General features: G+C 47.1%; 5 protein-coding genes across 14 annotated transcripts in view; 3 read left to right on the top strand and 2 right to left on the bottom strand.

Moving 5' to 3' along the window:
• The first annotated feature begins 42,988 nt into the window (after positions 1-42,988).
• On the top strand, positions 42,989-58,471 carry CDKN3 (cyclin dependent kinase inhibitor 3). Of its 8 annotated transcripts, none has more exons than XM_081866326.1 (8): positions 42,989-43,133; positions 47,134-47,201; positions 51,026-51,078; positions 51,312-51,356; positions 52,699-52,921; positions 54,318-54,349; positions 57,080-57,183; positions 58,074-58,471. In XM_081866326.1, the coding sequence occupies exons 1-8, from the start codon at positions 43,110-43,112 to the stop codon at positions 58,158-58,160; spliced, it is 636 nt and encodes a 211-aa protein (XP_081722452.1). In that variant the 5' UTR covers positions 42,989-43,109; the 3' UTR covers positions 58,161-58,471. The 8 variants fall into 8 exon arrangements, with proteins under 8 accessions (XP_081722452.1, XP_081722448.1, XP_081722450.1 ...); XM_081866322.1 differs by lacking the exon at positions 42,989-43,133 and adding an exon at positions 43,167-43,346 and having other exon boundaries at positions 57,083-57,183; XM_081866321.1 differs by lacking the exon at positions 42,989-43,133 and adding an exon at positions 43,172-43,346.
• Positions 58,472-62,855: 4,384 nt separating this feature from the next.
• On the bottom strand, positions 62,856-74,280 carry CNIH1 (cornichon family member 1). Of its 2 annotated transcripts, XM_081866928.1 has the most exons (6): positions 74,095-74,280; positions 70,680-70,748; positions 70,390-70,437; positions 66,269-66,381; positions 64,739-64,882; positions 62,856-63,803 (listed from the first exon to the last, which is right to left on the bottom strand). In XM_081866928.1, exons 1-6 carry the CDS (start codon positions 74,173-74,175, stop codon positions 63,776-63,778), a joined length of 483 nt encoding a protein of 160 aa, XP_081723054.1. In that variant the 5' UTR covers positions 74,176-74,280; the 3' UTR covers positions 62,856-63,775. The 2 variants fall into 2 exon arrangements, with proteins under 2 accessions (XP_081723054.1, XP_081723055.1); XM_081866929.1 differs by lacking the exon at positions 70,390-70,437 and having other exon boundaries at positions 74,095-74,275.
• A 6,575-nt stretch (positions 74,281-80,855) lies between these two features.
• GMFB (glia maturation factor beta) lies at positions 80,856-106,050 on the bottom strand. The gene is made up of 7 exons (XM_081867497.1): positions 105,843-106,050; positions 100,268-100,364; positions 96,691-96,740; positions 94,985-95,034; positions 92,249-92,331; positions 90,138-90,211; positions 80,856-84,362 (listed from the first exon to the last, which is right to left on the bottom strand). The coding sequence occupies exons 1-7, from the start codon at positions 105,843-105,845 to the stop codon at positions 84,291-84,293; spliced, it is 429 nt and encodes a 142-aa protein (XP_081723623.1). The 5' UTR covers positions 105,846-106,050; the 3' UTR covers positions 80,856-84,290.
• Positions 106,051-109,881: 3,831 nt separating this feature from the next.
• CGRRF1 (cell growth regulator with ring finger domain 1) lies at positions 109,882-120,725 on the top strand. Its single transcript, XM_081865298.1, has 6 exons — positions 109,882-110,103; positions 111,479-111,618; positions 113,299-113,476; positions 116,116-116,263; positions 117,318-117,425; positions 119,521-120,725. Exons 1-6 carry the CDS (start codon positions 110,000-110,002, stop codon positions 119,812-119,814), a joined length of 972 nt encoding a protein of 323 aa, XP_081721424.1. The 5' UTR covers positions 109,882-109,999; the 3' UTR covers positions 119,815-120,725.
• Positions 120,726-131,938: 11,213 nt separating this feature from the next.
• The window catches only part of SAMD4A (sterile alpha motif domain containing 4A), a 162,946-nt gene continuing 152,804 nt past the window's right edge, over positions 131,939-142,080 (top strand). The window contains exons 1-2 of one of the 2 annotated variants that reach the window (XM_081861035.1): positions 131,939-132,061; positions 133,889-134,683. In XM_081861035.1, the coding sequence (XP_081717161.1) occupies positions 134,488-134,683 (196 nt within the window). In that variant the 5' untranslated portion in view covers positions 131,939-132,061; positions 133,889-134,487. The remainder of the gene's footprint in view (positions 132,062-133,888; positions 134,684-142,080) is intronic. The other variant, XM_081861034.1, reaches the window with a different exon arrangement.

Consider the following 142,080-nt stretch of genomic DNA (forward strand, 5'->3'; position numbering starts at 1 on the left):
CACTTTTTTTATTTAAAAAGTGATATTTTATCTACCTATCTTGGAGTGCTAGTCATACAACCAGACACCACAAATAAGAAGGAAATGTGCAAAAAATGTGTGTTTTTCCCTCTGATACCAGAAGGCATTTCATGACATGTATGCCTTGGGGAGGGGGCCGTGGAAAGAAGAACCACATCTGCCGTTCCTCTAAGCTGTCCTCTCTCTCTCTCAGCCTGGCTCGGGAGCAAGAGCGATCGGCAGGGAAACATCTCTGGCTGGAGTACACACACTGTGTTCCTCCTCGTCTCACACCAGGCAGTCTTCCTGAGGAGAGTTTTGAGGGTCTCGGTCTGCTCTTTGGCCTCTTCGCCACACATTCCCTCCTCCAATTCCTGTTTCCAATGACATTCTTGCCACAGGAGCTGCAACCGGCCCAGCTCAGAGACTCGTCCGATATTGCATTTACGGGAACAAACTGCGGCCACAAGGCCTCTCAGGCCCCCGCCCTCTCTTTCTCCCAGAAGTCTGGGGAGGAACAGCTGGGTTCTGGCACCTTCCGCCGTGACAAGGACCATTCCAAACAAAGAGAGCCAGACCCGGAGGAAGGACGGGGTGGGTGCACCAAGCAGGAGGGGGGAGCTCGAAAATGCAAAACAGCCCTCCGTTCAATGGACTTAGCAGCCACAGCTGGGCTTATTTTAGAACCTGCCTTGGCAGCAAGAGGTTAAGAGGAGAGTGATCTCAGCATGAGGAGTCTATTATTAAGGCGCTCTGTTGCTCAAAGCTCAGCAAAGGGGTGCAGCAGGAACGCTTCTCGTACGCTGCACGGACGTTGTTTTGTCCCAGGGTAGGCTCCACCCGTGCTGATGTCATGCACAGCGGACATCTGGCGATGTGGAGTGTGTGTGTGTGTGTATGTGTGTGCCCTCATCCACACCAGGCAAAACGAAAAAGAAAGAGCAGCTTGCTAAATGGAAGGGAGCAGACACAACGTCGGCAAGTGGAAAGTGAAGTAAGCCCAAGGCTTTCCATGCAACCCGTGAAGAGGTTGACCTTCTTCTTACTGCCATTGGCTGACCTGCTGTGACGTCATGGAATGTTCGCAAACACCCTCGTTGCTCGGGGGAGGCAGGGGTGGGCAATTATGCCTGTTTGAGTTTCTCTCAATCTCTCATTTTTCCTGTCTTAAGCTCTTCTCATCGCTACATCATTTTATGCGTTTATTTAAGAAGGAAAAGTCCTCATGAGAAAGCTTTTTTGTGTGAATTTTCAGAATACAGTGGTACCTCAGGTTACATACGCTTCAGGTTACAGACTCCGCTAACCCAGAAATAGTACCTCGGGTTAAGAACTTTGCTTCAGGATGAGAACAGAAATTGTGCAGCGGTGGAGTAGCGGCAGCAGGAGGCCCCATTAGCTAAAGTGGTGCTTCAGGTTCAGAACAGTTTCAGGTTAAGAACAGACCTCCAGAACGAATTAAGTTCTTAACCCGAGGTACCACTGTATACACATGTTTTCACATTTAACACACTTTTACATTTTACTTTCACTAATGTGCACATCTGTATGCAGACTTGACCATTGTACATGTGTCTTCCTTGGCCGGACAACTGCATTACAAATTTCAAAGGAGAGTGGTTTCAGTTTGCAGAATCTTTCGAAAAAGGTGGATCTGGGAAGTCGGACTTTAAACAAAAACTGAATCCATCTTCTCCCCCATTCCTAGGGGAAGATGACAGCAACAGAACATTACAAAACATTGAAGCTTCACCAAAGCAGAAAGAGCTTTCTTCCAGAGCAGGCACAGGCAAACTCGGCCCTCCAGATGTTCTGGGACTACAACTCCCATCATCCCTAGCTAACAGGACCGGTGGTCAGGGATGATGGGAGTTGTAGTCCCAAAACATCTGGAGGGTCAAGTTTGCCTATTCCAGAGCCTCGAGACCGGGGCAGATGTGTGCTGTCTGCAGAAGTGGGGCAGGATAAAGGTTGGCTATTTGAATAAATATTGTAAAAATATTTAAATAAATAAATAAAGCTGTTACTTTCAATTACAAGGAAACTCAGAAGGGAGGGAATTGAGGAAGTCCACCAAGATGTTTAAAAGGTTGGATTTGTGAAGAATTAAGTTTGTTGTTATTGTTTATCTGTTTATTGTTCCCTTTTTTCTATTTCTGTTTTCGTGTATCATTTTGCTTTGTGGTTTGTGTTATCATTCTGGAAAATCTAATAAAAAAAATGTTTTTTAAAAAAGGAAAAAGGTTGGCGGACAGGCACTGCCAACCTGGAAAGCAAGTGAGAAAAGAAAGAGAGGAGTTTCTGCCCTTCATGGATCACTGCCTTGCCGTGGCGAAGGGGCTTGAATAACTCAGAGAAGCTATGAACCATGCCGAGCAGGGCACCCAAGATGAAGAGGTCATAGTGGAGAGTTTGACCAAACGTGATCCACCTGGAGGAGGAACCGGCAAGCCACTCCAGTATCCCTGCCAAGAAAACTCCATGGACAAAGACAACCGCCAAAGAATGGATGCTTTTGAATTCTGGTGCTGGAGGAGACTCCTGAGAGTCCCATGGACTGCAAGAAGATCCAACCTCTCCATTCTTAAGGAAATCAGCCCTGAGTGCTCACTGGAAGGACGGATCCTGAAGCTGAGGCTCCAATACTTTGGTCACCTCATGAGAAGAGAAGACTCCCTGGTAAAGACCCTGATGTTGGGAAAGATGGAGGGTACAAGGAGAAGGGGACGACAGAGGACGAGATGGTGGGACAGTGTTCTCGAAGCTACCAGCCTGAGTTTGACCAAACTGCGGGAGGCAGTGGAAGACAGGAGTGCCTGGCATGCTCTGGTCCAGGGGGTCACGAAGAGGCGGACACGACTAAACGACTAAACAACAACAACAAGTTTGTTGTTATTGTTTATCTGTTTATTGTTCCCTTTTTTTGTTTCTGTTTTCATGTATCATTTTGCTTTATGGTTTGTGTTATCATTGTGGAAAATCTAATAAAAAAATTATTTTTTAAAAAAAGGATAAAGGTTGTGGACAGGCACTGCCAACCTGGAAAGCAAGTGAGAACAGCAAGAGAGGAGTTCTGCTAGCCACCCTTTCCTTTGAGAGGCTCGTGGTGGCATTCTATCCTCAAAGCTACCCTGCAAGGGTGGTTGGGCTGTAAAAGAGTTACTTGCCAAAGGCCACCCAGAGAGTGCTTTCCTCCATCCAAGCCACCATTCCTCCAGCTCTGTTTCGGATGACAAGGTTCATGATCCCGTGCCGGCCAGGGAGGAGGGGAGTTGTGCTCCCAAACGGCTGTAGGACGGCAGCTTGGCAAAGGATGCAACTTGTTTCTGCAGATATGCGGACAGGGTCTGCACAGCCTGTTGTCTACCAGTTCCATCTGGTATGCAGGATGAGACCCTCCCTGCCCACAGACTGTCTCGCCAGAGTGGTGCATGCTGTGGTTATCTCTGCTTGGACTACTGCCATGCGCTCTACGTGGGGCTACCTTTGAAGGTGACTCGGAAACTGCAAATTAATTCAGAATGCAGCAGCTAGACTGGTGACTGGGAGCAGCTGCCGAGATCACATAACACCGGTCCTGAAAGACCTACATTGGTTCCCAGTACGTTTCTGAGCACAATTCAAGGTGTTGGTGCTGATCTTGAAAGCCCTAAACGGCCTCAGCCCAGTAGACCTGAAGGAGCATCTCCACCCCCATCATCTAACCTGGACACTGAGGTGCAGCACCGAGGGCCTTCTGGCGGTTCCCTCCCTGCAAGAAGCCAAGTTACAGGGAACCAGGCAGAGGGCCTTCTCGGTGGTGGCGCCCACCCTGTGGAACACCCTCCCATCAGATGTCAAGGAAATAAACAACTATCTGACTTTTAGAAGACATCTGAAGGCAACCCAGTTTAGGGAAATTTTTAATCTTTTGCTGGAAGCTGCTCAGAGTGGGGAAACCCAGCCAGATGGGTGGGGTATAAATAATAATAATAATAATAATAATAATAATAATAATAATAATAATAAGTGTTATGTACTGAGTTGAATAGGATCCAAAATGCAGCAGTCTGATTGGTCCTAGAACAATAGGATTCACAATGCAGCAGTCTGATTGGTCCACAGGAGCCACCCTATCCAGCTCCAGGTAGAAGTGAATCCACAACCTGATTGGCCTACAGGTGAATCCCGGAATTAGCCAATCACGTGGGGCCGGGGCCCATTGTGTAAATAATGTATATAAAGCAGACATTCTGGGGGAACTTCCATTCCTCCTCACCACTATGAGCTGAATAAAGAGCATGAAATCCACTCTCGACTCCGAGTATATTTCAATTAGGCAAGGTGAAACATCCTCCTCAGGCGGCATCCCTGGCCTCCTCTGCTGCAGCTTGCCGCCACTTGCCACAGAAGTGATTTTCAGGTAGCGCAGCCTGTTTGGCCGCACCAGAGACTGCCCTGCAGGGGGCGCCACAACAATGCTGCGGAATGAAGTGCGAGAGGAAGGGCACCAAATTTTAGCGCTGCCCATGGCTGCTGCTCATAACATTAACAGTCACCAATTAATTTCTTGGCTGAGCGTTCCTTTTTCTCAGCTGAAGTCTATTGAAAAACCCAACAGAAAAACTATGCAACAAGGCCGGCTGGGTGCCTTATCTTGACTAAGTATAGAAGCAGATGTGTTTTGTTTTTATAATAAATTTTATTCGGTTTTGGAAAACATAAACACATTAACTTCTAATTCAATAAGAAAAATGATATAACTCTGGCCGCGGCAAAATTTCTTTTGGAGGTAGTAAGAATTAGAAATCAACAGTGGCTGCCTAGTAATGTCTTCTCTGTATTTCTGCGGGTCTTTGGACCATAATAAAGAATGTGTGCATATATGTTTCGTCTATATGTGTCTTCCCACCCTGACCTCTGTGGTGTTTTTATTCCCAACCCTGCTAATCTAATACATTTTTCCTCCATTACATTTATTGTCATTCTCGATCCACTGCTGATAATTTGAATCCTGTCCACAATTTCATTTGACTATAGTTCTTTCTCAAATATTCCAGAAAGGTTTCCATTCTTCAATAAAAAGTCGGTTGCTTTGGCCTCTCACTCTTGCTGTCAACTTCACCAATTCTGCATAGTCCTTGAGTTTTGTGATCCATTCACGTCAGATTGGTTTTGGAGGATCTGATCAGAGACTTTGCAACTGGAAAATGTAGGTGAAATATTTTCAGATATACGTAAATTGGATTTATACCGAAATGAACATTATTTTCCATCTTAATTCATTTGGAAAAATAAAATTTTATTTTATTGTTTACTCTTTTCACATTTTGAATTAGATATATATGGGGGGCACCAAAAGGTCTTAATCTGATGCTGCTGCTCATAACTGTCACAAACTCCATGTTTTCCAATCATGAGCTCTGCGAGTGCAGCTTTCTCCCGATTGAAGTGCAGAGTGTTTGAGGACCGGGACATTCGCAAGGAAACCAAAATGCATGTTTACAAAGCTATTGTACTACCAACCTTACTATATGCTTGTGAAACATGGGCCACTTATAAATGCCATCTCCAACTCCTCGGAAGATTCCATCAACAGTAAAATTTTACACATCACTTGGGAAGACAGGCGAACTAATGTCAGTATACTGGAAGAAGCAAAGATCACCAGTGTTGAAGCAATGATTCTTCAACATCAACTTTGTTGGACTGGTCATGTTGTGCGGATGCCTGATGACTGTCTTCAAAGCAACTACTCTATTCCGAACTTAAAAATGTAAAGTGTAAGGCTGGTGGTCAACAAAAGAGGTTTAAAGACTCTCTTGAGGCAAATCTAAAAAAATGTAGTATAAACACCAACAATTGGGAAACACTTGCCTGTGAGCGCTCCAGTTGGAGAATAGCCTTTACCAAAGGTGTCATGAGCTTTGAAGATGTTTGAACTCAGGATGCGAGGGATAAATGGGCTAAGAGGAAGGCACGCTTGGCAAATCCACACCGTGATCACCTCCCGCTCAGGAACCAATGTCACCACTGTGGAAGGACGTGTGGATCCAGAATTAGCCTCCACAGTCATCTACGGACTCATTGTTAAAAGTGTGTTTATGGAATATTATAATAATAATAATTTATTATTTATACCCCACCCATCTGGCTGGGTTTCCCCAGACACTCTGGGCAGCTTCCAACAAAACACTAAAATACAATAACCTATTAAACATTAAACGCTTCCCTAAACAGGGCTGCCTTCAGATGTCTTCTAAAAGTTTGGTAGTTATTTTTCTCTTTGACATTTGGTGGAAGGGTGTTCCACAGGGCGGGTGCCACTACCGAAAAGGCCCTCTGCCTGGTTCCCTGTAACTTGGCTTCTCACAAGGAGGGAACCGCCAAAAGGCCCTCGGTGCTGGACCTCAGTGTCCAGGCAGGATGATGGAGGTGGAGATGCTCCTTCAGCTATACTGGGCCAAGGCCATTTAGGGCTTTCAAAGTCAGCACCAACACTTTGAATTGTGCTCGGAAACGTACTGGGAGCCAATGTAGGTCTTTCAAGACAATCTTACTCAGCTACGAGTGATCGCCAAAGAAGAAGAGTCTTGCCATCGCCACCTGCTGCCACCTTCTCTGCCCCCAACCACCCCCTATGCTTCCTCAGCCTCCTCCTGCTCCTCCAAGGTTGTCCAAAATATCTGCAGGGGGCATCATGCTGAGAACAACCATGGGAAATAGTTAGGGTAGACCCCCCGCCCTCCATCCTCCAATGGCAAGAGTTTTCCTACTTCAGAAGCATGGGTGGTTCCCCCCACACACCTTCCCTATAAAAAGAACACACCACTTATTTCAAATGTTGAAATCCTCCTGCCTTTGCTATTGTTCAGACAACTTTTGGCAGATCCCTCCATCCCGTTGTAAATAATAGATGTTTAATTTGCAAGGAGCAGAGCTCTCCTCCCCGACTCCTGGCAAGCTTTCTGCATCAGCTGCATCTCATCTGGCTGTAATTCATCCTGCTGGCTCGGCGTCCGGACTGGCAGCCTGCTTTCTCTCCCCTTCCCAGGGTCGGCGCGCCAAACTCCATCTCTGCACACCTCGCCGCACTGCGGAAGGAGGAGGAAAAGCAAGTGGGGGCAGGGGGGAATTTGCAGGGTTTGAATGATGGATAGAGCCGGCGCTGTTTTTCTTAAAACATGTTTAGGGTTACTCAAGAAAAATCACCATTTTAAGAGTTCACATCAAGGAAAATAAATATGGTAAATGGACCAAGGTACAAAGATTCACAAAATGTTTAGGGGTATGTGTGCCCCCATGTGCCCCCAGAAAAAAGCACTGGATAGACCAGTGGTATTGAACGTGGTAACGGTCATAGGAACACAACTGGCAAACTGGGTTGTCAGGTTATGTTTTTGAGTGAATTGAAATTACCGTATTTTTCACTCTATAGGATGCACTTTTTACCCTCCAAAAATTAAGGGGGGATGTGTGTGCGTCCTATGGAGCGAATGCAGGATCCTTGGCTTCAGCGATAGCAACGCGAAGCCTCCGAAGTGCAGAGGGAGCGCTCCCTCCACGCTCCGGAGGCTTCGCGTTGCTTTCGCTGAAGCCTGGAGAGTGAGAGGGGTCACTGCGCTCCGAAGGCTTCGGGTTCCTTTTGCTGAAGCCAGGAGAGCAAGACTCTCCTGGCTTCAGCAGAGGGGGGGAGCTGCGCAGCTCCCCTTCAGCGAAGCAGGAGGAGAAATGGAAGGGGCTCCATTTCTCCTGCGCTTCGATGAAGGCGCGCTGAGCAGAGAGGGGGAGAATTTTTTTTCTTGTTCTCCCCCTCTAAAACAAGGTGCGTCCTATGGTCTGGTGCATCCTGTAGAGCGAAAATTACGGTAGAATGCAATCCCTATGGTGTTTTGTTGTTATTGTTGTTGTTGTTGTTGTTGTTGTTGTTGTTTAAATAAGATTTCATTAAAACTTTTTCATAATACAAGAAGATTAAAGAAACTAATGCAAATAAAAACAGAGAGCTAGAAAGACACCAAAGGGAAACCAAAAAAGAGAGAAGAAATGGAAATTTAAAAAGAAAGATGATGTTTTCAGATACATTTGGCCCATTGAGTGTTGAGCAGCTGCAGGAAAAGTGTGGAAAAGTGGCCCTGCCTATAATTTTGCAGGAAAATGTCACCAATCCACCTTAAATTCTTTAATTGATGAGCTTCAGCAGCCAGGCATTTTTAGGGAATGTGTGGAGTGTTTATTCCTTTACAGTGGTACCTTGGTTCTCGAACTTAATCCATTCTGGGAGTCCATTCAGCTCCCGAAACTGTTCAAAAACCAAGATGCGGCTTCCGATTGGCTGCTGGACCTTTTTGCACTCAATCGGAAGCTGTGTCAGATGTTCAGCTCCCACAAAACATTCGCAAACCAGAACACTTACTTCCGGGTTTGTGGCATTCTGGAGCCGATTTGTTTGGCAGCCAAGCTTGTTCAAGAACCAAGGTACCACTGTATTGTAAATTGAGCCTTACACTGCAAGCCTTTACATGTCTACTCAGAAGTAAGTCACAATGTATTCAAGAGAGCTTACTTCCAGGTAACTGGGTAAAGACTGGGCAGCCTTATAGCGTAATCCTAAGCATTTTCTCTTAGAAAGTCCTACTGAGCTCAATAGGATTTACTCTTTGGTATGTTCCTGATCATTCTCACAGTTATTATTATTATTATTATTATTATTATTATTATTATTATTATCATCACAGCTTTTTCCCTGACAGGGACTCAAGTTAGCTTACCAAAAAGTTTTTATTTAATTCCATTTATCTGCGGAAGGTGTTGTACACAATCCCTTTCCTTGTACATTTTTTTTATTCACAACAACCCTGAGAGGTAGGCTGAGAGGTTGTCATTGGCTCAAGGTGACCAATGTTGATGTGTATGTGATGTCTATGATTCCATCAACGGTGTCTCTGAAAAATGTTACACATCACTTGGGATGACAGGCAAACTCATGCCAGTGTACTAGGAGAAGCAAAGATCACCAGTGTCGAAGCGATGATCCTTCAACATCAACTTAATTGGACTGGTCATGTTGTGCGGGTGCCTGATGATCGTCTTCCAAAGCAACTAGTCTATTCCAAACTTAAAAACGGAAAGCATAATGCTGATGGTCAACAAAAGAGGTTTAAAGATTCAAGGCAAATCTTTAAAAATGTAGTATAAACATTGACAACTGGGAAACACTGGCCTGCAAGCACTCCAATTGAAGAACAGCCTTTACCAAAGGTGTCATGGGCTATGAAGACACTTGAACTCAGGACGCAAGAGAGAAACATGCTAGGAGGAAGGCACGTTTGACAAACCCTCACCATGATCAACTCCCGCCCGGAAACCCATGTCCCCACTGTGGAAGGACGTGTGGATCCAGAATTGGCCTCCACAGTCACTTACAGACTCATTGTTAAAACTGTGTTCATGGAAGACAATCTTAGCTACGAGTGATCGCCAAAGAAGAAGAAGATGTCTATGTGTTCGGCGAGATCCATTGTGGGAGAAGCTTCCTGATGTGGAATAGGATGTTCCCATTTTCACTGGAGAAATGTTGGAGGGTATGAACAAGCTGGCCTGCTCGAGAGGGGTTCCTGGCACTCAGTCAACAGAGCTTTCTCTGCCTCCCTGTCGGAATCAGGCCCGGCGAAGTTCCCCCCGAAAGAGAGGCTGCCCTGGGATGCATTAGCCATCACAGGCCTTGAGGCGCAGCATATGGGGATTGCGTAAGGGCCGGCAGCTGGAGGGTTTTGTTTTTCGACATGAGAAACGCTTTTAAAAAATCCAGAAAGATGTTGTCGATCCCTTTGAAACAGCCGGCCAAAGCTTTCAGCAGCCTTGGCAATTTGATCCGAGAAATTCGTCGGAGCTGCTAATATCTCTTGGAGTTTGCCCAAATCATCTCTGGGGGCCTGGCTGCTTCAGTGATGGTGGTAGCCTGGGGGGAGGCAGTGGTCAGGATTTCATCCCATTGCATAGAAGGGAAGCTATAGTGGTGTATGCTTTCTAACGTGTGAATAAAAGGAAATAGCTTCTTCTTTCTTGACATTGCTATGGACCTGTGGCTGGTTGCCTTGGTTGTCCAAGGGGCCTGGTAGGAATTTTTATCCAACTGTGGCAAATTGGCACCGGCCACTTGGTTTTTCGCTTTTTTTTTTTTTAATAAATATTTATTAAAGTTTTTGAATACAAATACACAAATAATAAACAATCTTACTTCCAACACAACGTAGTTTCATCAATTCTTTGGACTCCCTCACGTCTCCCGCTCCCATTTACATCGTAAAAGGTTTTCCCAAGCAAATTATCAACTTGTTTACGGTCTTATATCCACTCATTTAAATATAATCTAGCAATTCTCCAAAAAAATTATGTTTTCTTTAATCTCACTTATCATCGAATTCAAATCTAGTTTAGTGGTGGCCAATTTTTTATAATCTAGCATCCTTCTTAACATTCAACCAAGTTACAATGTTTTTGTAAATACATCTTAAATTTCTTCCAATCTTCGCTTTTGTTGTTTAGTTGTTTAGTCGTGTCCGCCTCTTCGTGACCCCGTGGACCAGAGCACGCCAGGCACTCCTGTCTTCCACTGCCTCCCGCAGTTTGGTCAAACTCAGGCTGGCAGCTTCGAAAACACTGTCCAACCATCTCGTCCTCTGTCGTCCCCTTCTCCTTGTGCCCTCCATCTTTCCCAACATCAGGGTCTTTTCCAGGGAGTCTTCTCTTCTCATGAGGTGGCCAAAGTCTTGGAGCCTCAGCTTCTGGATCTGTCCTTCCAGGGAGCACTCAGGGCTGATTTCCTTCAGAATGGAGAGGTTGGATCTTCTTGCAGTCCATGGGACTCTCAAGAGTCTCCTCCAGCACCAGAATTCAAAAGCATCCATTCTTCGGCGCTCAGCCTTCTTTATGGTCCAGCTCTTACTTCCATACATCACTATTGGGAAAACCATAGCTTGAACTATACGGACCTTTGTCGGCAAAGTGATGTCTCTGCTTTTTAAGATGCTGTCTAGGTTTGTCATTGCTTTTCTCCCAAGAAGCAGGCATCTTTTAATTTTGTGACAAATCGTCACAACTTTTAGGTATTGGCAGTTAGGCATTAGAATATGTTTGCATATTGGAGGGCAGGGTTTGGCCAACGCCTACCCCTCCACTTTATGGGTATTCTGGTAAAGGAATCCGGAGGTCGTGGATCCGGCCCGACGCCCTTGCTGGTGGCTAGGCCCATGGCACGACCCCCGGTGACCTCAGGGGGAGCTTCCAGTGGTATTTGCATCAACAGGCTCCTCCCACTGGTGGTTAACCCTTGTTAGACTCACCCCTCCCTGAGGGGGTGGAGTCATGCTCTGTTTTTTTTATCCAGTGCCTAAGCCAATACCTCTCACATGCTGTAATCAATAAAGTTGTGGCCTTTTTTAGCCCATTTGCCTAATATACTGTGTCCATGTGTCTTTCTTATCCCCAAGCGGGTGGAGGGTCCTTGAATCACCTTGATCCCAGACCGAAGGAGCCCCTCGCTCCCACCCCCAGCAATAAAACAAACCCACGTAATTCTGCAGAAAAAGGGTTATCGCTTCATGTCAGGTGGATGGTTGGAGTGGGTGTACGGGGAGGCGGGGAGATAATTATCCATTGTGAATCCTCCCGGCTTTTGTCTCCCTCTGAAGGGCTATTAAGTGACCCAGGGTGGCTGCAGACAGATACCTGCAGACAAAAGGATCAAGGGGAGAGAGCACAAAGCCCCCTGTGTCACCGTCCCCCTCCCCACCCTCGGTGCAGCTGCAGGAGACACAGACCAGGTGGTTCAAAAGGCCTCTTTTGTCTGAAGCTGTCATGTTGGAGAACCTGATTCATCTCCTGTTCCATCCCCAAACTCTCTGTCAGCTGTGTCAAGAAGACTTCTCTTCTCCCCCTCCATCTCTCTCTCTCCTCTCTCTCTCTCTCTCTCTTGTCTGCCCCTCCTTGCCCCCCGCCCACCCGATCAGGAAGTCTGCAATGACATGCCTACACCTTAAGCTCCCTTAATGTGGTCTGGGGTTTAAACACTTCATGCCGAAAGTGGATAATTGCTGTCGGTGGGCTTTTAATAGCTGACACAGGTGCCTTTGAACAAAGGTCAGGAATCAAGTGCATCTCTCCCAGAGAGCCTTTTTCTGGCTTGCGTGGGCCCCCACCCCCATGCGCCTCCACCGGCAAATGTATCTGCCACCCCCCTAAAGAGGGCAGCCCTTCTTATTATCGAGAGCCCCTCAGGAGCCTGGAGGGAACTGTTACTGATTTAGGCCTGCATGTTCCAAATAAGAGGGGGAAACAGAGCCACATGTGTGAGGGGTTCCTCCGACTCTCCCCCATTGCCCCCCAGCGGAGCTGCACCACAGAAAAATAGGTGGTCACAACAGGCAATCTCTCTCTCTCTCTCTCTCTCTCTCTCTCTCTCTCTCTCTCTCTCTCTCTGCCCTGTTAACTGAATCATCTGCTCCTCTCAACCAGAGTCGGGAATGGAGGAGAGTTCGCCGCAGGACGAAAGGGCAGAGAGAAGAACTTTGGGAATACGCTGGGGCTTTCTGGGATAAGGAAACCAAAAGAAATGGTTATGCATTATTTGTTTTGTGGCATTTATGATCTGCTTCCTAGAAAAGCAGAGGGAAAGCGTGACCTGCTAGTTCCAGGGTTCCCAGTGTGGGGCACACACCCCACAGGGGGGCAATTTGATTTTTAAGGGGGCAAATTGAAGAATATGTTATTAACAGTGAATAGCCTTTTAGGCTTCCTCGACTTCAAGAAGGACACTGACAAACTGGAACGTGAGGCAACCAAAATGGTCAAAGGCCTGGAAACGATGCCTTATGAGGAACGGCTAAGGGAGCTGGGCATGTTTAGCCTGGAGAAGAGGAGGTTAAGGGGTGATATGATAGCCATGTTCAAATATATAAAAGGATGTCACACAGAGGAGGGAGAAAGGTTGTTTTCTGCTGCTCCAGAGAAGCGGACACGGAGCAATGGTTCCAAACTACAAGAAAGAAGATTCCACCTAAACATTAGGAAGAACCTCCTGACAGTAAGAGCTGTTTGACAGTGGAATTTGCTGCCAAGGAGTGTGGTGGAGTCTCATTTTTTGGAGGTCTTTAAGCAGAGGCTTGACAACCATATGTCAGGAGTGCTCTGATGGTGTTTCCTGCTTGGCAGGGGGTTGGACTCAATGGCCCTTGTGGTCTCTTCCAACTCTATGATTCTATGATTCTATGACTTGAATAGGAGTTCACTTTTTGAATAATAAGAATGATATGTCGTGGGGGCGGCATGAGGATTTTAGAGATGCTTTGGTGGGGCATGGCCAAAAAATGGTTTGGAACCACTGTGCTAGATCACGCTAAAGATCCATCTCAGAGGAGGGCACGGTCCTCCCATTGAAAATGCCAAGCAATTATTATTATTATTAAAGGTAAAGGTAAAGGTAAAGGTAAAGGTAAAGGTAAAGGTAAAGGTAAAGGTAAAGGTAAAGGTAAAGGGACCCCTGACCGTTAGGTCCAGTCGCGGACGACTCTGGGGTTGCGGCACTCTCGCTTTATTGGCCGAGGGAGCCAGCCTACAGCTTCTGGCTCATGTGGCCAGCATGACGAAGCCACTTCTGGCGAACCAGAGCAGCGCACAGAAACACCGTTTACCTTCCCGCTGGAGCGGTACCTATTTATCTACTTGCAATTTGACGTGCTTTCGAATTGCTAGGTTGGCAGGAGCAGGGACCAAGCAATGGGAGCTCACCCTGTGGCAGGGATTTGAACCGCCGACCTTCTGATCGGCAAGTCCAAGGCTCTGTGGTTTAACCCACAGTGCCACCAGCATCCCTATGTGTAAAGTTGGGGCAGAGCAATTCTATACTCGCATTGTACCGAGATTGAATATTGCCACTTCCTGGAGTGAAGCAGGTGAAAGCCGTTGAATTGCTCAGGTTTCGCAGCTAGGGGACCAACAACCCTGACTTGAGATATTTGCTCCTGACCGCGCTCATTCTGGGCTGCAACTCCACCTTGGGCGAGTAAGGGTCAAAGATGCTCTTAGATCCCCACCTCCCATGTGTGACCGGTGGTGATATGTGTGAGAGAGTCAAAAGAGGTGATGTTCACATGGCCTCCAAAGACTTCTCTGTGATCTAAGCTAGTTTGACCTCTCATCACGGCGTACCTCACACCTGTGTTTTCCTTAAAAGTCTTGCCTCAGTGCTCCCAGCTGGTGACTTCAGTGGCGCAATGTCAGAAGGAACCAGCTGGGTTCTCAGGCATGCTTCCAGCCTGGTGGTGAGCGAGGGATTTTCAGAAAGTTTTCCTAGTCCGGCCCCGCAATGACCCTGCCTGGACAGCTCTCCGTCACAGATGTGGACTGCTAAATAGCTCTGTGACTGAGTTTCCCCCAACATGGTGCCACCAGGAACCCTTTAGTGCCCACCAAGACTCCCTGTTCCTCCCAGATTTATTAAATTAGTTAATGGTCTTCTCCCCAAGGGTGGCATAATAACTGAGGTGATACAATCGAAAAATATCGAAAAATTGTTAGCAGATAAAATGGAATCAAAATACTTCAAGAAGCTTTCGGAGATCCCATATATATGTTTGAATTTGGTAGCCACCTAAGAAAATAAAAGAAATTTGCAAAAATGACTCTTGATTTCTGAGAATCCTCCGGAAAAATAATCTCTCAAAGGACCTGCTGATGGCATTTTACCATTGTACTGTTGAGAGTGTATTCACTTATGGACTGTGTGTGTGGTTTGGGAGCTGCACGGCCAGGGAAAAAGCAATGCTGTCCAGGGTTGTAAAGACTGCGGAGAGAATAATTGGGCGCACTCTTCCCACCTTGGATCAAATCTATGCTTCCAGGTATCACAAGAAAGCTGCAGAGATAGCACAGGATAGTGCGCACCCCGGAAATGATCTCTTTCAGCTTCTGCCTTCTGGGAGAAGGTCCAGGGTTATAAAGACCAGGACTAGTGCCTGAGAAACAGTTTCTATCCAAATGCAATTTTGGTTTTAAACGCAGTGTAAGGTAGTCTCTATTGGAGTATACTATATTTAATTATGGGATATTAGAGTTTTTAGGGGGCTAACCAGGCTGGGATAGCTGGGATAGCAGGCTTGTTGGTTTTTGAATGTCTGATGTAGATTTTTTCAATTTTGTTGTTCTGTATGGGACAATGACAATAAAGATTATCGTACCTTGAGTAGTCAGACATTTATACCCAACAGTTCGAAAGCACGCAAGAGCAAATAGATAAATAGGTACCACTGCGGCGGGAAGGTAAACGGCTTTCTGTGCACTCTGTCTTCCATCATGGTGTCCCAAAAGTGCCCCGTTGGTGTCCCGTTGTGCCAAAAGCAGTTAAGTCCTGCTGGCCACATGGCCCGGAAAGCTGTCTGTGGACAAACACGGGTTCCCTCGGCCTGAAAGCGAGATGAGCGCCGCAAGCCCATAGTCGCCTTTGACTGGACTTAGCTGCCCAGGGGTCCTTTGCCTTTATCTAACTTACCTTTTACACAGTCAACATCACCTGCATACAAGCCAACTCCTAGGGTCCGAGAGGTCTTCAGCCCCCCAATAAACTATTTGAAGGGGTCAGGCTCCCCAGAATTGATGGGCATTACTATTCAAATGGTGTGTGTGCACCGTATCATGTGATCGATTTTGCAGGGTGGGGCTTACCTGGGGTGGGGCTTACACAATATTTTATTTAAGTTGACACCACAATCACCTGCACCAGTGTCAGGCCCCCCCCCCAAAAAAAATTTGCTCTCATCTGCTGAATATGTTGTGCATTACATTATTCACAAAAGCTTGTGCAATCTTCAGTATTCCCAGGCATCCCGGGAGACCCATAAGCAGGTGTTTTTATTATTATTACATTCAAGCCGTGTATAAATTTTATTAAATAAATAGTTTAGGAATAAGAAAACATCCACAATAAAACAATTTCACATGTCAATGCAATTAAAACAACTTCGAATCCAATAGTGAGGCTGGCTGGGGCAAAATTCTCCCTTCTTGTTGAAAGAGAGAGGTGCTTTGGGTGGCCACAAACGTTCATCCGCAAACGTTCATCCTGCTCAGAGTAGGTCCATTGAAATCAATGGGCATGATACTTAAGTACGATAATTTCACTGGGTCGACTCTGAGTGAACCTTAGCTGGATCCTTGGTCTCTGTGCTGTGATTTAAGTTTGTTTAAAAAATATTTTATTTTATAGAGAGGTCTTTTGAGGGCACAGTTTTGAGTCCAAACTTGGAAGACCGGCCACATATTTTAAAATGAAAATAGTACAAAATGAAAATACAGAGCGATTGGAGTAAATGTTTGGTCCGCTGGGCTTCTCATTTGAGAAAGGTAGAACACCGTTTCTTTCAAATCTCCAGCTCTTTGTTGCGGTTAGGATGGTAAATATATTAGCAGAGCTGAGGCACTTAACAAGTTGAGCGGCTGAAGGGAGAGCCCTTCTGGATTTGGGGCCTGTCTGCGAACGTCTCTGAGTGACGAGTTTTTCTGAGAAAGGCCCGCCACCCACCATGACCATCAGGGATTTTTATTTTTCTTATTTCCTCAAAACTGTAATGATGGATGGCACCAGTGGGCTTAAAATGCAAGGCTTGGCTCAGTCCAGGAACCTTGTTTTCAAAGGCAATGATGCAGCGAAGAGTAATTTCTATCAGTGCATCACGCGGAAAGGGAATCGTTCCTAACAAGGCCTACGAGAAAAGATGTTAATTTGAGTACAGGACCTGTTTTCTCCGGGTTAGGAACTGTTTTCTGTGTCAGGGCTGAGTCACAGAATGTGTGAGGAAAGGGTATGGCTGCCATTAGAGCATGTGCAAAGCGCATTTCTGTACCCAACAAGTAATGGCTGCTTATTCGGGGATAAAGGGTAATATTCAACGAAGCTCTAAGTTCTACTCAAAGTATACCAATTGAAGCTAATGGGCATAAGTAAGTTAGCATTTCAACATTCTTCTTCTTCTTCTTCTTCTTCTTCTTCTTCTTCTTCTTCTTCCTCTTCTTCTTCTTCTTCTTCTTCTTCTTCTTCTTCTTCCTCTTCTTCTTCTTCTTCTTCTTCTTCTTCTTCTTCTTCTTCTTCTTTATCCTCCCCTCATCCTAAGGTCCCAGAGTGGGCTACAACAATTTAAAACTTCAAGAATTCTATCAGTTGCAGGATTTTGAAAGCAGCTCAGCTTAGGAATCTGCTGTGGACTTTATCACAGCGAGGATTTTGACGCAAAGAACCCTCTCTGGGATCAGAGAAAGCAAAAACTATTTTTAACAACTGTAAATAGTGGTATATTAGTGGCACGTGCTGGTGTTGGCCTAGTAGAGACAACTCTGCTAAACGGCTGTTTTTTGTGGTGAGCTTAACCGCTTGGCTGAGCTTCTGCAGCGCATACAACCCTCAACCCCAACAAATGGGAGTGAAAAAAGGTGCCCACCTGAGGATCTTAGCACTCAGGTGGGTTTGTATAGGGAGACATGGTGTCTCCGGTAGCCTGGACCCAAGCTATACAGTGGTACCTCGGGTTAAGTACTTAATTCGTTCCAGAGGTCCGTTCTTAACCTGAAACTGTTCTTAACCTGAAGCACCACTTTAGCTAATGGGGCCTCCTGCTGCTGCCCCGCGATTTCTGTTCTCATCCTGAAGCAAAGTTCTTAACCCGAGGTACTATTTCCAGGTTAGCGGAGTCTGTAACCTGAAGCATATGTAACCTGAAGCGTATGTAACCCGAGGTACCACTGTATATAACAAGCCCAGCTGCTAACAATAGAACCACAGAATCATAGAATTGTACATTTGGAAGGGACCCCAAGGATCATCTAATCCGACCTTTTTAAGGTTTTTAAGCAGAGGTTGGGTGGCCATCTGTCACAGATGCTTTAGTTGAGATTCCTGCACTGCAGGAGATTTGACTAGATGACTCTTGGTCATCCAACTCTACAACTCTTCCAACTCTACAACTCTATTGAGAGCCAGTGTGGTGTAGTGGTTAAGAGCGGTGGTCTCGTGATCTGGTGAACCAGGTTCACTTCCCCACTCCTGCACATGCAGCTGCTGGGTGACCTTGGGCCAGTCACACTTCTCTGAAGTCTCTCAGCCTCATTCACTTCACAGGGTGTTTGTTGTGGGAGAGGAAGGGAAAGGAGATTGTGAGCCGCTTTGAGACTCCTTCAGGTAGTGATAAAGCAGGAGATCAAATCCAAACTCTTCTTCTTCTTCTATTTTTCTATGATTCCATGTGACAGCCCTTAAGATATTTGAAGATGGCTAACATATCGGTCGCTTGAGAAGACTCTTGAGAATCCCATGGACTGCAAGAAGATCAAACCTCTCCATTCTGAAGGAAATCAGCCCTGAGTGCTCACTGGAAGGACAGATCCTGAAGCTGAGGCTCCAAGACTTTGGCCACCTCATGAGAAGAGAAGACTCCCTAGAAAAGACCCTGATGTTGGGAAAGATGGAGGGCACAAGAAGAAGGGGACGACAGAGGACGAGATGGTTGGACAGTGTTCTCAAAGCTACCAGCATGAGTTTTGACCAAACTGCAGGAGGCAGTGGAAGACAGGAGTGCCTGGCGTGCTCTGGTCCATGGGGTCACGAAGAGTCGGACACGACTAAACGACTCAACAACAACAACAACAACATATCTCCTCTCAGTCTCCTCTTTTCCAGTAACAAACCAACATGAGATGAACCAATAAGAGATTTAAATGCAGAATCAGCATTCTAAAGTAATTGCATGAGGAAAGAAGGGGTTGGAGGAAATGTTTGTTAGAAGGCCTTGTAGACAGAGCCGGCCCTCCCAGGAGGCAAAGTGAGGTAACTGCCTCAGGCGGCAGATACTGGAGGGTGGTGAATGGACAGAGCTGTGCATGCATACACCTTGTGGCATATTCTGCACCTCCTAAGCTGATCTTAGCTCAGGTGCAACCAAGGATTTGAAGATTCAATTGCCATTCCCTGGGCATCCTTTTCTCCTTTGCCTCAGGCGGCAAAACATCTTGGACCAGCCTCGCTTGTATGCACTCTGCCCACCCTGGCCACCCCTAATGAAAATGTGGGTCTTGTTTACTTCCCAACAATGAACATCACACTTGTGTGGGTTCCCCCACCCCCACCCTTGAAAGCCAAATTGATACTGCCTTCTAATTCTCTACCTCATTTTCTAGGAAAAGGTTCAGGGAGCTTTTTTAAAAATACCTGAAACAACTGGTAACAAATGATTCATTTCCTCTGGCGTTTTTAAAACATTTATTTTTAGTCTTTATTGACCAAGAAGCTGCTCTGGCCCACACTCCCTCCTTCACCTGCTCATGCGTATTGGGCCAGCAAAACTCGATCTCGCCTCACCTCTCAGGCCAGAGGCCATCAAACCACAGGTCACTGCAGCGTTCTAAACACCCTCAGGGAGCCAAAGCTCTCTCTCCGAGAGCGCCAGACGAAGTGAAATCAACCGTTTATATGATGCTTAGCTCCACTTAGTCCTGTATTTTATTCCACATGAAGGATTTGCCTTTTCTTATTCACAAAACAATCTCACAGGGCACTTTGAGCAAGAATTAGCCAGTGAGGAATGTGGACGGAGACGTCGTTCCTAAATGTTTTTGCCGTTCCTTCGTGCACAGGGGAAGGAACAAAGATCAGCTAAGAAGAACAATATTAAGGCAATCACAGAATCGTAGAGTTGGAAGGGACACCATGAGTCATTTTGGGGGACAGGAGGCGGGCAGGTGTGGGGGACACCCTGGTCCTGAATGGGGCAACTGTGCTCCTGAAGGACCAGGTGCGCAGCCTGGGGGTCATTCTGGACTCACAGCTGTCCATGGAGGCGCAGGTCTATTCTGTGTCCAGGGCGGCTGTTTACCAGCTCCATCTGGTGCACAGGATGAGACCCTACCTGCCCGCAGACTGTCTCACCAGAGTGAAGCATGCTCTGGTTATCTCCCATTTGGACTACTGCAATGTGCTCTATGTGGGGCTACCTCTGAAGGTGACCCGGAAACTACAACTAATCCAGAACGCAGCAGCCAGACTGGTGACTGGGAGTGGCCGCCGGGACCATATAACACAGGTCTTGAAAGACCTACACTGGCTCCCAGTATGTTTCCGAGCACAATTCAAAGTGTTGGTGCTGACCTTTAAAGCCCTAAACGGCCTCGGTCCTGTATACCTGAAGGAGCATCTCCACCCCCATCATTCTGCCCGGACACTGAGGTCCAGCATCAAGGGCCTTCTGGCGGTTCCCTCACTGCGAGAAGCCAAATTACAGGGAACCAGGCAGAGGGCCTTCTCAGTAGTGGCGCCCGCCCTGTGGAACACCCTTCCACCAGATGTCAAAGAAATAAACAATATCGGACTTTTAGAAGACATCTGAAAGCAGCCCTGTTTAGGGAAGCTTTTAATGTTTGATACATTACTGTATTTTAATATTTTCTTGGAAGCCGCCAGATGGGCGGGGTAAAAATAATAAATTATTATTATTATTATTATTATTATTATTATTATTATTATTATTATTATTATCTAGTCCAACCCCCTGCTATGCAGGAATCTCAGCTACAGCATCCCTGACAGATGGCCACCCAATCTCTGCTTAAAAACCTCCATGGAAGGAGAGTCCACAACCTACCGAGGGATACTTTTCCACTGTTGAACAGCTCTTACTGTCAGAATGTCCTTATTGATGTTTAGTCGGAATCTCCTTTCTCGCACCTTGAAGCCATGGGTTCGAGTCCTACCCTCCAGAGCAGGAGAAAATAAGCTTTCTTTAAAATAATAAGTAAATAAATAAAAGTCACACGCCCCTCTCTAGTTTTGACTCTTTCATCAGATGACCCTTTGGGTTCCTTCCAATTCTGTGATTCTAACAGTGGCATTCCTCCCCCGGATCAAAAGCCTTCTGTGGATGCAAGCAGCCTTTTTCATTTGCGCAAGGCAAAATCCGGGATCCAGCTCATAGTAAAGAGGAAGAATGTGAACCAACTTCTCTGCCCCCAGGAGCTTACATTGCAAAAAAGGGAAGTAATATTCAACAGATAACTGGCACAAAAAATCGTAAGATGTGAAATATCTGATGGCTGCTTGGGGGGAAATATTCAAACATCCAGGGACGCGGGTGGCTCTGTGGGTTAAACCGCAGAGCCTAGGACTTGCCGATCAGAAGGTTGGCGGTTCTAATCCCTGTGACGGGGTGAGCTCCCGTTGCTCGGTCCCTGCTCCTGCCAACCCAGCAATTCGAAAGCACGTCAAAGTGCAAGTAGATAAATAGGTACCACTCGGGCAGGAAGGTAAATGGTGTTTCAGTGCGCTGCTCTGCTTTGCCAGAAGTGGCTTCGTCATGCTGGCCACATGACCCAGAAGCTGTACACCGGCTCCCTTGGCCAATAAAGCGAGATGAGCGCCGCAACCCCAGAGTCAGTCACGACTGGACCTAATGGTCAGGGGTCCCTTTACCTTTACCTATTCAAACATCCAGTGTCTGTCTGGAGAATATCCAACATGAAAATTCAGAGGGGCGTTAGCAGGATCAAGCACATTTCACTTTAGACCTCGCGAGTTGCAACTGAGCAGGGCTTCAGGCTAGCTTCACGAGAGAGCCTGCTAATAACACGATATTTTGCCATATAGTCAATGCACTCAGAAGGATAATTTGCCTTGTGGCTTCCTGTATTTTGCTTCGAGGCAGCCCTGACCGAGAAGTGCTCAACTTGTCACCTTTGTCCTGAGGTTGATTGGAGGATCTGAAAACTCACTTAAAGGAGCCCGTGAATATTTTTTTTCCACGCTCCCTCCCGCGAGCCAAACTTTGCAGCCCAGCTGGGTTTGCTGCTCTACGTACGCTTATCTGTTTTGGTTGTCAGAGTGACATATTTTCCCTTGATCTGCCATGGGAAAGTCATTTACACAAAGCAGGAAGGAAGCTGCATTGCAGGCGAGTGATGAAGGACTTGGCATAAGCCGCCTTCCCACTTTTCCAGAGCGCTTTCCGGAATCACACCACCACTGGGAATGGTGAAATCCTTTTGACACTGAGCTCAGAGCTCATTCCCGGCATCCATTTGCATTGCAATGCCATGTCTTAATCAGAGGAGGCTGGTCAGAAGGAAATAGGAAGAGGCTTCTGAATCAGGCCAATGGCTCATCTGGTCCCAAATGTCCTGTGGTCAGTCAGAGGTGTGATGGGAATTTTATGGTCTTAGATATATGGTAATGTTCATAAGCGTACCAACCAAGCACGTACATAGATCAGCACAGGAAGACCAACCTGGAACCATTTTGATTCCCAAACTGAGCAAATCATTTCTCTGCAAGGTCAAAATGGGAAACCTCCCCATTGTCTCTTTCCTCTCAAATCCTGTCTTAAAGGTAAAGGTAAAGGGACTGGACCATTAAGTCCAGTCGCAGCGCTCATCTCGCTTTATTGGCCGAGGGAGCCGGCGTACAGGTTCCGGGTCATGTGGCCAGCATGACTAAGCCGCTTCTGACGAACCAGAGCAGCACATGGAAACACCGTTTATCTTCCCGCCAGAGAAGTATTTATCTACTTGCACTTTGACGTGCTTTCAAACTGCTAGGTTGGCAGGAGCAGGGACCGAGCAATGGGAGCTCACCCCATTGCGGGGATTCAAACCGCCAACCTTCTGATTGGCAAGTCCTAGGCTCTGTGGTTTAACCCACAGCGCCACCCGCATCCCTGTCTTAAGGGCACATTTAAGATATGAATAGGGTGTGAGCCTGTGACCTGGCCCAGGAACTAAGTATTTATCATTACAAAAGACTGGCCAGGCTACCCAGGCAATCCAATTAAGTAACCTGCCAGACAGGAGATAAACAACGACAGGAGAAACACAACATTCAAATTTCTGTTTTAAGACAGCCTTTTCTGTGATGTAGGTATGAGGTATCTGAGGGGTGGTCTTAGGTTACACCCCTTCTGTGATGTATGTATGATGTTTCTGGGGGTGGTCTTGATCTACAGGGTGGCAATTTCAAAAGTCTTGATAAGGCCTTGTGCGCCATTTTTCTGGGTTCCTCCTCCTCCTCTCCTGCAGGTGAGGGGAGCACCCTGTTGCAACAGATCAATAAAGATCAGGCTTACTAGCCGCTTTGCTTCTCAATATTCTCTGGTTGGCCTCTGTTATTCTCTCCTACCAATAGGGAACCTATGTAAGGACTCTATATGGGCTCTTGGATACCCCATAAGGGAAAAGGGCAATTTTTATTTACAACAGAGGCTTGTAGGAAACCATCAAGCAGGGTCCAGGCACAAGGCTACTCTCCATAGCTGTCAACTGTCCCTTATTTGGTGGGAAACTCCCTTATCCCAGCACCATTTCCCGCTGTTGTCCCTTATTGATGATGTCCCTTAAATTTCCCGGGTTTCATGCTCGCCCGGCTCGGGAGGGAAACAATGGCTCAGGGTCCTCTGCCTCAAGAGAGAGAGAGAGAGAGAGCGCACAAGCTGCTGCGTCTCCATCTCTCCCTTTTCCCCCTCAGGGGCGCGTCGTGAGGAGACGGGTGGTGGCGGGCAGGCAGGCAGACCCTCTCTTGCGAGACTTCCGCTGAGCTGCCAGGAGAAGCCAGAGGCGGCAGCAGCGGCTGAGGAGGCAGCCTGAGGGAGGAGGAAGAGGAGGGGATGGGGAGGGATGCAGAAGATCGGCGCTTCAGCGGCTGCAGCAGCGCCGCAACCGCCTCATGCTATGCTCGCGGGCGGCGTGGGTGAGAGTGTCTCTCCCTCTCTCCCTCTCTCTTGGGCGGGGAAGGACCGATGGAACTCCTCGCGCCAGGACGAGGGCAGCCCCGACGTGCTGCTTAGCATCCCCTCCAACCAGTGCAGCATCTTAATGTAGTGATTTCCCCTTCTGCATCCCTTTCATAACTCTATTTTTATAAATCATTTGTCCATCCATAGTTCAAATTTTTACTACAAGTTTTCTGTCAATCCTACCAATGTATGTAACTCTTTACAATAGCTTTTCAAATAAATTATAAACTTTCCCTATTCTTTATTAAAGAGGTTTCTAATTCTGCCTGTAAGCTTTGCCATCTCGACATCATTCATCAGTTTTGTCTGCCACTCTTCTTTGGTTGGAGTTGTAGGCCCTTAGGATCATCTAGTCCAACCCCCTGCAAAACACAGTCAGTTGCAACCAAAGCAGCATGGCTCCATCAGTGGCGGATTTCTGTTTTGGCTGCTGATCCCTTATTTTCAAATCTGTAAGTTGACAGCTATGCCACTCTCCCTTCCGGCAGTTCTCAGCAAATTCAGAAGCATCGAACTGTGGAGTCAGGGCATAGCCATTGAGAATATTATTTCCTCCATGAATGTGCCCAATCCTCCATGTTTGTGGACACTGTTGCCTCTTGTGGCAGGGAGTTCCACAGTCAAACTACGTGCTGTATGTTGTTTTATCTGTCCTGAGTATTCCAACATTCAGCTTCATTGGCTGACCACGAGTTCTAGCATATTAAGAGAGCCAATGTGGTGTAGTGGTTAAGAGTGGTGGACTCGTAATCTGGTGAACCGGGTTCACTTCCCTGCTCCTCCACATGCAGCTGCTGGGTGACCTTGGGCCAGTCACACTTCTCTGAAGTCTCTCAGCCCCACTCACCTCACAGAGTGTTTGTTGTGGGAGAGGAAGGGAAAGGAGATTGTCAGCCGCTTTGAGTTGTCTTTGTCCATGGAGTTTTCTTAGCAGGGATACTGGAGTGGCTTGCCGGTTCCTGCTCCAGGTGAATCACGTTTGGTCAAAACTCTCCACTATGACCTGTATATCTTGGGTGCCCTGCCCGGCATAGTTCATAGCTTCTCTGAGTTATTCAAGCCCCTTCACCAAGGCAAGGCAGTGATCCATGAAGGGAAGCCATTGCTGGAGGAGACTCTTGAGAGTCCCATGGACTGCAAGAAGATCAAACCCCACAATTTTGAAGGAAATCAGCCCTGAGTGCTCACTGGAAAGACAGATCCTGAAGCTGAGGCTCCAAGACTTTGGCCACCTCATGGGAAAAGAAGACTCCCTGGAAAAGACCCTGATGTTGGGAAAGATGGAGGGCACAAGGAGAAGGGGACGGCAGAGGACGGGATGGTTGGACAGTGTTCTCGAAGCTACCAGCATGAGTTTGACCAAACTGCGGGAGGCAGTGGAAGACAGGAGTGCCTGGTGTGCTCTGGTCCATGGGGTCACAAAGAGTCGGATATGACTAAACGACTATACAACAACAGCCGCTTTGAGACTCCTTAGGGTAGTGATAAAGCAGGATATCAAATCCAAAACTCTTCTAGAAAAACTTTTCTCAATTAACTTCTATCTTGATGCCTCTTACTCATCTTGTCCCTAAACGAAGAAGTCCCCATCACTGCAACCTTTCATGGTCATAGCCAAGGAAGGACGGGGGGGACGGACAGCTGCCCCTTCCCATCAAAATACTAAACTGAAACTAGAAATGGACTAGGCTTACTGTGTGTAGAAAAACTGCATTGGAAAAAAGGAGGAACTGCTGGAAAGGTTTTCAGCAAATCCAAGAAAACTTGTTTTAGTTTAGATTTTTTAAAAAATACGATGGAAAAAGGTGTGTTCTTTGTAGATTAGCGAAACAGACTTATTAACCATGTGATGCTTCATGCTATGCCTACTAAGTCCAAACCATTTTGCAGCATTTGGGTTCCGTTAATATTAGAGACAATCTCCTTTCGTTTCACTGTGGTGGCTTGGTCAAATGGGGGGGGGGGGTTTCCAGCTGAACCCTGAAAGCAAAATGAGAGGTGAAGGATGGAGTAATTGGGGGAGGGCAGTGAGTCTATATTTCCCAGAAAACTTTATCAAACCACCATCCATCCCCTCCTCCTCCCTGCATAACCCTCCCAGTCATTTTTTAAAAATCAGGTTTCAACTGGTGTTGACTTGAATTGCAGCCCGCTTATTTGAAAAGCTTGGACAGCCGATAACCTAACTGCCCACTTGGTCTTATCTCCATGAGGACCAGGAATCTGGCAAGTTGCTCTCTTCTGAAAAGGATCTGGCAGAAGCAGGGAGTTCACTTCCCCCTTCACTGCCTTCATCTGCTGAGAGTGGCATGTGAGTCATGGGCGGGGGGGGGGGGGCTTCCTCCTCTGGAGCTAAGAGAGCAATCTCTTGGGTATTCCTGGGGAGATAAGTCCCTAAAGAGCTGTGGAAACAGAGGCGACTTCTTCTGGAATGTTTTAGACTCAAATTGTTGTTGTTGTTTAGTCATTTAGTCATGTCCGACTCTTCGTCACCCCCTGGACCAGAGCACGCCAGGCACTCCTGTCTTCCACTGCCTCCCGCAGTTTGGTCAAACTCATGCTGGTAGCTTCGAGAACACTGTCCCACCATCTCGTCCTCTGTCGTCCCCTTCTCCTTGTGCCCTCCATCTTTCCCAGCAACAGGGTCTTTTCCAGGGAGTCTTCTCTTCTCATGAGGTGGCCAAAGTCTTGGAGCCTCAGCTTCAGGATCTGTCCTTCCAGTGAGCAGTCAGGGCTGATTTCCTTCAAAATTGTGGGGTTTGATCTTCTTGCAGTCCATGGGACTCTCCAGAGTCTCCTCCAGCACCATAATTCAAAAGCATCAATTCTTCGGCGATCAGCCTTCTTGATGGTCCAGCTCTCACTTCCATATATCACTATGGGGAAAACCATAGCTTTAACTATACGGACCTTCGTTGGCAAGGTGATGTCTCTGCTTTTTAAGAAGCTGTCTAGGTTTGTCATCGCCTTTCTCCCAAGGAGCAGATGTCTTTTAATTTCGTGACTGCTGTCACCATCTGCAGTGATCATGGAGCCCAAGAAAGTAAAATCTCTCACTGCCTCCATTTCTTCCCCTTCTATTTGCCAGGAGGTGATGGGACCAGTGGCCACTTTTCACGATCCACTTTCTCCCTGCCAGACATCGTTTTATAAACCTCTAGAGAGAGTTTGCCAAAGTGGAAGTAATGAACCTGAAGATTTTACCCCACTGCTTACTGGTGTGCTGAATCAAAAAGGATTTGAAATTTTCTTTTAATTTAAATTTCCAAGCTGAGACACCAATTGGGTATCTGATTGACTTTTTACCAGGGGACAAGTCTCTTTGCACTTCTGAAAAAGTGGCCTGTTTTGCCTTTAGAATGGCAATTTTAAGGAGAAAAGTTTGTGGAGATGCTAAGTCAAATTCTTCATGGAAGCAAACTCTTGCCTGGTTCCAGTAAATTACTTTAACTGTGTGGTGTGTTTTGTTTTCATAGAATCATAGAATCATAGAATCATAGAGTTGGAAGAGACCACAAGGGCCATCGAGTCCAACCCCCTGCCAGGCAGGAAATACCATCAGAGCACTCCTGACATATGGTTGTCAAGCCTCTGCTTAAAGACCTCCAAAGAAGGAGACCCCACCACACTCCTTGGCAGCAAATTCCACTGTCGAACTGCTCTTACTGTCAGGAAGTTCTTCCTAATGTTTAGGTGGAATCTTTTTTCTTGTAGTTTGGATCCATTGCTCTGTGTCCGCTTCTCTGGAGCAGCAGAAAACAACCTTTCTCCCTCCTCTATGTGACATCCTTTTATATATTTGAACATGGCTATCATATCACCCCTTAACCTCCTCTTCTCCAGGCTAAACATGCCCAGCTCCCTTAGTCGTTCCTCATAAGGCATTGTTTCCAGGCCTTTGACCATTTTGGTTGCCCTCCTCTGGACACGTTCCAGTTTGTCAGTGTCCTTCTTGAACTGTGGTGCCCAGAACTGGACACAGTACTCCAGGTGAGGTCTGACCAGAGCAGAATACAGTGGCACTATTATTTCCCTTGATCTAGATGCTATACTCCTATTGATGCAGCCCAGAATTGCATTGGCTTTTTTAGCTGCCACGTCACACTGTTGGCTCATGTCAGGTTTGTGGTCAACCAAGACTCCTAGATCCTTTTCACATGTACTGCTCTCAAGCCAGGTGTCACCCATCTTGTATTTGTGCCTCTCATTTTTTTTGCCCAAGTGCAATACTTTACATTTCTCCCTGTTAAAATTCATCTTGTTTGTTTTGGCCCAGTTCTCTAATCTGTCAAGGTCGTTTTGAAGTGTGATCCTGTCCTCTGGGGTTTTAGCCACCCCTCCCAGTTTGGTGTCATCTGCAAATTTGATCAGGATGCCCTTGAGTCCATCATCCAAGTCGTTGATAAAGATGTTGAATAAGACCGGGCCCAAGACAGAACCCTGTGGCACCCCACTAGTCACTCTTCTCCAGGATGAAGAGGAACCATTGATGAGCACCCTTTGGGTTCGGTCAGACAGCCAGTTACAAATCCACTGAGTGGTAGCATAGTCAAGACCGCATTTTACCAGCCTCTTTACAAGAATATCATGGGGCATCTTGTCAAATGCCTTTGTTCTATGTATCTTCCTTTTTTTAGCAATGTCTTCAGCTGCTCAAATGAATAATATTCTGTAATATTCTACATCAGACTTCTCTCATGTTGCCTCCTTCACCTGTTTCATGGCTGCATAACAAAGGAGTGCTTGCGAAGTGTTTCCAAGACAGTGCTGTATAAATATTAACCCTACCCAGAACAACCCTTGTGTAAGGTGCAAAGAGGCCCTGGCAGATATAAGCCCAATCTGTGCAGGGGAAATTGTGATAATTATAGTGCTTGATAGGTGCGGCCTTTTAAGCCATAACAGAACAGCCAACACCTGTGGCTCACCCATCCCATTAAAATGTAATTTTTATTTTCATTTTTTAAAGCACCCATTGGTTTGACAGCACGAAATGGCTGGGTAAAGAGAGATTTGAACCGCCACCCCCTTAGGAGTCTGCAGATGTCTTTTTTCCAAAGGGGTGGGTTTCAAGGCTTGGCCGACGCTGGAAGCCATGTTCTTTGTTGAAAGATGCGGCATGCGGTCCATGTATCTCTCTCGACTGCAGTTTCCAGGCGGGAAATCTTTCATCCTAATCATCACACCCGAGGAGAGGAAGAACATGTGGCTGCCAGACCCGGTTTCTGCCCAAGGCCACACAATTTCCACTCATTCTCGTTCGATATCCAAAGCAATAGAGGTAGACAACTTCTTCTCCTTTGGCGATCACTCGTAGCTGAGTAAGATTGTCTTCCATGGGATCAAAACCGGGAAAGGGAGGGTGGGATCTGGGAATCCAAAGGGTGTTAAAATATAATCTGTTTAGATCTTGTTTATATGTTTATTTTTTGTAATTTTTATGGAATATGGGAAAATCGTGGAAGGGAAATTTGGGTCGACTTTAGGAAAAAGGTTCAAGATTAAGTTAAAATTGTTTTTTCTAAATTAAATAGATATAAGGTTCTAAAAATAAATTGAGGAATGAAAGAAAGAAGAAAAGGAAAATAACAGCATGATTTAATTAAACTACTAAGTTAAGGTTGAGAAATAAAATAAGAACTTGTTGAGCGGAGAATAATGAAATTATAATACAGAAGGGGGAGGTGTGAGGAGGTCGGGGAAATAAGGTTTAAGAAAAAAAGGGACTGTAATTATACTTGGTTTTTTTTGTTTGTGCATGTTTGTATGTTGTTATGTGTTTATGTGTATAAATGGAAACTTTAATAAATATCATTAAAAAAAAAAAAAAAGATTGTCTTCCATGAACACAGTCTTAACACTGAGTCTGTAAGTGACTGTGGAGGCCAATTCTGGATCCATATGTCGTTCCACAGTGGGGACATAGGTTTCCGGGCAGGAGTTGATCACGGTGTGGATTTGCCAAGCGTGCCTTCCTCTCAGCACCTTTCTCCCCTGTGACCTGAGTTCGAGCCTGCAACCTTGTCGGGATCGAACCTGCAACCTTGGAATTACCAGCACCAGCCTCTAACATAATCAATATTATCAACTGACTTGGGGGGGGGTGTATGCATATGTGTGTGTCAGGGGAAGAGGAGTGATGTAAATATAATAGTAATTATTGTATTAGCTTCTTCTTCTTTGGCGATCACTTGTAGCCGAGTAAGATTGTCTTCCATAAACATGGTTTTAAATGTGAGTCTGTAAGTGACTGTGGAGGCCAATTCTGGATCCACACGTCCTTCCACAGTGGGGACATAGGTTTCTGGGTAGCGTTTGCCAGGTGTGCCTTCCTCTTAGCACGTTTCTCCCTTGTGTCCTGAGTTCGAGTGTCTTCAAGCCCATGACACCTTTGGTAAAGGCTGTTCTCCAACTGGAGCGCTCGCAGGCCAGTGTTTCCCAGTTGTCGGTGTTTATACTACATTTTTTTAGTTTTGCCTTGAGAGTCTTTAAACCTCTTTTGTTGCCCACCAGCATTACGTGTTCCATTTTAAAGTTCGGAATAGAGTACAGTGGTACCTCGGGTTACATACACTTCAGGTTACAGACTCCACTAACCCAGAAATAGTACCTCAGGTTAAGAACTTTGCTTCAGGATGAGAACAGAAATCGTGCGGCGGCAGCACAGTGGCAGCGGGAGGCTCCATTAGCTAAAGTGGTGCTTCAGGTTAAGAACAGTTTCAGGTTAAGAACGGACCTCTGGAACGAATTAAGTTTGTAACCAGATGTATCACTGTAGTTGCTTTGGAAGACGATCATCAGGCATCCGCACAACATGACCAGTCCAACGAAGTTGATGTTGATGAAGCATTGCTGCAACACTGTTGAATGTATACCAACACTGGTATACGTTTAAAGCGCTATGATGCCACTTCAAATGAGGCTTGCCCCCCCCCCCCCGAATCCTGGGAGCTGTAATTTGTTAAGGGTGCTCAGCATTGGTGGTGGAAGACCCCCGTTTCCCTCACAGAGCCACAATTACCGTATTTTTTGCTCTATAAGACTCACTTTTTTCCTCCTAAAAAGTAAGGGGAAATGTGTATGCGTCTTATGGAGCGAATGTGAGCTGCGCAGCTATCACAGAACCAGAACAGCAAGAGGGATCACTGCTTTCACCGTGCAGCGATCCCTCTTGCTGTTCTGGCTTCTGAGATTCAGAATATTTTTTTTCTTGTTTTCCTCCTCCAAAAACTAGGTGCGTCTTGTGGTCTGGTGCGTCTTATAGAGCGAAAAATACGGTACCAAACTTCCCTGAAAAGAGGGATTGGTTGTTAAACAGCTCTGGAAACTGTGGCTCCATGAAGACAGGGGTCCCCTAAGAACTCTCGCCGCTCTTTTAACAAACTACAACTCCCAGGATTCCTTGGTGGCAGTTAAAGTGGCAACATAGGTCTTTAAATGCATCATGTGGATGTTTCCTGTTTTATCCAGAGCCCTTTGACTCAGTGCTGCCTTTATCATATACGCCGCGGGGTGCAAAGATCTGCCCAGCACCCCTAAATTGGCCCCCAAAACATAACATAACATTTTGATGTAAGAGTTAATTTCGCGTGCGTTGTGCCGTTGTGAATGACAAGCGCTGCCGCTGGTGCGACGCATCTTTGGTAAATGAGCGCATAAAGTCAAAAGTCCTTTAGTGAAACTGTAGGTATACATTTCGGTAATACTTAGGGATATATGTATTTTGTTTTTCTAGCTTGATCAAAATTATTTAACAGGTAGATAGTTAAGAGCTTAGGCGGCTTCAGCGGTGGGCGCCTGGTGCCCCCCAGAATTTGACACCCGGGTGCCCCGCACCCCTTGCACCCTCGGGTAAAGACGGTCCTGGTTTGAAGGTTGGGGCACTTATATCAGCAGAGAGAGATTTCCTGTGAGCATTTCCACAGCCACAAAGGACGGAAGGCAGGCATTCAGAAGCTTTGCTGCCTCCGATTGTGGAGGGCAGTGTTAAGTTGTGGGTGAACATATCAGACGACACAGCGATTCTTCAAACAGCTCTTGTTTATTCACAGGCCAGAACAGAACTGAACTGAAGGGTTCATTCAGCCTGCTTATATAGAGCTCCAGTACAACGTAACTGTAACAATTTTCTAAAACTATCCAATCTGAACGTCACTTTCGATCTCTTATTTGCATAACTATCTACAGTATCCCCCTGCTGGCCCAGGGTGAGAACTTCAGTACATAACAGGCAGAGTATTGCCAGCCTGGCTAGTAGCCATTGATAGCCTTTCCTCCATGAATTTGATCCTCCAAAAGAGAATTTAAAACCAGGTCAGTGGCCTTCAGTGTCTCTTGCCATGCAATCGCAACTTTTGCACCCCCTTGCGAGAGTTGTGTGTTCTCCTTCCTCCGGCATGTCCCTTTCCTTTCCAGGTCATCCTGCATTTGCCGAGGGTTGGACTAGATGACCCCTTGGACCCTTTCCAACCCGACAATTCTGTGATCCGGTGTTCCTGCTACATTTCCCTCATTTAGCACCCGCACGGAAATCTCCATGGCTGTCTCTTTTGGCAAAGTGCTAGGGGTTTCTCTTTCCTCAGCAATCGCACTGTAGGGGGATTAATTAGGAAGTGGCCCCTTAGCTATACAGTGGTACCTCGGGTTACATACGCTTCAGGTTACAGACTCCACTAACCCAGAAATAGTGCTTCAGGTTAAGAACTTTGCTTCAGGATAAGAACAGAAATCGTGCTTCGGCGGCGCGGCGGCAGCAGGAGGCCCCATTAGCTAATGTGGTGCTTCAGGTTAAGAACAGTTTCAGGTCAAGAACGGACCTGCGGAACGAATTAAGTACTTAACCCAAGGTACCACTGTATGTATGGAATGTGGGTGGTGCTGTGGGTTAAACCACAGAGCCTAGGACTTGCTGATCAGAAGGTCAGCGGTTCGAATCCCCACAACAGGGTGAGCTCCCGTTGCTCGGTCCCTGCTCCTGCCAACCTAGCAGTTCGAAAGCACGGCAAAGTGCAAGTAGATAAATAGGTACCACTCCGGCGGGAAGGTAAACGGCGTTTCCGTGCACTGCTCTGGTTCGCCAGAAGCGGCTTAGTCCTGCTGGCCACATGACCCGGAAGCTGTATGCCGGCTCCCTCGGCCAATAAAGCGAGATGAGCACCGCAACCCCAGAGTTGGCCACGACTGAACCAAATGGTCAGGGGTCCCTTTACGTTTACTTTTAACCTGAAAAAGGGATGCGGGTGGTGCTGTGGGTTAAACCACAGAGCCTAGGACTTGCTGATCAGAAGGTTGGCGGTTCGAATCCCCGCGATGGGGTGAGCTCCCATTGCTCGGTCCCTGCTCCTGCCAACCTAGCAGTTCAAAAGCACGTCAAAGTGCAAGTAGATAAATAGGTACCACTCTGGCGGGAAGGTAAACGGCGTTTCTGTGCGCTGCTCTGGTTCGCCAGAAGCGGCTTAGTCATGCTGGCCACATGACCCGGAAGCTGTACGCCGGCTCCCTCAGCCCATAAAGCGAGATGAGCGCCGCAACCCCAGAGTCAGTCACGACTGGACCTAATGGTCAGGGGTCCCTTTACCTTTACCTTTACCACTGTATATATTTTTTTGGGGGGGGACGGAACACTCCCCATAATACACCAGCAATAAGAAGAAGAATTAATATGGTGGAATTTCCCTGCGGAGTTTCCCCTGGCCTGTCTTCTGTCATTGCAAAACCAGAGCCAAGCTTCAAGGGACAAGCGGCGTTTCGCTCATTAACGAAGAGGCTTCCTGGGTCTTTTGCCAGGAAAGTGACATAAAGCCGTTTCCCACTTCTTAGAAAGCTGTAAATGGAAGGAGGCCTTTTATCATGGCTGGTTTATTGTTTGCCGCTCTCTCCCTGTCCCTGTCTTCTTCTGTTTGGTGTCTGCCGAGTGAAAAGGGGCTGCGCAGTCTATGTGAGCGTGGTTTGAATGACACGGAACCCGGGGGGAAATGGTGGCAATAGCTTAATTGCAATAACGTTCAAAGAACATGCGTCCCGCTTCCAGCATGAGGCTGCGGAGAATAGAGTCGGGCACCATGTAGCGGGGTGTGCGCACACTCTTTTGGTCAAGGCTTTTCAGTAAAGCTCTCCAGGCATAGGAGAACTGTTTCGTTCTGGGTCAAGCCATTACTGGTGACTGGGGGCAGCCGCCGAGACCACATAACACCGATCTTGAAAGACCTACATTGGCTCCCAGTACGTTTCCAAGCACAATTCAAAGTGTTGGTGTTGACCTTTAAAGCCCTAAACGGCCTCGGCCCAGTATACCTGAAGGAGTGTCTCCACCCCCATCGTTCAGCCCGGACGCTGAGGTCCAGCGCTGAGGGCCTTCTGGCGGTTCCCTCATTGCAAGAAGCAAAGCTACAGGGAACCAGGCAGAGGGCCTTCTCGGTGTTGGCACCCGCCCTGTGGAACGCCCTCCCATCAGATGTCAAGGCAATAAACAACTACCTGACATTCAGAAGACATCTGAAGGCAGCCCTGTTCAGGGAAGTTTTTAATGTGTGATATTTCAGTGTATTTTTGGTCTCTGTGGAAGCTGCCCAGAGTGGCTGGGGAAACCCAGCCAGATGGGTGGGGTACAAATAATAAATTATTATTATTATTATTATTATTATTATTATTATTATTATTACTATTCCAACTAGCTCAGTCAAGGGCTATCAGCCACGATGGCTTTGCTTTGTCTCCACAGTTGGAGACAGCGACACTTCTGAAAATCAGTTGCTGGAAACCACAGAAGGGGTGAGTTACTCTAGTGTAGGGGTCTGCACACTTACCGCGCCTCGGGCCGGTGTCTCCAGCGCCAATTTCGCAGCGGGCCGGAGGACGGGGGAGTGCATGCCCATACGCATGCACACACCCTATTTATGGCACACTTCCAGGTCAGAGGAGCACTGGAAATAGCTTGTGCGCATGTGCATGGGCCTCCTCTGACGCAGATATGACTGGAAATAACGCGCAAGCTATTTCCGGTGCTGCTCTGGCCCAGAAGTGGGCAGCCGCGCAGTGCAGTGCTGGTAAGAGAAAAAAGAGAAAATATATGAACAAGATGTGAAGTGGAAACAGCAAGATAAGATGGGATAGAAATATGAACTTTGTCTGGACTGATTCGTTTTTGTTTTTTTTTTAATGATATTTTATTAAATTTTATCAAAGGAAAAAAATTGCATAAGAAAACACAAAACATAAAAACATACAGGGAACATCGAGATACAAAAATGCAAACAATTAACATATAAAGAAAAAGAAAAAGAAAAAAAAGAATAAGACAAGAAAAAGATTCAAAAAGTTAAAAATAAAAATCCCTCTTTTTAATTTCTTACCATTCATAAACTTATTTTCCTGACTTCCTTCATTACCATTCATTTTCCTGACTTCCTTCCTTAGCATTCATAAACTTATTTTCCTGACTTCCTCACACACACCCTTTCTTGTATTCCAATTTAAAATTGATTAGCAAATTCCTTCTTATAAATTTTATCCTTAATTATCTTTCTTCACATATTTTATTTTCCTAATTTTCATCTAATATCTATCCCTTCTTTCATATTCTTCTGATTTGGACTGATTTGGATATTAATGCAGCAGCAAGAAGATGACCAGAATCCCCCTTTGGATCTTGAAGTATGGGTCCCCCCAACAAAATTTAAAATTTGGCTTTGTAATTCGGAACTTATATGATGTGATTTAATTTGATGTGATTGGCCAGTTAATAAAAATTATTTAAAAAAGAAGAAGAGCGGCGGGCGGCAGCAGGCGGCAGGGGTCGCCGCAGGCCGGATAAACGAGTCCCTCGGGTCTTATCCGGCCCGCGGGCCTTAGTTTGGGGAACCCTGTGCTCAGATCCCGCTTGCTGGTTTCCCAGAGGCAACTGCTCAGCCACTGTGAGGAGGGGGTATTGAACTAGATAGGCTATTGGCAGAGGTGGAGCTAGCTGCTCTGGCCCCTGGACTGGCACACATGCTGTGCACCCAGGGGCAGCTAGCCACCCCCGGGGCTGGGCTAGCTGCCTGCAGGGGCACCGCCTGTGGCAAGTGGTGATCATCCCAGGGGGTGCTGCCCGTGACGAGCGTCCCAGGGAGTGCCACCTGTGATAAGAGTCCCAGGAGTGTGCTGCCCGTAACGAGCGACGAGCTTCCCAGGGGGGTGCCGCCCGTGGCGAGTGGCAAGCTGCCCAGGGGGTGCCGCCCGCAGCAAGAAGCAAGCATCCCAGGGGGGCGTCGCCTTCAGTGAGAGTCACACACCCCCACACCCCAGGGATGACACCCGGGGCGGACCGCACCCACCGCACCCCCTTCCTCTGCCAGTGGCTATTGGCCTGATTCAGAAGGCTCATCTTATGTTTTTAATCTGATGTTTTGCTAAGTGCCCGTCGGGTTTTATTTGTGGCAGGGGGTGGGGGTTGTATCCTAGTGCTGATTTTGACCTGTAAAGTCTTAAATGACTCAGCACCAAAAAAAAAAAGAAGGTATGAGTATTGGGGGGAAATCCACAATGAATTGAAAAAAAAGTTTTATTTTTATTTTTTATTTTTTTAAACACAGTTATTTTATTATTAAAATAATTCAACATTAATACATATTACAAATATACAAACATACATTTCATACAATCCTTAAAAATACTCATACATACCCACACTCAATCCCACAAATACTTCCTTTTCCCACCACCATGCCTCACTTTTAAAATACTTCTCCCCCCAAAAGAAAACCACAAAAAAAACCAGAGTCCTTTTTGTTGAGGATAATGCAGACTGAAATTCCCAGGTGTCACAAAAAGTTATTTATGTATGCTACTACTGCGGCCTGTGTTTTGTTAGCCCCAAAATGGAAAACGATCGAGGTCCCAACTAAAGAAGAATGGCAACTTAAGTTGACAGAATATGCTCAGCCCGCAGACTTAACATATGGAATAAGAGAGCGGGAAGAACATACATTAAGAGAAGATTGGAAAATGTTTATTGAATATATGGGGGGAAATTGCGTACACCTGATAACACTGGCAGCATTAAGACAAATTCAACAGTGTAAATAAGTTTAGATTGATGTAATAATTGAATACTGAACGGTTTCGTTTTTGTAAAATACGCAGGGATTTATGATATGTAAAATGAACCATGGAAAGAGAAGAATGGAAGTCACTGATATTATAAGGATGTTAAAATGAGTATTTTAAATTGCTAAACAGAAAATTTAATTTAAAAATTATTTTAAAAAGAAAAAATGACTCAGGACCACAATACCACAAGGACTCCCTCTCCCTCTACGAACCTACCTGGAATCTGTGTTCACTATCGGAGCCCCTTCTCTGTGTGCCTCGTCCATGAGATGTACGGAGGGTGACAACACAAGAACGGGGCCTTTTCTGTAGTGGCTCCCTGTTCATGGAATTCTCTCCCCAGGAAGGCTCACCTGGCGCCTTCATTATATATCATTAGGCGCCAGGCAAAAACATTCCTCTTCAACCAGACCTTGGGCTGATTAATATTGTTGTAGACTTAGGATAAGCATAGAAATGAATAAATGCTGGGGTTGTGATTATTTGGGGTGGGAATCGAGAAATATAAGAATATTCTGGAACCTTCTAAATGCATTTGTGAGAAGGGGGGTTATTGTTTTGTTGTTTCTGTTTTTAACTATTAACTTGTGTTTTTACCTTGTGTTTTATCCTGCAAACTGCCCTGAGATCTTGTGAAGAAGGGTGGTGTAGAAGTCTAATGAATAATAATTATATTAAACAAATTATAATAATAGCCCAGCCTTTGGGATGAAGCATGCTTAGGAAAGAAAGAGAGTATTCTTCAATAGTGCAAATGGAAGCTGTATGATTCCACCAACCCCCCCCCCCAAAAAAAAAGACAAACAGATTTTGGAACAAAATCTCTCTATATTGGACAAACAGGCCAGACCTTACGCCAAAGAATAAACGGACATAAATCCGACATCAGGAACCACAAGACAGAAAAACCAGTAGGAGAACACTTCAATCTCCCAGGACATTCTATACAAGATCTCAAAGTAGCTGTTCTATTACAAAGGAATTTCAGAAATAGACTGGAAAGAGAAGCTGCTGAATTGCAACTTATCACCAAACTTAAAACTATGGAGAGACCTGGATTGAACAAAGACATTGGATTCTTATCTCATTATACATGACAAAGCCATTTTTCACCTTCTCACCCCTTGCTTTTTCCTGTTAGACCTATTGCAGTCGTTAAGAGTCGTCAACAGGCTCATCGCAGCTATCTGCCAATCACCCATTCCCACCACCCTTCTGAGTAATACCCCTCCCCACCTTCTCACTATATAGAAAGGTCCGGTGACTTCTGTTTCAGTGTATCTGAAGAAGTGTGCATGCACACGAAAGCTCATACCTAGAACTAACTCAGTTGGTCTTTAAGGTGCTACTGGAAGGATTTTTTTTATTTTGTTTTGACCATGGCAGACCAACACGGCTACCTATCTGTAACCAGATTTTGGAACATACGATTTGTATTTGAAAGGGGGTCTAATGTCTCACCTGCTGATGAATGTACAAAGCCAGTGGGGTCCCTGTGAAGGTGGAAGAGCCATTACTGCAGATGACCTTGCTTGATAAGCATCTCTGGGAATTAATCTGCTTGCAATTGTCTTCTCTGGGGCACCCCCTGCCTTCCCCCCCCCCCATCTCAGCCCTGGCTCTATATTTCCCTATGGCTCCAGGAAGAAGCAACCTAAGGCAGTAAAAGAGATTAAGATAAGAATGGGTCATGGTGACAGCAGGACTGGCAGAGTCAGCCTGGGGGAATGAAGATGCAGACTTGCCAACAGAAGGATTGGCCATCCTTTGGGATTTGGGGCTTGGGAATCAAAGCTGACATCAGAGGCAAGAAGGATGGAGAATAGGATTGTGATTTATGAGTCACAAAGCAGAACCTGCCAGTGCCTTCTCTGAGCTTTCTTTACAACATGTCTTTTGTGCATTATTTGTGATCTCTGATATTTGCGGAGGGTATCATTTTAAAGCCTTTCTGTTTCCAAATACTTCACTCGTCTCTTCTCTGAAAATAACTTTGCACACAATTTTCAGCCCTAGGTTTAAGCACATTAAAGCTCAACTATTTCAAACAGATTCTTAAAGCACGTGTCCTTAAAAACACTTCAGATCATCCTATCGTTTTTTTGTTTCTCTTTCGCCTTCCCTCCCTCCCTTGGGTGGCCAGAATGGATGTTTTTTTCACTCCTTTTGGAAAAGTCTTGCAAACTGGGGAATCACATCCACAGCTCAAGTCGATTTTATGCTTGCTGACTTGAGATTACGGTATTGTTAACCATTTCGGTAGCCCAAACTATTTCCACTGGCAACGCAAGCGCCAAAGACACTTGAAGAGAGAGACCGCATGCAAGTGTTGTTGGGTTTTTTTGTTACTTTTAATTTACTGACATGCTCTGCATTTTGTATATTTGCATTTTCAATGTTCTCTCTTTTAATGGTTTGAATGTTTGCAGTAAGCTGCTTTGGACACAACTAGTTCTGGTTATAGCTATGGTTTTCCCAGTAGTGATGTACAGAAGTGAGAGCTTGACCATACAGAAGGCTGATCGCCGAAGAATTGATGCTTTTGAATTATGGTGCTGGAGGAGACTCTTGAGAGTCCCATGGACTGCAAGAAGATCAAACCTGTCCATTCTGAAGGAAATCAGCCCTGAGTGCTCACTGGAAGGACAGATCCTGAAGCTGAGGCTCCAAGACTTTGGCCACCTCATGAGAAGAGAAGACTCCCTGGAAAAGACCCTGATGTTGGGAAAGATGGAGGGCCCAAGGAGAAGGGGACCACAGAGGACGAGATGGTGGGACAGTGTTCTCGAAGCCAGCAGCATGAGTTTGACCAAACTGCGGGAGGCAGTGGAAGACAGGAGTGCCTGGCGTGCTCTGGTCCAGGGAGTCACGAAGAGTCGGACACGACTAAACGAATAAACAGCAACAACAACAAGTTCTGGAAAAACAGCATATAAGAAAAGCCAGTCAATCAATCAATCAATCAATCAATCAATCAAGTGTTTATACACTAATGCTAGAAGCCTCTGAACCACCTTTACTGGAGTGCTTGGTTTTAGAAGGTGGCATTGATCTAGTAGGCACAACAGAAACTACAACACCCAGAACTGGACACAGTATTCCAGGTGTGGTCTGACCAAGGCAGAATAGAGTGGTACTATTATTTCCCTTGATCTGGACACTAGACTTCAGTTGATGCAGCCTAGAATAACATTAGCCTTTTTTGCTGCTGCAGCACACTGTGCGGCCCTGTTCCATCCACCATGACAGAAAAACTCTCCCTCCATCGGCAGCAATTTTTAGTGAGATTTTGCCGATTCTGTGTGAGCAGAGGAAGACAGTCAAGATCATGGATAAGCAAACTAAGGCCCGGGGTCCAGATCCGGCCCAATCACCTTCTAAATCTGGCCTGTGGACGGTCCGGGAATCAGCATGTTTTTACATGAGTAGAATGAGTGTGCTTTTATTTAAAATGCATCTCTGGGTTATTTGTGGGGCATAGGAATTTGTTCATTTTCCCCCCTTCAAAATATAGTCTGGCCCTCCACAAGATCTGAGGGACAGTGGACCAGCCCTCTGCTGAAAAAGTTTGCTGACCCCTGGTCAAGGGTCTGGAAACCTAGCCCTATGAGGAACAGTTGAGGGAGCTGGGTATGTTTAACCTGGGGAAAAAGTGACTGAGAGGAGATATGATATCCATCTTCCAATATCTCAAGGGCTGTCCCATGGAGGAGGGAACAAGCTTGTTTTCTCCTGATCTGGAAGGTAGGACTCGAACCAATGGCTTCAACTGATTCTACAAGTTTTTTTAAAATAATTGCAACCATTCTGACTTTGGATATGGGCTAAGGTGGTGTAGGGGTGGGCGATATCTGGTTTTCAACATTGTGCTATATCACCAGCTAAATGTCGTGATATAAACCCTAGGACCCACGTACCTACAGAACCGCCTCTCCTGGTATGCCCCGTGGAGGACCTTAAGGTCCACAAATGACAACATTCTGGAGGTTCCAAGTCGCAAGGTGGTTCGATTGGTCTCAACTAGAGCCAGGGCCTTTTCAGTACTGGCCCCGACTTGTTTGGATGCAAGTGACTAGGGCCCTGCGGGACTTGACATCTTTCTGCAGGGCCTGCAAGACGGAGCTGTTCCACCTGGCCTTTGGTTTGGACTCAGTCTGACCCTTATGTTTCCCTCCCCTTTTGGTTTTGATTTATGGGCTACTACTAAAATAAGGCTGCTTTTTAGATTGCATTTTAACCTGTATTTTAAATTGGTTTTTTTCCCTATTATGTTTTTACTGTAATTTTACTGGTGTTCCCCTGCTCTGGACGGGGAGGGCGGGGTATAAATAAGATTTATTACTATTATATTTATTATTCAAGTTGCAAGAAAGGGGACTAAACATACAGAAAAGCTTTCTGACAGGAAAGGCTGTTCGCCAGTCTCCCTCAGGAGGTAGTGGACTCTCCTTCCTTGGAGGTTTTTAAGCAGAGGTTTTTTGATGGCCATCTGTCCTGGATGTTTTAGCTGAGTTTCCTACATTGCAGGGGGTTGGACTGGATGACCGCTGGGGGTCCCTTCAAACTCTAAGATGCTGATTCTAGTAACATTTTTTTAACAAAGGAGGAAACAAACAGGCTCATGTAGGTAGGTATAAAGCATTTCAGTTTTTACACCCTGCTGTTCAAGTACATGATGTGCAAAAGGCTAACCATCAGTGGTGCTTTATCAATCACATTATTATTTTGCAAGTGCATAATGTGATGCTAACAAACTTAATTTTTACAAAGCAGATTTTTTTTAAAGAGCATTTTGCATTTATAAAGCAAGGGTGCCCTCTACTGCTGCAGTCGTGTTTTACTAAAACTCCCTTTTTTTCCCTCACAGTCCTGTACCAACTTACAAGGGAAAAACTAAGATCATGGCCACTGGTCCCATCACCTCCTGGTAAATAGAAAGGGGAGAAATGGAGGCAATGAGAGATTTTACTTTCTTGGGCTCCGTGATCACTGCAGATGGTGACAGCAGTCACGAAATGAAAAGACGCCTGCTTCTTGGGAGAAAAGCGATGACAAACCTAGACAGCATCTTAAAAAGCAGAGACATCACCTTGCCGACAAAGGTCCGTATAGTTAAAGCTATGGTTTTCCCAGTAGTGATGTGCGGAAGTGAGAGTTGGACCATCAAGAAGGCTGATCGCTGAAGAATGGATGCTTTTGAATTATGGTGCTGGAGGAGACTCTTGAGAGTCCCATGGATTGCAAGAAGATCCAACCTCTCCATTCTGAAGGAAATCAGTCCTGAGTGCTCACTGGAAGGACAGATCCTGAAGCTGAGGCTCCAAGACTTTGGCCACCTCATGAGAAGAGAAGACTCCCTGGAAAAGACCCTGATGTTGGGAAAGATGGAGGGCACAAGGAGAAGGGGAGGACAGAGGACGAGATGGTTGGACAGTGTTCTCAAAGCTACCAGCATGAGTTTGACCAAACTGTGGGAGGCAATGAAAGACAGGAGTGCCTGGCGTGCTCTGGTCCAGGGGGTCACAAAGAGGCGGACACGACTAAACGACTAAACAACAAGAAGCAGCTCTGTTGAACTCAGCAAGACTTACATCTGAGTAGGCACGTATAGGGCTGTGTTGTCCATTGACAAAAGGACTCCAAGGAATAAATCCCTTATTCATAAAAACGTGGAATTAACACAATGCTTTATTTATATGTTAGGTTCTCTGTGCTAGCAAGGGACCTGAAACTGTCTCGTAAAATCATGTGTATTTCACAACAGCAACTGATTCTGCAACTGAATTATGAGAGATCATAGATATATATGAAATAATATGGAAATGTATATTTTTAATTTTAATGGAATTTTAATGTGATGCTGCGACTACCTTTTAAAGAAAAGAAAAATTTCACTGATACTTAATGTGAAAAACCGAAATAGTTTCATTGTGAATTTTAATTATGTGCCGTTATCTTTTCGTTTTTGGTTGTTTTATACTTGTAAACCGCTTTGAGTCAAGAGCAGGCGGGGGCGGGTTCTTCAAGGCCACTGTCCAATAAGAAGCGTCCTTCCAAGAAGCCTTAGCAAGGCGGGAGCTTTGTTTATTCCCCGCCGGCTGATAGGGCGCCGGCAAAGGGGCGGTAGAAAAAAGGGCAAATCCGCGTTCTCGGCTCCGGCGCGAGCTCTCTCTTTCGAAACCGTTGGCGGCCGGCGGCGGTTTATTTGTTTTTTCAGCAGAGAGGATGGCGCGAGTCCGCGCAGCTGAGGTGAGGGGAGGCTGTATCCTAGCAACGCAGGAGAGCGGGAGGGGAACTGCCAATCCTGCGCCGTTTTCTGCATTTTGGGCGGGAAAAGGGGGTTTTGCCCCCACCTCGTTCTTCTGTGACGGACTGAGCGCGGGGCGAATGGGATCCCTTTCTTCTCAGCCTCTCCCCGCCTCCCCGTACCAATCTCGTTTTTCCACGCCGTTCGCTTTAAGGGTGCCTCTGAGCATGTGCAGAGCGAATTTACCTCAGCGTTACCCGGCACATTGGAAATTAAGGGGGACAGGGAGGGAAAGGAAACAGAAGGCAAAAATTATTCAGTGTTAATGCGCCCCTCACAGGCTTGTGGGACCTATATTTATATGGAATAAATAAATAGTGTGTATAATATTAATATAAATTTGTATGTATATATGTATATGTATATATGTATATATGTATATATATAATGCATATATATAATTTATTTATTTATTACATTTGTCGGTCGCTTTATATTGTCCAAGGCGACCCAGAGTGATTTGCAAGTAAACAGGTAAACAAAAACCCACGTAAGGAGCCTAAAAAAAACCCAAGTTGGGGATGCATTAAAACCACTCTACCCAATTTATAAGATTGTAGCTCCCAAGACCCACAAATTATTGGAAACTAAGGCGGGTGCCCAAGGCATGACCTCCAGGAGGATGGTGGCAAAAAAAACCCCCAAAAACCTTTGGTAAAGGGATTTATTTCTGCTATAACCATTTCTGCGGGAACTGCTATTACTGTATTATTAATTCTTATTATTGCAGCATTTTCTATTGTGCTCTTGGGTAGAATTCTCCAGGGAGGTTTACATGTGAAAGAGCAAACCCACAAAAAACAATTAAAGCATTTAATATTAAAGTCAGGGTTGGGGTAGTTATATGAAATGCATGATACAGTATACAGGTGTTCAGTTTTATATATCATTAACACAATCCACTCCATGCCTTCAACACAGATTTATGGCTCGTGCAGGAGGAATAATCAGGGGAAATACTCAATCCCTAATAATAATAATAAAGCATACAAAGGTGGAAAGTGGGAGACCCAAGAGCTTTATTTCTTTCAAGGTGAGGGGAAGTGATCTAGCGAAAGCTGGCAGGATAGCTTATTCCATGGTCTTAACCCCATCATCCATTAATTAGCCTTAAGCGTGAAGCTCAACATCAAAAAAAACGAAGATCATGGCCACTGGTCCCATCACCACCTGGCAAATAGAAGGGGAAGAAATGGAGGCAGTGAGAGATTTTACTTTCTTGGGCTCCATGATCACTGCAGATGGTGACAGCAGCCACGAAATTAAAAGACGCCTGCTCCTTGGGAGAAAAGCAATGACAAACCTAGACAGCATCTTAAAAAGTAAAGACATCACCTTGCCAACAAAGGTCCGTATAGTAAAAGCTATGGTTTTCCCAGTAGTGATGTATGGAAGTGAGAGCTAGACCATAAAGAAGGCCGATCGCCAAAGAATTGATGCTTTTGAATTCTGGTGCTGGAGGAGACTCTTGAGAGTCCCATGGACTGCAAGAAGATCAAACGTATCCATTCTTAAGGAAATCAGCCCTGAGTGCTCCCTGGAAGGACAGATCCTGAAGCCGAGACTCCTTCATGAGAGTCCACCTCATGAGAAGAGAAGACTCCCTGGAAAAGACCCTGATGTTGGGAAAGATGGAGGGCACAAGGAGAAGGGGACGACAGAGGACAAGATGGTCGGACAGTGTTCTCGAAGCTACCAGCATGAGTCTGACCAAACTGCGGGAGGCAGTGGAAGACAGGAGTGCCGGGCGTGCTCTGGTCCATGGGGTCACGAAGAGTCGGACACGACTAAACAACAACAACAAATGTTGGTTATATGAGGCTGGATATATCCCAGCCCTTCGTGGCCTCGTCTCTCCGCTCTTATATCCCCTTGCAGTGCCACCAATTACATTTGGAGGGTGGCCACTTACGCAATGCCAAATAAAAATAGGACGAGGGCACGCGTAACATTTGCACATGGCCATTTAAATGTATAGTTGCAACATCTGAAAGTCGACAGTATAATTAAATGGAGAAACTGTAACCTTTTATCCTAGTGGGGGCAAACTGGGTGAGTGACCCAAGGAACCTGTTTGTTCTGCTGTCCAGGTGTCTGCAACTTCAAGGCACATGGTGATCTTCCTTCTTAGGGTTCTTTATCTTTACCAGGCATGGCCAAACTTGGCCCTCCAGCTGTTTTGGGACTACAATTCCCATCATCCCTGACCACTGGTCCTATTAGCTAGGGATGATGGGAGCTGTAGTCCCAAAACAGCTGGAGGACCAAGTCTGGACATGCCTGCTTTATCATAGAATCATAGAATCATAGAGTTGGAAGAGACCACAAGGGCCATCGAGACCAACCCCCTGCCAAGCAGGAAACACCATCAGAGCACTCCTGACATATGGTTGTCAAGCCTCTGCTTAAAGACCTCCAAAGAAGGAGACTCCACCACACTCCTTGGCAGCAAATTCCACTGTCAAACAGCTCTTACTGTCAGGAAGTTCTTCCTAATGTTTAGGTGGAATCTTCTTTCTTGTAGTTTGGAACCATTGCTCCGTGTCCGCTTCTCTGGAGCAGCAGAAAACAACCTTTCTCCCTCCTCTATGTGACATCCTTTTATATATTTGAACATGGCTATCATATCACCCCTTAACCTCCTCTTCTCCAGGCTAAACATGCCCAGCTCCCTTAGCCGTTCCTCATAAGGCATCGTTTCCAGGCCTTTGACCATTTTGGTTGCCCTCCTCTGGACCCGTTCCAGTTTGTCAGTGTCCTTCTTGAACTGTGGTGCCCAGAACTGGACACAGTGCTCCAGGTGAGGTCTGACCAGAGCAGAATACAGTGGCACTATTACTTCCCTTGATCTAGATGCTATACTCCTATTGATGCAGCCCAGAATTGCATTGGCTTTTTTAGCTGCCGCGTCACACTGTTGGCTCATGTCAGGTTTGTGGTCAACCAAGACTCCTAGATCCTTTTCACATGTACTGCTCTCAAGCCAGGTGTCACCCATCTTGTATTTGTGCCTCTCATTTTTTTTTGCCCAAGTGCAATACTTTACATTTCTCCCTGTTAAAATTCATCTTGTTTGTTTTGGCCCAGTTCTCTAATCTGTCAAGGTCGTTTTGAAGTGTGATCCTGTCCTCTGGGGTGTTAGCCACCCCTCCCAGTTTTGTGTCATCTGCAAATTTGATCAGGATGCCCTTGAGTCCATCATCCAAGTCGTTGATAAAGATGTTGAATAAGACCGGGCCCAAGACAGAACCCTGTGGCACCCCACTAGTCACTCTTCTCCAGGATGAAGAGGAACCATTGATGAGCACCCTTTGGGTTCGGTCAGTCAGCCAGTTACAAATCCACTGAGTGGTAGCATAGTCAAGACCGCATTTTACCAGCTTTAAACCAAACAGTGTTTCATATATTATTATTATTATTAATTAAATTTCTTAATTGCTTTAGCCCAGGGCAACCCAAAGTAACTTACAACCAAGCAGGCAATAAACCCCACATAGATACATTAAAACCGATATAGAGGACAGTTCTCTGTAAAGTAGACCCCATGGCCACCCTAAATCTTTGCTCCATCACCCTCTGACGCCTGGAACTGCCTCACCCACCACCCTGTGATGACACTGTGTCCTTATTTTCAGCTTAAATGCTGGAGGACATGTCACTAGACTAAATGTCACAATAAAGGTAGATATGTAAAAAACAACAACCCACAATTCTGCTCGAGGCATTAGGTGGACAGGTTGCAATCCTAATTTTAGTGGATGGCAGCCAGTTATCTGTAGTCTTTCATGATACATTTCCTGGCAGCCAGAATGAACAATAGTCATGAAGCAGCTATACAGGTATCGACAATTTATTAGACGTGTGGGATGGAGAAGTTGATTTGTACCCCGAGGTGTCGTGTGTGCAGTAAGTGGGCTGATGCTGTAAAATCTTGCAATGCAGGCAAACGAGTTCGACTCATCAGACGAAGAATCCTCGGAGGAAGAACAGGTACCCTTTCAAGTATCCTGGTAGGTCCAAATTTCCTCAGGGGACCCCTTCCAGAATTCCTTTGGAGCAGCTTAGTATTCTGGCCACTAGCCACATTTCACAGCTTGCTTAATTTTCTTCATATGGGGTGTTAGGGAAGGGGTAGTTGTGCTCATTCTGGGGCAGTTTGTCCACCTTGGATCCCCTGCACTCGGCTCTTGCCTGTGGCTCCTGGCAGTATGCAACAGCGGCCACACACCAGGAACAGCTTTGACTGGCCAGCTAAACCAGGTGATGGTAGCCTATGCGTCTCAAACCCACACTGAGTTAGGGACTTCCCCTGCATGCGAAGACAGGCTCTGGCGGATTGAGCGGACGCGACCAGGAGTGGGTTTCTGCACATGCTGCAGAGGGAAGTGAGGGGCAGATGGGGTTCATTAATCTGTGAAAGTAGGCCATATAAGATAAGGAAAATGCTCGTCCTAAACCTCTTCTGCCTTACGGGATATCTTCGGGAGAAGAAAAGGCTAAGGAGTAAACCCTACACAAACCCAGAGTGGAGTCCCCAGGAAACCTTGTACGTCTCCTTCCAGCAACTCCTGCAGCCAAGCTGGTACCAAACATTTTGCTCTGTTCTCCTTTGGACCACATCAATGAGTCTGGGATGTGTGTCTTGTCGTCTGGGCAGCTCAGGACCTCCATCCACACCGGTGCTGCTAATGAATTCACCCCGAGCCACACACCATTGTCTCTTGAGACAGACAGATGCCAACAACAAGTTTGTACTATTTGAAACTTCTGAGCTGTCTTCAAGGGCAGTTCCACAACAACACATTGCAGTAATACAATCAGAACATTGTATGAGTGTAGATGGACTGCGACTTGGCTATTTTTGTCCAAAAGTAGCCACAGGTGGTGAACTGGCTATAGCTGATAAAAGGCATTCTGTGCTACAGAGGTCACTTCTGCTGTGTGCTGAATCTAGAAGAAACACCTACCCTCTGAATCTGCCTTGTCAAGGGGCAGGGATAACCTACCTTGTGATGGGTATAATATGGCCACTTTTCAGCACATTCTGCCAAACAAGTTGCTAAGTCATAGCACAGGTGTCAGCAAACTTTTTCAGCAGGGGGCCAGTCCACTGTCCCTCAGACCTTGTTGGGGGCCGGACTATATTGGGGGGGGGGGTGAACGATTTTCGCCCACCCGCAAAGAGGCCTGAAGATGCTTCGCTTTACTTGTCCCAGTTGTCGCCCCAATAGCTGCAGTTGGGCTTCTCCAGCTAGGCAGGCGCTGTGGCAGGGTAGGAGGCTGCGTTGGCGGAGGAGCCACAGACAGAGGGAGGGGAACTGGGGCATCGCTGGGGCTTTTAACCACCACCTGCTGCTGCTGCTGCTGCTTCCCAAGAGGCACCGCGGAGAAGATAGAGCCGCCCGTCAATCCACGGTCACCGCAACAATCTGCCTGAACGCCATGGGAGGAATAATAATAATAATAATAATAATAATAATAATAATAAATTTTATTTATACCCCTGCCAAAGCCGGGCTCAGGGCGGCTAACACCAGTAAAATTACAGAAATAACAGGGGGGAAAACCAATTTAAAATACAGGTTAAAATGCAATTTAAAATGCAGCCTCATTTTAAAAGTAGCCCATAGATCAAAACCAAAAGGGGAGGGAAACGTAAGGGTCAGACTGAGTCCAAACCAAAGGCCAGGCGGAACAGCTCTGTCTTGCAGGCCCTGCGGAAAGATGTCAAGTCCCGCAGAGCCCTAGTCTCTTGTGACAGAGCATTCCACCACGTCGGGGCCAGTGCTGAAAAGGCCCTGGCCCTAGTTGAGACCAATCTAACCTTGAGGCTCGAGACCTCCAAAGTGTTGTTATTTGTGGACCTTAAGGTCCTCTGCGGGGCATACCAGGAGAGGTGGTCCCGTAGGTGCGTGAAGGAGGGAGGCAGGTGGCGACAAAGAAAGCACATGAGGAAGCGGCGTGGAAAAGGGGCTTGGAGAAGGAAAAAAGGAAGGGCGGACTGGGGGAGCAGGAGGAAAATGCAGCCGGCAGCCGGTGTCATCCGCCCCCTTCACAGCGCCACCCTGCTGAGGCGGGCGAGCCAACTCCCACCATCGACAGCGCCTGGCATGGGACAAGATTGTTCCATCCCTGAGGAGAAAAGCGCCACTGTGTGAGGGAGAGGGAAGGAGAAAGAATGCACGCACTGGCAATCCACGTGCCAATTCCCGGACCGTCCACAGGCTGGATAAAGAAGGCAATTGGGCCTGATCCGGTCTGCGAGCCTTAGTTTGCCGACCCATGTCATAGCAGCTTTACCATTTTGCATTGAATGCAGGTACCCTGTGTTTATAGGGACACGGGTGGCACTGTGGGTAAAACCTCAGCACCTAGGACTTGCCGATCGCATGGTCGGCGGTTCGAATCCCCACAGCGCGGTGAGCTTCCGTCGTTCGGCCCCAGCTCCTGCCCACCTAGCAGTTCGAAAGCACCATTAAGTGCAAGTAGATAAATAGGTACCGCTTTATAGCGGGAAGGTAAACGGCATTTCCGTGTGCTGCGCTGGTGCTGGTTCGCCAGATGCAGCTTGTCACGCTGGCCATGTGACCCGGAAGTGTCTGCGGACAGTGCTGGCTCCCGGCCTCTAGAGTGAGATGAGCGCACAACCCTAGAGTCTGTCAAGACTGGCCCGTACGGGCAGGGGCACCTTTACCTTTACCTTTTTACCCTGTGTTTATAACCATCCAAAGCATACTTTACATTTCTCCTTTTGGCTGCAGAGATTATTTGTAACAGAAAATAAAATCAAGAAAACTGCGGTAGTACACCATCAATGGGTTTAGTGGAAATCCGTTATACCCTTGGATCGTAAGGGGAGCTTCCCCTCTTTTAAGCTATTCAGTAGCATAGGCAGTACCCCAGATGTTACCCACAGTTCACCTGGGTGGCTGCACAAGGTTCTCTCACTTCCAAAATTATTTCATACTAATTGATCAGCCACAACCTTGTAATTTCCAGATTGTGTTAAACATACCTTCTTGTATACCCCTATGTTTTGCAACTTGAATGTCCCTCCACAGGTCAGGATCATAAATCCTTTCATCTGAAGAATCTCTGAAGGCCTTTCCAGACTAGTCTTTTTATATTGTGGGTGTGTTCTGCAACATGTTCTTTGCACAATAATAATGCATGGAGTGGTTGTATTACTCTGCTTTAGCTTGTTCTGTGGTGCTTCCTCAATTTGTTGTTGGCATTCATCTGTCTCAGGAGACAATGGAGGAGTGCGCCTTTGAGGGTGAAGTCAAATGGTTGGAGAGTTACAGCACCTGCTGTGGCTGTAGAGACTGATGCGGGAGAGACATGTTTTGTTGCAGCTGGGGCAGAGGAAGGCAGCCGGTTCACTGCTGCAGATGCAGCATGGCGTTTCTTCTCGCAGCATTCCTCCCCGCGGTCATTCCTCCTCTTGTCAACCTGCCTTCCCCAATCCTTCCACATTATTGCACAACAATACTGGGACAAAGATCAGCTAAAACTTCTGGGATATAAACCGTTACAGGTTTTCAGCAGGATGTTGTGTGATAGGCTGGAAATGAAGTAGTGTGACTGTCCCCAGAACTGTTGCAGGCTCAAACAGTGTTGAAAATGGGGTCACATGTAACCACCCCGATAGCATCATGAGCACAAACTATGCATGTGCAATGAAAAGGACATCTAGAGAAGTTGTGAGCTAGATTTTAAACTCTTTTCCTGCTGACGATGTAGCAGACCTGTAGCTGTAAAGAGAGCTTGCTGATTGCAAATTTGCAAATTTAAATGCCATTGTAAAGGTTTTTAACTTTCTTTCTTTCTGTAGGTTAGCCCTATCACCAACCTATTCCCAATTTCTGGGAATTTGCTCACTACCAGGTATGCAGCAACAGTTTAAAAACTGATTTAAAAGCTCATTCATTTGATGGGGGGGGGGGAATCTTAACTTACCCCACACCACATTAATCTGCCTGTGTCACTACATGTGAGGTAAAATGAAACACAACTGTTGGTGGTAAATAGACATAGATGCCTTGTATTTAACAAATACTTGTTATATTTCTAGCAGTACTTGATATGTTCTTTCATGCATCCACACTGCATCATTTTAGGTTGCCGATTCAAAAGTATTAGAAGAAGCCTTCAGAAAGATATAGGTAATTATATATCAGTGCCCTGGGGAACTTTCAGCCTTCCTTCAACGCCTGGTTGCTCCATGTTTACCTTTTCTTATGCCTTGCAACTGGCATAGGATTCTGGGATAAGCACTTTTGGTGTTCTTAATTTTCCTTTTCCCTTTCTTTGTGTAACATCTTTCCCGATAAAAGGTTCCAGAAGAGACATTTCCTCTTCCCTTTCACTTGAGAGAATAGCTCTTAAGATGGCATTTGCCACCTGCAGTTTGTATAATGTCATTGCTTTAAGAATGATTTAAGATTTTTATTTTAAATGAATTGTTTTTACATTTTAATTTTAAAAAATTACAATTAAAAAAATGATTTAAGCATTTTAAGAATTTAGTGTCTAATTGGGGGACACCTTTTTACTGATCATTTAAAAAAAATTGTTAATCAAAAAATTATTAAATGTTGCTGCTCTCCTTGGAACATTTATTTTCCTTGTATCCTGAGCCGAGCACTAATTCCACCCTGCCATAGTATCAAATTCCAGGGCAGTGCTGCAATTTCAGTTGCTAAAATTAGGCGAGCAACCGTGGTTTGCCTAATAATCAGGTCATGGAACGCACAAATTCCTTGTTGTAAAGTCAGTTTGAATTGTTTTCTGAATTAGGATTCACAAGGCTTTTATGGTTTCGTGTAGCATTCCCCCCCCCCCTTTTTTCCAATAGATTTTTATTGAGATTTTAAAGGTTACAAAAAGAAAAAAAAAGTACAATACAAGAACAAAGAAAAAAAACCACGAAAAAAAGATGCAGATAATTAATAATAAAAAACAACAAATCAATCCTTTAGATAACTTTCTTTCCTTTGCTTATTTCCTTGACCTCCTCACACCTCCCTTTTTTGTATTCTAATTCAATTAGATATTTCAGCAAATCCTTTCCATCTTTATTTTTATCCTAATGATTTATCTTAATATACTATAATTTTACATTCTGTTCTTTCACCAATTAACAATCCATTTTTACTTAATCCTTTATATCATTTCTGCTAAAACCACATTACTTCATTCCAACATCCTTCTAACATTCCTTAATTTTACAATGTTTCCGTAGATAAACTTTAAATTTCTTCCAATCTTCTTCCACCGACTCTTCTCCCTGGTCTCGGATTCTGCCAGTCATTTCCGCCAGTTCCATATAGTCCATCACCTTCATCTGCCATTCTTCCCGGGTGGGTAAATCTTGTGTCTTCCAATACTTTGCAATAAGTATTCTTGCTGCTGTTGTGGCGTACATAAAGAAAGTTCTGTCCTTCTTTGACACCAATTGGCCTCGTGTAGCATTTTAACAAGGCGAACAGCTTCGTTCCTTTGCAGATGAACTGAAGAGCTACGGGGTTCAGGATGTCTTTGTCCTCTGTACAAGAGGAGAGCTTTCAAAGTACCGTGTCCCACACCTCCTAGAGGCATATCAGAGCCAAGGGATTGCTGTGCACCATCACCCTATTCCTGATGGAGACACTCCAGACATAGCCAAATGCTGCCTGATTCTAAAGGAACTGAGGAGCTGCCTCGAAGGCGACCGGAAAACCTTAATACAGTGAGTTCCAGTGTGCCAGGTCTTTTGTCCTCTCTCCACAAGTAAAGATGATCACAACCTGCATATACCCACCTTAGTTTCCTGCTAACACCACAGTTCAGAAATTTGCCTCCCAGCTTCTGCCACCCCCTTGAATGCTGCCACCATTCCTGTGTAGGTAGGACAAAATAAAATGCAGATGTGCCGCATCCTAGAGAATCTTCCTAAATCAAGAAAATCCTACAATTGAATGCTTTAGGGCATGGGTAGGCAAACTAAGGCCCGGGGTCTGGATCCGGCCCAATCACCTTCTAAATCCAGCCCGTGGATGGTCCAGGAATCAGCGTGTTTTGACATGAGTAGAATGTGTCCTTTTATTTAAAATGCATCTCTGGGTTATTTGTGGGGCCTGCCTGGTGTTTTTACATGAGTAGAATGTGTGCTTTCATTTCAAATACATCCCTGGGTTAGTTGTAGGGCATAGGAATTCGTTCATTCCCCCCCCCCCAAAAAAAATATAGTCTGGCCCCCCACAAGGTCTAAGGTACAGTTTGCTGACCCCTGCTTTAGGGAAAAGTGCAGGAAGAATTCTCAGGGACGATTCACATCCCGGCCAGCACCTCTTTAATCTTCTACCCTCGGGCAGGAGATATAGAAGTATAATCAGTCGTACCAACAGGCTAAAAAAAAGTTATCTATCCATGGACTGTTAGGCTGCTGAACAGAAACTGACTTTTGGGGTTGGTGTGTTGTGCGACAAGCACACAGAGTCCAATGAGATTGAGTGCGGGGGGAGGCTCAGTTAATTTCATATCCTATGCAACAATAAGGGTTCATTATAAGAAAACTGGAGAGTCCTTATACACAGTCATCATAGGCTAGGACTGGGTTTTTGAAGGGGAGCTCAAGAAACACAGAGCTACCCGGAGCCCTGAACAAGCCTATGTCAGGGCAGCTTTCCCCAACCTGACACTGATGAAAGTCAAATGCCCAAACATCTGAACTGTACCAGGTTTGGGGTGGCTGTGTTAAGGATACTACCTCTCAATGTCAGATTGGAAACCTTTTTCTGGAACAAGACAGAGCTGGTTCGTTGTGACTCTTGATACTATCACAATGTACAGTGGTACCTCGGGTTAAGTACTTAATTCGTTCCGGAGGTCCGTTCTTAACCTGAAACTGTTCTTAACCTGAAGCACCACTTTAGCTAATGGGGCCTCCCGCTGCTGCCATGCCGCCGGAGCACAATTTCTGTTCTCATCCTGAAGCAAAGTTATTAACCTGAAGCACTATTTCTGGGTTAGCGGAGTCTGTAACCTGAAGTGTATGTAACCTGAAGCGTACGTAACCTGAGGTACCACTGTACTTGTTCTGTTTTTGAAAAAAAAATGCCCAATCCTTTTTCCCCCCCTTTCAGCTGTTATGGAGGGCTTGGAAGATCCTGTCTCAGTAAGTAAATACTTTTTCTAAAAGCATTAATTAGTTTAATATTGGCATTTTCCTACATAAACCCATCTGATCGTGAACCTACCGTATTTTTCGCCCTATAGGACGCACTTTTTCCCCTCCAAAAATGAAGGAGAAATGTGTGTTCATCCTATGGGGCGAATGCAGGCTCTTGCTGAAGCCTGGAACGCGAGAGAGGTCAGTGCGTACCAACCCCTCTCCCTCTCCAGGCTTCAGTGAAGCTCTCCGCAAGCCGTGGGAGCCCGGCGTGAAGTCGTGTTGAGAAATTATTCCTCTTAATTTCGGGAATATTAGCTCTGGTGTGAGGGTCAGTACCGGGAACGGGAGGAGAGCAGGAGGCAAGGGAAGGGGGTGTCCCCGCCTCACTAACAGCCCGCGGCCGCCTCGGCGGAACCGGGAGCGCCTCTTATTCCTACTCCTCCTCCCCCCCACCCGCCTCCGCCTCCTCTTCCTCCCCCTTCTCCACGCTCTGTCGCGCATGTCTCTGTGTTGGGGGATGTGCGCGCACGTGCGTCTTCTTGGCCCCAGGACCGAGTGGACGGTGCCAGAGAGAGGAGACTGTAAATGTGCGTATCCGCGCTGCGGCCACTGCCGCTTGCTGCCTTTCACTCAGGCCCAGGCTGTGCGTGTGTTTGTGCGTGCGCGTCCCCTGTGCCTCCGTCTGGCGCGCTCGCCTGCCCAGGTCCCCTTTCACAGCGCAGCCGCCTCAGTTGTCACCTCAGGCGCGAGTGCGCAACTAGCTCTGCCCGCTTCAACCAACATGGGGGGCGGGGGAAGAGGGGAATGGCTGAGGCGAAGAGCCGCGTAAGGTGCATGCGCAGCGTGGTATATTGTTCCGTCCTCTTCGCCTCGAAGGTGTACGCGTGTGTAGATCAGCTTCCTTTCCTTGCCCACTTTTCCACGGTCCGGCAAAAGACCCTGATTAGCGAGTGCTGCATTCGCTGCCGTCTGGGGCGGGGGGGGGCAGTGCGCTCCCCCCGCGCGCTTGTTACCATCTCACTCAAACACAAACCCACGCACAGAGAGGCTGCCGCCGACCTCACCCTGCCAACTAAAGGCATTTAAGCACAGTGGGGGCGCTGGCACCGGCCATTCTTTCTCTCCATCCCTCACAAATGTCCCCACTCAGCAAGAGAAGAGTCCTCGCCAGGACTTCAGCCCTTTCTGAAGTTTTCAGGGAGCTTCGGTCTGTGGAGCTCCAAGAGTGCCTTTGAACATGTGCGGAGTGTGTTCTCTTTTCACACCAGCCACAAGTACTAACCCACCAGCCATGAGCCTACCTGTGATGGGGGCTGGGGCGCGCTGAGTCGTGCCAGGCTCCCACGGCTTGCGGAGAGCTGCCTGCATCCTGCATGGCTTCAGGCAGATATCCGCAAGCCTGGGGAGACCAGCGCAACTTCCCGTCGGGCTCCCTAGGCTTGCGGATAGCAGCCTGTTCTGGGAGCTGGGGTCGGGGGAAGCTCGGGCTTCCCCCACCCCAGCCCCGCACCTGGGGGGGGGGAATAATTTTTTTTTTCTTTATTCCCCCCCCCCCAAAAAAAAAACCTAGGTGCGCCCTATGGGGCGAAAAAAACGGTATGCCCTTTAGTATGTTACACAATTTTCTCCACCAATAATCTCAGACTCATCTTTGCAGATGTAAAAGGCGGAAGCTCTTTCACAGCTGAGTTGGAGGAATTCTCCATGCCTTCTACTCCCTAGGTATAACAACAACTCTGGAAGAAGAGCACCACTGGCAGAGTGCAATTTTTTTCCTGCAAGTTGCGAGAACTATTAATCTTTTATTTTTATTACCAAGGTGCCCATGAAAAGCCAAGATGGGCAATATAAAAAGGAAAGTGGAACTTCCTTGCAAGACCTGTGTCATGGTGAACAGTATGAGATTGGAGCTAGAAATCCTTGTTTTAAAGCTCAAAGATTGTTGTGGCACCTGAAATACTCACAGATGTATTATAGCAGAAGCTTTCATAACCAGTTATTCTCAACTCACAGGTTATATACCCATTGGTGACAAAGGTCATGAAATGCAGAAGGCATAATATATTTCTGTAGCTGTGACTTCCCTGGGGTTCCTTAAGCAAGCCACTCTCTTAGCTTCAGCCTCAACAAGTGTAATGAATGCTTCACGAGAAAATGTGCTCTGAGCATGTACAGCAGGAATGGAGAACTTACAGCTCTCCAGATGTTGGGACTACAACTCCCTTCATTCCTAACAATTGGCCACATCTGGACAGCCAGATGTTGCTCATCCTTCACATGCAGCATAATCCCTGGCATATATAATCAGAAGTAATCTCCCCTGAGTTCAGTTGGACTTGCTCCCAGGTAAACGCATATAGGATTTGCAATCTTAAAACATATTAATGTGGAGTTACAGGGAACCAGGCAGAGGGAGCCTGCCCTGTGGAATGCCCTCCCATCAGATGAAAAGGAGATAAACAACTACATGACTATTAGAAGACATCTGAAGGCAGCCCTGTATACGGAAGTTTAAAATGCTTGATGTCTCACTGTCTTTTTATATTTTGGATGCTGCCCAGAGTGGCTGGGGCAACCCAGGTAGATGGGCAAGGTAGAAATTATAACATCATCATCGTTACTATTACTATTATTATTATTCACTCAGGCTTTCAAGCAGGTTCTGCCTCCTCACTAAAATACAACTGGTTTCCTTAAGCAGAAAATCTCTTGGGCTTTTTTCTTTTTTTACAGTAGCAGCTTGTCTCCTGCTTCAGATATCTAACACAATAGGCCCACAGCAGGCCATAGACAGCCTGCGAGACTTGAGAGGTTCAGGAGCTATACAAACCATAAAGGTATGAGGGAAGGCCATGATGGGCCGGCTTGGTAGTGGGAGGACAAGTTAAAGGACAACAGCCGACTTAAGGCAGTGTTTTGTTTGGCACTGAAAATCTTTCCCGGCTTTCTGAGAGTTAAAGCAGGATATGGTGACAGTATCCATAATTCACCATTTCTGCTCTTGACCACAAGGCCATACCAGAATCCTGCATTGCCCTTACAGAAAACAGGCTTTCTAGACACGAGACAAGCGAAAGTGTGGATAAGCCCTGAATATTTACAGAACATTATTATTATTATTGGGTGGAATTCAACATTGTGCTCTTCCAGTCATTCCATCTGTGCAAGCCTTGCAGCTTCCTAGATGGAACAACCCCCCCCCCTTTCCTATCCTCCCCCATGTGCTGTTCTGTGGGTTGTTCACTGGACCCCCTTGAAGCCAATTTCAAGGTGAGGAGAGGGCAGGAAATCCCTGTTGCACAAGTGGAAGTCCTTGCACCAGGCTTCTGCTGATGGTGCTGGTTTAGTGAATCCTACCCAGCATCTCCCATTGTCCTCTTATTCAGGGAGCTTGCCATTTAATGGACTGCAAAAAATCAAGGACATGTGAGCAGATTAGGAGGATCCTGGGCCTGGCCTCTCTAAGCAAATTCAGCTGGGAGGGAGGAGAAATTGAAAGAGACTATAGGAACCTGCACTCCCAACAGACAACACTTTGAAGAACCTGAGAAAGGAAGGGGTTCTGCTTGACAGCTAAAAAGTGGATTGGTCGGGAGTCAGGAGTACTTCCTTTGGGCTTTCAGAAATCTATACTCACAACCACCTCTCACAACTGTCCTCTACTCATTTTAGCATCTGTGATTAGAGAACAGGTGCTGCAGCTTATCCACCCTGCTTTCCCTTGCAGCAATACAACTACCTGCATGATTTTCAAGAGACTCTGGCTGTCCATCTAGCAACAGAAGGTGCTACAGCAAGATCAGTATCACGATAAAACAGCGGCAGTGGAACTGAGCTGCTTCTTACGTGACAATGCTGCAATTGCCTTTGCTTGGCGCATGCAGGTGAAAACGCACCTGTCTCCAACATCTCATTGGAACTTAATTAGTCAAGTTACCCTGGCACTATCTCCCTGGCAAACTGTCTGATGCAAAATACAACAAATGTAAGCTGTGAGCAAGAGCAATACTATAATGTTTCCACAGCATAAATTCACGTTTTAAAGGGTACATTTGTCGATGGATTCCTGAAACGTAACATTCTCAATACGTGGTTGAATTCACAATAAATATGATTAGTTTCAAACCTTCTGTTCATATTTTTAACTCTCCATCCCACGTCTTGTTTTCTGTGCTTTGGTGCGACATGTGTTTATTCTCTGTTCTTGCATCTCCCTGATTTGTGGGAAGCCCTACAGAAGAAAACAGAATCTGGCATTTTTAAGCTTTAGGGTGCGTTGCAAGGTATCCTGCTAAGTTATGTCCTAGGACACACCCGCAACAGCTGGCATTCTGGATGATGTCTTTAACATGGGCTGCCTTTCCAAATGTCTCTCTCCCATGAAGTTTGAACAAATATTGCACAAAATACTGCCCCTGCAAGCTTGCACCTTGCTTTCCTGTTCACTTCTCTAGAAACCTATGGGCTGTTCCCGTAACTGCTAGGAAACAGTGTGTATTAAAGTGATTGCCCTCCAAGCTTGCATGATTGCCTAATCTGACTTGACCCCCAGTGATCTCCTATCCTGAAACAATTTACTGCTATGGAGGTGTAATGGTTCTAGGGGGTTGCTCATGCGTAAGTCGTCGCCACACCTGGCTGAGTTACCTGGGTGAACCCTTTCTGTCCGGACAGCCACCCATCCGTGGCTGTCTCAATCGCTGGCAGAATCCGTCAGTGGGCGTTTCTTGAACTTCTTCCAGCAAAGAAGTTCTTTGACGCCAAGTCTCCGCCTACTCTCCCTGCGCGGAAGTCTTCTGCACAAGGAGGGTGTGGGCAGCGGAGGACCCGTGCTCTCCCCGCTGGTCTCTGGCGAGGAGTCCTGGAGCCCCCTCACCGATTCCCCCCCTCTGCCCCCCTTCTCCACTGCTGTTGCGCTGATTTCCTTCCCCAGCAGATGGGCTGTCCCTCTTCATGCAGGGACCCTCTCCACCATCCCTCTGGAGCCCTCTCTCCTCCTCTGTCTCCGATGGCAGTTCCCTGACAGGAGGCTTTCTAAAAACCAGCTGGTACCTGTCAAACCAGAAGTACCTCCTGTTCCATTTGAATTTCCCCCAGTCTAAAATCATCAAGGGCAATATTGATCTATTTGATGTAGCCAGCCATATCAAAGGTAAGCTTAGGCAGCAACCCTGGTTGATGTTAGCTTGGGTGGGCTGCTTGTTTAGCGCCTTTGGAAGGCTCAGTAGAAGTGGAAGTGCTTTTTGTTTTATTTCAGCCTCAGAGATACCTACATATGCAGGTCATACTGTATATCCATCTGGTCCACTGCTGTCTACTCTGATTGGCAGTCGATCTCGAGGGTCTCAAGAGTTCTTTCCCATAAACTGCTACCTGACCTTCAAAAAAACAACAAAAAACAAAAGCCAACCCAATAAAAAACCCCCAGGACATATCAAGAGTTGAGGAGCCATTATCTCTATCCCATGTTTATGGGATGTTGTTGTTGTTTAGTCGTTCAGTCGTGTCCGACTCTTCATGACCCCATGGACCAGAGCACGCCAGGCACTCCTCTCTTCCACTGCCTCCCGCAGTTGGGTCAAACTCATGTTTGTAGCTTCGAGAACACTGTCCAACCATCTCGTCCTCTGTCGTCCCTTCTCCTTGTGCCCTCCATCTTTCCCAACATCAGGGTCTTTTCCAGGGAGTCTTCTCTTCTCATCAGGTGGCCAAAGTATTGGAGCCTCAGCTTCACGATCTGTCCTTCCAGTGAGCACTCAGGGCTGATTTCCTTCAGAATGGATAGGTTGGATCTTCTTGCAGTCCATGGGACTCTCAAGAGTCTCCTCCAGCACCATAATTCAAAAGCATCAATTCTTCAGCGATCAGCCTTCTTTATGGTCCAGCTCTCGCTTCCATACATCACTACTGGGAAAACCATGGCTTTAACTATATGGACCTTTGTTGGCAAGGTGATGCTTTTTAAGATGCTGTCTAGGTTTGCCATTGCCTTTCTCCCAAGGAGCAGGCGTCTTTTAATTTTGTGACTGCTGTCACCATCTGCAGTGATCATGGAGCCCAAGAAAGTAAAATCTCTCACTGCCTCCATTTCTTCCCCTTCTATTTGCCAGGAGGTGATGGGCCCAGTGGCCATGATCTTCATTTTTTTGATGTTGAGCTTCAGACCATATTTTGCGCTCTCCTCTTTCACCCTCATTAAAAGGTTCTTTAATTCCTCCTCACTTTCTGCCATCAAAGAGGGAGAAAGGTTGTTTTCTGCTGCTCCAGAGAAGCGGACACGGAGCAATGATTCCAAACTACAAGAAAAAAGATTCCACCTAAACATTAGGAAGAACTTCCTGACAGTAAGAGCTGTTCGACAGTGGAATTTGCTGCCAAGGAGTGTGGTGGAGTCTCCTTCTTTGGAGGTCTTTAAGCAGAGGCTTGACAACCATATGTCAGGAGTGCTCTGATGGTGTTTCCTGCTTGGCAGGGGGTTGGACTCGACGGCCCTTGTGATCTCTTCCAACTCTGTGATTCTATGATTCTATGATTCTATGATTCTAAGGATATCATCAAGGATGTCATCTGCATATCTGAGGTTGTTGATATTTCTTCCGGCGATCTTAATTCCGGCTTGGGATTCATCCAGCCCAGCCTTTCGCATGATGAATTCTGCATATGTTAAATAAGCAGGGAGACAATATACAGCCTTGTCGTACTCCTTTCCCAATTTTGAACCAATCAGTTGTTCCATATCCAGTTCGAACTGTAGCTTCTTGTCCCACATAGAGATTTCTCAGGAGATACCTGTATATTATAAGGAGATTCACACCTCTCTGCAGTTTCTTCAGTTTCTCCTACACTCACACCCCAGTACCTTATATGTAAAAAAAAGAGAGGACCACAAAGCAAGCTTTGAATTAAAGCTGACATATTTTAAGAGAGGCAGAGGCAGTTTGGTGACAGCACCAGTATCTTACATACAAATTTAATGTTTCTCTCCTAGAGGAAGTTGAAGAAAACAAATGCTATGCACACATCATGGGCAAAAACCTTGTTTGCTGTTTTAAAAGCACACATACTAGAAGGAGCTAATATGGCTGCCAGCTGTATAAAGATCGTGTAAAATATCAGTCACAACACAGAAAGTAATAGGTAATCTTTTTTACGTGAACATACTGCTTTGGACACTGCCATGCCATTAAAGCGATGACAGGCACAATTTCAGATCCTTCAGCAAATACTAAAGCTAGAGATGCAGGATCAAGTGAACATAATCTACCCTAGCATGTGACACTCGTCGCCAATAGATGATGGTTTTGAATATGCCAAATGAGATGAATACCTATTTTTAAAACTGCACAGCTGTCAGAATAAGGACTTGCAGCTTCTTGGTATCCTGATGCACTGAATTCATTTTAAAATCAAGTTTCATAGCTGTACAACACAATCAGAAAATGTTTTACAGGATCTTGAAAACTTGGAATATGAGGTAAGGACTGGCTGAAATTTCTTCATTTCCATTCTTATTTCATCCACCCCTATGGACTTAGGTCGGCAATGCTCATGGCTGTCTTCCTTGCACCTATAATAGGTATCGAACCGGCCTGTTTGTGAATAAAAAGCAGCTCCGTTGTGCTCTTGAAGTCCTTTGTTCCAAGGACCATGAACGTCTCAGCAGCTCTTGAGGCAGAAGTTGACTTCCACCAGCAATGGGCATAAGATGCTCGACAGAAGGCTAACCTGATCCAAAACACCCACCCACCTCACACACGAAAACAAAGATCACCACAGCCAATCACAAACAAACAATCACACCCTAGGCCAACCCCAACCTCTCTCACCACCAAAGGAACACAAGTGAACAACACAAGCAACGCTGACACTAAACTCTACATACATTAAGCATAATAGAAACATCGCCACCCGACCCCACCTCCATCCATCTTCCCTCCCTCCACCCCCTTTCTTTTTTCTTTCTTTCTTTTTCTTCTCCCCCTAATGCCTCAACAAATGAAACGGATTTGTAAAAATGTTACATGGGGGGGGGGGAAATACGAGGCATTACACTTACTTCTGTAAAACAAGAAAATCCTTAATAAATTTTTTTTTTTAAAAAAAAAAAAGGCAGAAGAAGTCACCAATTTCAGTCTGATGTGATTGACTTCCCCTCTAAAGCTCCAAAGTGTTTTGATTTACAAACCAAGACTCCATACTTGGAATCTCTTATAGCGTGAAAGCCTAGCTTGTCCTTGCTCCTGCCTAAGAACAGACGCAGTATTTTCCAGGATCAGGCCAGAAGTCTGGCTTTGCAAGAATCCATTCAAAACTGACCTGCTGCCCCTTGAAGGACATTGGTCTAGCTTCTAATTACCTTTGCTCTAAAGGCAGCCCTGCTGTTTAGCAGAAGGTGTCCTTTTTCAAGCTATCGCTTTACCTTTAAAACTGGAACAATATTATCTAGTAGCGGCTGGCTAAAGTCAGCAGTTCCAAAGCTCTTCGAAAAAGCCAAAGCAGTAGAAGAAAATAAAGTTTCATCCGTCTTTGAAGTTTTTATTGTATTGCACTAAGGAACAGCAGGGATATTCACCAAAACTCGTTGAACAAGTGTCTCAAATTGTATGCAATTCTACCTGCAGACTCACAAACTATTTTTATTACCACGCTTGACCCAGGTTGTATGGTAATTTGAGACCGCTACACAAGGTATTTTTTTTTATAGGGTGGTTTTAATATGTACTCTTCACCAGTAATTCCCTCGTCCCCTACCATATCCACTTAGTGTAGAAAATTAAAGCAAGGGGCATTCAATGTTTGCCCTAAATATGGGAAGTTTGAGCCATGCACATTATAGGGAGGTAATATCCAAACGGTAAAAAATAGAACTACAATTCTTCCTGCAGTTGTTGTCATGTATTCATCTATAAGACACACAGAGGTTACCTAAGAGATAACATACAGAAAAGCATTCAGTCTTTCAGGAGCACTTGGTACCTACAGGTGACAGCTAGATGGCAGTCCACAACCCAAATGATCCACTACGAAGTCAATTGAACAAAAACAAAATTCTATTATACTAAGGACAGCAATTAATACTATTATAATTGAGGGAATGGGCTGTTCCTTATATGGAGTGCAGGGTCAAAACTGTCCAAAGCCAGAGGTAACCGCTTTACATTAATTTATATGTGATTTTCATCACTTTTAAACATCCCAGTAAAATTTAGAAAATGAAACCATCTTTCCATGAGTATTAAAGTATGGGCACAATTTAAAGGGGCAGGAAAAGAAGATGTGGGAGTCGTCTTTCCCCCCACCAGTTGCAACTGTGATCGTCAGATTCCACTGCTAAATCTTGATACTAGATTCTTCTTTGAAAACAATCCTTCCGTCTTGTGGCTTTTCTGCATGCACTTCGCTGGAACCAAGTCTGCCGGATGCCATCTTTTAAGAGCTCACCAAGACATAAATCATGCTGTTGGAAGAAGGATAAACAGAGTAACATATACATATCTATTAAATTTAGCAGAAATATTTCTGCTTTGTTGCATACTAGGAGTACTTTCTGTGTCCAGCCTTTACCAATGAGCTCATTATGTACCACCATAAGCCAGATACTCACTGGTGCAACCACAAGGGAAGTAGGTATCTGCACACAGTTGTTACTGCTGCTGGCACTCACTCTTATTATAAACGGAGTGCTTGCAGGTTATTTATTGCCTGGTGCCCTCAACACAAAAACATGCATATCCCCCAGCAAAAGCATCACAGAAGTTCACAACTTGGTGCCTCTGGTTGGCAAACTTGTCTCTTTTGTTGGGGTCTAGCACAGTTCTAAGAGACAAACTCAAGTGGCAGTAGCAAAAACATGCTTTCCTGGCAATTCAAGCAACAGTTGTGCACAACTTTACTTTGCTTACATTTTAAAGCAACAAACTATCTGAAGAGCATGGCACATTTTTTTAAAGAATGAAGTTTCGTACAACTCAAATTCCACATCAGATAGCAACTTCAGAAAATGCATCTAAATGGTAGGGATTTGCTTTCTAGTTAAGAGCTGCTTTGCCTTTTAGGATCCAGTGGCAAGGCCCTGTTGCAGGCCACAGCTTATTAAGAGACATCTCTCATGCAGTCTCTGGGCAAGGCTTTCTCAGTCACACTAATCCAATTATGGAACTCCACCCGCCCCCTGCTGAAAAGGAGGCAGATCATGAGATGAATTCTGGATAACCTTGAGACACGTATGAGATGCCTGGGCTTTTAGTAATTTTTAAAAACCCAACTACTGAAACTTAATAACAAATTCTGTATAATGCTTATCTTACTTTCCTAAATCATCAGCCCCCTTGAGTTGCTGGAAAGACAGTATGAAAAGTTCTGCAACAAATAAAAATGCAATTTGTGACTTACCCATATAGGTAGTAAAAAAAAGATAGAAGGTAAAATGCTAGTTTGCACCATCCTTCCTTCTGGCAATATGCTAAAATATCTGCGTTCATGATGGTTGTAGGATCATAGAGTCCTGGGCCGCTCATTACAGGCCTGCTCATATACCTGGAAAAACGAATTTGCATTTTTAAAAGGTACAAGGAAAGAAATTTTGGTATTCAGACATTCAGCAATGAGAAGAAATAAAAATGCAGCTGCACTCATGGAATTGGAAGATCTCTCGTCACCTCCTTCCACCTTTCAAGGTTTCCGACTTATCAAAATGTATTGATTTATTAGACTTGCATTCCACTTTTACTCCAGTATGGAGCCCAAGGCAGCCTATAAGAAGCCTAAGCCTAAAGGAATTGCACCAGTTTAGTGAAGTGCATGACAAAATCCAACCTAAACAAAACATTCCCTGTGATCCACTGCAACGCTGACATACCTAGATCGCACTGAAGGAGGTGGTGCCAGATATTTCAGCTTCAACAACTAGCTACTGACCTGATTCCTCTGATCTTGACTTGTTTTTGTTATTGGTTTCACAGTGAAAACTAAAATGTCCCTTGCAATGATTTCATGAAGCAAGGTGTTTGGGGCAAAAAAACCCGGGATACTAACAGTATATACAGTGGTACCTCGGGATGCGAACGGGATCCGTTCCGGAGCCCCGTTCGCATCCAGAAGGAAACGTAACTAGCGATGGCACGTCTGCGCATGCATGCACTGCTTTTCGCCGCTTCTGCGCATGACGTCATTTTGAGCATCTGCGCATGCGCGAGCAGCGAAACCCGGAAGTAACACGCTCCGTTACTTCCGGGTTGCCACGGAGCGCAACTCGAATGTGCTCAACGGGAAGCATATTCAACCCGAGGTATGACTGTACACTGCATTCATCTGCAACAGCTAAGTACAACATACCTATGATTACTAGATAGTAGGGACAAGCAGCAGATGGGTTATCTCCATCCTACTCTGTATCCAACTGCCTACCATTGCAGACAGAGCACTGGACTAGATGAATTCTTGGACAGCTCTTTACACATTTATGAAGGCGAAAGCAGACTCAAGGCAGAACTACGGAGTTTATCTTTTTAAGTTAAGGCCTTACCCATGTGCTTTAAGTATCAGAAAAAGGAATCTCCCTCTACTTTGCAAACGGAAGTCATGGAAATGGCAGACAACCATGTAGGACACTGAAGATTTAATTTAGATCCAAGCGTGCCTCCTTTTTTGATTTCCTCTCTCCCAAAAATAAGAAGTGGAAACTTCTTTTGCTTTAGATTAAGGCCAAGACTTCCAGAGCCCAATCGATGTGCAACATACACACTGAACAGCTTTGGCTGTTGTATTATTCATTCTTCGACAATCATACGTGAAAAAGGCTTCAGCTGCATCGTTAACCCAATTCCTCCGCAGGCTTAATTTCCACAGGAAGTCTACATCAAACTGTACAGTAAGAAGTGCTTTTCCATGAATAAATTGAGACTGAACCATGCCCAGCATTACCTCCAAATATGGTAAGCCAACAACGGCATATTGAGACCCAGCGTGAGCCATTCTGTTGCACACAGAAACATAACACAGAAGAAAGCGTGGATGAGGTACTCCGGAAGCACAAGCTGCAAAGGAAGACACACAAGTCAAGGCAGTTCTGCTTCCACATTTAGTGTATTTTACTTGCATTACAGTGACAGGGGGTGTACTGCATCAAAAGAAAAAGTAAGGGGCAATAAGCAAAGCCAGCATTAGACAAGAGAAGCCAACATAATAGTTTCAACGTACTGTGTCATGAGTGTGTAAAACGTGCAAACAATACTTAGTACAATTTGCATAAAACTGGTCATTGCTCACATTGAATACCATTTATACAATCTGCGGTATGAGAATAAAAAAGGCAAGTTTGCATATTTTGGAGAGGGACATCACTTAAACTGAGGACTCGTATATATCTTCCATTTTACAACTTACATCCCAGGGAAAGTTAGATTTTCCACAGGCAATGCCCATCTGTCTTCATATTAGACTGGAAGATGGCCTTACAGCAACCCTCCAAACGATTTCTGCTTACCTCTAGTGAGCTACATCCAAACCACAATTTACAGCTGGGATTTCAGCTACCTAACCAGGTGCCCTCCAACTGTTTGAGATAACTCCCATCAACCCAATTGTCGGGAATGGTGGAAACTGTGCAAGTCTACACATACAGCAAAAGAGGAGGATGTTTGGTATTTCTTTTATATTTTATTTGGAGTGGACACAGAGATCTCAAGTCTTGCCCACTGCATTGTTTAATCAAGTAAGGTAGACACTCACTCAACTAAGTTTTATTTCCTTGAAATCCATCAATGAACTTACTTCTCCCTTCAAAATCAATTTAGCAGATTTAAAAGCAATTCTGCTTTCTGCACTCTGTGGTTTTAGAAAATTTCACTTTCAGGCTCCCTCAGTTACATCTCCAAATTATGAGGACTAGAAACTTACATAAAATCCTGAGAATTTCTGTATTTAAACCAAGACTCAACAACTGCACAGTTCCTTGCTAACCTTCTATTGCTCCATTTCTACAATTTTGGATGTCCCAAACTATTCAGCTGAAGCTGTGTACTACTGGTTGTCTAAATCCTGGAACTCTAAAATGCTGTGGTTGTTATAGACCAAATGTTTTCTTTAAAAAGCATTTTTTTCCTTTACAAATAATTGTGCAGAGATAGGACCAATACTCTAACATAAACAATGTACACAAATATAAACAGCACAAATCCTGCTGTGCAGAAGGGAACAAACAGTGCCTAGAATCAACTTAATAGGAGGCCCATTTCTTACGTTCTACGAAAAGCAATTTACATTTCTAATATATTCACTTCTTAACCATCATGCTTTCCAGTGAAAACCTACGAAGACAGTGTACCCTGTTTATATGGGAGCCTGTTATCAAAGACAGCAGTTTGTAGCCAACAAAAACTGGAAACCATCAACCACAGATGGTAACATAAACTGCTGTTGATCTGATATTCCTCACTCTGTCTGAACTTGCAGTCATTGTTGTATCCAGTATGAAAGGAGGAAGCACTGCAGTTAACACAGACTATTCAAATCTGCATGTCCCCAAATACAGGTTGAGATTCCAGCTGTGTGTCTGCTAAGCAATAGGAGACCTAAACACGAAAGTTATTACAAGCATTCAGCCACAAAGCATTAAAAACTAGACCAGCTTGTGGCTAAAATTATTGTCAACTTGCTGGCCATTTCCTAATCTTGCACGTTAATCCTGCTTTTAAGAGTCCTGCACTTCTTTTAAACCCATTGCATCCCTACTGGGAGGAAAGCATTTTTAAGTGCGCTCTTTAGTCACAAGAAAGTCTGCAGACTCTCACCTGTATATTTAAAACATAGTCGTCCAACATGCATATGGTAGAATCTTTTTGATTAAAAGTCTGTGATAAGGGAATGCATATATGTAGTGAACATTTTCTCACCCTCCCAAATCACATGAGAGATGACGAGCAGGGTAAAACTGTTCCATGCGCAACCACTATCCAAGCTTGCGACATTCTCTCAATTCCACGTATCTGCTTTGTGGAAGCAGCTTCTAGCAGTTGTACCCATACAGCCCGTGACCTGCTTCTAGCTGATCAGTTCACATTCAGCACTGACACCCACTGGCTCAATGTTAGCAGGGCAATACTGGAAAATCATCTAGCTGGAGGTGTAAAACCCATTGCCCTCCAGGTGCTGCTTGACTTCAGCTCACATCAGGATCCCTTGCCCAATGGCCATTCTGACTGGGGCTGATAGGAGATGGAGCCCAAACACATCAGGAGGGCCAGAGGTTCTCCATTCCTGCTCTCGCTGAATTTTGTTTCCCCCCCAACTTTCTCAAGTACAGTGGTGCCTCGCAAGACGAAGTTAATCCGTTCCGTGAGGCTCTTCGTATAGCGGTTTTTTCGTCTTGCGAAGCAAGCCCATTGACAGCTTAGCGGATTAGCACTATTAGCGGTTTAGTGGCTTTTAGCGATCAGCTGTTAAGCGGCTTATCAGCGGATCAGCTGATAAGCGGCTTAGCGACTTAGGAAAAGGGGGGGAAAGGGGGGGAACCCGCAGGAACTCGCAAGACATTTCGTCTTGCGAAGCAAGCCCATAGGGGAATTCGTTTTGCGAAGCGCCTCCAAAACAGAAAACTTTCGTCTAGCGGGTTTTCCGTCTTGCGAGGCGTTCGTCTTGTGGGGCACCACTGTACCCCTGATTAATGGAGTAAAGGTAAAGGAACCCCTGACCATTAGGTCCAGTTGTAACTGACTCTGGGGTTGTGGCGCTCATCTTGCTTTATTGGCCGAGGGAGCCGGCGTACAGCTTCCAAGTCATGTGGCCAGCATGACTAAGCCACTTCTGGCGAACCAGAGCAATGCAAAGAAACACTGTTTACCTTCCCGCTAAAGCGGGACCTATTTATCTACTAGCACTTTGACATGCTTTTGAACTGCTAGGTTGGCAGGAGCAGGGACCGAGCAACGGGAGCTCACCCCGTCATGGGGATTCGAACCGCCGACCTTCTGATCGGCAAGTCCTAGGCTCTGTGGTTTAACCCACAGCGCCACCCATGTCCCGATTAATGGAGTAGCTGAAGGCAAAAGGGAAACACTTCGAGTGAAGGCAGAGGTTAACACCTGAGAAGTTGTTTCATTTATTTTAGCTCTCCAATCTGCTAAGCAAGTACATGTACAATTGAAATGCTACATATATAAAATGAGAGTCTGCCATCTTTTGCTCTCTATTTAAACAGTGCAACCTGTTCCAACAGCTAACAGCAGTGTCAGTAACATCTCCTGAGGCTGTGGCAACAATTTCTCCTAAATCACAAAATGTAGGGATTAAATCCCCCACCAGGAAGGGCCACCTGAAATTAGGAGTCCGCAGACTGCAGGTTACCCAGTTCTGGTTTAAACTGAAAATCTTTTAAAGAACATGGACTACGCCTCTCACTAAGGTCTGGTGCAAATGTAACAGCAGCTACCTACAAACCCTGGGCTGTATCCGATGCAAGCCCCACTGAGAGGACACCCACTGAGCTTAATGGACATAAATTAGTCTTGTCTTAATTTCAGTGGGTTTACTCTGAGGAGGACTGGCACTGGACACAACCCCATGTATATAAAAAAATATATCAAGGGGCCAGACTTGGAATAACACGTTCCTGTATCCAAGTCCCCCAACTCCCCAACATGAATTCCCATAATTATGGTTTTGTGATCTGCACCAACACTAAGCAGGGTTCACATCAGAACCAGAGTTTGAAGCCTTGTTTTGAACTAGATTTGCAAACTCTGGTTGAGAGGAAACCTGGCATTTTCCTCGTTAAACAACAAGTGTCAAATCTGTTGGATTCTTGCCAGCCTGGCTTAGTTATAGAAGAATTTAAGCATGTAACAGTTTTCCCCATCTCTTATTAAGCAAGCCAACTCACAACGCACAAAGTCCATGAAGTTATTACAACCCCTGAATAGACAAAAGACAGGCAAATGAGCAAGCACACCGAACAAAAAGAAGTCAACAGAAATAATACAGATGTTCCTAACAAAATGAAAAGTAGAGAGTGGCATTAAAACATTAAACTAAAAAGCAGTACACACCTTTAATGCAATTTTGACTCTCTTAATCTTTTTAACCTTTTCAACTGTCTTTGTACCGAAAATGTAAAAAGCAGATTGAAAGAATGTTAGTATGACAGCTGACAAGATCACCAGCAGACAAGCAAGTCAGAACTTCAAGCTTAGAGGAAAAGAGAAAGAAATCTGCCAAGAAATCTTAGATCTATTACATATTATCAAGTAACATTTTACTAATGCATCGTAAGTCAATATTAATTACGAAAAACCTGGCTAAGAATGAATGCAAGGAGATCTCTCTCACGTAAACTTACAGGATTGAGTGTATTACACTGGTCTATGGGATTCTTGTAGTCAGTCTTCAGCTCATCAAAAGCTATAATCTAAAATAAAATTAGAACAGTTGGACAGTAGGGTGAGAACAGCTCAAATGGAATGTGTAGCCCTGTTCAAAAGCACCACGCCCTGAAGAGACAAAATCCTAGTTTCAAGTTCAGAGGAAACGCTCCCAAGGGTTAGATCCCAGCCAACTAGTCTCTTAAAATGTATGGAACAGCTAGACAGAGTCTGGACACAATGTTAAAGAACTCAAAAGACATTTCCTGTCGCCACAAAAACACTCCCTGACCTGCGCAAGACAGCTCAGTTTACAGGTTTCTTCATCCGGTTTCTGGGGCTAAAGAGTAGAGGGAAAGCACAAGCTCTCCTTTAACTTGGAAGCAGGCAACGCTCCTTGACACAATTAGCTAGTCCAGTGAAATATGATAATGACCTCTATTCTATAGGCAAAAGATTGCTAAAAACAGTACGGCTATTTCGTAGCACTCTCATGACCCAGCCACATGGACACATTTTATCCTGATGCTACTTAGTGAACGCTTCCCAGTTCTGCACAGTGTAACCCCAGCCAAACATTTGCTGAAGGGAAGCAGATTTTGCAGTCGTGTCAAGAAGTTGGCAGTAACTGGAAGAAGGGGGGGGGGGGGGAGGTCTGGGAGGAAAGTGCCCTTTGTTCTACCAGGCTGCAAGCTCACTTCTGATGGGCAACAAAAAAAGCCATCTCCCTTTTGCTAATACCTGGGCAAAGTTACGTTAATTCGCCCCAGGGCTGGAGTATTAGGAGAGAAATAGAACAGCAAATTGCCACAAGATTCTGGTTTGGCAACTCCTGGTTGACCCAAATACCTCGAACCCACCAGTTCAGTGCCCCACAACAACTCCTTCCTTTGACCACCTGCGAACAGGTCCTATCTCCCCCCTCCCACCAAATATGCATCCATCTCTGGCACTCTCTCCCCACCCAGAACCCCCCTGAAATCACTTCATAAGTTCATGCAATCACCCATGCACCCCACTTTTCCCTCTCTTATCTCCTCACCCCCAAATACATACCACTTATAAGTCCACTTGCCTTCTCCCTCCCTGGGAGGAGCACCTATTCCCCCCCCACACACACGCAGCTCTCACCTGCAAGCCCCACGGATTGCCTATGCAATGCCATGGGTCAACCACTAATGCAAACACCCGGAATGCCCTTCCTCCTTCCCACTTCACCCCCAAACCCAAGCTGCGTCCCCCCCGTCTCCCTCACCCCATGGATCATAGACCCGTTTACTTCCCCCAACACACACCAAGCTCTATCCTGTGAGGACCCCACTTTGCTCCTCCTCAACCCCACAGCACCCTCCCTCCCTTTATGAGGAGCCCCCCTAACCCCATACACCCCCATGCAACCACCCCCAGCCCCCCATTCCCCATGGCTGCCCCCTAACACAGCCCCATCCCTCCCCTCATGAGGAGCCCCCCTCTCTCTCCCCATGGACCCCCTAACCTTCACAGCCCCATTTCCCTGCCCGCATGAGGAGTCCCCCTCACCCCATGGACCCCCTCATGCAAAAAAACTCCAGCCCCCTTTTCCCCCATGGCTGCCTCCTAACACAGCCCCTCTCTCTCCTCACAGACCCCTCCCCAACTGCCCTAACCTCCACAGCCCCATTTCCCTGCCCCCCTTGACCCATAGACCCCCTCCCATGCAAACACCCCCATGGCTGCCCCCTAACACAACCCCTCCCTCTCTCCCCACGGACCCCCCTAACCTTCACAGCCCCATTTCCCTACCCGCATGAGGAGTCCCCCTCACCCTATGGACCCCTCATGCAAAAAAACCCCCAGCCCCCTCATGAGAAGCCCCCCTCTCCCCCCTCTCCCCCCATGGACCCCTAACACAGACCCCCCATGCAACCACCCCAGCCCCCCATTCCCCATGGCTACCCCCTAACACAGCCCCTCCCTCCCTCCCCTCATGAGCCCCCTCGACCCATGGACCCCCTCCCATGCAAACACCCCCAGCTCCCTTTTCCCCCATGGCTGCCCCCTAACACAACCCTTCCCTCTCTCCCCACGGACCCCCCTAACCTTCACAGCCCCATTTCCCTGCCCGCATGAGGAGTCCCCCTCACCCCATGGACCCCTCATGCAAAAAAACTCCAGCCCCCTTTCCCCCCATGACTGCCCCCTCATGAGGAGCCCCCCTCTCCCCCCACGGACCCCAGCCCAACTTCCCTAACTTCCACAGCCCCATTTCCCTGCCCCCTCGACCCAGAGACCCCCCATGCAAACACCCCCACGGCTGCCCCTAACACAGCCCACTTCTCTCCCCACGGACCCCCTAACCTTCACAGCCCCATTTCCCTGCCCCCCTCGACCCATAGAGCCCCCATGCAACCACCCCAGCCCCCCATTCCCCATGGCTGCCCCCTAACACAACCCCTCCCTCTCTTCCCTCAGGAGGAGACCCCCCCTCTCTCCCCACAGACCCCCCTAACCTTCACAGCCCCGTTTCCCAACCTGCATGAGGAGTCCCCCTCACCCCATGGACCCCTCATGCAAAAAAACTCCAGCCCCCTTTTCCCCCATGGCTGTCCCCTCACACAGCCCCCCCTCTCTGCCCACGGACACCCCCCACCTCCACAGCCCCCTCCCCCCCATGCAACCACCCCAGCCCCCCATTCCCCATGGCTACCCCCTAACACAGCCCCTCCCTCCCTCCCCTCATGAGCCCCCTCGACCCATGGACCCCCTCCCATGCAAACACCCCCAGCCCCCTTTTCCCCATGGCTGCCCCCTCACACAGCCCCCCCTCTCTCCCCGCGGACCCCCCCACCTCCACAGCCCCCTCCCCCCCATGCAACCACCCCAGCACCCCATTCCCCATGGCTACCCCCTAACACAGCCCCCTCCCTCCCCTCATGAGCCCCCTCGACCCATGGACCCCCTCCCATGCAAACACCCCCAGCTCCCCTTTCCCCCATGGCTGCCCCCTCACACAGCCCCCCCTCTCTCCCCCGGCCCCCCCCACCTCCACAGCCCCCTCCCCCCATGCAACCACCCCAGCCCCCCATTCCCCATGGCTACCCCCTAACACAGCCCCTCCCTCCCTCCCCTCATGAGCCCCCTCGACCCATGGACCCCCCCATGCAAACACCCCCATGGCTGCCCCCTAACACAACCCCTCCCTCTCTTCCCTCAGGAGGAGACCCCCCCTCTCTCCCCACAGACCCCCCTAACCTTCACAGCCCCGTTTCCCAACCTGCATGAGGAGTCCCCCTCACCCCATGGACCCCCTCCCATGCAAACACCCCCAGCCCCCTTTTCCCCCATGGCTGCCCCCCCACAGCCCCCCCCTCTCCCCCCACGGACCCCCCTCCCCCTCCCCCCCCGCCCACTCACATGCCAGATGGCGAAGAAGATGAGGGCGGCGGTGAGGAGCAGCGCCAGCATGTAGCAGAAGGCGGCGAACGTGAAGGCCATGGCGGCGGCGGAAGACGAGGCCCCGGCCGAGCGGCGCGCGGGGGATGCCGGGCCGGATCATTCAGGGCGGCCGCCAAGAGCCCGGGCGGCAGCGACGGCGAGGCCGAGAGGGGAGCGCCACTGCGCACGCGCGGGCCACGGGGACAGCGCCCGGCGCCTCCCCGCCCCTCCCTCCAAGGCGCCCCGCAGCGGCCCCTCGCGGCCGGCGCCGGAACTGCAGCGCCGCCCGGACACGCTTTTGTTCTGCTTGTCCCCGTTTCTCACGACCAGGGCCGGATGGAGGTTGAATGCCACCCTAAGCTACTGGAAGTAACGGGGCCCTTTCTATGTCCAGCTGTCCTTTGTCAACAACAAATTGTCGTTGTCTTTTGTGTTGAATATATGCTGTGTATGGTAACTGATGGACCTAATAGGGATCTCTCAAGCCATTTGCACAAGTTGCCATGCGACCAGTCCATGCAGAATGCAGGCACCCTGTTGATACGGAAGGGGGGGGGCATGTCTTCTTCACCTTCTTCTTCGCTACAATATGTCCATTGATTTCCAATTGTCAATGTCAAAAGGGACTAAAATCTATAAAATCCATAGAAAATCAACATGCCAATTTGCTCAATTTCTCTAGGACTCCATCACACCTCCCCTGTCCTCCATAATCCCTCGAGCAAGGTGTCAAGACCCTAATCCTGTCAAATCACTCTGCCAAGCCTTTCCTCTGGGCAATGCCAGTACATGGACCATTGTCTTCTCATCACTGGTACTCAGGATGTGCTTATCTGCGCATATCTCCAGCTCTGCATATTCCCCCCTCCCTCCTCCATATGTGAATCCTGGGTAACCCAACCTCTTCTTCATGTATTCATGATGTAACTGGGATGTATTTTGCACTGTATCCTGGGACATGGAGGGAAGCTTCAAAAGTTCATGTCACCCCTTTCTCGCTGTTCAATCTCGCCTTGAACCTAGATCAAGGGAAGTAATAGTGCCACTGTATTCTGCTCTGGTCAGACCTCACCTGGAGTACTGTGTCCAGTTCTGGGCACCACAGTTCAAGAAGGACACTGACAAACTGGAACGTGTCCAGAGGAGGGCAACCAAAATGGTCAAAGGCCTGGAAACGATGCCTTATGAAGAACGGCTAAGGGAGCTGGGCATGTTTAGCCTGGAGAAGAGGAGGTTAAGGGGTGATATGATAGCCATGTTCAAATATATAAAAGGATGTCACATAGAGGAGGAAGAAAGGTTGTTTTCTGCTGCTCCAGAGAAGCGGACACGGAGCAATGGCTCCAAACTACAAGAAAAAAGATTCCACCTAAACATTAGGAGGAACTTCCTGACAGTGAGAGCTGTTCGACAGTGGAATTTGCTGCCAAGGAGTGTGGTGGAGTCTCCTTCTTTGGAAGTCTTTTAGCAGAGGCTTGACAACCATATGGCAGGAGTGCTCTGATGGTGTTTCCTGCTTGGCAGGGGGTTGGACTCGATGGCCCTTGTGGTTTCTTCCAACTCTATGATTCTATGATTCTATGAACCTGTTGCGCAATAAACTTGGATCTTCTGCAGCTTGCTCCTGTCTCCGGCTGAGCTCATTTTCCTCCGCAGGGACCCGCGGACTTAGTCCAACGAGCTGGGTGGCAGAGCAGCCTTGCACCCAGATTTTACCATAACACTGTATATAGAAAGGATCAAACCAGTGTTTTTTGAGGGACCAGGCTAGCGGGCGGGGCCCATGACTTACATCACAGGAGCCTACACAACACAAAACACAGTTACTGTATGTAGGTTTCATTTTATTTGTTTTTTATCTTATATTTTGGAAATGTACATCCAGGGATTCCCCCCCCCCAAATTGCATGGCAACATGGACAAATGGCTTGAGATACCTATTAGGTTTTACCATATTGCATATATTCAATACAAAAAACAGCAACAATTTGATGTTGTTGTTGACATAGGTGGACATATCAAGGGCCTCATTACCTTCAGTAGCTTAAAAGGAAAAGGGACCCCTGACTGTTAGTTCCAGTCGCGGACGACTCTGGCGTTGCAGCGCTCATCTCGCTTTACTGACTGAGGGAGCCGGCGTACAGCTTCTGGGTCATGTGGCCAGCATGACTAAGCCGCTTCTGGCGAACCAGAGCAGCGCACGGAAATGCCGTTTACCTTCCCGCCAGAGCGGTACCTATTTATCTACTTGAACTTTGACGTGCTTTCAAACTGCTAGGTTGATAGGAGCAGGGACTGAGCAACGGGAGCTCATCCTGTTGCAGGGATTCGAACCGCCAACCTTCTGATCGGCAAGTCCTAGGCTCTGTGGTTTAACCCACAGCGTCAACCGCATTGAGATTTAGCTCAAACCTAAATCTGGCCCTGGGTCCAGCATCCTGTTCTTACAGGAGCCAACCAGATGCTTGCAGGAAAGCAAGGCAGGAGCACTGCCTTTTTCACTCCCCCAGCACACAGGGACGACTTCCCCCTTCCCAGTGTGACTCCCAAGCTTTCTTTCCTGGGAAAGTGACAGCCAATTTGGACTTCACCTAGAATTTTTCTAAAGAAAGTTGACTGCCGGCACAGGCAGCTGTGTCAAACTGAGCCCTGGATCAAAGGACTTGCAAATGCCAAGGGAGAAATCAGATGCCAGCATGAGTCACAGCAGAGATGGCCTCATCCTGGAATCTCAAAAGTCTAGGTCTTGTAAGTAAGTAAGTAAGTAAGTAAGTAAGTAAGTAAGTAAGTAAGTAAATAAATAAATAAATAAAAATTATTTATACCCCACCCATCTGGCTGGGTTTCCCCAGCCACTCTGGGTGGCTTCCAACAAAACACTAAAATACAATAACCTATAACAGAATATTAAAATACAATAGTCTATTAAACATTAAAAGCTTCCCTAAAGAGGGCTGCCTTCAGATGTCTTCTAAAAGTCAGGTAGTTATTTTTCTCTTTGACATCTGGTGAGAGGGCAGGTGCCACTACCGAAAAGGCCCTCTGCCTGGTTCCCTGTAACTTGGCTTCTCACAGCGAGGGAACTGCCAGAAGGCCCTCGGCGCTGGACCTCAGTGTCCGGGCAGAACATTGGAGGTGGAGACGCTCCTTCAGGTATACTGGACCGAGGGCCGTTTAGGGCTTTCAAGGTCAACACCAACACTTTGAATTGTGCCCAGAAACGTACTGGGAGCCAGTGTAGGTCTTTCAAGACCGATGTTATATGGTCTCGGCAGCCACTCCCAGTCACCAGTCTAGCTTCCACATTCTGGATTAGTTGTAGTTTCTGGGTCAGCTTCACGTATCTAGTTGAGATTCCTGCATCTCAGGGGGTTGGACTATGCAGTCTCTTCCCCATACCATACCATACCATACCATCACTCGAGGCCCCAAACCACCTGCTTCTTCCGCAGGTCCAGAAGGTGGTGATTAGAGAATGAGCCACAGGATGCTGTCGTATACAGAGTCAGACCCTCTGCCACAGAGCTATGGCCTCCTCTGCAATAGCCCATTTAAGGAATGTTCTCCCCAAGGAGACCTGACTGGCACCAGCCCTTGCCCTCATTTCAGCACCAATGATATGATATGGTTAAATTTTATTTTTGATAACATTCATGTGTATTTTTATTGACTTTGTTTCATGTTGGTTGTAAATCACTTTGGGACTTCTTTTTTCAAAGAGGGGAGCAATGTATAAATTGAATAACCCCTGTGGGAGAGGAACCCCGCCCCTTTTATGTACAAACCCTTAAAATATATGCTATGCAATATCCCTAGTACATGAACTCAAAAGCCTGCCCTAAACAGGCTTTCGAAAACTAGCACAACCGCACTGCAAGTAGCCAGTTTGCACACCACACTTCATTTGCAACGTGCCAGTCATTCGATGCTGTCTATTGATCTGCATCACATGCGAGAGCCAACTTTAATGTTTCTAGGTCGAAACGTTTTCTGAGCAGGGTGGGAAACAAGGCTAACTGGGGATCAGTGAACGGGAGGCGGAGGAAGCAATGGAAAACAGCAATTTTAAGTAGGATTCCACACATTCAAACCCAGGTTAAGAATTCCACTTAGCCTTTGGCAGAAATGACCGGCAGAATCCGAGACCAGGGGAAAGAGTCGGCGGAAGAAGATTGGAAGAAGTTTAAAGACTATTCGCAGAAATATTGTAAAATTAATGAATGTTAGAATGATGTTGGACAGAAATTAAGTGGTTTCCAGCTGTAATGCCTTAAGAGATATGGAAAATAAGGTTCTGAAAAAAGCAAAAACTAATGGTGAGGATTTGCTGAATTTATAATTTGAATTGGAATATAAGAAAGGGAGGTATGAGGAGGTCCGGAAAATAAGTTAAAAGAAAATAGGTAAAGGGAAATTTTATGTGTTTTTAGTTGTTTTTATATTTTTTTGTGTATTTTTGTTGTTTCTTTTTTGTTGTTTTACAATGTATTATTCTGGAAAATTTCAATAAATATCTTATAAAAAAAAGAGAGAGGCTCTGGAGGGTAGGACTCGAACCCATGGCTTCAAGTTACAAGGAGATTCCAACTAAACATCAGGAAGAACTTTCTGGTGGTAAGAGCTGTTTGGCAGTCTGGGGTGGCAGACTGCGTCCTTGGAGGTTTTGTAGGCAGAAGTTGGATGGCCATCTGTCATGGATGATCTAGTTGAGATTCTTGCATCTCAGGGGGTTGGACTAGATGACCCTCAGGGTCCCTTCCAACTCTACAAGTCTATGATTCTATGGTTTCTCATCATAGCAAAACAAACAAACAAACAAAAACCCTCACACCTTTCAAAGAATGGTTAAGGTTGCACTGGGAATGGATGGAAATTAATTAATTTAAGGGAAAGAAAAGTAGGGCAGGAGGAGACTGCAATCCTCCACATTACTCCTGATCTTAGAAACGGGCTTAATAATAATAATAATAATAATAATAATAATAATAATAATTTATACCCCGTCCTCCCCAGCCAAGACTGGGCTCAGGGCGGCTAACAACCAATATAAAAACAATTGATTGGAATACAGCTTAAAAAACAAAATTAAAATACAACATTAAAACATTAAAATGCAGCCTCATTTCAGTGGAACTCAATCAAAAACTTTTTGGGGAATGAAAATGTCAAGTCTTCATCAAGGCCAACTATCCAGACTGGTCCTACGTGGGCCAGAAAAAAGCCAGGGAAGTCCCCAAATAGGAGTTCCAACACAGAAGGAGAAAGGAAAAAGGAAAGAGGGGAGGGGATCAAGTTGATTCCAAGCCAAAGGTTAAGATGAAAGTCTACAGCATCCCTCAGTTACTTCCCAAAACAACCCCATTCCACAAAAAATGCAGATCCAAAGAGCTCTCAGCAGCACAACAGACACCTCTTGCCAAACTTTCTCAGGCCATTGGAAGGTTATATTTTCATTTCTTTTTACAGACGCTCTTCAGCTTTGAATTACAGAAAACAGCCCAAGGTTTAAGGAAGAACTGGGGTTGTTGCCCCATGAAAAAGTCACTGCAAACTAAACCCAAGATTTGGTACCAGTAACAAAATGTACCATATTTTCTATGTATAACACTCCCCCATGTATAACATGACCCCTATTTTGGGGGGCTCCAAATAAAGAAATCCCCCATATGCACTATCCGTGTGTAAGATGACCCCCAATTTTAAACTAAAAAATATATAGTCTTATACACGGAAAAATATGGTACTTCTTGCTACCTAGCAAAAAACCAAAGGGGTGTGTGTGGAAGGAATTTGACAAAGGTTATCAGAGAACGGATTCTCCAGTTAAGCAAAGGACAAATGCCCAGCCTTTCTTGCACAGAGGACTCCTGAGAGATGTCCAGTCCAAAGCAGGAAATCTAAATGGTAGATTAAAATGAGCAGTTTGTTGTTGTTTAGTCATTTAATCATGTCCAACTCTTCGTGACCTCATGGACCAGAGCACGCCCGGCACTCCTGTCTTCCACCGCCTTCCACAGTTTGGTCAAACTCATGCTGGTAACTTCGAGAACACTGTCGAACCATCTCGTCCTCTGCCGTCCCCCTCTCCTTGTGCCCTCCATCTTTCCCAACATCAGGCTCTTTTCCAGAGAGTCTTCTCTTCTCATGAGGTGGCCAAAGTCTTGGAGCCTCAGCTTCAGGATCTGTCCTTCCAGTGAGCACTCAGGGCTGATTTCCTTCGGAATGGAGAGATTTGATCTTCTTGCAGTCCATGGGGCTCTCAAGAGTCTCCTCCAGCACCATAATTCAAAAGCATCCATTCTTCGGTGATCAGCCTTCTTTATGGTCCAGCTCTCACTTCCATACATCACTACTGGCAAAACCATAGATTTAACTATATGGACCTTTGTTGGCAAGGTGATGTCTCTGCTTTTTAAGATAAATGAGCAGTTAGGACATGGATTGTGGAGACCCAAGACGATCAGAGGCCAGCTGCCTCACAAGGCCGAAAAGCAGAATCCACTTGGAAATGGCCAGTTTAGCTCCAAGTTTCTGGTACTAAATGTGCTTGTGTGAAGCCCCCAACCTCGGTCTGCTGGGGACGCCTCTTTTGCAAATTCCCTCAAGCGGAAAACCCACACCAGGGCCCCACTGACCCACCAATAATTTTGCAGAGGACTTTTGCATTCTGCAAATACAAGCTTAACCATCCTTTGTGTTCGCTTCACATCATCAAATAAAGAAAACCAGCGTATCACTCCTTCAGAGCATACAAGATTTATTTCAGGTATTTACAGCCTGCTTTTCAATTTGAGAATGAGAACTTCCATGGCACATTTTGTTTTTTCCCCATGGAAACTTCTCTTTATTATTTATTTGCATTTATACCATGCTCTTCCACCAGGGGAACTCAGGGCAACTTTAGGCAATGCTTCCTCAATAAATCTTTTCCAAGTTATAAATCGAAATACTATTAAAAAGTGTAATTTTTGCAGACTCGGTTAATCTCTAGCAAAGAGGAATCCTAAACTACTACCGTATTAAAAAGGGCACGCTGTCAATAGAAAGGTTAATTTATTTACTCCGTTAGAAAAATTATAGTTTTCTTATGGGAATGTCGACTGTTTTCACCGCACCGCCCCAATTGTGTGTTTGTGTGTTGGTCTTTCTTAACACGGTTGATAATAGGTATGCAAAAACCAAAAATCCAAGGCTGGAATGAATATTCCAAATTGAACAAAGTTAGACGATTGTCATTTAGTCTAAAAGTAAAAAAAGAAGAAGGAAAGAATGATGCTCAGCACAACATTTTAGAATAATGCCATTTACGAAAAGGACAATAAGGTCTCCTAAACATTAAGAGAAAGGAAAATACCAAGCTTTGTTTTTATCACCAGTGTCACCAGTGTCTCTTAAGTGCTTTAACAGCCCAGATATAGCATCAGCTGCTGCACAAACTCAAAAACTTGTAGGATTAGGCAGCCCAGAAGGGCCTAAAGCCCAACAATTTAACTGCCTGATTATCTTGCCAAGCTGGGCAAGGTTCCAGGAAGGTGCAAGAGAAGGACAGCTCCTCCATTCTCCAAGGCAGGGGGGCATGCAGTTTTATGGCCAGTGGGCTAAATCCAAGACTATTGAGTTTCCTGCTGCCCCAGGAAACAGAGGAGATTGCTGCCTGGCAACCCCCAACCCAGATCCATCTACTCGTGACCCTGCCTAGATTTAAGCAACACTAGGCAAAAGAGTTTCCTGCCGTCTCAATCCAAAGGTGAAAAGCCAGTTTGCTCCCAGAAGTCAACAAGAGATTTTCACATTTTTGTGTCACCAAGAGAGATCTATAGATGCCCTTTGCCATGCAGGAGAACGTTGCTCCAGAAATGATGCGAAGCGCTTGCAGGGGAGTGGCACCGAGGGGAACAGAGATGGCAAGCCTGTGGCCCTGAAGGTGTTGCCGGGACTCGGCCCCAGCCAATGTGGCCAACGGGGAGGGGATGATGGGAATTGTAGTCAAGGGGTGAAGAACCTCCAGCCGGCAAGGTGACACTGGCTGATGAGCTCATTTTCCCCAAACAGTCCCCAATTTACCCATCCGATGACATAGCTGGTGATGTCAGCTGATGGGCAGGGCCTTCTCCTTCAAGTGAGCAAGAGTAAAAAAGCTTAAAGGAACCTGTACAATGTAGATTCTTTCCCTCCTACCCACCCATTGCTTGCTGCAAAGGGAAGCACTTGAAGCTAGTCCCCAAGCGCAGACAGGGTAGCGGGGACAGCCTTAAAGCAAGCGCTGATTTGCGTTCAGCAACACCTGCTCCCAGGTATAGAGCTGGATCAGCTGGGAGGGAGCTGATATACCTCCAGTCAGTGGCCTGAGAATGGTTGCTCATCCCAGAGCTTAAGAAGAGCAGGTCAAGGCTGTACAGCACAGACAGGGAAAACGCCCCAGCAGGCCTGTGTTCTCTGTTGCCAACCCCTCCCGCAGGCAGGGCGATTAAAAGTTCAAGCGCCGAGTCCTGCACCCAGGCAATTCAAGTTGTGCGCCGAGAAAGGTGGGCTGCTGTGACCTGCACACAATTGACTCAACCCTAGGAGGAAAGGAAGGAAATATGCAGGGGACCAATACCCTGCCTCTCCCTCGCTCGCTGTTCTCAAAGAGGCAAGCCAGCACTGCCCCACATGCTTCTGACATGCTCGCCTTTGCAGCTGCAAGGAGCTAGGGGCATTCCTTCCCCAACGTGGTGCCCACCAAGTGCTGTTGGGACTGCCACTCCAATCATCCCTGACTGCCGAGTTAGCCGGTTTTAGGCTTAAGGGGAGCAAATAGGCCGAAACATTTGGAGAGCACCAAGGTGGGATAGAGACTAGCTTGAAAGAGGAACAAGTCAGGAATTCTGAATGTGTGCTACCTGCAGAAACACAGCATGTATTACACAGTCCTGTCCGTGGGTCACGGAGCCCAGAGCAGAGCTGTGCTGGACATTCAAATACTAAGGAGCAGGGTTTGTTTTCGTGGATCTTTTGGGGTTTTCAGCAGCCCCGCTTTAAATCGTGGCAATAGCAGCCGCAGAATCTGCCCCTGCAGATGAAATTGATCAGACACTGTGTGGCCTCTTCTTTTAGGCAGAGTCGGCCTGTGTGTATCAAGTCTAGTGTTTAAAAACTGGCAGCATAAGATTCTCTTACAATCAATGGAGAGATAAAGAAATGTAAAAAAGAAAAGAAAGGCACACAGAGAAGTGCTTGTATAAAAAAGACAAGAGAACAGTTAATAAAAACTGCGTATAAAGACTTAAGGAATGGATGTTCACCAGAGTGTTACTGAGCCCTTACCGATTTTTTGATTATTATTTTTAAGAAATCTACTTCCCTTTGGATTAGTAAAAGAAAAAAGAGGGACTATTTACTACACACAGAGAGAAGAAAAATAGACGGGTCAAACTTTTGACCCGAAATGGAAATATGTTTACGCAAGATCAACTGAGAATATCGTTGGAATTTTAAAGAGGAAAGGAAGCGGTCCATTCTGAAAAACTGAAGAAGCGAGGGTGTGATTAATACTTCAGAAAAATTGCATTTGAGATTGGTTCTAAACCTTTTTATGTCTAGAAGATTCAAGTCACTTAAGAAAATGCTGTTTTCACATACAAGCCATTAAGTGTCCAGTTTCTGTCCAACAAGGATGCCTCTGCCGCTCAGCTGAGGGGGAAAGAAAAGGCTACACATTTGACTGGGAGCATCCTGCAAACAGAGCCCACGGACACAAGCAAGAGCGATACAGAGGGTCCCATTCATCTTAAGCGGGGCTTGCGCAGGAAGCATTCCTGGGAGGGAGACTGTGCCACATTACCTGTCACAGTTACGAGTTCCAGATTAAGCCATATAGAAATATTAGTCACAAGAGGGAGGGGAGGTGGAATTGTCCCTGCAGGAGAGCTGTTCCCTTTTAAAACAGTTAATAAAGAGAGGGAAGGGAAAACGACCCCTTGGGCAAAGTTTGGTTACGCAGGAACTGCCACTTCTCCCCATGCTTGTATAAACTTTGCACGCACAAAAATATATATGTACATACATACACACACTGCAGGAAACGACTATAAATACAGTGTATCCTTTGTGGGTCTAAAAAGGAGGAGGAGGAGGAGGAGGAGTTGTCGTGTCTGGTTCCAGTTCACACCAGGATGGAATGCTTAAAGAGTCTTTCAATGGAAGAAGCCAAGCTTCTCATGCAGCCACTCCTCAGTGAGGTCTTCTGTATTCCTGATTTCAAATACCTTTAAGTATAAAAAAAGGGGGGGGGGGAGAGAGAAAGAAAAAGTATTGTGTTAGCAACTATGATCTTGGCCAATACAACATAAGATAATATTAGAGGTTACCACCCACACAATTCTGCTGCGCTTTTCTGCTTGTTTGGTGGCACCTCAGTAAAACCACTTCTTACTGTTTGTAGCAGAGTTTTTCCCGGAGGCAGAGGACAAAAACAGGAGTCATACTCAAAGTCACAGTCAAGAGCTTCTTTATTGCTTGACTGGTTGCACAGGCATTTCTGTTACTATCATATACAGGCTATTTACCGTATTTTTCACTCTATAGGACGCACCAGATGATAGGACGCACCTAGTTTTTTTTGGGGGGGGGGAAATAAGGGGGGGATTCTGAATCCCAGAAGCAAGAACAGCAAGAGGGATCTGGCTTCTGGGATAGCCACTGGGATAGCTGGTCTAGCTTTGCGCGAAGCCTCCAGAGGGCAGTGGGGTGCCTTCATCCTGCTGCCTTCCGGAGGCTTTGCGCAGCTAACCCCAAAGCTAGAACAGCGAGACGGAGCGCTGCGCAGCGCTCCCTCTCCCTGTTCTGGCTTCTTTAGCCGCGCAGCCTGCATTCGCTCCATAAGACGCACACACATTTTCCCTTACTTTTTAGAAGGGAAAAAGTGCGTCTTATAGAGCGAAAAATACGGTACATACCCTCTTTCTCTCTCCAGCACGGTATAATATGAGTCCAGTAATTAACAATCCCGACACAGCAAAACTCACAGTATCAGCAGCACACATTGTCTTACTTCCAACCTTGTTGTCAGCGTGCGTGCTGAGTGTGTGTGTGTGTGTGCGCGCGCGCGCGCGCTTTCCTCATGCGGAAATTGCAGCCTGCAACTTCCTCCCTTTATTTCCACCTCCAGCTGACACCTAGAGTGGCACTCCTACACACTAAAGAAAAAAAATCTGGAACCCTCTTTAAAGCTTCCAGGAACTTTTATCTGTGTCTTAAATTATGTTTTCCTAACAGTGAAACTGCCTCCATGTGAGGCAGTGAGAGATTTTACTTTCTTGGGCTCCATGATCACTGCAGATGGTGACAGCAGTCACGAAATTAAAAGACGCCTGCTCCTTCGGAGAAAGGCGATGGCAAACCTAGACAGCACCTTAAAAAGAAGAGACATCACCTTGCCAACAAAGGTCCGTATAGTTAAAGCTATGGTTTTCCCAGTAGTGATGTATGGAAGTGAGAGCTGGACCATAAAGAAGGCTGATCGCCAAATAATTGATGCTTTTGAATTATGGTGCTGGAGGAGACTCTGGAGAGTCCCATGGACTGCAAGAAGATCAAACGTATCCATTCTGAAGGAAATCAGCCCTGAGTGCTCACTGGAAAGACAGATCAAGAAGCTGAGGCTCCAAGACTTTGGCCACCTCATGAGAAGAGAAGACTCCCTGGAAAAGACCCTGATATTGGGAAAGATGGAGGGCACAAGGAGAAGGGGACGACAGAGGACGAGATGGTGGGACAGTGTTCTCGAAGCTACCAGCATGAGTCTGACCCAACTGCGGGAGGCAGTGGAAGACAGGAGTGCCTGGCGTGCTCTGGTCCAGGGGGTCACGAAGAGTCGGACACGACTAAACGACTAAACAACAGTGAAACCTTTGCACAGGTAGAACGCTTTGGTAAGCTGTCAGCATGCGATGACACAACCCAGGAACAGATTTGACTGGCCTGCTAAACCGGGTGAGGGAAGCCAATGGGCCTCAAACACTCGGTGACTTGGGACTTCACCTGCATGCAAAGACAGGATTGAGCAGACGAGACCAAGAGTTGTTCCAAGAAGGCAATTCCTGTCATGCTGCAGAGGGAAGTGAGGGTCAGGTGGGGTTCATAAACCTGGGAAAGCAGCCCATATAAGAGAAGGAAAACACTGATCCTAAACCTGGCTTCGCTTCAGGAGACTAAAAAGGCTCAGGAGTAAATCTGGAGTAGAGTGCCTCCTTCTGGCAACTCCTGCAGCCAAGCTGGTGCCAAATGTCTTGCGCTGCTTTCCTTTGGACCCCATCAGTGAGAGCCAGTGTGGTGTAGTGGTTAAGAGCGGGGGACTCGTAATCTGGGGAATCGGGTTCGCGTCTCCGCTCCTCCACATGCAGCTGCTGGGTGACCTTGGGCCAGTCACACTTCTCTGAAGTCTCTTAGCCTCACTCACCTCACAGAGTGTTTGTTGTGGGGGAGGAAGGGAAAGGAGAATGTTAGCCACTTTGAGACTCCTTAGGGTAGTGATAAAGCGGGATATCAAATCCAAACTCTTCCTCCTCCTCCTCTTCTTCTTCTTTTTCTTCTTCTCCTTCTTCGTGTCTTGTTTATGTAGTGACTGCTCCCCACATTAAATGGGGGCACCCTTTGCGTGATTATGTGCAGCCCCCGGGACCCTATATGGCACCATTAGCACAGGCTTGGCTTCGCCTCCCCCCAGGTGGGATACCTGGAGGTCTCCGCCTACCTCAGCCAGTTACCCAATCCTGCCTGGGGAGGCGTTGTCAAGGTAATCAGGCCAGGTAGGGGGAGGGACTACCTGCCCACACAATAGGGAGAGGATCTTACCTGGGAACCGTTAGTTGGCTCCAGAGCTTCTCCCACCCTACCCACCCTCAGTTAAGACTTCTTTTGCAGGTTAACCTTTTCTCCACAGGTACGAAGGCGCTGCTACGTCAAGGTCGCTATTGAAGGGCCGGAAAGGAATTCCCCTGCATTGGCAGGTTTGCCTTTTCCCGTAGCAAAACGTCACAACTTTGGCGGTATCAGGCCTTGGGCGGAATCCTTTAGTCTATCTTCCCTAAACTCCTTAGGATAGTGATAAAGCGGGATATCAAATCCAAACTCTTCTTCTCCTCTTTATCTGGTCAGCCCAGGACCTCCATGAACCCTGCCCAGGCTTGTGCCCCAAGGACGTCACTTCGGTGCTGCTAACACAGAGGTTCGACTTCACCCTCGGAGGCACACTCCATTGTCTCTCGAGACAGAGGGAGGCCAACAAGAAATACCGAGCACATCCCTGATACTTAATCCAGAGACGTCTGCTGTTGGGCAGTGTGGTTTGGAGGATACAGCCTCCCAGGTCAACTTGGACCCTGTGGGTGGGTCAAGACTGACCCGCTGGCCTGAGAGTCCCCCACCCCTGATCTGCAGGATCTCTCAGAGGGGCAGAAAAAGAAGAGCTGCAGCTGCTGCCCTGCCCTAGAAATTGCCTGAGGAAGAGGGGAGCAGAAGAGGGGTGCATTAGTCACAGTGGTGTTATTTAATGCTTCCTCTGAATGCAGGCAGAGATGTCAGCTCAGACCACTATTGATTCGTGCATTGATGTAAAACGGAAAGATGGGGGGGGGAGCGAGCTCCATCACACAGTACAGATTAGTTACTGCACTCAAAACCACAGTAGGACGATTATGGAAAACATGGTGGGGTGGAAGGAAGAGTCTCCTCAGGGGAGCGATGGAAGGACCAGGCAGGAGAACACAACCCTGCCTGAGACAGGCCAGCTCAGAGGATTAAGGGCACAGTAGGAAGCTGAAGGGTACAATAAGCTGGAAGTCTAGTTCGCCCTGCCCTAGATGCCTGGGGCAGAGGGGAGCTGTGGTCCAAACCATGTGGATGGCACCAGGTTAGAGAAGGCTGATCTAATTCTTGTCTCCCTTGGAAGCTGGAGCACACAGTTAGAAATCCACACCAGATTTACTCTGCAAGACTGTGAGCCAGACAGCTTGCGCTGGTCCCTGTCCGCCCTGAATAGGCGTGAAGGCAGGCGAGAGCGGGCGCCCCTCTCTTGCCCGCCTTCCCAACCCATCTGAAACTTACAAGGGTTATCCAGAGGTGAAAGGATGCCATCGGCCAGTGCTGCCCGTGTGCATGCCTGGGTGTCCCCATCCCTCAAACCACAAAGCACACAGCATCCCGACACACCTGTGCATTCATGCGCATGTTAGCTCAGCGACCAGCCCTTATGAAACTGGAAATGGAAATCCAACTTCTTAACTTTTTTCTCTCTTTCTTCTCCTTCCACTTGGTCTTTTAATTCATTTTCTATTCCTCCCTCCCTCCTTCTCTCTTTCTTTCTCTCTAGTTCCCCCACCCCTCTTCTCCATCTCTTTTTTTGCCGGGGGATCCATGGTTTAGTTTGGACAAAAGAAAAGGAGATATTTGACAATAATCTTTGTATTTTTCTTTATAAACTCCAATAACATTGAAAAAAGGAAATGGAAGCCCAGTGAAGTCTGAAGCTAGTCACAGGATGCCTTTCCCCCCACATGCCAGAGGATCTCTTGCGCAAAAAGAGACAGTGATGCAGTGCCAGTTCTCTGCCTCTCTGCACAACTAGCAGAGTAGAGTAATTTTGTCTAATTTATAGGGGCAGATCTGTATACTGCGCACAGGCTACAAAGTTCAGTTTTCCCCTTAGCACAGAATTTTATGGGCACATTACACACAAACACACACACATGCCCTGATAATAGAAGCGCCGTACTTTTTGCTCCATAAGACACACTTTTTTCCTCTTAAAATCTAAGGGGTAATGTCTGTGTGTCTTATGAAGCGAGTGTGTTGTCCCTGGGGCTGGGGGGGGGACCTGGGCTTCCCCCGCCAGCCCCACAAGCTCGGGGAGCAGCGGGAAGGCTATGCGCAGCCTTTCCGCTGCTCCCCAACCTGCTCTTTGGGACTGCCGGTGGGGGAAAGCCGGGCTTCCCCCACCGCCAGCCCCAAAGAGCAGGTCGAAAGAACCCGAAGCCTCCAGAGCGCAGTGGGAACTCCTGCCACGCTCCGGAGGCTTTGGGTTGCCTTCACTGAAGCCTGGAGAGCAAGAGGGGTCGGTGCGCACTGACCCCTCTCGCTCTCCAGGCTTCCAAGGTAGCCACCTGAAGCCTCCAGAGCACAGCGGGAACTCCTGCTGCACTCCGGAGGCTTCGGGATGCCTTCACTGAAGGCGAATGAACGCACCTTGAACGCACCTTGTTTTAGAGGGGGAGAACAAACAAAAAAAAACTCCCCCTCTCTGCGCAATGCCCCTTCAGCGAAGTGGCAGGAGAAATGGAAGGGGCTCCGTTTCTCCTGCCGCTTCGCAGAAGGGGCGCTGCGCAGAGAGGGGGAGAACTTTTCTTGCTCTCCCCCTCTAAAACAAGGTGCGTCCTATGGTCGGGTGCGTCCTATACAGCGAAAAATACGGTATTTAAAACTGACAGAAGAGTTTAGGCAATGGGGAAAGCATCAAGTTAGCATAGGAAGCTGCCTTATGACGAATCAGACCATTGGTCCATCTAGCTCAGTGCTGGCTACACCAACCGGCAGCAGCTCTCCAGAGTCGGGAATTGAACCAAGGACCCCTCTGCACGCAAGGCAGATGCTCGTCAACACATACATACATACATAAATTCATTTGTACGCCACCTTTCCACAGTTCAAACCATGCTCAAGGCAGCTTACAACATGGGGGGAAAAACATGTCACTGCAACGTAACAAAAGTAGCCGTGAACAGTAAATCATTTAAAGTATGCAACCAAAAGGAGCAATTTGTGTATATATATCACAACATGATTGAAAATGATACAAAACAACAGCAGCACCCGCACCCAAGAAAGAATCCAAAACAACACCCCAGCTCAAGATTCTGTTCAGCAACCTCAGCTTTTGCAGCTGGAGTCAGTCAGCAGCCTCCCTTCCCCCTTCCATTAAGCCACAACCCTTCCCCACAATGCCAGAAGTTCGTACCCAGCAAATTCTGGGCGCCTTCCACTCTTACCTTTGTAAGTTCCGCCGTCTGTACGAGCTTATTTTTGCTGCCGGCGTACATCATCTGTTGCTCAGGCTTGCACCCTGCAATTATCGGGAGGGAATCGGGATAAGGAGCAAAGCAAGACCAGCATTAAGGCAGTCTGTTCAGGAGGAACGGGGCAGGGATACAGATGGAACAGGCCAGCCATTCTACTGCCTGCCTGCTTTTTAATCCCCACTCGCTACCAGCTCCTTGCTCTGCTAAACCTGTCACCCGTCAGATGCTCTGGACTGCAACTCCCATTGGGCTGATGGGAATTGTAGTTCTGGAGGGCACCTGGTTGGCAAAAGCTGCTCCACCAGAGTCTCGTCCCTTACAAGTTGCCCCTTTCCATTCATTAATTGATTGCATTTATATCCCACCATTTCCTCTAAGGAGCTCAAGGTGGTGTACGCCATTTCCGCCCCCCAATTTAATCCCCACGACGACACTGTGAGGCACTTGTGTGGTCAGTCCACAGCAAGTCCAAAGAAATGAGAGATTTCATGCAGTATATATATATCCTCCAGGCTGAGGAGATTTCACCCCTCCCATATCCAAGAATCTCCTGACGAGTCTGCTGATTCTCCAGAGAGGAGGAGCAGTGTTCTGCTTTCTACTTATTCAGCTCCAGCACCAAGTCAGTCAGTCAGTGTGTCAGAGAGAGAGAGAGAGAGAGACTGAGTGTTAGAGATTGTGTGTAGAGATAAGGTTGCTGCTAAGAGCAGCTGCAGACACTCAGTGCAGCATTCATTTATGCTTAGACCTATTTAGCTCTGTATATAGTTTTGTATTATAGTTGTAGTTATAGAATAAAAGAAGATATTCTACAGAGCTGCTCTCCGAGTCGTGCATACACTGCTAGACTCTGCTATACTCTGCTGTGCGACGACTGTATTGTGGAAGTGAATCCGGTGCTCACAACTTTAAGCTGTGAGTCCACAGCACTTTGACCAGGTGGTCTCTGGAAGTGCTAACCAGCTCGCCTAGCCCAGTCGGGGTTGAAGTGCATGAGTCCAGTTGGTGACACTGGCTCAAGGGCGATGCTGACACAGGCACCCTCTCTCCCTTCCCCAGGAATCCAGTCACATCAGCTTGTACATGCAGGTTGACATCACAGATGTTCCTGCTCCGGTACTCTTAACCAAAAAAGGGTTTTCCTTCCTGTACTCCTGACCATAAAAGGGTATTCCTGTTCCTATGCTCTTATCTTGGAGCAAGAAGTCACCAACTCCAAGAACACACTCTGGCACTGTTCCCAGACTAGGTCTGTGCGTCAGAGTATGGTAAGATAAGACCCAGACATGTCATCCCTACTCCACTGGAACAGCCAAGGTCATCCTTTGCCGTGACTGATAAAGGAGAGAGCTTTGTTTATACAGCTGTGTTCTTGTTATGCATTTGCTCAACAGCTCAAGTTAATGCATTTTAGAAATGCTCCCTTGGAGAAAGAAGAAAAGGGGGGTTTTAGGTCCCGTTTCAAACTGACTACACAGAAACCCATTCCTCCAGGCTGGGCTGAGAGAAGGCAATGACTGGCCTAAGGCCACACCCAATGAGCTTTGTGGCCCAGTGGGGATTTGAACCAGGTGCTAGCATGACACTCTTAAGCGTTGCACCTCATGGGCTCCAAAATCTAAGCCAGGCTTTGTTGGCCTGCCACCCTCCAGAGGGTGTTGGACTACAACTCCCATCAGCCCCTGCCAGTGCACAATGGGAGTTGTAGTCCAACAACAATTTCCGGAGGGCGCCAGGACAACGAAGGCGAGTGTAAACACTTAAAATTGAGAGCCTGGGGGTCCTGAAAAGGGCAATTCACAAGCTTCACCAACACCACCTTGCCCCCATGTGGTGTTCTTAGAGCTATCCTAAGACATGTTTGTGTCCCGTCCGATCAAAACATGGCTCCCAGCGAAACTTGCTGTTCCTTATGGCAATCAGCCGTTTCCATCTTGAAGCCCAGCAGGCAGCTGCATTTTGCTTCGCAGAACTGTAGAGAGCTGGAAGGGCCCTCAAAAGGTCATCCAGTCCAACCCCCTGCAGAGCAGGAATTTGTACGGGAGAAACTGCCCCCATCATCCAGCCGGAGCTTGACTTACCGACTGGGCTGGAGAAGATGAAGCAGAGCGGGTAAGAGACTCTCCCGTCGTCGTGCTGGTACTTGTAGCTATAGACGATGAACGTTTTCTCAGAGTTAAGGAAAATGGGAGAAGGAGGGCTGGGTAATAGGATCTTGAAACCTGCCCGTTGCAATGTGTTCAGTGTAGCTGAGTTTTTAAGCAGAGTTTACAGGTGAGGGGGGCAGTTTATACCTGGGGCTGCTATGTTTGGATCAATGAAATGCTAAAATGAGCTAAAGGCGGCCATGATAGTATCAGACAGTTGAAAGCACTTCCTAGGGACCCTTGTTGGGTCTGAGCAGTGCCTCCCCACCCGCCCCCCCTGCTTTCCACCCCGAGGTCCCATTCGCACTATGCATTTAAAGCAGAATCATCCCACTTGAAACAGTCACATCTTCTCCCTAAGGAACGCTGGGAAATGCAGTTTTGCTTGTTATATTCTTTACGGAAAAATAAGAAGTACAAAATTTTAAGTGCACCAGTTAAACGAAAATGTGAAAATAAAACAAAATAACACCCGTGTAAAAAACAAAAAACTATAAACATTACATGATTGTTACAGTAGTTAACCTAAAACTTAACCTAATAAAGGTAAAGATAAAGGGACCCCTTACCATTAGGTCCAGTCGTGGCTGACTCTGGGGTTGCGCCGCTCATCTCGCTTTATTGGCCAAGGGAGCCGGCGTACAGCTTCCGGGTCATGTGGCCAGCAGGACTAAGCCGCTTCTGGCGAACCAGAGCAGCGCATGGAAACGCCGTTTACCTTTCCGCTGGAGCGGTACCTATTTATCTACTTGCACTGGCATGCTTTCGAACTGCTAGGTTGGCAGGAGCAGGGACTGAGCAACGGGAGCTCACCCCATTGCGGGGATTCGAACTGCCGACCTAACTGGCAAGTCCTAGGCTCTGTGGTTTAACCCACAGTGCCACCCAAATTCCAAATATCGTTAAATTTGTCCATGGCGAGTCCACATTTGTACACAGCTTGTTCATGTGTTGCAGGTTTGTACATATATTCTATCCACTCATTGAAGAGAGCTGCATTTAAATCTTTCCAGTTCACCAATATCTATGTTTTTGCCTTGGTAAGGGCATGGACAGTCCATTCATATTTTCTCTTTATTAGGTATATAAGTCAAGAGAATATTTTCCTCTGCAAATTTAAGATTTGTTAAGTTTAAAGGTGCTGAGATCTGTTAGGCGGCCTCCTATTACCCTCCATAGAGCTACAATTCCCAGAGTTCCCTTGGAAGAGAGATGCATTGTTAAGCCACTCTGGGAACTGTAGCGCTGTGAGGGGTCCCCTTAACAATGCTCAGCATGCTTAACAAACTACACTTCCCAAGATTCTTGGGGTGAGGCTGCGGTTGTTTAAAACCGCATTAGGTAAAGGTAAAGGGACCCCTGAGCATTAGGTCCAGTCATGACTGACTCTGGGGTTGCGGCGCTTATCTCACTTTATTGGCCGAGGGAGCCGGCATACAGCTTCCGGGTCATGTGGCCAGCAGGACTAAGCCGCTTCTGGCGAACCAGAGCAGCACACAGAAACGCCGTTTACCTTCCCGCTGGAGCGGTACCTATTTATCTACTTGCACTGGCATGCTTTCGAACTGCTAGGTTGGCAGGAGCAGGGACCGAGCAACGGGAGCTCACCCCGTCATGGGGATTCGAACTTCCGACCTTCTGATCGGCAAGTCCTAGGCTCTGTGGTTTAACCCACAGCGCCGCCCCTAATCCTGACCATTGGCCTTTGTCACCAACAGTTTCCATCCGAATCCTGCTTGTCCATTGAGGCCCCAGCTCTTACCTAGCTTATAATGGGCCCTCTAAAGACAGCCTCTCACCCCTAGTGGGCAAGAGTTGTAAAAAGGGGCCTTGTACCAAGCCAGACCATTGGCCCACCTATCTTAAAATTGTCTACGCCAGTGGCTCCCAAACTATTTACACCATGGACCACTTGAAAATGGCCGAGGTTCTTGGCAGACCACTTAACTGCTTTTCTGCCTACTGTAGCAATTGTAATACGCAATAGGGACACGGGGGGCGCTGTGGTCTAAACCACTGAGCCTCTTGGGCTTGCCAATCAGAAGGTCGGTGGTTTGAATCCCCACGACAGGGTGAGCTCCCGTTGCTCTGTCTCAGCTCCTGCCAACATAGCAGTCTGAAAGCACACTAGTGCAAGTAGATAAATAGGTACCGCTGCAGCGGGAAGGTAAATGGTGTTTCCGTGCACTCTGGTTTCTGTCATTGTGTCCCGTTGTGCCAGAAGCGCATTGTGTCCCGTTGTGCCAGAAGCAATTTAGTCCTGCTGGCCACATGACCTGGAAAGCTGTCTGTGGATAAATGCTGGTTCCCTCGGCCTGAAAGTGATATGAGCACCACAACCCCACAGACGCCTTTGACTGGACTTAACCATCCAGGGGTCCTTTACCTTTACCTAATGTGCCATGCTAGACACTGTAGGGTTTTTAATTGCACTTTTACAGACATGCTGCGGACCACTCTCCAAGGTTTCAGGCAGGGGCTGTTCCCATGTGGGGATTGAACCTGGAATCGCCACCAGTGACCCATCGATTTGTACACCTGTTTCGTGGCCCAACCCACATGCCCAGGCAGAGCTGGGTGTGCTAGCTTGAGGCTTTTGCAAGCACCAATATGCAGACCGGAAATGGGTTCTTCTAAAGCAAAATATTGCCGCCGCCAAAAAAAGGATATCGAGGTTGCCTCTCTGGCAGCTCGTCTTTTAGCTCATCTGGAGAAATGCCCTGGTAGCATTAAAAATAGAACAAGAGACAGGGTTGTGCACACAGGAATCCACAGAGATATCCAACAGCTGTATAAAATGGTATACATAACAGTAACTAAGTTATCTAAGCTACACTGGCTCCCAGTACATTTCCGAGCACAATTCAAAGTGTTGGTGCTGACCTTTAAAGCCCTAAACAGCCTTGGTCCAGTATATCTGAAGGAGCGTCTCCACCCTCATCATTCTACCCGGACACTGAGGTCCAGCTCCGAGGGCCTTCTGGCGGTTCCCTTGCTGCGAGAAGCCAAGTTACATGGAACCAGGCAGAGGGCCTTCTCAGTAGCGGCACCCGTCCTGTGGAACGCCCTCCCACCAGATGTCAAAGAGAACAACAACTACCAAACTTTTAGAAGACATTTGGGAAGCTTTTAATGTTTGATGTATTACTGTATTTTAATATTTGTTTGGAAGCCGCCCAGAGTGGCTGGGGAAGCCCAGCCAGATGGGCGTGGTATAAATATATTATTATTATTATTATTATTATTATTATTATTATTATTATTATTATTTGAAGCATGTTCCCTTAAAGAGCCTTTGCCCATTTAATTCTGTGAACCACCCTGATATCTTATGAAGAAGGCTGGTATATAAATCTAATAAATCATCACCACCACCAGGTGCTGTTCAGATATTTCGGACTATAACTCCCATCAGCTCCACCCAGCAGGGATGACTCATACTGTGGCTGATGGGAGTTGTAGTCCAAAACATCTGGACAGCACCAGGTTGGCAAAAGCTAGGAAATAAAGCCCACTAAACTCAGTGGGGTTTGTTCTGAACACACATGCCAAGCGCGACGTTGCTGCCTAGATCAAGGGAAGTAATAGTGCCACTGTATTCTGCTCTGGTCAGACCTCACCTGGAGTACTGTGTCCAGTTCTGGGCACCACAGTTCAAGAAGGACACTGACAAACTGGAAAGTGTCCAGAGGAGGGCAACCAAAATGGTCAAAGGCCTGGAAACGATGCCTTATGAGGAACGGTTAAGGGAGCTGGGCATGTTTAGCCTGGAGAAGAGGAGGTTAAGGGGTGATATGATAGCCATGTTCAAATATATAAAAGGATGTCACATAGAGGAGGGAGAAAGGTTGTTTTCTGCTGCTCCAGAGAAGCGGACATGGAGCAATGGTTCCAAACTACAAGAAAGAAGATTCCACCTAAACAGTAGGAAGAACTTCCTGACAGTGAGAGCTGTTTGACAGTGGAATTTGCTGCCAAGGAGTGTGGTGGAGTCTCCTTCTTTGGAGGTCTTTAAGCAGAGGCTTGACAACCATATGTCAGGAGTGCTCTGATGGTGTTTCCTGCTTGGCAGGGGGTTGGACTCGATGGCCCTTGTGGTCTCTTCCAACTCTATGATTCTATGATTCTACTTCTGCCTAGACCACCCAGGCGTGGTTTCAGAGCATCCTGCAGGAACCAGCGCTGCAAAGGGCAGAGGTGGCGTGGCGTGGAAAACAGACAAAGAAACGATTTTCCAAATGGCGCAGCGGTTCACTTTCGGAATCCAGCAATAAGAAAATCTTTGCTGCGAGAAGTTGCAGCCCCAGCTTTGAAGCAGTTTGTAGCTGGAGGCGAAGAAACAAAATCCACACCATATAAATAGACCATCCACAAACCTCATGTTCTTCATCCAGAACCACCAGCTGCTTATCCTTGTCGATCTTCACTATAATAAAAGGGAGAAAGAAATTGAAATGAACCCACTGAAATTAATGAACACGACTCAGCTGGGACGACTGATGTCAATGGTTCTACTGCTTTCTTTTTTTAGAGGGCTGCTCGCCCTGCCTTACTCTCTGGCTGTAGCCAATTAACAGTAAAAATCTCCAAATGGGTCCGAATTCCAATGTTTAAAATCTCTGGTAGAGGACAAAGATCCAGAGATCACGTTAAAAGTGGCCAAATTCTGTGTGATTGCCGTAAAACTTAGGGAACAAGCTGTGATACCATCACGATTAAGGTTTTGAATGACAACTTCAGGTTATATTTTAGTGAGTAAGATCTAATTTATTTATTTTAATTGCTGCTATATCTGTACTGTCCCTGTTATACCGAACTGCAAATTTAAATGCATCCCTGTTGTGTTTCATGACTTCCCTGATTTTGTATGTGAGCTGGAACTGGTCTGGGACCAAAATAATAAATTCATTCAATTAACAGTAGTACAACAGGCCAGTGTTCGGAGCATCTCTCAGCTGACCCACCAGGAGGATTCTGGACACTGTTCCAAGGGCTGAATGCTAGATGTTGGCAGGGCCAGAGGCAAAAGGGGGAGGAGCGACAGGTGCGTATGTTTTCCTTTGTACAAGAGGCTATTTTCCACACCCATTTGGAAACCCTTCTCTGTCCTCCATGCAGACAAGCAAGGGAAACTGTCAAAGTTCAAGGGCAAATCCCAGCCAGGCAAAAACACTCAAGGAGGGTGCAAAGCAAGGCTGGCGAGGGATGAGGCCCAGGGAAGAGTTCCAAGGGCCAGAGAGAGAGGTCTAGACCAGTGTTTCCCAACCTTGGGCCTCCAGCTGTTTTTGGACTACAACTCCCATCATCCCTAGCTAGCAAGACCAGTGGTCAGGGATGATGGGAATTGTAGGCCAAAAACATCTGGAGGCCCAAGGTTGGGAAACACTGGTCTAGAGGGCTGAATGTGGCCCCTGGGTCTGAGGTTTCCCATCCCTGCTGTTGAGCATCACCTTCTGCCACAAATACACTCAAAAAAAGGAGTGTCTTTATGGCAGAGGGTGATTACCAGGTAACACTGACTCCTCACTGGCGACCCACCTGCACTCACTGTGTGCTATTAGCAACATGCTTTTAAAAACATAAAAATAAAAGCTTTTCTTAAGACTTTGCTCTGTTGTTTTACCACAAGGGAAGGTTTCTCACCATCCTTGAAAAAAAGGTGGCAAGTGGGGTGCCCACAGGGTTCTGTCCTGGGCCAGTTGTGGTTCAACGTCTTTATAAATGACTTGCGATGAAGTAAAAGAGGGGATTGCTCATCAAATCTGAGGATGACACCAAACTGGGAGGGGGAGCTAATGCCATAGAATCAGGATTCAATACATAGCTGTCAACGTTTCCCTTTTTTTAAGGGAAATTCCCTTATTCCAAATAGAACTCCTCACAAGAAAAGGGGAAAGTTGGCCCAAGGTTACAAAACGAATTTCAATAGGGACAAATGTAAGGTTCTGCACTTAGGCAAGAAGAACCAGGTGCATAAATTTAAGATGGGGGACACTTCTGCAGGGACAGGGCCTTCTCAGCCACAGCACCCCCAAGTTACAGAACTTGCTTTTTTTCAGGAAGATATTCTTGCTGTTTGGAACCAGATGAAAACGGTGCTTTTAGATGTGTTTTTGCCTGGTGGCTATTGAGCAATTTTATCCCCTTTTCTTTTTTGCTAGCTAGCTTGTAACTTGTGTTTTATTATGGTGGGATATAAATAGTTCATCCACATGCACACACATAAATACTGCCCAATGTCACCAAACCACCCATAGCAAATGCCACGATGGCAGTTTCTTGTAGTTAAGAGATGTTTGCTCAACCAGGGCAGGGAAGGAGAATCAGGAGAAAGAAGAAACATTTGGAAAAGAACGTAAGCCGTGATAAATCCACTTATCTTTGTAACCATGAGGACAGTAATCTCTTTCGATTTCTTCTTTTTAAAGGGATCCTCAGGATGATAAAAGAGGCTCCACGGAGGAGCCACTGAAGCCAACAAGGTCAGCTCTGGACAGACAGACCTGAAGCTTAATTACGGTGTTGACATAATTTGGGACAACTTGGAGAAACTGCCTCCAAGATTCTGTTGGCCATTTAATACCCTACTGCTTTGCTACAGCAGAAGTGGGGAACCCCAGGGCTAGAGGCAACCCTCAGGCCTCCCTCTAAGCCACACCCCCTCTCCTCAAGCTCCTCCCCCTGTCCCCAAACCTATTTGGCTGGCTTGTGTCCTCCAACCAAGAATACCTTTTGCTTGAATGGAATGAGGCTTATATACAGTGATACCTCGGGTTAAATATGCTCCAGGTTGAGCATTTTCAGGCTGTGTGCCGCGGCGACCCGGAAGTAATGGAACGGGTTACTTCCGGGTTTTGCTGCTCACGCACGCGCAGGCGCTCAAAATGACGTCACGTGCATGCGCAGACGCGTCTTATGTTCTGTTCAGGATGCGAACGGGGCTCCGGAACGGATCCCGTTCGCATCCAGAGGTACCACTGTATACACAATGTGTGTTTGTGTGCAGACCAAATGTGAGAGAGCCCCCTTATCTTTGAACGGCTGGAATCTGGCCGACTGAACAAAGGCAATCGCAACGGCCATTGCTCCGCCCACTACTGGCTTGTGCCTTCCCCTTCCCACCTCAATACTTCTCACTGCCAGCATTCGAAATTAGGCAGGCACCGGGCGCATTTTGCACCTGGCTATCGGCCACTTGCGACCAAGTGAAGATGACCGGGCGCCAATATAGCGCCTGATCTCTCCACCACCTGAAAGCACCTGCCTGGGGATCCTTGAATCTTGGCTGTTTTCACACACTAATGCCACGTCCTGTAGAATTGTGTATTTTATCTGCACAACCAGAATGAATTTCAGGGGCCAATTTCGAGCCGCCTGGCCCCAAAATGGCATCTAGGCATTCTGCTTTGGCAATCGTAACCTTGGTTTAAGGAGCCATTTGCCGCCTAGCTTATATATTTGAGTTTCTAACACTGATCACTACCTTCCAACAACATTTCTCCCGCTATACAAAGTTGGGACTGAGCGCCTGCATCTTACCTCCGGCCACTCAGCAGACTCACAAATCCACAAGGAGAGCAATGCTGGATCAGGGCAATGGTCCCCTCTAGTCCATCACCCTGTTCTCACAGTGGCCTGCGGGAAACTAGCAAGCAGGATTCGAGCACAAGAGTTCTCTCCCATCCGGCGGTTTCAAGCAACTGGTAACCTGTGGCAGACACAAAGGTTGCCACTCAACCAGCTCTCCAAATTGCCTAGGACAGGGGGGTTTGTGTTCGTTTTTTTGCTGGCACCCAAATGCAAAAGTTCTTTCAACTCTGCTCTCAGAGAGCAAAGTGCAAGGAGCCTCGGGCCAAATGCAGAGTCCGCAATGCCCTCTGCTCTTACTCAGCGGATCCTTCTACGCCCCAACCCAGCACAAGGCCTTGAAACCCTGGTGGGCAGACATCTTACTGATAATTGCAGCATTGTTCGTCTCTTTGCGGAAACGGAATTTTCTCAGCTTCTCCACAAGGTCTTCGGCCACGTCACAAACCACGAGGGATTCACTCTGCGGGGGGGGGGGGGCAGGGAAGGAGAGACGAGGAGGGAGATGAATAAGACATTCTTATTAAGAGATTTAAGTCAGCCGCAGCTCTCTGATCCACAGCTGTTGGAAGGTCTGGAGCAGGCGCAAAGCCCCAGAAAGTAATAAGAGGAAACAAGTAACTACGGTGGTACCTCGGGTTACAGACGCTTCAGGTTACAGACTCCGCTAACCCAGAAATTGTACCTCGGGTTAAGAACTTTGCTTAGGATGAGAACAGAAATCACGCGGCAGTGGCATGGTGGCAGCAGGAGGCCCCATTAGCTAAAGTGGTGCTTCAGGTTAAGAACAGTTTCAGGTTAAGAACGGACCTCCAGAACGAATTAAGTTCTTAACCCGAGGTACCACTGTATTCTGAAATGCTTTGTGGGGACATAGCTCTGTGATCCTGCAGTGGGAACAGAGGAAGCAGCCTTGCACAAAGTCCAAACATTGGTCTGTCTGCTCAGTACAGTCATACATCATGTTACGTTTGCTTCAGGTTGCGCGTTCCGCGGCGACCCGGAAGTAACGGAATGGGTTACCTCCGGGTTTCGCAGCTCGTGCATGCGCAGACGCGCAAAATGACGTCGCGTGCATGCGCAGAAGCGGCGATCCACAGATTTCAGGTTGCGAACGCACCTCCAGAACGCATCCCGTTTGCAACCAGAGGTACCACTGTATTGCCAACACCAGCCTTCCCCAACGTGGGACCGGGGGCTGATGGGAGTTGTAGCCCCAGTATGAGGAAGGTTACTGCAGACCAGGGATAGGGAAGCTGTGCCCCCTCTAGATATTGCCAGGCTTGCTGCAGCTCCCTTTTCCCTTAACCATTGGTCATGCTGGCTGGCGGGAGTCGGGAGTCCAGGCACGCCTCCCTATTCCTGCTGCAAGTGGAGAACTTGAGGAAAAGGACTTTTCTGCTCATGCCACTGGGAAAGTCCAAAAATAGAGGTGATCTGGTTGGCCACTGATGGTGGATGAGATAAGCCAGGTATAGGGAACATTTGGCTCTCCAAGTGTTGCTGAACCACAACTCACAAGGTTTCTACAAGGATAAAATGAGAAGGGGAGAATCGTGTATGCCTCCATGGAAGAAAGTTGGGATATAAAAATAAGCAAATAAAGGGACAAGATGAAGTTATCCCCCCGCCAGGACTTAGACCACACCAGAGTGTTTCTGGATATACATCACTGCCTCAATGTTCATCTTACACTATACAGATAAGACAAAACAAAACCTATCCTGCAAATTCCTTTGCTCTCTGCAGTGAAATGCATCTCAGATAGTCATTTCCAGCATGGAAAGGCCAAGCTGATGCAAGTGGAAGGACCGCAAAGAGCAGAAACAGGAGAGAAGAGGCAAATCATTGCCGCAAAAGACGTCCTTCGTTATTCCAGCCTGAGCTTCTCTGCTCCTACAAGTAGCTTTGCGAAAATGTACTCCTGGCGGTTACACTCACAGATAAATGCAGCTCAGCGATTGTGTCAGGCGGAGGCACAGCCCAGTTCCCTGAATAGGCTGCCTCCAGGTACTTGCACCACCCAGAAATCATTTGCTCATCATAGGAGGCCCTGAGCCAGCAAGGCACCCGTAAGCACCAGAACAGCTTACTGCAGCCCTGTTGCCAAGGAAAAGAGAAGGAAAGGCATTTGCGAGAGTCTGTAGCTTACATCTCCCTGCCGTGTGGGGATCTGGAATGACTTCTGTGCATTGGTTTAAACCTGTTTAAATGCCAGAGGGTTTTTTGGGGTGGGGAACAGAGGGACTCCACTTCTGCCCCTGCTGTTTCAATTGTAAGCTGTTTGGGGCAGGGACCAACTCATTGCTTCTTTTGCTGGAAATAAAAATAATTTTTATTCAGAGGAATCTAGTAGAGGAGCTTCAGCTGCTGTGCAAACCCACAAAGCACATAATTCCTGGGGTGGGGAGGAGGCAGAAATCTTGACAGTAAAACTGGATTAGGTTTTGCAAGACAGACATGCCCTACTTTTCTCTCTTTTTTTTTACTCACAGCCAGACTTAAGGCTAAGAGCTCTCACAAACAAAACAGCTCAAGGCCTCTAAAGTCTAACCGAAGCCTGTTGAAAGAGGCTTTCAGCACACAAGCCAATTTCCTAGAGAACTAGCCTTTTGAGCATCGCAAGGAGTTAAGAATTTAAGAGAGGTTGGGCAGGGCGAGCGAAAAACTTAAAGGGGATGTGGCCGTGGCTCAGCTGGCAGAGAATCTGCTTTGCACACAGAAAGGTCCAGGTTCACTCCCCAGCAAATGCAGGTGTAGCTGGGAGAGACCCCTGCCTGAAAACCTGGAGAGCAGCTGCCAGTCAGGGTAGACAATGCTGAGCTGGATGGACCAATCGGCTTGACACAGGAGAAAGCAGATTCCTTTGCTTCCAAAGTGCCAAGACCAAGACCCAAGGCCATCTAACCGAACTGCCCTCCCTGCACAAGCACCAGCCCCCTCCCACCAGCTGACACTGATTGCTTCCAAAGAATGCTCATTATTATTTTTATTATTATTATTATAAATGTGCATACTGCCCTTCTTCGTCCATAGATCTCAGGGCAGTTCACGCCATAAAAATACAGTGGTACCTCAGGTTACATACACTTCAGGTTACATACGCTTCAGGTTACACACTCCACTAAGCCAGAAATAGTGCTTCAGGATAAGAACAGAAATCACGCTCCAGCAGCATGGCGGCAGCAGGAGGCCCCATTAGCTAAAGTGGTGCTTCAGGTTAAGAACAGTTTCAGGTTAAGTACGGACCTCCGGAACGTATTAAGTACTTAACCCGAAGTACCACTGTACAAAATAAAAACACAAAATTCATAATAAGAACAGTAACAAAGACATGATGATGGTTGGAAGGTGAACAGAGAGTTAAACATAAGCAGCAGTGGTGGAGGGCAGAAAAGGAACAAGAGGATGTTTATACTGGTGTGAACTTTCCAAATAGACTAGTGGCAGATAGCAGATTCAGCCCTTTCTGGACTCCATGAGTGGGTTTTGGGGAAGAGGGGAAAGAAGGCAGTCGTGGGTGGGGTGGGCACCCTTACCTCAATGATTTCCAAATGCAAAGGCATCCCATTTTGGAAAAGTGCAACTGTTCTACTTTAGCTTTCGCCAAGACATCAATTAGATGGACAGTAGGAGCCAAAAGGGAACTTAAGATGTATGCATACACAACCACCACCATTTACACCAGATTAGCCAAACACAACAGCCAGCCCTGTTCCAAATTTACCATTAACAAAAGCAGATTAGAATGACTAGGCAAGGGTGTGCCTTGGAAGAGATACCAAGTAAAAATTCCATCCTCTCACAGCTCTTTATGTTATTTTTTTCCAGGGTGGCTAAAGTGCATAATGACACACAGGCAAAAATCACAATTGGTGTTGATCCAGATCGTACTTAAAATGAAGGAGTCCCATTGACCGCAAGAGAACTACTGTAGCTTCCAAGTAACCATAATAATAATAATAATAATAATAATAATAATAATAATAATAATTTATTATTATTCAGCAGAATATTAAAATCCAGCAGAATATTAAAATCATAGAATCATAGAATCACAGAGTTGGAAGAGACCACAAGGGCCATCGAGTCCAACCCCCTGCCAAGCAGGAAAAATACAATGATTCATCAAATATTAAAAGCTTCCCTAAACAGGGCTGCTTTCAGATGTCTTCTAAAAGTCCGATATTGTTTATTTCTTTGACATCTGGTGGGAGGGCATTCCACAAGGCGGGCGCCACTACCGAGAAGGCCCTCTGTTTGGTTCCCTGTAACTTGGCTTCTCGCAGTGAGGGAACCGCCAGAAGGCCCTCGTAGCTGGACCTCAGTGTCCAGGCAGAACGATGGGGGTGGAGACGCTTCTGGGCCAAGACCGTTTAGGGCTTTAAAGGTCAGTACCAACACTTTGAATTGTGCCCGGAAACGTACTGGGAGTCAATGTAGGTCTTTCAAGACCGGTGTTATGTGGTCTCGGCGGCCACTCCCAGTCACCAGTCTAGCTGCCGAATTCTGGATTAGTTGTAGTTTCCGGGTCACCTTCAAAGGTAGCCCCACATAGAGCGCATTGCAGTAGTCCAAGCGAGAGATAACCAGAGCATGCACCACTCTGGCGAGACAGTCTGCGGGCAGGTAGGGTCTCATCCTGCGTACTGGATGGAGCTGGTAGACAGCTGCCCTGGGCACAGAATTGACCTGCGACTCAATGGACAGCTGTGAGTCCATTAGTGGGAACAGGGTTGAAGTATCCTGGGACAATGCAGATTACATTCTCCACTTTAGGAATAAACATGTATTAAGGCGGAAGAGTCCTACGATCAACCCCTCATGAGGACCTATGTGGGAGTGAGTTCAGTAGGGCTTACTTCAAAGTAGGCATACACAGGACTGCACTTTCCATAAATGTGGATTTATCCCTGGTGAAGCATTTTTCAGCCACTTGTCTCCACACCCTCTCCATTCATGCTTGCAGTGAGTGACCAGGGGAAATTTAATCCACATTCCTGGTGTGAGTACAGACATAAAGTATACTCGTCCTGGATTAGGGAGTACAGGAAAACACACTTGTGCATGGCACTTAAGTGTGGCAAAGAGAAACAAATCCAGATCAGTCTTTGGAATGCCCCCCCCCCCCCGATCCTGCCATTTCCAGAGGGTGAGTGGATCAGGGTGGGGCACTAAAAATAAGGGAGGCAGCCTCGCCAGCGCCTTTTCCAAGCCCAGTCCCACTAAATGCAAAGTGGGTAAAATAATAATAATAAATTTTATTTATACCCCACCCTCCCCAGCCAAGGCCAGGCTCGGGGCGGTACAAATAAAAATAAGTTAAATGAATACAACTTAAAAACAAGATTAAAATACAACATCAAAACACTAAAATCTGGCCCTTTCTTTGCAACGAAGCATCACAGTTTTGTTTTGTTTTTCCTTGGAGGGACAGGAGTCTTTTCTAGCCTTCCCAGAAGTCTGGGGAAATGTATTGTTTTAAGTTTTAAGTTATTGTGTGTTTGTTTTATTTATTAAATTTGCACACCGCCCTTCCTGCCAAGATCTCAGGGCAGTTCGCCGTATTAAAAAAAACAACAGAAAATAAAGATGAGAACAAAAACAAAAACAAAACAAACCTGTAACAACAACAACACCCCCCCCCAAAAAAAAATACGAACAGGAACATGGTTTAAACAAATACCAAACCATCCCTGCAGCGGGAGGCCATCGCCATATCTTTTTTGTTTGTCAAAAGTCACATTTATTGCTCCAAATGCCATGTCTCCCTCTCCCTCCCCCCCCCCCGCACGACGGAGACCCCCAACAGGGACATGGGAGGGGTTTTGAGACACCCCACCACGAACTCTAAGGGCGCAAACCTTCCCGGGGATGTGGAAGCGGCGGAGGAGCCAGCCGGGGCCTCCCCTCGCCGCCCCAGCGACCCCCCCTTACTCACCATCTTGCTCCCGCAACAGCCTTTCCCTCAAGTCCCTTCGGCAGCGCGGCCCCTTTAAGAGCCCCCGAGTGCCCTCCCCGGCTCACTTTCAATCCGGCCTCAGAACCGCTCAGCGCGCATGTCCATCCCGGCCCCCGAGCCAATCAGAGGAGCAGCTGGGCAGGGTTCGGAGACGTCGCCGGAGCTACGGCGAGCGGAAAGTGCCAGTCCTAGTTAGCGTTTTCCTTTTCTCTCTCCCCGCCCCCCCCCGCCACCTCTCTCATGTGATTATCCTGCTCCAAGGCAGGCATCCGTCCAGCCGCCCACGCCTAGAGAGGCCCGAGACTGAAGGCGCCCCCGCGGCGTCCCCGGCCTCTCTCGATAGCCCGGGGGCGGGGATTCTACTTCCTGCCCCCTCCCGCCTGGCCCGCCAGGAAGCGACGTTGCCATGGCAACCAGAGGGGGGCTGAGAAAGAGACGTTGATAAATTTAAAACGCCCAGGTGGCTGACAAATAATAAAAGGCATGAGAAATTGAAAAGCGACAGCCGCGTGTTTATTGGCAGCAGGTTTGCTGCAATCGAACAAATTTTATTTTATTTTATTTTATTTTATTTTATTTTATTTTATTTTATTTTATTTTATTTTATTTTATTTTATTTTGTTGTTGTTGAGTTGTTTAGTCATGTCCGACTCTTCGTGACCCCCTGGACCAGAGCACGCCAGGCACTCCTGTCTTCCACTGCCTCCCGCAGTTTGGTCAAACTCATTTTTAGTAGCTTCAAGAACACTGCCCCACCATCTCGTCCTCTGCTGTCCCCTTCTTCTTGCGCCCTCCATCTTTCCCAGCATCAGGGTCTTTTCCAGGGAGTCTTCTCTTCTCATGAGGTGGCCAAAGTATTGGAGCCTCAGCTTCACGATCTGTCCTTCCAGTGAGCACTCAGGGCTGATTTCCTTCAGAATGGAGAGGTTTGATCTTCTTGCAGCCCATGGGACTCTCAAGAGTCTCCTCCAGCACCAGAATTCAAAAGCATCCATTCTTCGGCGATCAGCCTTCTTTACGGTCCAGCTCTCACTTCCATACAGTGGTGCCCCACAAGACGAATGCCTTGCAAGACGAAAGGGTTTTTCGTTTCTTGAGTCGTTCCGCAAGACGAATTTCCCTATGGGCTTGCTTCGCAAGACGAAACGTCTTGCGAGTTCTTGCGAGTTTGTTTCCTTTTTCTTAAAGCCGCTAAGCCATTAATAGCCGCTAAGCCGCTAATAGCCACTAAGCTGCTAAGCCACTAATAGCCGTGCTTCGCAAGACGAAAAAACCGCAAGACAAAGAGACTCGCGGAACGGATTAATTTCGTCTTGCGAGGTACCACTGTACATCACTACTCTCCCCTTTCTAACAGCTGTCAACACCCAGATGGCTGCATCGAATAGCACTACAGCTCCCCAGGGTGCTTTCCCCTTCAGCCTAGCTCTCAGGGTCTCTCCAAGTCCCCAGATGCAGACTCCCTGCAAACTCCCCCCCCCCCCGCTCCCACTAGCTTTGATGGGGGTCACATTCCAAAGGCGGAGAGAGAGAGATTCCAGGCCATTAAGGGATGTTCTTTGCTCCAGCCATGGGGACCTCCCCCCTTTTGCCCCTCCCACTAGCTTTCCAGCTTTCACTTCCATACACCACTACTGGGAAAACCATAGCTTTAACTATATGGACCTTTGTTGGCAAGGTGATGTCTCTGCTTTTTAAGATGCTGTCTAGATTTGTCATGGCTTTTCTGCCAAAAAGCAGGCGTCTTTTAATTTCGTGACTGCTGTCACCATCTGCAGTGATCATGGAGCCCAAGAAAGTAAAATATCTCACTGTCTCCATTTCTTCCCCTTATATTTGCCAGTGGGTGATGGGACCAGTGGCTATGATTTTCGTTTTTTTGATGTTGAGCTTCAGACCATATTTTGCACTTTTTATTTTATTTTATTTTATTTATATATACTTTCATACATACTATACATACATACATACCGCCCTTCACCCATAAATCTCAGGGCGGTTTGCAGTATAAAAATGCAAGCTGGAAACCTGAAACACATAATAAAAACAATAATAAAATAAACCTATTACACACCTCCCCAAGGTGAAAGGTCAAAGAACCCCTGGAAGGTGAAGTTCAGTCAAAGAAGAGACTATGGGGTGTGGCGCTCATCTCCCACAAGCACACGTGTTAATTTTATACATCAGTTGGGAAAACAGGTGAACTAATGCCAGTGTACTGGAAGAAGCAAAGCAACTCAGTACATAACAGTCGCCCATCTTGAAGCAATGATTCTTCAACATCAACTTCGTTGGACTGGTCATGTTGTGCAGATGCCAGATGATCATCTTTCAAAGCAACTACTCTATTCCAAACTTAAAAATGGAAAGCGTAATGCTGGTGGTCAACAAAAGAGGTTCAAAGACGATCTCAAGGCAAATCTAAAAAAATGTAGTATAAACACCGATAACTGGGAAACACTGGCCTGCGAGGTCTTCAGTTGGAGAACAGCCTTGACCAAAGGTGTCATGGGCTTTGAAGACACTCAAACTCAGGATGCAAGGGAGAAATGTGCTAAGAGGAAGGCACGCCTGGCAAACCCTACACAGAAACCTATGTCCTCACTGTGGAAGGACGTTTAGATCCAGAATTGGCCTCCACAGTCACTTACAGACTCTCATTTAAAACTGTGTTTATGGAAGACAATCTTACTCGGCTACAAGTAATCGCCAAAGAAGAAGAAGAAGCTAATAACAATAATTACCATTATATTTACATCACTCCTCTTTCCTTGACACTCACACATATGCATATACCCCCCCCCCCAATAAAATATCAGTTGATAGTACTGATTAGGTTAGAGGCTGGTGCTGGTAATTCCAAGGTTGCAGGTTCGATCCCCACATGGGACAGATGCATATTCCTGAATGGCAGAGGCTTGGACTGGATGACGCTCGGTTCTCCTTCTGAATGATGCCAAGGCCTATGGCTAGTGGAATAAAAAGTTTAATTGGTCTAATTGGATGGTGCTCAGGGTCCCTTCCAACTCTACGATTCTATGATTCTATGCTTCTTTCTTTCTCTCTCTCTCTCATGCACAGGACTCAGCTCGACTGCTAAAGAAAAAGCGATTTACGTATATGACTTATATATGCAATACAGTGGTACCTCGCAAGACGAATGCTTCGTAAGACGAAAAACTCGCAAGACGAAAGAGTTTTTCGTTTTTTGAGTTGCTTCGTAAGACGAATTTCCCTATGGGCTTGCTTCGCAAGACGAAAACGTCTTGCAAGTTTGTTTCCTTTGTCTTGCAAGTTTGTTTCCTTTTTCTTAAAACCGTGCATTCACTTCGAGGAGCAACTCATAGCACGCGGTGTGGTAGCCTTTTTTGAGGTTTTTGAAGACTTTGGTGATTTTTGAAGCTTTTCCAAAATCTGTGCTTAGCAAGACGAAAAAAATCGCAAGACGAAAAAACTCGCAGAACGAATTAATTTCGTCTTGCGAGGTACCACTGTATAACATTGTGCCAACAACTATCTGACTTTTAGAAGACATCTGAAGGCAGCCCTGTTTAGGGAAGCTTTTAATGTTTAATAGACTATTGTATTATAATATTCTGTTGAAAGCCACCCAGAGTAACTGGGGAAACCCAGCCAGATGGGCGGGGTATAAATAAATAATAATAACAACAACAACAACAATAATAATTTATTATTTATACCCCGCCCATCTGGCTGAGTTTCCCCAGCCACTCTGGGCGGCTCCCAATCGAGTGTTTAAAACAATACATCATTAAATATTAAAATTAATTATTATGATTATTATTATCATTATTAGTATTGCCACCAGATGGCGACGTGGAGTCCCGGGTTTTTCGTCTACCTCTTTTCCCTGTTCACACACATTCCACCTGCCCCGGCTTCCCCCCTTGGAATTCTGGGAGTTGTAGTTTGTGAAGGGGCCGAGGCTCCGCCCCTCACGTACCGCGCCGCGTTTGACGGGCGAGCGGAGAACGAAGGGCAAAGAGGAAGGGAAGAAAGGGCAGCCGCGGAGGCTTCGTTGGCCCCTGGCGGGCATGCGCGGGCTTCGTTCGCGCAGGCGCCGTGGGCCAACAACAAAGAGGTGCTGAGGCGGCGGCGGCGCCTCTTTCTCCCCGATGGCTGCCGCGTTCCTGGTCGCGCTGTACGAATACTCGCCCCTCTTCTACATCTCCGTCGTCTTCATCTGCTTCCTGGTTACCAGCGGCCTGGTCATGGGCTGGTCAGTGGGGAGCGGGGGGGAGGGGGGTCAGAGGTCACGGGGGGAGGGGGAAGCAAGGAGGAGGGGGGTCCAGGGAGGGGAGGGGGCTTGGCTGGGGGGGGGGAAAGAGAGAAATCCAGTGAATGAAGGGGGGCAAGCGGGAGATGGGGAGCTGTGGAGGGGGGGAGGCATATTATTATGATGATGATTGGGAGGGAGGGAGGCATATTATTTATTATTATTATTAATATTATGATTATTAATTTATCTCCTCCCAGACAGAGACGCAAGGCGGCTTTGACAAATTGAAAACAAACACAGATCAAATGGGGAAAGCCATAAAACGTATAGAAAGATAGTCGTTAGAGACGTAATAAAGCTCTAAGGAGGTGAGGGGGGGCTACATCTGGGAAAGTGTGGGGGGGGGAGGATGCTGCTATAATACAACTAATCCAGAATGCGGCAGCTAGACTGGTGACTGGGGGCGGCTGCCAAGACCACATAACACCGGTCTTGAAAGACCTACATTGGCCCCCAGTACGTTTCTGAGCACAATTCAAAGTGTTGGTGCTGACCTTGAAAGCCCTAAACAGCCTCGGTCCTGTATACCTGAAGGAGCGTCTCCACCCCCATCATTCTGCCCGGACGCTGAGGTCCAGCGCCAAGGGCCTCCTGGCAGTTCCCTCATTGCGAGAAGTAAATGTGGTGCCCAACTGTGGTGCCCAAAAGATAGGAGTATAGCATCTAGATCAAGGGAAGTAATAGTGCCACTGTATTCTGCTCTGGTCAGACCTCACCTGGAGTACTGTGTCCAGTTCTGGGCACCACAGTTCAAGAAGGACACTGACAAACTGGAACGGGTCCAGAGGAGGGCAACCAAAATGGTCAAAGGCCTGGAAACGATGCCTTATGAAGAACGGCTAAGGGAGCAGGGCATGTTTAGCCTGGAGAAGAGGAGGTTAAGGGGTGATATGATAGCCATGTTCAAATATATAAAAGGATGTCACATAGAGGAGGGAGAAAGGTTGTTTTCAGCTGCTCCAGAGAAGTGGACACGGAGCAATGGATCCAAACTACAAGAAAGAAGATTCCACCTAAACATTAGGAAGAACTTCCTGACAGTAAGAGCTGTTTGACAGTGGAATTTGCTGCCAAGGAGTGTGGTGGAGTCTCCTTCTTTGGAGGTCTTTAAGCAGAGGCTTGACAACCATATGTCAGGAGTGCTCTGATGGTGTTTCCTGCTTGGGAGGGGGTTGGACTCGATGGCCCTTGTGGTCTCTTCCAACTCTAGGATTCTATGATTCTAAGACAGTTGTTGCCTTTTGGCTGTACCATCACCAGATTTGACTGTTGTTAATATTAAGCATTTCTGTTGATTTCATTTCATGCTGCTTAGGTTTGGGTGGGACGTTCCCGTGATTCTGAGAAATTCAGACGAAGCTGAATCGACTGTGAAAGTGTCCCAGAAACAGATGCGGCAAGTGAAAAACCCATTCAGCTTGGAAATAAAAAACCTGGAAACGGCTTCAGTTGCAAGTCAGTAGATTGTGTGTTTTGGTTGCTGTTCAAATTTTCTCCCCCTCCCCCTTCCCTTCTATGCCAAGCGCTGGCTATCGATTTACCCGTAGCAACTATCCCTGTTAGACCCTTTTAACAGAAATGAGCTGACCCAGTTTAAGCTGGTCCCTGCAAAGAGATTATAGCTTCCTTGATCTGCTTGACTATATTTATTTCTTCTAGCATATGGTCATGCAGAGGACATACACCGTGTACTGTCAACTGGCATCCTTGCTAATGTAGGTTTTACACTGTCAGTATGAACGTGGCAGCATGAAAACGCCACTAATCTCATGGATACCTGTGCTCTGTGCCAGAGGGATGACAGGACGCAAACACATTAACAGGGAACCATAGGAGCAGCCCTGCTGGATCAGAACAAAGGCTCATTTACTCCAGCATCCTATTCTCACAGTGACCAGCCAGGGTCTGAGTGTCACAGCTGTGCAGAGGAGCTTCCCTAGTGAATTGTTAGATAGCTGCCACCAGGTGACAATAGCAACGCGTTTTGGGCTTGATCGTTCTTCTCCAGGAGACAAACAATCTAAATGTGCTTCAAACTTAGTCTCGCTCAAAGAAGTTGCATGTTTTCTGAAGTTAAAAAGGTAAAGGTACCCCTGACCATTAGGTCCAGTCGTGGCCGACTCTGGGGTTGCGGTGCTCATCTCGCTTTATTGGCCGAGGGAGCCGGCGTACAGCTTCCAGGTCATGTGGCCAGCATGACTAAGCTGCTTCTGGCGAACCAGAGCAGCGCACGGAAACACCGTTTACCCTCCCGCTGGAGCGGTACCTATTTATCTACTTGCACTTTGACGTGCTTTCGAACTGCTAGGTGGGTAGAAGCTAGGACCGAACAACGGGAGCTCACCCTGTCACGGGGATTCAAACCGCTGACCTAGGCGCTGTTGTTTAGATCACAGCGCCACCCGCGTCCCCCTTTATGGCGTTCGTTTCTATGAAATAAGATTTTGGGTGCTCCTCACACATGCAAGTTTTCTCTGGTGGCCTCACCGTGTCACTGGCAGCCAAATGGCAGACAGTTTATTTCCCCCATCTAATCTGGATTTACTGTTCACGGGGGAAATCCAGTAAAAAAAAGAAAAAAAAATTAATCCATTGGTGATGACTTGTGTGTTACATTTCAAAAACCTGGTGGCAAATTCATCAGTTGTCTGGAAAAGCCCTTTCATCGCCTGAAGAAGAGGTGTCAAGCATGAAAGATTTAGGGACTTGGTGATTTTCATCAAAAACGATGCTTTCCCTGCTACATAGTTACAGTATTTGGAATTGACATACAGTGGTGCCTCGCAAGACAAAATTAATCCGTTCTGCGAGTCTCTTCGTCTTGCGGTTTTTTCGTCTTGCGAAGCACGGCTGTTAGCGGCTTAGCGGCTATTAACACCTTAACGGCTTTAAGAAAAAGGAAAAAAACTCGCAAGAACTCGCAAGACGTTTCGTCTTGCGAAGCAAACCCATAGGGAAATTCGTCTAGCGAAGCGACGCAAAAACCGAAAAACCCTTTCGTCTTGCGCGTTTTTCGTTTTGCGAGGCATTCGTCTTGCGGGGCACAAGTGTAATGGATTTCCCCCCAACCTTTGGACCTTTCAGTTTTCAAAACTCCTGTTTGTGACTCCATGTTCTTTTCTTTCTCCCCATAAGATGGCATAACGCTGGTGCCTGATTGCCTGGAAGACTGCCTCCTAACGTGCTACTGGGGCTGCAGCGTGCAGAAGATCCACGAAGCTCTGCAGAAACACGCTTACTGCTTTCGAATAAAAACTCCACAGGCCTTTGAGGATGCAGTGTATGACGAGTACCTCTACCGCCAGCAGTATTGGTATCCTTTGATCAGAGTTGCGTCTCTTTGGCTTTGTAGAGTTTCAGAATCTTGGAACAGCTCTGCTTCTAAGCAAATCATCTAAAGCAGGTTTCTAGCCCCAATGGATCTAGCAAAAAGTTGAGAAAGCCAGGAGAGAAGATTCCAGAGAATGGGTGTCTAGTGCCCTTACTGCCCATCAGTCTTCCTTGTACAGTGGTACCCCGCAAGACGAACGCCTCGGAAGACGAAAAACTCGCTAGACGAAGGAGTTTTTCATTTTCTTAGCCGCTTTGCAAGACGCATTTCCCTATGGGCTTGCTTCGCAAAACGAAGCTTGCCCCGCAAGCTCCAGGGATAGCGGGGAAGCGCAGCGCGTCTTCCCCGCTTTCCCCGGACCTCTTTTGAAGCAAGGGGTGGCGGGGAGAAGATTGCTTCTCCCCGTTGCCAGCCCCGCAATCTCCGGGGACAGAGGTCTCTCCCCGGACCCCTTTTGAACCAAGGGGCGGCAACGGGGAGAAGCGATCTTCTCCCCGCTGCCCCTTCCCTTGCTTTAAAACAGGTCCGGGGACAGAGGGGAAGGCGCGCGGCGCTTCCCCTCTGTCCCCGGACGGTCTCCATAGGAACGCATTGATTGATTTTCAATGCATTCCTATGGGAAACCGTGCTTCGCAAGACGAAAAACTCGCAAGAAGAAAAAACTTGCGGAACGAATTAATTTCGTTTTGCGAGGCACCACTGTACTTAGTCTATTTAAAATCAACAGCCTCATTATTTAGAATATAAACCTCATTATTGAAAGGTTTTGAGGATTGTTTCTCCTTTCACCTCTTTACGGGGTGAGGACAAGAGTGGGCTACAGTTTGGAAGTCTTCCTTTTTGCTGCACATAGAAATGAATGTGTAAATTGGAGAATTAACTTAAACGCAGAATACCTTTTGGCTCTAGGTACTTAATTCTTTGGAAGCTGTCTGCTGTAGCTCTCTTTCCTCTTAACTCGCTGCTTGGCTGCCACTAAACAGCTGATCAGCAGAAGATAAAACAGCCTCTTTGGCCATTTGCTCTGCTCCTACATGCACTGCTTCACTATCATGGAAAGCCAGTGGGCATGCTTAACCATTGCATTCTCTTGGTTTGCTTTGGGGAAGATACATAGCTCAGTGGTAGAGGGTCTGCCTTGCATGCAAAAAGTCCCAGGTTCAATCCATGCCATATCCAGCTGCCAATCATTGTCAACAGCACAGGACTAGATGGACCAATGGTTTGGTTTGATGCAAGACAGCTTCCTTTGTAGCAGTTGCACAATCAAAGGAGCAGGAAATCGATAACTCCTCATTCTTTTGTCAGCCCTTGGATGCTGATGGTTGTCTGCCATAACAAATGTGGTCTAAACCACTGAGCCTCTTGGGCTTGCCGATCAGAAGGTTGGCAGTTCGAATCCCCGCGATGGAGTGAGCTCCCGTTGCTCTTTCCCAGCTCCTGCCAACCTAGCAGTTCGAAAGCATGCCAGTGCAAGTAGATAAATAGGTACTGCTGCAGCGGGAAGGTAAACAACGTTTCCGTGTGCTCTGGTTTCCATCACAGTGTCCCATTGTGCCAGAAGCGGTTTAGTCCTGCTGGCCACATGACCTGGAAAGCTGTCTGTGGACAAACGCTGGCTCCCTCGACCTGAAAGCGAGATGAGCGCCACAACCCTGTAGTCGCCTTTGACTGGACTTAACCGTCCCAGGGCTCTTTACCTTTACCTTTGCCTTTGCCATAACAAATATAAATTCTAGTCCATAGTAACTTAGATCTTGCACTAAGAAAAGGCAAATTGTGATTGGGCCCAATTTTGTAAATAAAGTAGATTTGCCTGCATTTGCTAATCTTCCATAATTCGTTCTTGGTTTCTGCATAATTTATTCTCTCCATGCTAACCACAGGGAGTGGCAGTCATGCAGAGCACTGAGGCCACCTCCCTGTGGCTACTGGAAATCTTAAAAAGTGTGGCGGGGGGTCCCAAACCCTTGAGATTAATCAGGTATAATCTGATCCCTACTCTCCATGCAGCAAGTTTCTCTGAAGCCAGTGAGACTTTGAAATATACATGTGTAGGATTGCCCTGACAGAGGCCAAACTTTGTAACAAATGCTAAATTCAGTGGTGCCCCGCAAGACGAACGCCTCGCAAGACGGAAAACCCGCTAGACGAAAGGGTTTTCCGTTTTGGAGGCGCTTCGCAAAACGAATTTCCCTATGGGCTTGCTTCGCAAGACGAAAATGTCTTGCGAGTTCCTGCGGGGTTTTTCCCCTTTTTCCCTCCTTTTCCTAAGCCCTAAGCCGCTTATCAGCTGATCCGCTGATAAGCCGCTTAACAGCTGATCGCTAAAAGCCGCTAAACCGCTAATAGCGCTAATCCGCTAAGCTGTCAATGGGCTTGCTTCGCAAGACGAAAAAAACGCTATACGAAGAGCCTCACGGAACGGATTAATTTCGTCTTGCGAGGCACCACTGTTCCGTGCTTGTAACAGATGGAACGCAACACAGTTCATCTGTGCCGGGCAAAGCCAAGTTTGATGCTGGATACATGAGTGCATCTTGAGCCCCGTCCAAGAACATCTGTGGCCCAAACATTGCATTTTTCTTTATTTGCGGTTCTGTTCCTTGACACAAACAAAGCGTCAAGACATCTGACAAAGCGGGGAAGCACTGCCAGGTACCCAAAGAGACACAAATCATTGACTTTGGCCCCGTGCCCAGATCTCGGTACCCGCTAGTTGCACTGCTGACGCTGGAGGATGAAGGCAACAGAGAAATATATGACATTGTAGGTAACCTCTTTCTTGAGAAAAGGAACTGGGACAGGAGTTTGCTTTGAATTGTCTGTGAAAAATTGCCATCAAACAGAGTTGGCAGGGGACTTGCTTTTGCTTTTTGTCATAGCTATTGGTGTGTGCTAATATTATTCCTTCTTTAAAATGACATCTCATCCTGGATCCTTGGATTAGAAAAATAGTTATTAGAGAGCTTGCCATATCCCACAGATTGAGAAGCCAGGTCTGTTTTAGTCTGCTGGAAATAGTCACAGAGTTCATTACCAATCACTTCACATGCATAAGTTTTACCTGGCTGGACCTGAAATTTGGGTAGGCGATTAATGAAGTTGAACTGGTTTACTTAATTGGCCTTAGTATAAGGCAGAATTACTACCCTCAGGGATTTCACTAGACTCAGAGTAGGAAACCTGATGACTGCAATGATTTCTATATGAAGAAATAAAATGAAGGTTGCATAGTTCACTTTTAAAAGCATCCACTCTGAGGTGCTTTTATAAAAAAACAAACCTTTAGATACAGTTGTATTCTATTTGGAACGCTTTTATAATCGTAATGATTTTATTCATTTCTGTAACTATCGTATATCATTGTAACCATTTCTGGGACTTTATGTTAAAATCTTACTAGTGGTTAATAAATCTTTTGAGATTTATCACTAGCCCATAAAAACAGGCAACCTAAACAAAGACCTGTAGCAGCAAATAAAATCAATAATTAAGACCAGACATTAAAATTGAGGAAGGAATTTTGCCCCTTCGCTTAAAATGATGTAATATGAAAGACCGTGTATAAATTTCAATGCTCTGTTTCGGTGTAATATATTAGTAAAAATCGATGGCTGTGTGGCAGGATGAATATTGGAATCTGAACCCAAAGTGATCAAGGCAATTCTAAACAAGCTATGGGTATTAGCTCCTTGGAAATGACTATTAAGGACTGTTTGATTATTTCATCGCCTACAATGCCTTGTTCTTTGCAGTCGGGTTGGATGTTGTTTGAACAATAAGCAGCATAGAATTCAAATGTTTTCTTTTCTTTTCATAGATTTCTATGGTATCTATAATTCACGTTACTGATGACAGTTACAGGCTTTCCTGTCGAATCCTGTATCAGTATCTCCTCATGGCCCAGGGTCAATTTCATGATCTAAAGGTAAGCTTTGGGATCTCAAAAGTGGCTGGAAATAACTGCCTCGGTTTGCATCAGGCCAGTTGCCCATCCTGTCCAATATTAACAATATTGAGTAGCAGCAACTCTCCAGAGACTTAGGCAGATCATTTCCTAGGACCGCTAACACCGTTCTTTTAACCTGGAGATGCTTAGGCTTGGGTGTAGAGCAGGGTGCCCCTGGGTCACCGATCTGTGCATTTTCCTCTAGTTTACTTCTGCAACCCAGAAATGCCAATTCCGCAACTGCAGAGTGATCAAAACGCATTTTTGCAAATGCAGTTGGTTGCAACCCAGGTATGGAGCAGAACGAGATGAGATAATGGACCGTAGGTGACTCGTCACATTTTTGAATTCTCCCCCTTTGTAAAACACTACCTGCAAGTAAAAAATATAAAATAATCATAATAATTTTATTATTTATTCCTCAGCCACTCTGGGAGGCTTCCAGTAAAACAGAAAATCACAATAAAACGTCGAATGTTAAAAACTTCCCAATACGGAACTGCCTTCAGTTGTCTTCTGAAAATTGTGTAGTTCTCTGTCTCCTTGACATCTGATGGGAAGCTGTTTTATTATTAATAAAATAAAATTATAATCTCATTAAGAAGATTTTACCCTTGGTCTCCCTTGCTTCTTGTTTGTAGTTTTCCACTTGCACGATCCTTTCTGCATAGGGGAACACCTAAAAAATAGTATTGCCGACATGCAATCTGAAGTGGTGCAAGCTGTTTCTATTACCTAATCCTACTCTGCTTGGAGGCCAAGTTACATTTCTCTTGCTAGAAACCCGGGAAAATTTGGGAAATGTTATACACATGCATGATGCAGTTTTTTAAAGCACAATTTTGTAAGCAGTGTGCACTAAATCCTCTTCTGGGACCTCTCTAGGTTACGGGCCCTGAAGCTTAAGTTTCATAGCAGAGTCTCCCCATGGCATATTTTGAAAATGCCCATGGGCTGCAAAACATGGAAGACCTGGTGTCAGGCATGGAGAGTCCTCCCCTCCCTTCGGTAACTTCACAGATAAGAATTAACGAGCAGTTGATAGATTAATAGTCCTTTTATTACAGCGTCATGTTGCAAGCACAAGCACACAGCTCTCTGCAAGGAGGGCAGTTGGCTAGTCTAATCCTCCTTCCGACTTCTGCAGCGTTTTAGGCACCAGTAGGAAGTTCCTCCCTCCCTCTGACTCCTTTGCTCTCTGATACGTTCAGACCTCCGAGTCCGTGGTGAGGGGGGGGGGATCCCCCACGCTCAAGGGACGTCTCAACTAGCTGCTCCCTCCCTCCTGGTTCTGTTGTCATTATCTCATAACTGGGTAACTCCTTCCTAAGCTGCTCAGCTTCTGTCTCTCTCTCTGTTTCTGATCACGCTGTGAATGGGGGCGACTATTCCCCTTCCAGCTCTCCATCAGAGAGAAGCTGGTCTGCCATAGAATACATTCCCCAGTCCTTGTCTTCAGACCACTCCTGACTCCTGGGCACTGAAGCACCCTCTGTGTTTGTGTGCATGCTTTCAGTATTCTTAACATATTGTGCCATGGGTAGGCAAACTAAGGTCCAGGGGCCGGATCCGGCCCAGTCGCCTTCTCAATCCGGCCCGCGGACGGTCCGGGAATCAGCATGTTTTTACATGAGTAGAATGTGTCCTTTTATTTAAAATGTATCTCTGGGTTATTTGTGGGGCATAGGAATTCCTTCATTCCCCCCCCCCAAAATATATATATATAGTCTGGCCTCCCACAAGGTCTGAAGGACAGTGAACCAGCCCCCTGCTGAAAAAGTTTGCTGACCCCTGTACAGTGGTACCTTGGGTGAAGAACTTAATTCGTTCTGGAGGTCGGTTCTTAACCTGAAACTGTTCTTAACCTGAAGCATCACTTTAGCTAATGGGGCCTCCCGCTGCTGCACAATTTCTGTTCTCATCCTGAAACAAAGTTCTTAAGCCGAGGTACTATTTCTGGGTTAGTGAACCTGAAGCGTATGTAACCTGAAGCATCTGTAACCCGAGGTACCACTGTATTATACCTAAACGTTTATCTCTTTTCTCCCTGCCTCTTCATGTTCCCAACCCCTAGCAACTTTTCATGTCTGCCAACAGCAACGCCTCATCTCTAAGCAGCCCTCCCTCGGGTGACAGGACAGAGGACCGCGTCCTCCTGGAGAAAGCCGGGCTGGCTGAGGACGAGGCGGACCTGCCAGATGAAAACAGCAAGGACTGCATCGTCTGCCAGAACAGGGCTGTCAACTGGGTGCTCCTCCCTTGCCGGCACACCTGCCTGTGCGACGAATGCGTGAAATATTTCAAGCAGTGCCCAATGTGTCGGCAGTTTGTTTGGGAGTCCTTTCCCCTGTGCGGCCGAAAGGAGTGAAGAACTGGGGGAGCGGGGAGGACAGAGCGGTGTGTACTTTTATCCAGGCAGGGAGAGAGAGGAGAATTTCATGTAAAGAGTTGACAAGATGAGTTTGGACCTTCTGGAATAGTACCGAAGACCTTCCCTTCCACTTGAACTTTGGTGGCTGGTTGCCTGGCCAGCTCAAAAGCAAGGCTGCCACCTTCCCCTTCGCAGTGAATTTGATTTGGAAGCAACGGTGATGCTAAGGCTTGGATTGCGCTGCTGCCTTTGCCTCCCGCAACGGCGCAAACAGTGTAATGCCTGTGCGCATTACAGGCAGAAACAGTGCTTTTGAACTCTGCATAAAGGATATCTCTTTGTATGTGTGCATAAATTTATTGGGTATTTTCATGGAACTTTTCACCAAGAAGTTTCTCTCGACAGACTGATGTGGAGAAAGAGGAAATAGCCCCTGGGAACAATTAATTTGTATTTATGTTCTTGTGTGTGTTTTTAAAAGTGTTGTCAGCCTGGTTTTCTACTTGATAGTAATGCTGCTCTTTTCAGTTGCAGCAAGTGGGGGGGACAGGACAGAAGCAAAGAAATAAAATATAGAAAGAGTTTTCCTTGCAACTGTTCAGTAGGTCCACATATATTTTGTGTACCGTATCTCCATGCGTCTGGCGTAAGCTGGGCAGTCAAGACTCGGGAGTCACTGGCAGGAATTGCAAAATGCTTGGGAGCACGCAAGACTTTATGTGCTGAGATTTGTTAATTCATGCGTCGTGCCAAATGTGAACGAAAAGTCTCCAGAGGGCAGTAATGACACAAAGGTGACATTGGTTGAAGATGGGATCCCGTTTTTGTTTGTTTTTGAGCACAGATTAGGTTGCCTGGACAACTGCAGATCAGATCCGCTTTAAAGATTAAAGATGTTATGGAGTTCCTGTCCAATATGATTATTGTTTCCCAAGTCACAGTCCCTGCATAGGTCTTAAAAGGTTTCATAGGTCTTAAAAGGGCTGCATTCCCTCGTTGGCCATATTCTTGGTACCACATACTGGGGGTGGGGGCAGTGGCACAATGCCAGTATGTGCAGAGCCCCAAGGATGTGACTCCAGCCTTTGTATATAGTGGGTTGCAGTCTAACCATGAAGAAGATGGCAGTTTCCACCATGTGTCCCCTTTCCATCTTCCTTGCAAGCATCATCTTTGCAGTTTGGCTGCCCACCATTTTTTATGTTGCATTTCAAAATGCTGTGAGCTGCCCTGGGACCTTAGTCCCAAAGGCTAAATAGGGGCGCATTTAGTTTCCGTGCTTGCAGTTCTTCACCTCTGTTTTCAAGTAATAAAATCAGTACCCTAGAAAACATCCTTTTAACCATACTGCCAGATCCCTTAGGACTTAAAACGATGTGCTTCCGGGGGCTTTTTGTAACCTTCAGTCCAGGGCTGCTAGCTCTACACTTTATCCAAGACTTCTATTTCTACTTTAAGCCATGCTGTTGTGGGCATCCGTCTGCCCACATACAGAGAGCCAGTGTGGTGGTGTGGTTAAGAGCGGTAGTCTCGTTATCTGGGGAACCGGGTTCGCGTCTCCGCTCCTCCACATGCAGCTGCTGGGTGACCTTGGGCCAGTCACACTTCTTTGAAGTCTCTCAGCCCCACTCACCTCACAGAGTGTTTGTTATGGGGGAGGAAGGGAAAGGAGAATGTTAGCCGCTTTGAGACTCCTTAAAGGGAGTGAAAGGCAGGATATCAAATCCAAACTCTTCTTCTGCCTCGAGAGACAGTGGAATGTATCTCTGGGAGTGAAGTCAAACAGCTGTGGTAGCACTGAAGTGACCTCCTTGGGGCACAAGCCTGGGCAGTGGGTCTGGAAGTCCTGGGATGCCCAGACAACGAGATCCCCCTCCCGGCCTTGCTGAAGTGGTCCAAAGGAAAGCAGAGCAAGACGTTTGGCACCAGCTTTGCGCCAGGAGTTGGCCTTCTGGCGGTTCCCTCACTGTGAGATGTGAGGTTACAGGGAACCAGGCAGAGGGCCTTCTCGGTGGTGGCACCCGCCCTGTGGAATGCCTTCCCATCAGATGTTAAGGAGATAAACAACTATCTTCTAAAATAGTGTTTCCCAACCTTGGGTCTCCACCTATTTCTGGACTCCAACTCCCATCATCCCTAGCTAGCAAGATCAGTGGCCAGGGGTGATGGGAATTGTAGTCCAAAAACAGTTGAAGACCCAAGGTTGGGAAACACTGTTCTAAAAGACATCTGAAGGCAGCCCTGTTTAGGGACGTTTTTAATGTTTAATGCTGTATTGTGTTTTTAACATTCGGTTGGGAGCCGCCCAAAGTGGCTGGGGAAACCCAGCCAGATGGGCAGGGTATAAATAATAAAATTTTTATTTATTTGCATTGTGCCACTGCCCACCTCCCCAGTATGTGGTAGCTGGAAGATTGCACACGAGGAAATCTGGCAGAAAATGCTCTTCACACCTGCTTTAAAGACAAAAGCAGAGACTGAATTGGGAGACAATCACCATATTGGACAGGAACTGCGTACGACTGCAAGGCGTACAAATCTGCTATTATGATTCTTCAGTGAGGCAGAAATCATCATCATCATCATTGTGTGTGTGTGTGTTTGACTTGTAGTTCCTTGCCCCTGGTAGAATGCCCACATGTCGGGTGTCACCAGCTGCTGATACAGCCCTATCCGTCTGCCGTTTCAGCAGCCTCTTGGGGCTGCACCTGAGCTGTCGACGTCTAGGCTCAGGAAACGGCTCCTTGCTTGCAACATGGCATGAGAGAATGAGCTGCAGCTCCTCCAACAGATGGCTCCCGTCATGTTGGCAAGGCAAGGTTTCATGTTTGCGTAATTAGTCGCATGTCATATTGAAAGGGAAGGCCTGTTTGCATGCGAGAGACCTTCGCATGGTTCTTGGAGTTAAGAGGCAAACTTGTTTGGGGGAGACGCAGCCTCTTTCTAGTTGCTCTTGAAACAAATGTCGACAGGGCTAAGAATAATAATAATTATTATTTATTCATTCATTCCCCGCCCATCTGGCTGGGTTTCCCCAGCCACTCTGGGCGGCTTCCAACGAAAGATTAAAAATACATTAAAACATCAGACATTAAAAACTTCCCTAAACATAGCTGCTTTCAGGAAATAAGGTGGCAAGAAGTTGTCAGTCGCGCTCCCATCATGGAGGTTTATATGATAGGCTTCCAATAATAATAATATTTTTTCTTTATATCCCGCCCTCCCCAGCAGAAGCAGGGCTCAGGGCGGCTAACAACAATAAAATAGTACAACATTCTAAAATCAGTTCATTATAAAATTAATTCAACTCAAATTGATGGCAACCATTAGGCTAAAGTTCTGTGAAGATTGCCAAAGGAAGGAGTCAGGCTGTGCCCTGGCCAAAGGCCTGGTGGAACAGCTCTGTCTTGCAGGCCCTGCAGAAAGATGTCAAGTCCTGCCGGGCCCTAGTCTCTTGTGACAGAGTGCTCCACCAGATTGGAGCCACAGCCGAAAAAGCCCTGGCTCTAGTTGAGGCCAGCCTAACTCCTCTGTGGCCTGGGACCTTCAAGATGTTCCAGTGACACCTTGCCGTCCCCTCGGAATAAGACAGCACTTGGGGACATGGCTCAGTAGCAGAGCACATGTTTCCCAGGTGCAGTATACTGTCGGATCTCCAGTTAAAAGGGTGAAGCAGAAGACTTCTGCAAGAATGCCTAGATAGCTACTGCCAGCACCTCTCAGGTGGGCGCCATTGCCATTCTAAGAGAGGGAGGCATTCACAGGGGAGTTCTTTTTCTGGGATATGCCACCAAAGCTCGCTTCTTGTGGTTTAGTCATGTCTGACTCTTCATGACCCCCTGACCAGAGCACGCCAGGCACTCCGGTCTTCCACTGCCTCCCACAGTTTGGTTAAACTCATGCTGTAGCTTTGAGAACACTGTCCCACTATCTCGTCCTCTATCATCCCCTTCTCCTTATGCCCTCCATCTTTCCAAACATCAGGGTCTTTTCCAGGGAGTCTTCTCTTCTCATGTGGTGGCCAATGTCTTGGAGCCTCAGCTTCAGGATCTGTCCTTCCAGTGAGCACTCAGGGCTGATTTCCTTCAGAATGGATCGGTTGGATCTTTTTGCAGTCCATGGGACTCTCAAGAGTCTCCTCCAGCACCAGAATTCAAAAGCATCCATTCTCCAGCAATCAGTCTTCTTTATGGTCCAGTTCCCACTTCCATACATCACTACTGGGAAAACCATAGCTTTAACTATATGGACGGCAAGGTGATGTCTCTGCTTTTTAAGATACTGTCTAGGTTTGTCATTGCTTTTCTCCCAAGAAACCTGTCTTCCCAAGTGATATGTAACATTTTTCTCAGGCACCATGGATGGAATCTTTCAAGGAGTTGGAGATGGCATTTATAAGTGGTCCATGTTTCACAAGCATACAGTAAGGTTGGTAGTAAAATAGCTTGGTAAACAAGCATTTTTGTTTCCCTGCAAATCTCATGGGCCTCAAACACTCAGCACTTCAATCGGGAGAAAGCTGCACTCACAGAGCTCAGGCAATGCTGGATTTCAGCATCAATGTTGCCCATTGTGGCAAGATAAATGCCCAGGTAGGAGAAGTGATCAACACTTTCCAATGCTACTCCATTGAGTTGAATTTTTGTAAGTTTCTGCAAAGATATTTAGGATGGTTTGGAGGTCATCCTCTGAGTGTGCACACACTACGTTGTCATCAGCATATTGAAGCTCTATGATAGAATTTATAGTAACCTTACTCTTTGCTTTCAACCTACACTGATTAAAGAGCTTTCAATTTGTTCGATATATGATTTCTACTCCAGTGGGGAGCTTCCTATCGACAAAGTGTAGTATCATGGCGATGAAAATAATAGAGTTGGGGTGATAACACGTCCCTGTTTAACACCTGATCCCGGTGTGAATGGTTCACTTTGAGAGCCATTCTTTTCTGCGATTGTTGCTGTCATATTATCATGGAGGAGCCGAAGGATGTTCACCAATGGATCTGGGCAGCCGATTTTCAGAAGGACAGTCCACAGGGCAGTGTGATTTATAGTGTTGAAGGCCTTAGTCAGGTCAGCAACTGGTAATGGGGACAGGACTGTGAAATTGGTCCAGTTTCCTCATTACCGTCTACACCCTCCAGGATTTCAGACTAGGGACATCCCAGCCCTATCAGGAGATATCGGAGATGGAAACATTTGCTCTACCACTGAGCCAGTTGCCATCTCAGTAAGAGCTGTTCAACAGTGGAATTTGCTGCCAAGGAGTGTGGTGGAGTCTCCTTCTTTGGAGGTCTTCAAGCAGAGGCTTGACAACCATATGTCAGGAGTGCTCTGATGGTGTTTCCTGCTTGGCAGGGGGTTGGACTCGATGGCCCTTGTGGTCTCTTCCAACTCTATGATTCTATGATCTCATTCCACAACCTGTATTTTGCAAGGGCCAAGAGTGCCAGACAAGGACAAGAGTGATCCAGGTCCAAGAAACCAGAAGCCTTCCTATTGGGTATTGCAGGTAGAGGAATACATAAGCAAGTTAAAACATTGTTTTTGTATGCAACAACTGCAGCAAGAATATTATTGGCCCAATAATGGAAACAGGAAGAGATCCCAACAAAAGAAGAGTGGCGGATGAAGTTAATGGATTATGCCAAGTTGGCAAAACTAACCGGGAAAATTTGGAACCAGCGGGACCAGACCTTTTTGAAAGACTGGAATGAATTTACGTTGTATTTGAGAGACAACTGTAAACAATTGACATTGTTAGTAGGGCTACAAGAAGCTTTTTAAGGTTAGAAATATCAGTTAATATCAATATGATGTTTAAATGTTGTATTTAAGATTTGGATTTAAGGGTAATAATAATAACAACAACAACAAAATGCTATATCAGAGCATAATTAGGAAAACCATTAGTTGAGGAGGAGGGAAGTCTTAGGCCAAGATGTCCTTGTATATTATATGTAAGATGGATGTTTTGTCAAAAAAATATTTATAAAATTAGAGACAGAGTGTGACCGAGGTTCAGGTCCCAACTTGGCCATAGAATTTGGCAGCCTAAGGTATCCTGCAGGAATTCTCAAATACGGCACTGTGATTCTGATAGCTGCCCACTAGATGGCACTTTCCTCTTAGGAGAGCGGCCATAGTTTCAAATGTGCACGGTTTTTTTTCCAAACAGTGCTCATCTACTGCTGCACTTGACATCTGCAACCAAAAGGGCACAAAGTTTCAAAAGAGCTCGATCTGTCTGCTTCACCTTGTGAGGTTCCTCTAGGCTTTTCCCCGCCTTGCAGCCACCTCCCAATTTAAGACAACCCCATTTAGTTGCTGGCATCCGCCTGCCTTGGGAGACGATGGAGGGTGAAGCCTTTAGGGGTGAAGTCGAACTGTTGGAGAGTTACAGCACCTGCTGTGGCTGCAGAAACCAGTGTAGGAGAGACATGCTTTGTTGCAGCTTGGGCAGATGAAGGCGTCCTGTTGTTAGCCGCTCTGAGCCTGGCTTTGGCTGGGGAGGGCGGGATACAAATAAAAAAACATTATTATTATTGTTGTTGGTCTGCGAGTGGGCCTGGTGCTTGGGAATCCTGCCATCTTCCATTCTGTGGACACAAGCAATCCAGATATCGCTGAGACAGAAGTGCGAACTCACTGGGAATGTGGGCTTCGAAGAGCACATCTTTTGAGACTCTCCCGCCATGTGATACCCCAAATCGTCCTGACGCAGAACATATGGAAGGCCTTGAGGCGTCGCTCCTGGCAGCTGTGAGTTGGCCACGACTCACTTCCATTAAAAAAATCCTTCCAGTAGCACTTTAGATACCAACTAAGTTAGTTACGGGACACGGGCGGCAATGGGACATGGGTGGCGCTGTGGGTTAAACCATAGAGCCTAGGACTTGCTGATCAGAAGGTCAGCGGTTTGAATCCCCGCAACGGGGTGAGCTCCCATTGCTCGGTCCCTGCTCCTGCCAACCTAGCAGTTCAAAAGCACATCAAAGTGCAAGTAGATAAATAGGTACCACTCTGGCGGGAAGGTAAACGGCATTTCCGTACGCTGCTCTGGTTTGCCAGAAGCGGCTTAGTCATGCTGGCCACATGACCCGGAAGCTGTACGCCGGCTCTCTTGGCCAATAAAGCGAGATGAGCGCCGCAACTTCAGAGTCGGCCACGACTGGACCTAATGGGCAGGCGTCCCTTTACCTTTACTGTACTAAGTTAGTTATTGGTATGAGCTTTCATGTGCATGGTATCTGAAGAAGTGTGCATGCACACGAAAGCTCATGCCAATAACAAACTTAGTTGGTCTCTAAGGTGCTAGTGGAAGGATTTTTTATTTTGTTTTGACTATGACAGACCAACACAGCTACCTACCTATCACTTCCATAAAGCAGCGTTCTCAACGTGCAAGCCTGGTAGACCTTCATCTTGGTATTGGACATTGGAACTGAGCATGCAGGATGCCTGTTTTTGAAGAATCAGCTTTGCTGCAACAGTCGGGTCACACTTAACAGCAGCTCTCATTCAAGGAACTGAAGGCTGCATAGGGATGCAAACCATTGGTCCATCTGGCTCAGCGCTGTCTGCACTGACTGGGAGCAGCTCTCCAGGGTTTCTGGCAAAGGGAGACATTCCCAGCTCTCCCTGGAAATTCTGTGAATTGAACCTGGGGCCTTCAGCATGCAAAGCAAGGAGGATAAGGTTAGCTAGCCTACTGGTCTGGACCTTTCAAAGTGAAAATATGATCCACTGTTTATGAGTTAGATGAATCCAACTCTACAGTTCTGGGAACTGAGAAAAACAAAATGTCTACCTAATCAGTGGAGTCATGGAATCACAGAATCATAGAGTCGGAAGGGACCCAGGGGTCATAGAATCATAGAATCATAGAGTTGGAAGAGACCACAAGGGCCATCGAGTCCAACCCCCTGCCAAGCAGGAAACGCCATCAGAGCACTCCTGACATATGGTTGTCAAGCCTCTGCTTAAAGACCTCCAAAGAAGGAGACTCCACCACACTCCTTGGCAGCAAATTCCACTGTCGAACAGCTCTTACTGTTCATCTTACTGGTCATCTAGTCCAACCCACTGCAATGCAGGAAACTCAGCTCAAGCATCCATGGCAGGTGGCCATCCAACCTCTGCTTGAAAACCTCCAAGGGAGGAGAGTCCACCAGCTCCTGGGGGAGACCATTCCACTGTCAAACAAGTCTTGCTGTCAGAAAGTTCTTCCTGGTGTTTAGTCGGAGTCTCCTTTCTTGTAACTTGAGGCCATTGTTTTGGGTCTGACCCTCCAGAGCAGGAGAAAACAAGCTTTCTCCGTCTTCCATGTGAGAGCCCTTGAGATGTTTGAAGATGGCTATCATCTCTCCTCTCAGTCTCCTCTTTTCCAGGCTAAACATACCCAGCTCCTTCAAGCACTCCTCATAAGGCTTGGTTTCCAGACCCTTGATCATCTTGGTCCAGTATACCTGAAGGAGCATCTCCACCCACATCTTTCCACCAGGACACTGAGGTCCAGCACCGAGGGCCTTCTGGTGGTTACCTCCCTGCGAGAAGCCAAGTTACAGGGAACCAGGCAGAGGGCCTACTCGGTAGTGGCGCCCGCCCTGTGGAACGCCCTCCCACCAGATGTCAAAGAGAAAAATAACTACCAAACTTTTAGAAGACATCTGAAGGCAGCCCTGTTTAATAGGTTATTGTATTTTAGTGTTTTGTTGGAAGCTGCCCAGTGGCTGGGGGGACCCAGCCAGATGGGCGGGGCATAAATAATAAATTATTATTATTATTATTATTGGTCGCCCTTGTCTGCACACCTTCCAGCTTGTCAACATCCTTCTTAAATTGTGGTGCCCAGAACTGGACACAGTATTCTAGGTGTGGTCTGACCAAGGCAGAATAGAGTGGGACTGTTACTACTGCTTTGGTTCGGTTATATAAAACAATGGGCACCGTAAAGGAAATAAGTGGGGAGTGGGAAATAATAGAAGATCAAATACAGTATTGGGTTAAATAGAAGTTTCTTAATCCTACTTCTAGAATAGATTGTGTTTTAAAGAAAGGCATTCTGAATTCATGGGGGAGGGGGTAATTGATGTATATATTTAAATTGTAATCCATATCACTTTTGTAATACAGTTTGGAATGAAAGATAAAAATTAGAAAACCAAAGGCTACTTGTTAACAATGGCTCAGTAGGTAGAGCATGAGTCTCTTAATCTCAGGGTTGTGGGTTTGAGCCCCATGTTGGGCAAAAAGATTCCTGCATTGCAGGGGGTTGGACTAGATGACCCTCAGGTCCCTTCCAGCTCTACTATTCTTGCAATGTAGGAATCACAGATAAATAATCCCTGGTAAACGGGCATAGAAGCTCTGCTTAGAAATCTCCAAGGAAGGAGAGTCTACCAGCTTCCAAGGGAGTCCGTTCCACTGTTGAACAGCTCTTACTGTCAGAAAGTTCTTCCTGGTGTTTGGTCAGAATCTCATTTCTTGTCATTTGAATCCATTGCAAATACGGATTTAGAGAAGCATGAGCTGTTTCGTCACACTGGGCACAGAAGAAGAAGAAGAGTTTGGATTTGATATCCTGCCTTTCACTCCCTTTAAGGAGTCTCAAAGCGGTTAACATTCTCCTTTCCCTTCCTGCCCCACAACAAACACTCTGTGAGGTGAGTGGGGCTGAGAGACTTCAGAGAAGTGTGACTGGCCCAAGGTCACCCAGCAGCTGCATGTGGAGGAGCGGAGACGCGAACCCGGTTCCCCAGATTGGGAGACTATCGCTCTTAACCACTACACCACACTGGGCACAGAGCCTCAGGGGCACTGCGACTATGATGCAGAATGGAAGGCGAGAGGCGGGTGGCACCAAATTTTGGCATCGCATAAACAAGTGCTGCCAGGGTAGTGGCTGCCACTAAATGAAAATCTCAGGACACACCAAGAAAGGAAGAGTGGATTTGTAAATTAAGTGAGTGTATAGAATTGGCAAAATTAACTTCAATTATAAGATATCAATCAAATCAAAAGTTAAGAATGGAGCGGAAGTATTTCGAAGATTATATGTCAAAATTTTGTTCTAAAAATGACAAGCTAATAGGCTTAGAATAAAAAAAAATGTAAGCAATAACAAAACCAGTAAAGAAAGAAGGAAAAATCAGAATTTAACAAAAAAATAATTTATTATAGGATGCAAGGGGGGAAAGGTAGAAATATAAAGAAGTTGAATTGCTGTGGAAGGAAGAAGAGGGTGACTGGTGGGTTTTATAATTAAATGTATAATTATGCAGCTGTTGTAATTTAGATATTATATTTTATGTGAGGGAATCATTGGGAATTTTGGTTCTTATGTATATATGTTAAGTTTCAATAAAGATCTTTGGGGAGGAGGAAACAAACAAATTTTGGCGTTGCATAGGTCCGCCATTGTCCATTCCTTCAGGTCCTGCTCTCTGGAGAGGCAGAAAACAAGCTTGCTCCATCTTCCATGGGCAGCCCTTCAGATATTTGAAGGCATCTATCAGAGGAGGTGAAGAACCCTGTGGCCCTCCAGATGTTGATGGATTCCAACCCCCACCGTCCCTCACCACTGGCTAGGCTGGCTGGCGCTGATGGTTGCCATCCAACCACATCTGGAGGTCCCCCATGGCTGGAGCAAATAACATCCCTTAATGGCCTGGAATCTCTCTCTCCGCCTTTGGAATGCGACCCCCATCAAAGCTAGAGGGAGGGGCACAAAGGGAAAAGTTTGCAGGGAGTCTGCATCTGGGGACTTGGAGAGACCCTGAGAGCTAGGCTGAAGGGGAAAGCACCCTGGGGTGCTGTAGTGCCATACCATGCAGCCATCTGGGTTTTCACAGCTGTTAGAAAGGGGTGGGTAGTGATGTATGGAAGTGAGAGCTGGACCATAAAGAAGGCTGATCTCCGAAGAATGGATGCTTTTGAATTATGGTGCTGGAGAAGACTCTTGAGAGTCCCATGGATTGCAAGAAGATCCAACCTCTCCATTCTGAAGAAAATCAGCCCTGAGTGCTCACTGGAAGGACAGATCCTGAAGCTGAGACTCCAATACTTTGGCCACCTCATGAGAAGAGAAGACTCCCTAGAAAAGACCCTGATGCTGGGAAAGATGGAGGGCACAAGGAGAAGGGGACGACAGAGGATGAGATGGTTGGACAGTGTTCTGGAAGCTACCAGCATGAGTTTGACCAAACTGCGGGAGGCAGTGGAAGACAGGAGTGCCTGGCGTGCTCTGGTCCAGGGGGTCACGAAGAGTCGGACACGACTAAACAACAGAAAGGGGAGGCGTTCCCTCCCCTCCTACCGCTGCCGACGAAGTTCCCCTTGCTCGGAGAAGTGGGGAACGACCCTACGCAGGAGACTCGGCGGCAGGCATTTCCCTGGCGCGCCGTGCCAAAAACCTGGACGGCGTTTGCTCTCCGGGGCGCGTAGGTTGGGGGACCTCGGTTGCAACGCCATTCTCCCCACCTACTCGCCGCCGCCGAGGAGAAGCCTCGATCTGCAATGCAGCAGCGTTAAACGGGCGGCGGGGAGTGTGTGCGCGCGTGCAAGTCTCCTCCAGAGCCTTTCCGCGGACGCGCAGCAAACCCCGGCCGCCAGGTCGCGCCTGCTCGCAAGGCCAAGTCGGTTGCCAAAAAATAAGGAACACCCCACCCCTTTCCAGCTCAGAGACACCCCCCAACCTGTAGGCACGCAGGCAGGGCGGAGATGCCTTTGGAGACGTTGCAAAGGGGCCGCCTTGCTGCCTTATTTTATTGTATTTTTGCACCAGCCCCCCCCCCCCAAACCACCCATTGCATGCAAGCAGGCATCTTTGCAGCGCGCCCCGTGCGCCGTGCGCCTCGCCTGCGGCTGAGTCAGCGGCGGAGGAATGCGAGGGGGAGGGCGAGCAGGAGGCGCCGCCCCCCCCCGGCCGCTCCTCGGGGGAGGGGGCGTTGCGCCTCTCGGCGGCCATGACGTCATGGCCTATGCAAATGACCCACCGGTGGGGAGCGGGGGCTCCGCGGGGCGCGCGGCTCAGTCGCGCCGAGGAGGCGAAGCGGGCGCCACGAGGGGACGCAGCGCAGCAGCCGCAGCCGGAGCCGGGGAGGGTGGGCTGGGGGGCGCTGCCGGGGGCGCTGCGCGGGCTGCACGCCATGGCCCAGCCCGGGCACTGCCAGGCGCCGCCGACGCCACCAGCAGCGGCGCCCCCTCCCGTCCAGCGGGAGCCAAGAGCGGACAGCAGCCAGGTGGGCATCCCGGGCAGGGCTGGGACGGGGCGCCCGTGGCACGAGGGGCGCGGGCGCTTCCGACGGGCGGGCGGACGGGCGGCGTCGGAGGGTGTCCTGAGAGTGTAGCCCGACGTCTTCCCTGGAGTCCCTTTGGAGAGGGTCTCCTGAAGTGTGGGAGACTTTTCTGGGGGGTCCAAGCCCTGACTCGCGACCCTTCCGAGGGCGCAGGGGTTGTAGGAACTAGTGGAGGGGGACTCCACTTCTTGTGGGATTCAAGGGTGCCAACTCGAATTTTTTTTGGGGGGGGCACACCATTTCAGTGCCATTGCCCATCAACTTGGGGGCCCTCAAATGTTTTATTGGGGCCCCCAAAAGGCCCTCAGCCCCCTAGGAGCTGGCTCCTATGCTGGGGTCCCCATCTCAGGTCCCCAGGCGCCCCCCACCCAAGCAAGCGCCCGACCGCAGAGGGGCGGGTGGGCGCAGCCCGTCGCGCCGCTGCGGTTTCTCCGGCGGTGTTGGGGGGTCGGGAGCCCAACCCCGGACAGAAAACCCTTCTCCCCCCTCCCTTTCCCCCCCCCTTTCTAATCCCGAGTTCAGTTCAGGAATCGCACCTGCCTTTGGGAAACTTTTTCTCCCCTTTCCCAGCACCTACAAACGGTGCTTGGATAATTAAAGGCTTCTCTCCCCCCCCCCCCCAAGTCTAAAATAAAAGTGAGCTGTTTCGTTTCTTGTGAACGCTTGCGAGAGAGAGAGAGAGCTTGGGCAGGCGGACCCCCCCGAATATTCGCGTGCGCGCCTTAGTTTGTGCGAAGTGAGAGTTGTGCTTGTGCGCGCACACGCAGGGTGGCCCCCTGTGGGCTCGAACAGCTGATCGGAGAAGGAAGGGGGGCGGCACGGCGACTGGAGCCTGCTTTTTTTCGAATTTTATTTTAGCAGCCTGGAAAGGGATCCAGGCAGAGCGCCGCCTCCTCTGTTGAACTGTGTGCGCCTGTGGTCTTGGGAAAGGGGAGGGGGGCGCACACTGACTGGTAGAGTTTATTTTTGTCTCCTGCCTGCCCGCTGGAGCTGCCAGTGGGGCCTAAATCCAGGAGTGGGGAGGGTCTGGCTGGCTAGCCGGCTGCTTAGGAGATGCTCGGATCCTGTCGAGAGAGCTGCAGTGGTTCTTCCACTGTTTCCTGCTCCAGGAGAGAGGATAGCAGAGGACCAGGGCTTGGGGCTGGTTTGCACCAGCTCTCTGTAGCCGCAGTGTTGAAGTGTGTGTGCTTTCCTCTCTCTCTCCCCCCCCCCCCACTTTCCCCTCTTCTGCCCTCCCTGCCATGAGTGATGGGATTGCAGTCCCTTGCTCCTCTTCCCCCTCTGGCCCAATCCAGGTAACATTCCTACCTTGGGAGAATCTGCTCATGGGCTGTAGAAGCAACAGGGGGAGCTCCCTACTTTCTCCTCCTCCTCCGCACTGTGTGGGAGGGAGGTTCCTTCTAAACCTCTGGAGGATGCAAAACCCACACCTGCCGCTGTGTGTGGGCTGCATATTTAGTGTCTGCTGTCTCTCCCCTTCTCCCCGCACCCTCAGTTGCCTGACCTGTAATTTTTTTTTTGGAGGGGAAGGATTTTTTAAAAACCTTGCAAAACATCACACTGCCGCTTCCCCTCGTAAAATGAAGAAGGAGCGAGCTCCCCCTCCCTCCTGGTTATCGCAGATCCCAAATTTTCCCTCTGTCATATTAGGAAGTGAGCCGAGGGTTCTGTCATGCTGAATCATAGCACTGCCTTGCAAAGTGTGTCATCGTTACCATCACAGCAAAATTCTTCTTTCTCTCCCTCCCTCCCTCCCTCTCTCTCCAACAGTTGTGAATGCTTCTTCTCCTTCTCCTCCTCTTTCTTTTTTCTTTTTTTACCCCTCCTCGGCAAGGAATGCTGCGGCTGTGGATGGTCCAGAAAGCTTTCCCGTGGAAGGAGCCAGGAGCCAGCGACGACTGGGCTAAAATAACCAGACTGGGAAAGGGAGAGTGACGGGTGGCGGCTGCACGACGCAGGGACCTGCATGATCTCCACACACATTGCTGTGCCTTGTTGAGAAGTAGAGCTATAGAAGTCCCCTTGGCTTTCTACGCTGCATGTCGTCGTCTTGGGAAGAATTAAGAGGCAGCCACCGGCATCTCGGCCTGGAAAGAGAGCGAACGAGAGAAAGAGGGAGCCTGGGAGCACGAGGAAAGCAATTGCACATCAAGATCCGTCTGCAAACATCTGTCTTATTTCTGCAATAACAACACCATCGTAAAGTAGACTTTGGTGGGGGTGGGGGGCGGAGAAGAAGAAGAAAAGACTCCTAAGGAGGGTTTTCTTCCTGCAGTTTTTTCCGTCCCTGTATATGCACACATTTCCCCCTTCCTCTTAGCATTGCATGCACACAAGCGCATTCGCACACACACACAAACACGCCAACCATGATGTTTCGAGATCAGGTCGGAGTGTTGGCAGGCTGGTTCAAGGGCTGGAACGAGTGCGAGCAAACTGTTGCGTTGCTCTCCTTGCTGAAGAGGGTGAGCCGGAGTCAAGCCCGTTTCCTGCAGCTCTGCCTTGAGCATTCCCTGGCGGACTGCACCGAACTCCACATCCTTGAGAACGAGGCCAACAATCCTGGTAAGATCCTTCTCTCTCTGTCCCTCCCTCCCTCTCCGCCCTCCCCTTCACCGCTTGGTGTATCCAATCGTCTTGAATGCCACATTGTTCTCTTGAGTGACGGCTATAATGGGCTGGTGCACAACGCTTGCACTTGGAGGGAGTTGTGGGGGGCACCCCATAGAAATCACCCTGGTTCCGCACAAGGCGTGGCAGCAAAAACTTAAGCGCTGCTGGGATTTTCTCGTCCCCCCCCCCCTTTCCTCTCCTGTCTTTTGCTGCAAGCAGAAAAAGCTTTGGTGTAACTCCGGTAGCATGAATGATTGATACTCCTCCTCCCTCCCTTGCACAGAACTTCCTGTCACATAAGTAACTCAGGTCACGTAGAGTCTGGATTTCCTAGGCTCCTTTTGGGCAATGTTGCTGCTTCGCTCTGCCTCTTCAGCAGCATGAAGAAGCAGAAGCAGCCGAGGGTGGCCTTGTGCAGGTTGCTAGATAATTCTCCCACCCACCCACTTCCAATTTGGGAGGATCCGGGAGCCAGTGAGAGATATCTTAATTCCGTGTGTGTGTGTGTGTGTGTGTGAATGGCAATTGCTGTTTTCATATATGCAGTATTCCTAATATAGGTCAATTTTAGCAGTTCGTGCCGCTTCGTGAGAAATCTTTACCGGAAACGTTTCAGTGAGGAAATAATGTCATTTCATTGGAAAGTGCTGTGTTTTGCCTCATAAAATTAGATGCATGGTTAAATGGGCAGGCTTGGTTTTAATTTTGGGACAGTGGTACTTTGGGTTAAGAACTTAATTTGTTCCGGAGGTCCATTCTTAACCTGAAACTGTTCTTAACCCGAGGTACCACTTTAGCTAATGGGGCCTCCCTCTGCTGCACGATTTCTGTTCTCATCCTGAAGCAAAGTTCTTAACCCGAGGTACTATTTCTGGGTTAGTGGAGTCTGTAACCTGAAGTGTATGTAACCTGAAGCGTCTGTAACCTGAAGTGTCTGTAACCCAAGGTACCACTGTATTCTCCCTTGTGTGCTGCATAGTAGCTTCTTTCTCGGTGTCGGTGGTAAACTGGCAGTGGCATGAAGGAAATGAGTGCAAAGATTTGCTCATTGCTTGGGTTAGAGCAAGATAAATTCCAGACACCTGGTCTGCCAGGTGCCAGAGAGTTTGCTGCTGGCAGATAGAGACTTTTTTGCATGTTTGTTTCTCGTTGCATGGGGCTGATCTTTGAAGATCAACATGCTTCTGGTGGAAAAAAAGATAGTTAAGAAATGCTCAGTGTTCGTTACAATTTCGGATGTTGCGAGGCTAGCTTTTGAGAGGGCATCAGATTGCACTGTAGCAACAAAATTGTTGTAGTTTAGTCATTTAGTCGTGTCTGACTCTTCGTGACCCCCTGGACCAGATCACGCCAGGCCCTCCTGTCTTCCACTGCCTCCCGCAGTTTGGTCAAACTCATGCTGGTAGCTTCAAGAACCCCGTCCCACCATCTCGTCCTCTGTCCTCCCCTTCTCCTTGTGCCCTCCATCTTTCCCAACATCAGGGTCTTTTCCAGGGAGTCTTCTCTTCTCATGAGGTGGCCAAAGTCTTGGAGCCTCAGCTTCAGGATCTGTCCTTCCAGTGAGCACTCAGGGATGATTCCCTTCAGAATGGAGAGGTTTGATCTTCTTGCAGTCCATGGGACTCTCAAGAGTCTCCTCCAGCTCCATAATTCAAAAGAACCTATTCTTCATTGATCAGCCTTCTTTATGGTCCAGCTCTCACTTCCATACATCACTACTGGGAAAACCGTAGCTTTAACTATACAGACCTTTGTTGGCAAGGTGATGTCTCTGCTTTTTAAGATGCTGTCTAGGTTTGTCATTGCTTTTCTCCCAAGAAGCAGGCGTCTTTTAATTTTGTGACTGCTGTCACCATCTGCAGTGATCATGGAACCCAATTACAGATAGGTAGCCGTGTGTATCTGAAGTAGTGTGCATGCACACGAAAGCTCATACCTAGAACTAACTCAGTTGGTCTTTAAGGTGCTACTGGAAGGAATTTTTTTATTTTGTTTTGACCATGGAACCCAAGAAAGTAAAGATGGTGATGATGATTTATTCATTTTATATACCACCCTTTATCAAAAGATCTCAGGGCGGTGTAGAATGTTAGAAACACATTACAAAACATCAGTGATAAAAACATAGTAGAAAGCATTCTGACAGACAGCTGAATACAGTGGTACTTTGGTTCTCAAACTTAATCTGTTCCGGAAGTCCATTCCCAAACCAAAGCGTTCCAAAACCAAGCCGTGCTTTCCCATAGAAAGTAATGCAAAACGCATTAATCCGTTCCAGACTTTTAAAAACAACCCCTAAAACAGCAGTTTAACATGAATTTTACTATCTAAAGAGACCATTGATCCATAAAATGAAAGAAATAAACAATGTACTATTGTCACACAATTAATCAATCAGTAGCTGAACTGGGTTCCACACAGTCACAAAAACAAAACAAAAAGAGCCGCAAAAACAGAAACGCAAAATAAATACCAAATACAGACAGACCTCAGCATAACACTCAAAACGGAAGTGTGGCGCTCAAAATGGAGCACGTTTGGCTTCTGAATAAAGTTGGCAAACTGGAACACTTACTTCCAGGTTTGCAGTGTTTGGCTTGCATGTTGTTTGAGTACCAAGGCATTTGAGAACCAAGGTACCACTGTAGTAAAATAATCATCATAATAACAGTGTGCTTCAAATGCTGAATCTGCCATGAACTCATCAGATGCCCTTAGACAAGCCAGTCTCAGCCTAGTGGCCTACCTTACTGGGTTGTTGTAATGTATGGCGATATCGTATGCAAGGTGCTTTGAACACTGGAAAGCATTCTATATAAATGCTCAGTAGTATTAGCCACCAGAAAAGGGCACATCTTTGGACCAGCAGCTGCTGGTTTTAAGAATGTCTCATAGTAGCCCTTTAAAAAAAATGCAGCTGAACATGGTGCGTAACAGCTGCTCATGAGTAGTCACGTCACAGGAATGCAAAAGGCAAAGGAGTCTCTTGAGTGGGGAGAAGGGCTTGTGGGCTTGTCTCTCTGCTTTGACGCTGCGCTGGTTTTGCAAATGCAAGCCCAGGTCCACTAACTGTTCTGTTCTGTTTGTTTGCTTGCTTGTTTGTTTATAGGCATTTATAACCCGCCCTTCACATTGCAATCTCAGGACAGGTTGCATATAGCTCCATCCAGTTAAGCCATGGGTAGGCAAACTAAGGCTCGGGGGCCGAATGCGGCCCAATTGCCTTCTCAATCCGGCCCACAGATAGTCTGGGAATCAGTGTGTTTTTACATGAGTAGAATGAGCGCTTTTATTTAAAATGCATCTCTGGGTTATTTGTGGGGCCTGCCTGGTGTTTTTACATGAGTAGAATGAGTGCTTTTATTTAAAATGCATCTTTGGGTTATTTGTGGGGCATAGGAATTCGTTCATCCCCCCCCCCAAAAAATATAGTCCGGCCCCCCACATGGTCTGAGGGACAGTGGACCGGCCCACAGCTGAAAAAGGCTGCTGACCCCTGAGTTAAGCTATGCAAGATCTCCCACTCTCAAAGGTCTATGCAGAAAGATGTGTTTTGAATTGATGTCAAAATGAGCCCGGGTGCACCTTGGAGGGAACGGCATCCCACCTTGTGGGGGCACCCCTTCCAATGTTAATTCTGGCTTCTCTAGGGACCCCTTGTTGTGCGTGCTTGATCTTGGTTTTGGAGCCGAATCACTGAATTGTAGAGTTTGAAAAGAGCCTGAGGACTCTCTAAGTCCAACCCCCGCAATGCAGGAATATGTAGGTGTCCCATATAGGGATCAAACCCGCAACCTTGGTGTTATCAGCCCCGTCCTCTTGACCAACTGAGCTATCCCCACAGTTGATTTAACTCCTCTCCCAGATCTAAGGAGTCATGGCTAGCAGTCAGTTGGAAGCAAATGGTGAAAATGAGTGACAAGCTGTCTTGTTGGAGATGCTTGTGTACATGTCACTTGCTAAGTTTTCCTTCTAATATTAGAAGTGTGTAGCTGTTGGGGAAAGGCGCTCTCTGCTTCTGCTCAGAGGCTCTTTGTTCAATGATCTGTACTTAGGTTGAACTCTATCCAACTTTGGAGTTTGTGTGTACAGTGGTGCCTCGCAAGACGAAATTAATCCGTTCCGTGAGGCTCTTCGTATAGCGGTTTTTTCGTCTTGCGAAGCAAGCCCATTGACAGCTTAGCGGATTAGCGGCTTTTAGCAGATCAGCTGATAAGCGGCTTAGCGGCTTAGGAAAAGAGGAAAAAAAGGGGGAAACCCGCAGGGACTTGCAAGACATTTCGTCTTGCGAAGCAAGCCCATAGGGAAATTCGTTTTGCGAAGCGCCTCCAAAACGGAAAACCCTTTCGTCTAGCGGTTTTCCGTCTTGCGAGGCGTTCGTCTTGCGGGGCACCACTGTATGTGTGTGTTTGTGTGTGTTCATCTTCAGATTCTTGTGTTGCAAATAAAATGTGTCTTGAGGGGTAGGGGAAGAAATGCTTTGATTTTAATTTGCCTTGAACATAGATCATAAAACTGACCAATATATAAGCGATTTTCTATTCCTTTTTTAAATTCTGCAGTTACAGTCAGAAGCTGTTGTGTGTTTCATTTTTTAAAAAGGGAAAAAACACTCGCAATATAAGAGCCAGATGATTAAAATCGACCGAACTTTGTGTATTTGATCCTTGCTTTCAAATTCCTGACCTGCGAGGTAAGGACATTCTATGTATGCTCAGAGGTTAGTGCAGAAGTAAGAGCCGCTGTGCTACATTAAACTGGGAAGTGCCCAGTTTGCAAGACATCTGCACCACGAACTTGCTAGGTCGGCTCTCAGGGGCATGCAGCTCACATCCTGACATGAAGAAGAAGAAGAGAAGAAGAGTTTGGATTTGATATCCCGCTTTATCACTACCCGAAGGAGTCTCAAAGTGGCTAACATTCTCCTTTCCCTTCCTCCCCCACAAACAAACACTCTGTGAGGTGAGTGGGGCTGAGAGACTTCAGAGAAGTGTGACTGGCCCAAGGTCTCCCAGCAGCTGCATGTGGAGGAGCGGAGACGCGAACCCAGTTCACCAGATTACGAGACTACAGCTCTTAACCACTACACCACACTGGCTCTCAACACCACACTGGCTCTCAAATGGTCATGCACTGGAACATGGGGGAGGTGATACTGCCTTACTGTACATGGTGATGTCTGAAGCTGCTTGCAGAAGTGGAAAACAGCTCAAAGGAGGACTGAGCATGCTCAGAGACTGCAGAATGCCGAATATTTGTTTAGCGGAGTGCGGGGGATGGAAAACCAGGGGAGGATTGGAGTGGTGGTGGAATAGAGTGTCCCAGAGGAAGGGCTGGCTGGCTGGCAAGACCACTGAATAGAAGCACTGTACAACATGGGACGCAGGTGGCGCTGTGAGTTAAACCACAGAGCCTAGGACTTGCCAATCAGAAGGTCGGCAGTTTGAATCCCTGTGACGAGGTGAGCTCCCATTGCTCTGGCCCTGCTCCTGCCAACCTAGCAGTTCGAAAGCACATCAAAGTGCAAGTAGATAAATAGGTACCACTCCGGCGGGAGGGTAAACAGCGTTTCCGTGCGCTGCTCTGGTTCTCCAGAAGCGGCTTAGTCATGCTGGCCACATGACCCGGAAGCTGTACGCCGGCTCCCTCGGCCAATAAAGCAAGATGAGCGCCGCAACCCCAGAGTCGGTCACGACTGGACCTAATGGTCAGGGATCCCTTTACCTATATCCAGTACAACAATATTTTACTGCAGGGCCCACCTGGGCAGGGAAGTGTCAGGATTTGAGCCTGGCTGGCATCTCTCCTCCCTGACATAATCCTAAGTGTGTGGCTGTTTATTTGCACTGGAGGCAAAGGCTCTCTGCATATACTCAGAGGCACTCTTCATCCTATCGCAGGATTCTGCCTGCCTTTTCAGGCACAGCCCTGATACAAATGGATGCTCCGTCAAAGACCATTGCAGTTTCTATCAGCTCTGGGAGTTGCTGCGTGAGGCTGATGGGAGTTGTAGTCCAAAACATCTGGAGGACGCCTGGTTGGCGGTTGCACCCGCTGCTTGTTCCTGTTTGGAGATTTCTTGCAGGTATTGAGGGGAGCAAACTTAGCTCTGCTTCTAGGTTCCCTCCTGAATGCTGCGAGGTGAGGGGCGCAATCTAATCTCGTTCCCGCCCTTGTTCACACAGGTGACGCTATTGTGGTGTTTATTTATTTTTTAAAGCCGTCATCAATGCTGTGGTATTCTTAGAATATTTTAATGCAGTCAAATAATAGCCAGGCAGCTGACCGGCATGCCAACCCTGGCATATGAATGAGATATGCTTTGTTTCTGCTTTGTGTTTCTGCTTAAAAACTCTGTGGAAGGAGGGTCTCCCCCCCGCCCCTGGGACAATTCCTTGTCAATGGGAGGTTGCACTCTGTTTCGGCTTTTTTGCCAGAGAGAGGGGAACCCTCTTTTCCCAGCTCTTTTCCTACCTTTGCTATTTGTTGAAGGAGAGGGAGCCGGACTGATGCTGGCTGAGGATGAAATGTTTGCACCCTGCGGTTTGCACGTGGCTTGTCTTGGGGGCGGGCGGGCTGGGGGACGGAAATGCATGGGCCGGTCCCCGTTTTGGGGGAGGCCTCTGTCTTTCTGTCCTCCTTTCGCAGGAGGCCCAGCTGCATCAGGATCCCGAACAGAGCCCCCAGTGTTTACTCAGAGGGAAGAACTCGGCGTGTCCTTCCAGTTCGCGTTGGAACACGGAGCTTGCAAAGTTCCTTTGGCAGCTGTTCCCTCCGAGAGCAGCTTCCAGCCGGTTGGCTGCTCAGAGGCTGTGCTGAAGTTGGTGTCTCCGAAACTTATCTGGTGGGCCACCCCAGAGAAGCAATTGCGGGGGGGGGGGGAGACTGGGTACATTTCCTTTGGGGGGGGCGGGCATCTGTCTGTCTTGAGCAGGAGTCAGCAAACTTTTTCCGCAGGGGTCCAGTCCACTGTCCTTCAGATCTTGTGGGGGGCAGAACTACTGTATTTTTTGCTCTATAAGACGCACTTTCCCCCGCCTAAAAATAAGGGGAAATGTGTGTGCGTCTTATGGAGCGAATGCAGGCTGTGCAGCTATCCCAGAAGCCTTTCACTGCGCAGCAATCCCTCTTGCTGTTCTGGCTTCTGAGATTCAGAATTTTTTTTTATTGTTTTCCTCCTCCAAAAACTAGGTGCGTCTTGTGGTCTGGTGCATCTTATAGAGCGAAAAATATGGTATTTTGGGGGGAGGTGAAATCCCCCCCCCAGACTCTCCCTTCCCTTCTCCACAGCACCAAACAAGCCCTGGTGGCTGCTTACCTGTGCCTTGTGAGTGACGGTGGAGGGACGA

Source organism: Podarcis erhardii (genome assembly GCF_964252035.2).
Source record: "Podarcis erhardii genome assembly, chromosome: 1".
Classification (NCBI taxonomy): domain Eukaryota; kingdom Metazoa; phylum Chordata; class Lepidosauria; order Squamata; family Lacertidae; genus Podarcis; species Podarcis erhardii.

Coding starts and splice junctions, on each gene's coding strand:
- CDKN3 (XM_081866321.1), top strand. CDS start 43,272: ATGGGATCCCTTTCTTCTCAGCCTCTCCCCGCCTCCCCGTACCAATCT. Junction 43,347..47,133: donor CCACGCCGTTCGCTTTAAGG/GTGCCTCTGAGC, acceptor CTTGCAATGCAG/GCAAACGAGTTCGACTCATC. Junction 51,079..51,311: donor GGGAATTTGCTCACTACCAG/GTATGCAGCAAC, acceptor GCATCATTTTAG/GTTGCCGATTCAAAAGTATT.
- CNIH1 (XM_081866928.1), bottom strand. CDS start 74,175: ATGGCCTTCACGTTCGCCGCCTTCTGCTACATGCTGGCGCTGCTCCTC. Junction 70,749..74,094: donor TCTTCTTCGCCATCTGGCAT/GTGAGTGGGCGG, acceptor ATTTTATTTTAG/ATTATAGCTTTTGATGAGCT. Junction 70,438..70,679: donor AGTGTAATACACTCAATCCT/GTAAGTTTACGT, acceptor TTCGGTACAAAG/ACAGTTGAAAAGGTTAAAAA.
- CGRRF1 (XM_081865298.1), top strand. CDS start 110,000: ATGGCTGCCGCGTTCCTGGTCGCGCTGTACGAATACTCGCCCCTCTTC. Junction 113,477..116,115: donor CTCTACCGCCAGCAGTATTG/GTATCCTTTGAT, acceptor ACACAAACAAAG/CGTCAAGACATCTGACAAAG. Junction 116,264..117,317: donor ACAGAGAAATATATGACATT/GTAGGTAACCTC, acceptor TTCTTTTCATAG/ATTTCTATGGTATCTATAAT.
- GMFB (XM_081867497.1), bottom strand. Junction 96,741..100,267: donor GAACAATGCTGCAATTATCA/GTAAGATGTCTG, acceptor CTTTTATTATAG/TGAAGATCGACAAGGATAAG. Junction 84,363..90,137: donor AGACGGCGGAACTTACAAAG/GTAAGAGTGGAA, acceptor TTATACTTAAAG/GTATTTGAAATCAGGAATAC.